Source organism: Paroedura picta, chromosome 12, assembly GCF_049243985.1.
Source record: "Paroedura picta isolate Pp20150507F chromosome 12, Ppicta_v3.0, whole genome shotgun sequence".
Taxonomy (NCBI): domain Eukaryota; kingdom Metazoa; phylum Chordata; class Lepidosauria; order Squamata; family Gekkonidae; genus Paroedura; species Paroedura picta.
In genome coordinates this window covers 26,918,463-27,062,275 of record NC_135380.1, presented here as the reverse complement: position 1 = coordinate 27,062,275, position 143,813 = coordinate 26,918,463, and the positions used below count along the sequence as shown (strand labels likewise).

The following is a 143,813-nucleotide window of genomic DNA, read 5'->3' as shown; positions in this document are numbered from 1 at the left end:
AAATAAATAAAAAAGAAAAAAGGAGATGCACAGAAAAATTCAGAACATATTAAATTGTAAATTTCCTCTGGAAGCCAAAAATATGTTATTAGGAATATTGCCTAATAAACTACCAAAAATATTAGAATAGATATTTGGTGACAGCGGCTACAATTATCAACGCAGCAAAATGGAAGTCTGATGTTTCTCCAAGTATAGAGGAATGGGATAATAAACTGGTGGAGAATGCAGTAATGGCAAAATTAATGTCACATTTGAAAAACAGATCACTTTCAAAGTTTGAGGGGAAATGGACAGTTTATTATGAAAGCAGGAGATAAACTCTGAATGAGAATTTAAAAATTAAATTGGTATATTATATAGTAAATGTAGTATCTGTTAAAGAAGAATGAGAGTAAAATCTGAATCTAAATATATAAAGAAATTGAATTTGATTAATAACAACCTTGATTTTTTAAATTTATTTATTTTCTTTGATGTGAGATATCTAAGGGATTTAACATTTTCTATAATGAATTTTGCTGTATTAGTTAAAGTTAATACTTGATGAGATGAGTGATATGGGATATACAGTAATGATGCAAACAATGTACATAATAATATAGTGGCAACACAGATTGGTTATACAGGATGAGGAGGAGGAGGAAGTTAGGGAGAGACTTCCCTCCCCCCCCCTTCTGCTTGCTGCTTGGATACACTGCATAGTGCAAAGTAAACTCTGAAGAATTATAAACATATATCCCTTTTCTTTTCTGTAACCTTCCTATATTTCTGCTGCACTTTTATTCCTTTAAAAAATAATAATAAAAAATAAAAAATGTTTTAGTCTTTAAGGTGCAGAAAGAATAAGGGCTTAACTGGCTTAGGATGGCAGCCCTATTATTCAAGTGAAGGGAACACTCTTGTTTAGTATCTGATGTTGACAAAGTTAGTTCAGACGAATGTCCTACAGCGGCACACAGTCAAGTTTTCTCTGATAACCAACCAGTGGCGAGAAAAGAAAGCACACAAAAGAGCATTTGTACTTCCTGGGCAAGGGAAGGGTAACTTTAGCTCAAGACTGTGTATCTTCTTAATTGTGGGAAATGCCAGACAACAATGACTTTGTGAAAACGCCATGGCAGGGTGCACGTTAATTGAGGATGGCTGCAGATTTGAAAATGAACAGCTCCATTTCATTCTTCTCTTAGTCTCTATGTGACAATGCACAGGCCTTTCACAAAGGAGCGGGAAACCCTGCAAAACACAATTTTTGAAATAGCAGGAGGAGGCAAGTTTGTTGTTGATGGAGAGGCAGGATGGGGGCACAGAAGCATTCCACTACTGTTACGGTAAAAGGGGCAAAATATGCTACTGTGCACAAGCAGTAGGCATTTTGTAGCAGGCAGGGAAGAAGCCACATATTCCATGGCAACAAGGCATCTCTCTTGCTTAGATAATGCCTTCCCTCCATACTAGGAAGCTAAATAGAGTTACTGAAGAAAATAACAAAATTGGTTGTTGAAGGGATGCACAAAGGAACGAATGAACAAACATAGATGCAGGACAAAAATTCCTTGTTGAACACATGAAACCAACATATACTGAGTCAGACTCTTAGTCTATCAGTATTGTCCACTCTGACCGTCAGCAGTTCTCTAGGGCACTGGTTCTCAGCCTTCCTAATGCTGTGACCATTTAGTACAGTTCCTCATGTTGTGGTGACCCCAACCATAAAATTAGGCAAGTGTTCTTTCACAGCAATTAAACCAAAACTGACCAATGGCATGAAGATCCATTGTTCATGACTGTATATAAATTGTTTTTTTCCCCCCAGGGTTTCTCAGTTCAGCTCTGTCTCTTGTCCCACTATGCTGATCTCGCTCTTTTCCGCTGCTCCAGACAGATGAACGCTCTATCACAATCTAAACTTCAAGGCCGTTGTGCGGGTGCCCCCCCCCCCCGGCCAAGCTGCTTTCCCTGCTGCGAACCCCATGAAAGGGTTGTTTGGTCCCAACCCATGGTTGAGAACCACTTCTCTAGGGTCTCAGGGAGAGGTCTTTCATATCACCTAGCACCCAACTTCTTTAACTGCGGATACCTTTGGATTGAACCAGGGCCGCTCTGCGTGCAGAACAGATGCCCCACCACTGAATCACAATGCCTCCCCCCACTATTATATTGCTTAAAAGTCGTATTTATGGACCTGATAGGCTGGGAACTCACCCGCTGCTGCTGTTGAATGAGTATGTTCCCTGTCTTCTTCATTAATTTAAAATACCATGTACAAATATTAATAGAGCAGCCAAGTTCAACAGCCCAGAACTTCTTGCTTGCCCTTTCCAAACAGCAGCAAGATGTTTGAGCAGCCACAGAAACACCGAATGCTGACAATGGCTGGAGTGAGCCTTAAGAACAAATTCTGCTTTCGTCTACTGTCACAGATAAAACCTTCAAAGGCTAAACACATAGGAAGACCTGCTTTCAGACAGTCTTTGCAAAACAAGAGGCAGTGACTGGTCTTATGAGGAATGGCTAAAGAGCATAGGACAGGGGTGGCTTGGCCACACTGTGGCTTTCCAGATGTCCATGGACTACAATTCCCATGAGCCCCTGCCACATAGGAATTGTAGTCCATGGACATCTGGAGAGCCTTAGTGTGGTCACTCCTGGCATAGGACTTTTCAGTTTTGACCCCCCCCCTCCTCCAGACTGCAAAGATGTGAAACAGATTTCTCAGATTTTGCATGACACAAATGCACAGAGAGAATATCCCCCCCCCTTTCCCCAAATACAAGTTAACTGTATTCAGGGGCACTCAGTGAAGGTGGTCAGCAGCAGGTTTAAGACATGCAAAAGGAAAGACTTCTGAATTTAATGGATAAAATTGGGGTTACCTTTTAAGGCTATCCGAAGTTTCAGCAGGGTCAAAATACAATCCCAGTATAAATTCTTTATTAACAAAATCAATACAAAAAAAAGAGAGAGGAGGAAACGGAAAAAAACAGAATGGTAGAACAGGAAAAAAAAGTTAACAAAACTACAAAGAGCAGACATATCAAGCTCATTACACTTAGTTTTGATTCGAGTCTTCCATATCATAATGCAGCCCCTGCCAAGGTTTCTGGCAGCTATAAATTGCAATCATCTCACTAGTTCTAAAAGATCTTCATTCGCTGCCAGGGTGCTTATGCGTCCTGTGAAGGGGTGGGCTCATTCCCATCTCTTTGGGTCCCAAGGAATTTGGTCAATCCCACAACTGTCTTGAGTCTCCACTTGCACTGCTACTCCTTTTCCTTCCTCCTGGTGTTACTGAAAACAAACTGGAAATCACCTGCTGCTGCTAGCAGCTCTGGGAGTATCTCCTGCTAAACAGAGTCACCGGTTCAGCACTCTGTGTTGCCGTTTAGAGACCCCACCAAGTTGCCATGCCTTCTGCTTCACTCCTACAAGTTAGCAAGGAGGCAATTTGCAATGTCAAGCTATCGTGCTCCAGGGATGGTGAGCTTAGACACTGTCCCTTCCCTTTACTGAACTTCAGACAGCAAGACTGAATAGACGTGTTCCCGGAGATCAGAGAGTTTTAAAGCTCTAAGGAAGTTGAATAAATTAAAGAAAAAAAGAATACACACAGTCTGTTCAAGCATTCAGGCCGAGCAAGGGCACATAAAAGATGAAAACATGCAATCCATCTTCCCCCCACTTGGTACTTATTCTAAACGGTGCTTTAAAGTCCAGCATAACACAAATGGGGAGTTCTCCCCAATGTCCCTTGACACATGGGCAAGATGAAATTCCTTCGCATAAAGCTTCGCCCTTCATAGTTTATGCCTCTCTAGTTACTCTGGATGGTCATTCAGATCTTTCTGCCTTGCAGAGGTAAAGAATACATTCTGGCCAAAGAGATTCATAGTAGCAGCCACGGTCTACATGAGAGGCCCTGCTCTGTGCATGACTTCACTTAGCAACAATGACAGGACTTTTCTGCTGTGGCCCCAGGTTGGGAATTTCTTCCCTAAGAAGGCTGTTTAGCATCAAAGATGCTGATTTGCAGCCATCAGGTGAATTTTTAATTAATAAATCCTATCTTTGACAAGATTCCACCCCCTGCCTTAAATCCGTTTTGCAGTTGCAATTGTATTGTCACTACTTCTAGACTTGAAGAAGAGCTGTTTTTGGTACCCCAATTTTCACTCCCCAAAGGGAGTCTCAAAACAACTTACAATTACCTGCCCTTCCTTTCCTAACAACAGGCACCCTGTGAAGTAGGTGGGATGGAGAGAGTTTTGGGAGAACTGTGACTGACCCAAGGTCATCCAGCTGGCTGCATGTGGAGGGGAAGGCAATCAAACCTGGTTCTCCAGATAAGAGGCTGCCACTCTTAACCACTACACCAAGCTGGTCCTGTTGTTTTTTTGAGGGGTTGGATCTCTCTCAGCCTCACCCACCTCACAGGGTGTCTGTTGTGGGGAGAGGAAAGGGAAGGCGACTGTAAGCCGATTTGAGCCTCTTTCGGGTAGAGAAAAGCGGCATATAAGAACTAACTCTTCTTCTTCTCTTAGGCATCTTCTTAAAAGATAGAATGTTTTTCCCTGCTCCCTGTTACTTCTTTTATTAGTTGCCATAATTGTAAATGCATTCAGGAATCAGGTTAATCTTAGTTCTAGGTCCTTCTTCCACTGTCTTGCTCAATCCCCCTCTCCAACTCAGCTCTTCTTTTATGTTGGCTCCATGATCTCTGGCAGAGTCAAAAGGATACCCTCTCTCACCAGTGGAAAAGTTAAAATCTAACTTTAGATTTTTTAAAAAATCTTAAAAATATATATTTTATCTGCTGTCTACTGGTTTCCCTCTTGTTCCATCATACATTTCAGTGAATGGTTTTGTATTTTAAAATGTTTTAGTGTTTTAACTGGACATTATAAATAGACTCAGTAATAATTTCTTGAGTGAGACATACATATTTTAAATCAGTCATCGCACTGGCTTAGATGGCTTTAAAAGAGGATTCAATAAATTGATGACGGATGGCTATGAACCGCTGCAGCTAAATGGAGCCCTTAGGCTTAGAGGCAGTCTACCTTTGAGTGCCAGTTGCTAGGCAGGTGGAACAAATGGAAGGGGCTGCTGTCTTCACGAGCTGCTTGTGAGCTCACTTTGATGGGCTCACTTTGCCCTGACTCAGCAGGGCTTTTCTTTCATACCACACGCTCAATTTCTTTGTGTGCAGGCAGAATGGATGCATTACTTTCCAGACACGGGGAATTAATTCCTATACATTGGTTCGTACTGGGACTTGGGAGGGAGGCAGTGGACTGAAAATGAGGGTTCCGGGGCCACAGGCAAGGCAGAGAGCTGGAGAGTGGGTCTTTTATTGGGGAGGGGGAAGAAGGGCTATTCCTCCTTTCCGTGCCTTGATTTCGCAGCTAGCTCTGCAGAGAGCAAAGCTCCGGGAGCTAGACGAGGAAATTCCAGTAAGAGCCAATTTCGCTTCCTGTCTCAATGGGCTGCAGAGAAAGGTGGTTCTTTTGTTTTTGCTGCACCAGCAAGTTAGGGAAGAAGAGCTGCCACGAAGCATATGATATTTCCGGGATCCTAAACCTAATTTAAGTCGGAATGAATGGCAGGAGCGGTCGCTAACAACCGTCCGTCCGAGAGCGCCCGAGCGAGCGCAGGAGTCCTGTTGCCGCAGCCGCGATGCCTCGAAGGGAACGCGCGGGACAATGAAAGCGGCAGGGCCACGGGCGGGAACCTCGACGGCAGCCGCGGGGAGAGCGGAGAGGGGCTTCCGCGTCCACCTAGCGGCGTCTTGCCGCGGCGGGGCAGAGCGGACGGGAAGCCCCCTGGAGGCTGCCCGAGGGACGTCCAGGCGCAGGGCGGCCGCGAGGGTCACCCCGGCCAAATGCCTCGCTGGTGATGCTGCGTGAAAGACGAGTCCCCCGTAGAGACCATGGCGGTGAGCCGCCTTCGAGGGGCACCACGGCCGCCGGGACGCGCCACACGCCTCTGCCCCAGATCCCGCGTTGCTGCCCCCCCCCCACGGCTCCCCCAAGGGGCCCGAGCCCGGCAGAGACCCTCGAGCCTCGACGGCCAGGAGCCAGGCCGGAAGGTGGGCGGCAGCGGGTCGGTCAGGATCGCCGTCCGTCCGGGCAACACACGAGGAGCTTCCCGGATATAGCAGCCAGCCGCCTCCCCTCCACCAGCCTTAGGCTTGCCGGTTCCAGGCGGACCCGGGGGAGCTCCCGGAACTACAGCTGATCTCCAGATGAAGGAGAGACTTCTCCAGAGGATTGCCAACCCCCTGGTGGGGCATGGAGATCTCCCGGAATAACAGCTGGTCTCCAGATGATGGAGAGAGTCCCCCTGGAGAAAACGGCTGACTTGGAGAGTTGCAGCCTACCCCACGAAGGTCTCTCCTTTCCCCAAACTCCACTCTCCCCAAACGCCATCTCCGGAATCTCCAGAAAATTCCCTGTGCAGACTTGGCAATCTTAAGCGAGGTGCATTCTGAGGCGAAGGTTGGCCCCAAACCCCCTTGCGGCCCGATTCTTTCCCCCAACAGCAGAATCCCCATTAGTGGTTTCAGTTTTGGAAGGGAAATGACAGGAAGGGAAAAGGGGAAGCTCATTCCAGTTGTGCTGCAGCTACAGCACTATGTTAAAAAAAATCTGAAAAACATTTGCTTGTGACATACAGTTTTGCTCTTTCCCCAAAGAATCAGAACAGTCTTTATGAAGATGGGGCAACATGGGCAGCTGTGCTAATCTATCTGCCGTAAGAGAAAAAGAACAAGAGGGCAGCAGCACCTTAAAAACTAACAAGATTTGTGGCAGGATATGAGCTTTCATGAGTCCCTGCTCACTTCTTCAGATATTTCAGTCTTTATGGAGTGGTCGTGGATGAAGTGTCCTCCTAGCATCCGGGAGACCCAAGATCAAATCTTCATTCTGGTAAAGAAACTTTCGGAGTGACCTTGGACCAATTGTATAGCTAAGCCTAACTACCTCACCGGGCTGTGAGGGTAAAAAGTCAAGGGAAATGTTGCAAGACTCATTGGGTCCCCATTGCAGGGAGACATGTCGGGTGTAAATCAATTGCCGCAAGCCAGGCTAACTGTGTCAAAGCAGAGAATAGGTTAAGAGTCCACCCTTCTGGCAAGCTTCCTCTCTGATGCCTGTCTGGGTCCTGCTGCTGGAGTCACTGGTTCAGCCCTCTGTATCCAGTTATCATTGGCCCATGAGGTGTGCCTATTTGTGGGCATGTGACATCCTTATGGAGGTGCTTCAAGTCAGGAAACGGAAAGGAGGAGGAAAGATATTTGGAGAGTTAACAGAGTGATGCAGACATTCAAAAGATAACTTGTTCAATGATGCAGTTGGGTAATGTTTAGTGACCTACTGTTATGTTCTCATGTCCTCGCTCCCCATCACTGATTTGAGAGATGCTGAGGCAGTTTATAATCCTTTTCTGGAATATGAACTTCTCAGCTGCCAAATGCCTTTCTGGCTTGGAAGGCAACTGATCCAGAGAAGAACCTTCCTCTTCCAACCCACCTCCATTTACCTGCCTTGGTGGGGAGGGATGCAATATTGGCGGAAGACAGACAAGAGAAGAAAATTCCTGCAGTGTCATTGAATGCTGACTCAGTATATGGCAAGCACTGGGTTGGGGATTATTCGGAAAGGGACTGAAAATCAAATGGCCAATATTGTAATGCTATTGAATAGATCTGAGATGAGGACTCATTTAGAATATCTGGTGGAGGTGGAAAAAGTCCAGAAAAGGATAACTAATGATTAATGGGTAGAAGCACCTTTCCTGTGGCTTTTCAGTGGAGAAAGATGACTGGGTGTGAGGTATGATAGAAATGTATAAATTTATATATAGGATTAAGAAAGTGGAGAGAGACAGACAACTTTTTCATCTAAGGAGAGTTCTCTAACTCTATGCAGAGTTACAGCATTCAAAGCCCATTGACTTTTATGGATTTAGAAGAGCGTAGCTGTGTAGGACTGCAGTGTTGGACAGTCACAATAGTAGCAGCATATTAATAATAGCAACCTATTGAGCTAAACTATAAAACACTGAAAACAACAAATTATTCATTATATTAGGGCATATTACTTCTGGAGAAAACCAGATGCATTTAAAAAATACATTCCTGAAATTATTGTGTTACTATAAATCTTGATATGATGCCTTCTTGAGTCAAACGTTGTCTTAAACAGCCTTCCACTTATTAATTTCAGAAGAAGAAATATTCCATAGAAGGTTTCTTTTGCAAGTGGGACAAAATTTTAGATCTCCAGGTCAGCGCTTTACAAAGTTGGTGTAAGGACTACTGGAAAATATGAATGCTTTGAATAGGCTGAAGCTCAGTGTAAGAGTAAAGACCAGCATTCGCTGGCAGGGGATCATGGGAATTGTAGTCCATGGACATCTGGAGGGCCGCAGTGACTACCCCTGGTAAAGTCTATAGAGAGAGTTGCACCTGTCTAAATCCACTCATTTGCTTAGGGTGGCCCTGTAAATGCAGTGTGTTATGGGAAAGTACAGTTGACCATCTGAACCAACAGTTTTCACTGTCTTCCAGCAATCACAGAGTGAGCAGGAGACGGGCCCATGTGTTCAAAGAAAGAAGCTTTCTTTTCCAATTACGAAGTAATTAAAACAGTCCCTCCCCTTGATTATCCTCTGGCCCAGTTCAAACATCCTCTTGCTTGTGTTTGCCTTCCTCCCTCCTGGAAACCTCGACTGGGATATCATATTTGACCAGCTGTGATAGACAGACAAAGGAATGCTGCTGACTGAATTTCCAAAGAGGAATGATCCAAGGAAAGGAAGCTGGAAACGGAACAAGCTGGCAGTGATGCATGTTGTGTATATTTGGGGAGAGGAGGGGGGGAAACACTTTTTGTTTAAGCATTTAGATGAATGTGTAAGACTGTAAACAAAAGAGCCGTTCCATAAATATTCATCCTCTGCCATTCCTTGTCAACTGCTTTGGAACTCATCATTCATTAATAATGAACCTTCAATTACTGGGAAATTATGGGGGGAAGCTGACAATTGTTTATTCACACTAAGACACCAACACGGATAATTGTTAACGGGAAGGCTAACACGCTAAGCACCTGTTCTTCCCCCTAGAGAGGCACAGAGGCCTTCGTCAGTGGGAGGTGGAAGGGGGGTGGTCGAAAAATAAATCTGTCGACATGCATCATTTCTCACCTGTTCCTAGCCACCTGCACTCAGTTCCCAGATCTTTCTTTCCCAACTTCCTTGTTGACACCCAGCTACAGACAGTAAGACCTGGAAAGAGAGAGGACCTCTGATCTGAGGCTTGCGGGCTCTGCTGGAAGAGCAGCGTTCAAGTGAGATGGCCAAGCACATTTAAGGATGGTTTAAAATACTTATACGGCTGTTTTCTTCCTTCTACCATTACCCAAGGTGGCTAACGGTAAAATAAAATGTAAGAAAACTCTATATTCCATAATAAAATGCTAAATAAGGCCATTTTACAAACTATCACTGTAAAAACATCCTGGGGACACATTCCCTTTGGCTTGTCCCAAACTATCAGACTGTCCCAAAATGTTCTGTGAAAAAGATCTCTTTAGCAGCCTTGCTGGAAAACCAGTACAGCAGAAGCCCCAGCCTCTTTTAAGATGCTGTTCCAGAGGTATCCGGCAACCACTGAAAAAGCCTGATGGTCCTGGGTTGTTACAGAGCAGGGCCCATTCCACACACATAGGATAATGCACTTTCAATGTGCTTTGGCAGCTGGATTTTTCTGTGCAGAACAGGAAAATCTACTTCTAAAGGGTATTGAAAGTACATTATCTATTGCGTGCAGAATAGGCCCAGGACAGTGACTGCTGGGAAAAGCAAAGCTTTTACAGGGAAGGGAGAAAACTGATGGATCCATTCTTATCCCAAAGCTCCTCAGTACCTTCCTGTTAGTAGCCCAGTTTTGGAAAGAGCTTTCATGAGCCCACATCCAACAGCAGCCCATACAGTTAAATGGGCCTGGGATTGCTAAACTTTTAGGTCTCTAATATTGTTTGGAAACTTTCTGCAGTGGGTTTTGGGGGGGTTATTTTTATACTGGAATCTCTAGATTCTGCCTGCCTTGGACACAACTATTTTTCACAGTGCTAGAGGCAGGCAAGGAAGAACATCAGAAAGGTCCAGTTATGATAGGCCTCTGAGCTCCCTGCGCCCCTAAAGAGCTCTGATCTTCTCTATTGCCATCCCTTTCTGAACACAGATCAATGCTTCTCAAGAGAAGGCATCCTTTGGGCCGGATTCTGGCATCTGGTGAGCAGGGAGTCAGAAGCAGCTACCCAATAAACTGTTTTCTATAGGGAGGTTCCAGAAAGGCTTTTGCATGCCAGGCATTGCATTAGTTAAGTATCTTTTAAAAGAAAAAAAAAAGAACCCAATGGACTCTGCTTGGCCAGAGTTAGCAGAGCTGGATGAGTTTTAGAAATGGAAGTTTGTGGTGATAGGAATTGGGCCAAAAACAAAACATTAAAAACTCTGGGCCCACCCAAATCTCCTTGGTTAGACAAGGAATGGCTTGCCTTGAGAAAGCAGCTGGGAGAAGTTGCCTCTTTAGCCCGGCTCTCCTGAGGGGCATGGTGCTGGTTTAGAAGGTTGCCTCTGATATGTTTTCTGGCAAATCTCACAGGAAGTTCCAATTCCTCTATGGGGCCTTTGTGGTCTCCAGAGTACCTTTGCAATAATGCCAGCAATGGGGAAATGAGCCATCAAGAGACCAAGTGATTAATTAGAATGGATTATTATTTTAGCTTCCAAAATGTCCCCACCAGCTGGCACTCAAGATGTTTTACAAAATACAATAAAACATTATTACATTTATGCAGGGAGAGAGAGAGAATGATACACTCAAATATAGGGGAAAGGAGAATGGAATAGGAAGGGCAGGAAGAATTTTTGGGAGGAACCTGCAATGGTTCCTCAAACAGCAACTGGCAAACAGCAATACTGACAAGGAGCTGGTGGGAGGGGGCAGTGCAGAGAGTCTTGCTAATGGAACCCAAGACTCAAGTTGTCTAAGAACTGAAAAAGAGCCTTTCCTTCTGTGTGTATGCGTGTGTGTGTGTGGCCTAGATCATGCAAAGGACAGCATCTTCTTTATGCATGCACACCCGTGAACCTCCCAAGGGTGAGGAGAGATCAGATACTCAGTTTTTTGAACATCCAAGTCTTCCTCTGTTTCATTTCTTTTATTAGCATGCGCTGCAGTTCTGTATTCTCTCTAGACTTCTGTCAGTAGAATAAGGCTTGCATATGTTTAAGAGACATGCAATTGCCTTGATTCCTACCTGTGCGCCTTGCTGTGGCTAATATGACTGAAGCAGCCCTGGTTTGATGTTCCTGCTGCCACCCAACTGGTGGTGGTGGAGGAGGAGGAAGATATTGAAGGGCAAACTCACAGAAAAGGGGGATGGGGAGAGCAGCAAAGGGAAGTGTGGGTTTCCATCAAGCAATATAACTTCTCCCCAAGCTCCTGGGCGGTGCTGGGCTATTCTTATGCTGATCAAGGTGGGGTAGGGGTAAGGAGGAGTTTATGCAGCCAGTATCGGCATTCTGTTCTCCTCCTGTGATGTAAGTATGCCAAGGTTGCAAGTTCCCACAGCAGCAGCCTCTTCTAAGCCGACACACAGCACTAATATTTGCAGGCGCTGTCCATTGGACTAACGAAAGCCACTTATGAAAATGGTGCACTGTGTTTTGTCAACAGCCCCTTTGTTAAGTTTCATGCTTAGGGATCTCAGCATCCTTTGAATCACTGTCTCTGTTAACATGCCACCCCCCCCCCCCCCATGCACACACATGGACCCCATAACAGCAAAGTACCCACATAATGTTAAAACCAATCTGGGGATGACATCATCTGTCCCCATGAATACAGATTTCCCAGCTGTGGTGGGGACATCCAGGCCTGGTTGCGCTGCTTGATACCCTCTGGTTGCTGAATGGAAAGGGTCTTCCTCCTGGTAATATTCCTCCTGACAGAGTTTCTGTCTTACACATTTTCTTCCAGCTCTCCTATGGAGGAAAGCCTGCAGTGGCTGTGTGAAGATCTGACCTTCCTTTTGGCTGGCCTGGGTACCTCTTCTGGATACATTTGCAAGCTCATGGGTGTCTTCTTGGTCTTAACCATACTGCACACATTGGATAATTCACTTTCAATGCACTTTAAAAGTAGATTATCCTGTTCTGCACAGGAAAATCCAGCTGCAAAAAATATTTAAAAATATTAACATTTAATTAACTCCCTCTCATTTGGGAAACCCTTCCAAGGCTGTCAAGAAACCCCAGGGTTTCATGAAACCCTGGTTGAGAAATCCCAGCATAAAAGATTTATTGAGGCTACAAGATCTTTCTCTCTCTCTCTCTCTCTCTTTGTGTGAATACACATTATTTGACATAGGAGTGCAAGGAGATAATTGGTCACTGAGGAAGACGAGGGAAGCTGCACATGTTGTCACAAATACATTTGACAGTTGCACTTACTGTGTCTGAAGGTATCAACCATTTGATCTGTTCACTTCCAGCTGAACAGCTGTGAATGCCTGCCAAACTGATTTGTGTTGTGATGTTGCAGAACTCTGCAGGAAAAAAAAAAGAGAATCAAACTGATTGGTGGTTACCACCAGTGTCACTAAAGACTACTTATTTGAACACTGGAGAGTAGATATTTTTTTGGAATCACAGCATTTATATAAGAATAATTTATATGATTTGCGAGTGATCAAATTGTCTTAAAATATTTTTCCTGCAGATTGGAACACTTGCACAGCTAGGATGGTGGTGGAGGTAGCAGAGCCCCAGCCGGCTATGCATGAATGCACACAGACAACAAGCCGATTATGCTGGACTGCGTCACAAGTAAGGAATATTGTGAAGCAATCTATTGAACACAAACAAATGGATCATGTCTATTTAACAAAGTTCTGACAATCCAGGTCCATGCTCATGACTGGAGAAGAGAATGGAAGCCGAACTGAAGAAGAAGAAGAGTTGGTTCTTATATGCCGCTTTTCTCTATCCGAAGGAGGCTCAAAGCGGCTTACATTCTTCCCCACAACAGACACCCTGTGAGGGAGGTGAGGCTGAGAGAGCCCTGATATTACTGCTTGGTCAGAACAGTTTTATCAGTGCCGTGGCGAGCCCAAGGTCACCCATCTGGCTGCACGTGGGGGAGCGCAGAATCAAACCCAGCTCCCCAGATTATAAGTCCACACTCCAAACCACTACACCAAGCTGGCAGGTGTTTGAGCATCTGTAATGAAGACATTGTCAAAATTTGTTTGGTTTCCTATTTATTCTGCCGCAAGGACTATTTTCTACATTATATTTACTTTTTGGTATTGATATTTGCTTATTGAAATTTATATATAATTGCTTTTTGAGTGCGTTTACATATCCATTTTTCCTCAACTTTTTTTCCCCATTTGGCTCCCCTCACTCTGCTTGAGAGGGTTACAGGTTTGCTCCCATCCACTTTTATTTTTTCTTGTAGCTCAGCCATGTAAACACCCAGTAAAGCTGGTGGTTCTGTAGAGACAACAGAGGACATCTCTTGGAGCCTTCTCTGTCGCCTTTCCCCAGTCCTCCTTCCTGGCCAGGGATGCCAGCCTCCAGGTGGGACCTGGGGATCCCTTGAAATTATAGCTTATCTCCAGACTTCAAAACTAAATTTCCCTGGGGAAAATGGCTGCTTTGAAGGGTGGGCTGTATGGTACCCCACTGAGGTCCCAGGCCTCCCCAGGCCTCATCCTCAAATCTCCAGGATCTTCCAACATAGACTTGACAACCTTATCACCCACCCACACCAGGGGCCAGAGGGGACCTGGCAACCCTATTCCTGGCCAAGAAAAATGTTGTCTTCATTCCCCTTTAGTAAAGCTTCACTGGTCTCTCTTTAGTTCCAGATCTCTTCTAGAGTCTAGCCTGCCCAGGTAGTGTACGTGGCCTTGGGGCCAAGCCCTGCAATTGTAATGTTATGACTTGTGGCAGGAGACCAAGATTACAAAAAGTATTCCCACGAGAATAAGCTTTATCAGCCATTAAGGGGAACAAGGAGCCCTGAATTGCTTTGTACTTGGGCCCAGCAATGCTGGAGTATATAGTATCTGTGAAGCCACTGCTCTGAGGATGAAACAGGGAATGTTCCTATTCCCACGTCACCTGGCAGGTGAAAAGCAGGCTCTGGGATTTGCTGCTTGATGGATCACAAGCAGCCATCACATCTGCTCATGGCTGGCTGGTCTTGGATGTGCTTAGTCTGTCCACCATGCTTCAGATGACACAGGCCCATCTGCCTGTCTGGAAGAGAGGCCAGGAGAGTCCGCTGCTACTGCTAAGTAACCTGCCAAAGCTGTGAGAAAGGCTAAAGGGTGTTGTGGGGGTGGAAAGGTGGAAGCTTCCCAAGCTGTTCACTGGAACAGCATTGAAATGAAGGTATTTAGCATCCAGGTTGCCAAAGCAGGGATGCGGGGGGGTCGGGAGGGAGACAAGACCAAAAAAACAAACAAACCCATATCCAGCCTGATGCAGAATTCCAGATAATTCAAAAGCACACAAACAGTTTTCTGTTACTTTTGTTCGTCCTTATAAAGGTATCACACGCCTTTTGTTTTTGGATTTGGGTTTATCCCAGAGCTCCTCGATCTTGCTAAGCCTGTGGGCACTTTGGAAATGTTGAGAGTGAGGACTGGGTGCCGTCACTGAAAGGTCAGAGGTCAGACTTAAAATGTCGATGGTGCTGCCTATGATGGATGCAGCTATTTCAAGATGGGAGGTCTCTGCAGACAAAATTATGTTTCCTGGGTTCTTCTGAAGCAACTCCTGCTCCAGTGAGAGGAGGAGATCCAGGGCTGACCTAATTTGCGTTTGGGAGAGTTGTTTCAGGGACAAAGCAGATAGGAAGCAAGAAATCCAACAGTGGGTGTCACTTAGGGCAGTGGTCCCCAACCTTTTTATCACCGGGGACCACTCAACGCTTGACAATTTTACTGAGGCCCGTGGGGGGGGGGGTAGTGGACTCCTCTACTCTCAACCACTGCCCTAACACTCTCTGATCGCTATGGTAATGTTTAAACATCCCTTCAAAATAAGATACAGACACGCCACAACAATGAAAATAAGGAACATTTTATTTTGATGGAAAGTTTAACTCATGACAATGACAGATCAATGGGAACCCTGAGCTTGTTTCTCTGCAACGAGATAGTCCCATCTGGGAGTGATGGGAGACAATGACACCCGAAGTGTGTTGTAAAGGGCCGGGGTAGAAGGCGTCATTTGCGGCCCACCTCCAATTAGTCGACGGACCACATGTGGTCCGCAGCCCACAGGTTGGGGATCGCTAACTTAGGGGATCATTTCTCGTTATTCACTACAGCCTGAACCCTCTGCCTTTAATCCAGTTAGCCCTCTCTCCAAACTCTTATGAGTCAGTCCTCAAATCCCTGCTAGACGGGTGATGAGCATGTATCTCAAAAGGGAAGGATCCTGTGTAGGATGCTGTGCAGAGACTTGCATAACTCATAGAGGTTGTCTTTAGTTAAACATTCAAGCGTATTGTTCCACCTGCCTGCATAGTTTTAAATGCAGCATCTTGCGCTCTGATAAGCTTTTTGCATAACGGCAGATCTGAGGGTAGTGCAAGTGGTCTTCAGTCTGCAGGAATGATTCTGACCGAAAGCCTATGCTACATCTTTGCCAGAATGCAGTGAGGAGAATTGATTTCTGGCTTCAGGAAAATGGCTGAGCCTGCTTATGCATCTTCGGCAACAATGGAAGCTATAAATTCTTTGTCTTAATACCATTGTAGGCAAGTGACCAAGGTAGGAACAACATTTCCATTTTGTCATTTCTTTATTGGACTGCAAATCTATGTGCTCTTGTGTAGTTTTGACCAATAAACCAGTTCTTGGTTACATGAAGCTGAGGATTAGACAGGCGCTTCACCTCCTCTTCCTGCCAGTTGTTTAGCAGAGACATTGAAAAAGCAACCTAATTATCGGGGGAAAGTGTGGTTAGAGGCTGGGAAGCAGGGTGTGGGAAGACTCACTCATCAGCATTGCTGCCACTCTTCCCAGGAGCCCGCTGGAGGGCCCTGTGCCTGTCAGAAGGCTGGACTTCTTGTCTCTCAGACTGATCCCAAAGGCAGCAAAGGGGCCATGCAGCTCCTTCCCTGCATGAAGCATGAAGGATTCTAGTTACAGCCCAGTTAAAGCGGCTACTGGGCAGCAGGGTGAGAGGATAGAGCTGTTTTGCTGCCTCCGAGCTCCTTCCCGGGCAACACCTAGATACCCCAATGTGCTTGGCCCTATCCTGTGGGCGACAGAGACATTGAAATGGTCCAGGAGCAAGCCACTGTTGATGGCAGTCCCAAAGGGGCTGCTCTGCTCCGAGCCAGGCTGCAGCAGTGAACACCTAACAGGGCTGCCCATGACCTCTTCCCCTGCTGCCACCTAGGCCAAACCAAGTGGCCCTGTAAGCTTGCTCCCAGCCGCCAGCAGCTTTCCACGGTGGTGACCCGGCAGGAACATGGCCAACCCCTGAAAAACTGGTCCATTCATCCGTAACCTATCCTTCAAGACTCTGCCTCCAGATCTGGGTGCATCTTCTGTGGCTCCAGAGCCTTCCATCCAGGGCAAGAGTGTTGACAGAGCTATTGCTTGTTGTTTTCTGACACGCAGCCTAGAGCGGCTAATTCTCTTCAACAAACAGGGTGAGAAAGCTTCTAATTTGGTTATGCTGCATCCATTCCCAGTGCGACCTCTCTGATTACCTCCCCCTAATGGATGAAGCGCTCATTCCCCTGGAGCAGCCATGAGTGCTGGGGGGAGTGGGCCCAAGCTCCCAGGCTTTTAGTGAAACTTGATTTGTTTCACTGCCTGATTGAGGCTGAGTGGCTGAGAGCACTTGGCTGTTCTGAGCACCTTGCTCCGTTCTCCTAAGTCATTCAGACCAGAGTTTGTTTCCAAACCTTCCATCTTCACTCAGAGCAGCCCCAACGTTATGCTCCCAAGTTTTGTGCCCCCCCCCTTGTTATCTTCAAATCAAAGGAATGTTTTTAAGAAGCATGATAGCAGAGAGCTACATACAGGGCTGGCCCTGGATTTCCCTTATGGTTGTCCCTTTCCCACTGAAGGTAGAGGAACCACCACTGGCATCTCCCCACCCCTGCCAGCACTCAGTGGGGCAGCAGGGGGAGTTTGTGTATGTGGAGGAAACAAGCATTGTGTGATGCTGTAATGTTATTTCCAGCAAGAAAATCAGAAGTTATGCTGCTGTGTTGCATGAAGCTCTAGGAATCCCTAAAAACTCTATGGCACTTACTTTGGAATTTTATAGAAATCCTAGAGTGTCCTGTGGTACAGTGATGCCAATTCTGTTTTTTTCAGCCACAAGCAATGTTGCAGTGGTCTCTGCACATTTTCACTCCCACCTATTCCCCCACCAGTTGCTTGTCAGCAACCCTACTTTCATGCCCTAAGCAAATCAGAAGAAAGGGGTCTTAGTATTAAATACTGCTGAACTGACAATAGGCTGACCCCTGCTGTAAACTGTCCAGGCCCTTTTGAAAATGATAGCCTTCTTTTGAGATCAAAATGGCACCTGAATTCCTGTGTAATTGTGACCTGTCCCCATCTACCTTGCTTCGGTGCACTAACTACATTTTATGTCTCATTAAACTAAATCAAAGAAGAGTTTATGAAACATGAATGGGTACATGAGCTAATAAAAGAGGATGTAGAACAGGTTGTAAAATAAAAGCATCCAGAAACTGCAGATACTGTGTGTCTTGTCTGGACTATAAGGATGAAGGCAGCTTTGAGCCTAATTCAAGGCAGACTAGGCTTTTTTTTGACACTTCTGCTGATCTCCATAGCAAAAAGCTGAACTTTCACAAGCTGAGGCTTTTTCCATTGGCGAGTCAGATTGTGGAAGTCTGAAACAAAGAGGTTTGATTGAATCTGGAGTGGTTGTGGAAGATAGATGCCTGAGCAGCTCCAGGGTACCCACCGGGTTGCTAAAACTAACTAAGCTGTCTGGGGTGAGTTAAAGAGGATCAGCCTTAAGAAGGGAGAGCAAGAGCTTTGACAGTTTCCCCATTAACAGTAGCTGGCACCTAGATAGTAGACAGAGCTGGAACTATGGTGTATGGTGTAGTAATTATGTGCAAAGTTGCATCTGTGCATGTAAATTAGCATATGCAAATTTTGTCCTATTTTGTCCTTTTTAAAGGGCACATGTTCTTTTTTGGTTGTCTGTAGCTGACAGCCCTGATCACACTAAACCATGTTTTAATAATCTGTGGTTTGATCAAATCCCAATTGCTTTTAATGTCTGCATGCAGGCTGACCAACAAAGTAGGATTTCAAACTAGGGCTTGCGACTTAAAAAACAAAACAAATGGTAGTTTGTGCTAATTGTGGTTTGTTCTGTCATCTGAATTAACAAATCACAGCTGAGGTGAGCTGAGCTGTTGCAGAAACTGTAGTTCAGTACAATGTCTGGAATGAACTTCCTGAGACTGAGACCACTTTCTATTTATCAATGAAGAGTATGTGTGTGAGGTTTGGTTCTCTGGGTACTCTTTTAATGTGTGTGTTTTAAGTGCCATCAAGTAAGTTGACCCTATGCATTAATGACCTCCAAAATGACTTATTGTTAACAGCCTCAGGTCTTACAAATTGAGGGCAGTGGTTTCATGGATGGAGTCAATCTATCTCATGTTTGGGCTTCCTCTTTTCCTGCTGCCTTCTGCTTTTCCTAGCATCATTGTATTTTCTTGTTACTTATGACTTCTCTTAATGGGAACAAAGTACAAAGCCTCGGTTTAGTCATTTCAGCTTCAAGGGTGAGTTTAGGTTTGATTTGTTTAGAACCATCTAATTGGTCTTTCGGGCCATCTGTGGTATCCATACAACTGTCCTGCAACACCCCATTTCAAATGGATTATTTTGTTGACTATGTTAATCCATAATATATATATAATATATAATAATATATTATATAAACCAGTTTGCCACTTCTGCTGTTTTATTTATCCCCCTCGCCATCTTCTTCCAGTGATATGGAAATATTGTCAACGATAACTATGCATATTTGGGCTCCACTGTCCATACTAGCTGTCTTTGGTGTTTATTAAACATATATCATGTGGCTTCTGGTTTTGGATTTTTGTTTGGACCACTGTGGCAATCTGCAATCCCTTGCAATTTTGGATTTATCTGATTTACATGGTGATTTATCAACTGATCCAGGAAGAAGCTGTGCTTATAGGATTTCCTGCTTCCCCCCATGGCAGATCAACCAAATTTGGCTTCATTTGACTCTTCACCAAGTGTATCATCTAAAATTGATCTCCAATATTTGTTAATAAAAGAACTAGCATGTTTCTCCTTGGCCTTTTAAGGGACCATATGTTCCATCTGATGTCAGGCAGACATTTGTTCAACTACAGGTTTTATATTTGCAGCTGGAGGCGGCCATTGATTTTTCTTCTTCCCAGAAAGCCAAAGGTGCCATGCAACCTGATACCAGCACTCAGCTCCACCCAGCATGACTTTATCTGCTGAGGTCTGCAAGGCTTTCTGCTGTGGATGCAGTCAGAGAGATCATGGCCTGCAACCAGAGGTAGACTTAGCCAATGAGCAATGGGGGCCCGATGCTCGCAGCCCCAACCCCTGAAGGAGGATGGGAAGAGAAGAAGGGCAAGTTCTGGCAGTTGCTTGCAACTGCCCCTCTCTGGTTTGGGAAGCTAGCTTCTGGCTGCAACAGGGGCTGCTTCACAGGGGACAAGAGCCATCCCACAGTTTTCCCAAGCAAGGAGGGGTGCAGCGTGGCAGGTAGTGATCCTAGGGCCCCATCCTGAAGAAGAAGAAGAAGAAGAAGAAGAAGAAGAAGAAGAAGAGTTGGTTGTAACACCTTGTGAGGTAGGCGAGGCTGAGAGAGCCCTGATATTACTGAAGAAGAGTTGGTTCTTATATGCCGCATTTCTCTACCTGAAGGAGTCTCAGAAGGGCTTACAGTTGCCTTCCCTTTCCTCTCCTCACAATAGACATCCTGTGAGGGAGGTGAGGCTGAGAGAGCCCTGATATTACTGCTCGGTCAGAAAAGCTTTATCAGTGCTGTGGCGAGCCAAAGGTCACCCAGCTGGTTGCATGTGAAGGAGGAACAGGGAATCAAACCCAGCTTAAAAGATTAGAAGCTGCTGCTTCTAACCACTACACCAAGCTGGCTGCCCAGTGCCACAGAATCAATAAGATTCCCCCTGCCTGCAACATTCCCCCCTTTAGCATCCAGTCTGATGAAGAGTTCTGGAGAACCTGAAAGCTTGCACGTTATGTTGTGTTAATTTGGAGGTTCTAATAAGGAGCATTACATGACTTTTGGAGGCAGGGATTTTGCTTTGCACCTATACAGCTGCCCACAGCCTGCCCCTCTCTCTCAGCTCTGATCTTCCTCCTTTTCAAGGGCACAAATCTCCTGAACACAATGCCAGCTTCCTAAAGCTGCTGATTAAAATCATAGGCAGAGATGGGGAATGAAAGAAACGTTATTTAGGAGGAAAAGTCCCACCCAGCCTGCCTTCTAGCCTGTGCTTTTCTCTCCGATGCCTGGAGTTTTTAAAATTAAATTTCAAATATAATTTGGGACTGCAGAGACTGAAGCCCACATGACCTAGAAGTCTCTTGGTCTTCCCCTAGTGCACACTGAATGCTGAACCTGAGAGCCATTTAAGCAGTGGGAGTGAGACAGGATACACGGCCCATTCAGACTTGAGTGCAGCGCCCTGCAAAACCAGGCAACTGGATCTGGTCCCCAGCAAGGCCTCTTCAATGCGTTTTATGAACTTGTCCTTTTATTAGGTTGCTGTCACTCACCACAGTCATGAGTGGGCATAGATAGATTGTGGGCATTTTACTTATCTATTTTTACCCCATACATTCTCCACAGAATTCAGGGTGGTGTCAGGCCCCTTGCCTGATTTTATCCTCACAGTGACCCTGTAAGGTTGGACAGGCTGAGAGAATGACATGCCCTCCATTACTCAGGAAGCATTATTGTACAGTGTAGAAGCCAGGACTTTGCAGTCACGGTGTTCTAATCACAGGACAACAGCTAGATACAGGTATTAAGACAGATTGACAGATAGGTCCGTGGCCTGTTCCTCAGATCTGCCAGCTACTGGCAAAGCAGGAGAGCTGTCCAGCAGAGTAAGGAGCAAAATCCAGAGCAAGTGACCAAAACACCAGGGGAACTGTCCAGCTGAAGAATGGGGCAGGAGAGCAGAATCTGGTTAAGAAAGGAGAGTCAGCATCAGCACTCTCCAGTCGTCTCCTTGGGAGATGTCCTGTGGGATTGCAGCTATGGGAAGTAGCAAGTCCTGAAAGATAAAGAAGGAAAGGTACAGACCAAAATGTATATTGTTTAGATGAATGTTGCATGCCTGTTCTGGGTCTTCCAGGGTGCCATAGAGCAGGCAGTCCTAGGGTGATCTCATACAAAGGAAGACCTGCAAATCATGGCAACAGTGAAAAATCTGCCCCTGCGAGAGCCCCCCCCTTCCTGCACCATTGATCCTAAGGTCCAGGGAGCTGTTCTGCTTCAGGCCAAGTGATGGCTAACTTTTTTGGCAAATGTGCCTGGAGTCATAGCCATTGTAGCAAAGACTAACTGTCTGGCTCCCAACATTATTTTATTTTATTTATCTTGCATAGGCTTCTCATCCCTTCCCCATCACTTCCTCCTACTGAACAGGTAGCAGCACAGTACCAAAAAGGCTCACTGACTCTATGAGCCTTAACCCGATGTGACATTTTCCATGTGTACCACAGGTATATTTATAGGTACATGCAAGTTCAGGAACCCAGACTTCTTTGTACTGAGCAAAGAGAGAAGTAACTCTGGGGAGGGGGAGGGGAGGAGGATAAGAGAATGAGGTGGGAGGGAAGGACAGACACTACTCAATACCTGGAGTCCTGTGTGCAGTTCTGGAGGCCTCACTTCAAAAAGGGTGCAGAGGAGAGCAACAAGGATGATCCGGGGCCTGGGACCAAGCCCTAGGAAGAAAGGCTGAGGGACTTGAGAATGTTCAGCCTGGAGAATAGGAGGCTGAGAGGGGACATACTTGCTCTCTTTAAGTATCTGACAGGTTGTCACTTGGAGGAGGGCAGGGAATGGTTCCTGTGGGCAGCAGAGGATAAGGCTGGCTTTCAATTACATGTAGAATGGTACCGGCTAGATTTCAGGAAAAGAAATGTTCACAGTCAGAGTAGTTCAGTGGAACTGGTTGTCTAAGGAGATGGTGAACTCACCCTCACTGCGGGGCTTTAAGCAGTGGCCGGTCAACCACTTTCCATGGATACTTTAGGCTGATCCTGCACTGAGCAGAGGTTTAGACTAGATGGCCTGTAGGGCCCTTCCAACTCTATGATTCTATGACAACTTGTGATTTCCCAGTGAAGGATGCTTCATAGTAGGGGGATGTGTCGAAAGGGGGAGATAGGAGTGACTGCAAGGGAGGAGGGCATTGTGCTTAGTGAGGGCAGAGACGGCAGTGATGCTTCACCCTCTCAGTTGCTCAAAGTGTCAACAAACACATGTCACATGACACTTCCATGTGCTAGTGAATGTACACATGGAACATGTCACATCTGGTTAGGCCCTTAGTTGCACAGGAACATTTATGGAGCTGCCTGGTACTGAAACAGACCATTGATCTATCAAAGCCAGTTTCATCTATTTATTATTGTTCTTGCAGCCCGCTCTTCCCCAAGGGCTCAGGGTGAGTTACAACAGATAAAATATACAATTCGACCTTTTACAAGATTTTCAGATGTAAAATCTTTGTTGTTAGGTGCAAAGTCATGTCCGACCCATCACGACCCCATGGACAATGATCCTCCAGGCCTTCCTGTCCTCTACCATTCCCCGGAGTCCATTTAAGCTCATACCGACTGCTTCAGTGACTCCATCCAGCCACCTCATTCTCTGTCGTCCCCTTCTTCTTTTGCCCTCGATCGCTCCCAGCATTAGGCTCTTCTCCAGGGAGTCCTTCCTTCTCCTGAGGTGGCCAAAGTAGTATTTGAGTTTCATCTTCAGGATTATTATTATTATTATTATTATTATTATTATTATTATTATTATTATTATTATTCCCTGCCACTACCTTGCGGCTTGTGGTGGGTTACAACATCCTAAAATCCCCATTAAAACCCCATTAAAACAATAGTTACATTCCCAGCATTACCAACATGGTATTCTAAGGAGCAGTTAGGGCTGATCTCCTCTAGGACTGACTGATTTGTTCTTCTTGCAGTCCAAGGGACTGTATAAATCTTAATTTATAGTAATTTCTAAGGAGAAACATGTAAATTTATAGAAGTGCAAAATTGCAGCATTATTTGCCTAATGCCACATTCCATCTGAAGAAAGGGGGCTGTGTTGACTTGGTGGATTCAGGAAGAGAGGCCAGCTGAAACTCAGGTGTACCACATGGCCCCAACCGTAGGCCTAGTGGAACAACCTCATCTTACAGGTCCTGTGGAACTGCTTATGGCCCCACAGGGCCCTGATCTCACCAGGCAGAGTGTTCCACCAGGCCAGGGCCAGGGCCCTTGGGGCTGAGAATCCTGAGCAGACTTTGATTGCTTGATTTTTGTGGCTTTCCAGGGTCTCAGGTGGAGGTCTTTTAAATAACCTATGCTTTATCCTTTTTAACAAAGAACTGGAGGTGTCAGAGATTGAACCTGGGACTTTCTGCATGCTAAGCAACCACTGGGCTATAGCCCCTCTACTGGCTTTTCAGCTCCATCCAGGCTTACCTCAGATTGCTGTGGCTGGCACTTATATCTTCAGTGCCCTTGTCAATGTCATGATCCCAAGCTGGAGTCTTCTAGGCTAGATCTGCAAGAGCAGGTGGGCTGGGCAAGAGAGCAATGGATGACCTTTGGCGAACCTTCCCTGCTGCCTAGGCAGTGAGCAAATGACAGGGTCATGAGCTGCAGCACTGATGCATTTGCTTGCTTTAATTGCCGTTGTTTCAGAACAGGCGGAGCAGCAGGATTTCTTAATGGAGCCTTGTCCTGGTCAGATGTGCTTGTGTGCAAATTCTCCCGACAAGGACATTTTGGAGCCAGTGCTTAACATTCCATCAGCCCTGTGTGCCGAAAGGCCTCTGGCTTGACGGAGGTGTGTTTATTCAGAGGGCTCGTGACTGTCAGGAGATTCTGTTTCTGCCCATGCCTCGCCATTCTTCTTCCCTTCTGTAATCACAACATGGCAGTGGCAATTCCCAGCCAGTTGATGCTTCAATCGGTGCCGAGCAGCAGCTGGAGATAGTTATGGTGACCCAGGCAGGAAGACCAGGTCATTTTAAAAAACAACACAACCTTGTATTTCTAACACACTGGACAGAAGATCAACTCTGTCTTATCTGGAATGAGCCTTCGGTTTGTTGCTCCTCAGTCAGCCCAGGGATCCAGAATGTCTACAGCCTCACCCGACTGAGATGATCTCTCAGTGCTATTCCAAGCAGAGTTGCCCCTTTCTAGACCCATTAACTTCTGCAGACTGAGAAAGGCATAGCCATGCTTGGGATGGTACTATAAGAGAAAGAAAGCCGGGTGTTCCCAGAGATGCCTCATTTCAAATCTCTGGATGACATTCAGAGATTTGCCTTGCTAACACTGAGCAATGTTCTGTTCAACACTAATTATTTACTCCAATTTCAAATTGCAAACAATTCCACTTCTTTCCAACCTAGGATTTCTCAAATAGAAAATGCTGAAATGAATGGGGTCTAAGTACAATTCAACCTCTCAGCTCCACTGGCAAATGCCCAGTCCCCTTTCTGGAGAACAAACATGGCAGACCTCAAACTGAAACGAGGTTGGCAGTATGAATTGCCTCCTGATGGTAACCAGACTACAAAGGTACAGGGCTTTTCTGCATGTGATAAGTATAGTGAAACGCTTACCTTGTGAAGATGCTATATTCTGGCTGCTCCGCATGATAATGCCAACCTCCTGCGTCTGGCCAGCAAACTGCTCACTACATCCGCCATTTTAAAGTGCTTAGTAAGGAAATTGCATGAAGTGGATTCACCAAACTAAAAGCGTTCTACCCCAGTGGACAACCAGCAGGCGACCAGCAAAAGAATGGTAGGGAGGTGAAGAAGGGCTACATTTGCCTCCAATGTCCCATCCTTGCACCCACCTCCCTCTCTCTTCTTCTGAAGGACAGGAGGTGCATTTTAAAAATGGAGCCTGGAGCAACGAATAGGCAGACACGCGACTCGGCTGAGATAGTCTGTGTCTCTATGAAAATTCAGATAGGCGTTTAAACAAATAAAGTCTATTAAAAAAACAACAAACAATTGCCAGAAGTTCATCTGTCAATCAGTCATGCCGGGAGGAGATTGGCTGGCCAAAGTGATTGACACTGGTAGGCAGGCCAAAGCACAACAAGACTGAAGTGGGAAAAGTGGCCAGAAACATGCAGCTCGAGAAGTGTGAAGTGCTGGTGAGTCGCGATTATTTATCGTGCTTTGCAATACAGCAGGCTTCCTGCTTCAATGCCCAATGTGTGGGAAAGCCCACAGTCTCCTGGATGGTCTCCTGTGTTACAGGGCACAAATTTTTGAAGGACAACCAAATTAGTTTGTTATAATAACTATTGTTACAGGAGGCTTACAGAAGCTAAAAGACTAAAAAAAAATCTTGTATTGTAAGTTTTTGGGGACTTCAGATGCCAAGAGTTTGCAAGAGTGGATGATAAAAACTGGACATCTATGGTCTGTACCAAAAGGCACAGACTTTCACTAGGAGGAAATTTTATGCAAAAAGAGGAGTCCATAGAATTCTGCAGATGCAGGAGTTAACCAACTTGATTGGGTGCATTTAATTTAAAAAATTAGTACATTTTTATTCTTCCCTTCCTCTAAGAAGAGCAGGGTCTCCCACCCTTTATTCTACCATTATAGCAGCCCAGAGCGGTAGGCTGCTGGTGAGACCAACTTGAGGTCAAACTTCCATCACAGAGTGGTGATTTGGGCCTGGGTCTTCTAGATCCTAGTCCAAAACTTTTAGAACACCACACTCAGATTCTTTAAAGGGATCAGTGATCAGATATCAGGCCTCTAATGCAATTTAGGACAAATATTGAGACTATGAAAGAGTCTGGGAAAGTAAACAAGTATGTATTACTTGAAAGGAAATAGGGTACAGGTACATGGCCTAAATAATATTGAAGTCCATGATAGCACTGGACACTAAGAAACCCACAAATACATGTAGTTCTTTCCAGCACTCACAAAATATATCTATATGATGTGGCTTATAGCTCAGGAAGGGAGAGGTGAACAGGGGCAGGGCAACAAGGAGAAGGATTTTGCCTCTCTTCTTCTGCATGGGGAAGTCATCTGGGGAGACAGGAGTCCAGACATCCAGCTGGATCTCAGAACTACATACAAGCTGAGAATTGCTAAAAGGGTGTTTGGAAAGGGAACCAAGCAGGGATCTTGGGGAGGCTCCAGGCAAGCCATACAACCAGAGAAGAAAACACATAGAGGACTGGGTTAGGCAAGCAAAATGTGCACATCAGATGAGCACTGCAAGTCCCAAAAGCTGAGAGAACACTGCCAGGAGCAGAATGAATTCAGAGAAAGGAGTGGAAAGGTAATAGGAGCAAAGGTCTGAGTTTCCTGAGTTTGGAGAAGCACATGTAGCCTTGGAGTGAAATGAAACAAAGCAGTGGCTGGAAATTTATCCAAGGACTTAAAGTACTTCATTCTTTCTAGACCTCTTAAGCCAAGGCTGGGAATAGAACTCTCCATGGAAACAGGATGGTGGAGAGCAGACAGGAGCCGAGGATTTGACAATACTCATCTTAACATCTTTGGGTCATTACTCTGAGCCTCCAAACCTTGTCTGTGGTGGCTGCTTCTAGTTTCTCTTTCTTACTTTTGGTTTAGTGGCTGTTTTTTCTTCCTCAAGGGGTTTTTTCCCACCCGAATCATAGAATCATGGAGTTGAAGAGGCCATAGAGGCCATCTTGTCCAACCCCCTACTCAATGCAGAATCTGCTGAAAAACATCCAGGAAGAGTATCTGTCCAGCCACAGCTTGAAGATTGCCAGTGAGCGGAAGCTCACCACCTCCTTAGGCAGCCGATTCCACTGCTGACCTACTCTGACTGTGAAATCCTCCCCCCCCAAGATATCTAGCTGGTACCATTCTACACATAGTTTAAAGCCATTACTGTCAGTCTTATTCTCTCCTGCCAATAGAACTGGTCCCTGCTCTCCTCTAAGTCGCAACCTTTCGAATACTTTCGAAGACAACAATCCTGTCCCCTCTCAACCTCCTCTTCTCCAAGCTGAACATTCCCAAGTCCCTCAGCCTTTCCTCATAGGACTTGGTCCCCAGGCCCCAGATCATCCTCATTGCTCTCAATTTTGTCCACATCCTTTTTGAAATGAGGCCTCCAGCACTGCACACAGTACTTCAGGTGAAAAGAAGTGGGCTAGCTCACCTTTCAGTGTATCTCTGTTATGGGCATGTGACCCTTAGGTTTCAGGAAGTTATGGACAGCCTGCTGATAACCATTCCTGGTCTGGGGGGTGGGGAATGAAAAAGATCTCCTTGCTTCCTTCTTGCCAACCCTGTCCAGCATAATTGTAAGAAGGGGGGTGGGGTGGCCAAAGCCATGGGAAATGGTGGATTCCGGTTGAAGCTACTGTTAAAAGGAAAGGGAAAGTCAACCCAAATGCATTGCACAAAATAAAGACCCATTACTCACTAATCACGTTGTGTGGGGGTGGGGGATGCAGTTAGGAGAGAATATATAGGGTGTCTGTCTGCCTTATGCCCCAAAGCTCATGCAACGGTAAGAGAGCTCAGCCTTATGGCATCCAGACAGAATTTAAGACTATTTCCCCTTTTGAGATTACTTGTGAATGAGTAATCCATCACTTTAACAACCTTGACACTTGTTAATGTGGCCATTCTTTGTCCAATTAGATTCGGAAAGCTGAGAATGGGGAAAGGCTCTAAAGTCTCTTAATGGAGGCGGGGAAATCCTTTGATTGCTCCTATTTCTCCTTTTCTCTGGAGAACAAAGTCCATTTTGCATCCCATCCTTCCTAGTGATGTTGAGTCTTGCAGCAGAGACCTGTTGCCTTTGTCCTTTGAGAAGGAGCCTTGGCTTAGAGGTAGAGCCTCTGAGGTCACAGGTGCCATCCCTGGCTTCTCTATCTTAAAAAAAAATCAGATTAGTAGGTGATGTGCAAGACTTCTGCCTGAGGTCCTGGAGAGCTGCTACTGGTCAGAGTAAACAATACTGAAAGAACAACGGTCAGATCCAGCATAAGGCAGCTTGAGGGGTGTTCACGTGTGGCCTATTTCTGGTTTACATGCTGGAGCTTGCAAGAGGCAAATGATCTTCTGAAACTGACTCACTCCCATCCAATGCTGAGTCTCAGTCATCTTCAGCAGTGCTGTTCCAGCCTGCCTCATGCAGGAAGGGTATACTGCCCAGATGAGGAGCAGGTGGAGAGAGGCGCAGTCCCACTGAAGGATTTTGGGCATGCCTGAGCAACACAGACACCCAAAACGACATTGAACTTTGGGCAGCTTACATTTAGATAGATTTTAGTGCAGGAAAAAAAACTGGTTATTTCCATCGAGAATTTTTTCAAAATATCTAGGGCAAAAGCCCTTTGAATAAATTTCTGGAGGATGGTATTAGCATGCACAGCAGCCTTCCATGGAGAATCTGATGACCTGGGAGAAGTGGTGGTGGTGGGACAGGAGGAGAACTGATCCTGGGCTGGGTAAAAACAGAAGAATCTTTCTTTTGATGGGCTACATTCCTGCATTTTGTGTGATTTCAAAACTGTGGAGCATCCAAGCCTGGAGTCCTGGTGGGTCTGAACCATGTACTGTTTCTGAATTGTTTGGATTGAGTGTTGTGGGACTCTGAAAGGAGGCCTTGCCCAAACAGCTGGGCCAGAAAGATTGAGATAGCTTTCTGAATGCAGGCAATTCACCTCTCCACCCCAACAGCCTGCGACATCCCACTGTATAGCATCTCCATATGTGGAAGTCTGTTTTGCTGACTCGTATCGCTGACGGATGGTGTTTCTCCAGCAATCCACAAGCTGCAGCAATCCACAAGCTGTTGGTGGCCTGAGCAAGACATCAGAATGCTCATAACAAAAAGGATGCTCTCTTGAGGTGGAAATGGAGTTATTTTTAGCCTCGGCTACACTGCTTGCACAGTGTGATACAAATGCCTTAACACAATAGCACAGTCAGCCTAAACCCAGGCATGCTGTGAGATTCATGCATATCTTGCTTGCAACTTCAGGAGATGATTTAGCTTTTCATGGTGATACAGCCACTGAGCTTCAAACACATCTTCTGAGAGCTAAGCTTGAAAGGCTCTTGGTGCAACGGATAATGTGTTGGCGCTCAGCTGGAGTCCGAGACTTAGCTTGGTGCAGTGGTTAAAACGTTGGACTAAGATCAGGGAAGCTCAGGTTGATTTCCACACTCTGCCTAGGAAGCTTGATGGAACAGCTTGGGGTGGTCTCTCTAACCTTCCTCACAGGGGTGTTCTGAGGATAAAATGGAAGTTGGAGATATGCCCCTCTGAGATACTTGGAGGAAGGGGAGAATGAAAAAGTACTGAATAAAATGTAAGAAAGAAAGAATGGTCTGGGTTTGATTCTCTGGTCAGCTATGATTTTCAGTTCCCTGTTTTGGAAGAAGAGTTGGTTTTTATGCCCCATTTTCCTCTACCCAAAGGAGTCTCAAAGCGGCTTACAATCTCCTTCCCTTCCTCTCCTCACAACAGACACCCTGTGGAGTAGGTGAGGCTGAGAGAGAACAGCACTATCAGGGCTGTGATGAGTCCAATATCATCCTGCTGGCTGCATGTGGAGGAGCAGGGAATCAAGCCTGGCTCACTAGATTGAAGCTGCCACTCTTAACCACTGCACCAAGATGGCTTCCTCTTTCTGTCAGTCACATATCTCATAGGGTGGTTGCGAGAATAAGATGAGATGATCCCGGCTGCTCTCCTTGGAGGAAGGATGTCAGATCCATGCATGTTCACTCTAGCCAGCCCTTCCTGGCAATTAACAACTCTCCCCCCAGTCTTTCTACATACATGTAATGGTTGAGGATATTTTGTTCCATTGTATCTGAGGAATTGTGCATGCATACGATAGCTTAAACCAGGCTTTCTCAACCTTTTTACCATTGAGAAACCCCTGAAATGTTATTCAGTCTTCAAGAAACCCCAGATTGTGCAGAATATAGTTGGGAAGCATAGCTCGTACACACCCACCTAGGGTCTTGCCCCTTCCCACTCCCTCCAGGCCCATCATTGGTCAATTTGGGGGGGGGGCAAGTCAACATGACCATATACATTCATATCACCCAATAAATGTGTTACTCATTTAAAACATATATCAACATTAATTAATTCTCACCCATTTGGGAAACCCTTCCAGGGCCATCAAGAAACTCGGGGGTTTCTTGAAACTCTGGTTGTGGAAGCCTGGCTTAGACCTTGAGTGAAATTCTGTTGGCCTTAAAGGTGCCCTTGGATGCAAACTTCACTCTGAAAACAGAAGGAATTAGTAGTCAACCCAGGCTTAACTGAAAACACAACCTCTATCATCATTATAATAACTCATTACGGCTCTCTTTCTCCCTCTGCTGGCTTACTGAGAAGCAGAAGAGCTGAGGCAGCATCCCAGATGGAAGGATGGGTGAAGATTCAAAGGGTCAGCCTGGAAGAGATGACAGCAGTTGGAAGTGTGGCTACTCATGCGGTAGTCCTGGAATTGACACAGATCACTCCCCCTACAGAGAACCAATTTTGTCGGGGAACCAACCTCATCTCTGGGCATTTGTGCAGACACGGCTTGCCACGTTCTTTGTTCAGAACTGTTGAGGGCAGTGGGGTCGTTTTGCTGAGAAAGAAGAAAAGGAGAGGCAGGCGAAGCCTCCGTGTGTCCGAACAATGAATCCTGTTTTACATGACTGCTCAAGAGGGTCAAAGAGGTCCACTGAACCAAAATACTTTAACATGGTACCATTATTATCTTAATAAAATGCATATCTAATGTGCTCTAATAGCCCCTGATGGGCCATGCTGGGATGATCCTCAGGGGATCAAGGCTAACTTATATTGAAAATCTAAAGTCAAAACCTCTTCAGTTTAAAGACAGAATGGAGGCACTTACAATTTCACTCATGAGGCAGAAAAGGTGGAAATTAAGTCAGAATGTGAGAATCTTTTCAATTGTTTTTTGATTGGGCTGTTGTTACCGTGGGCTCTTTTTGTTCTGCCCATTCTGGTGCTCTGGATTTATTTCTTTTATGCCATTCATAGGTCATTTAGCTTCTATTTATTCCTTATGCATCATTTATAAGCTATTCATACCCAGCTGAAACACAAGTAACATTGAAGATGAGCACACTGTATGGGAAAATGAGGGTGCGAGGCAACAAAAGAGGGTGCAAAAGGAAAACCTTACCAGTTGGATTGTTGCCATGGAAGAGCAAGATTTCAACAGGAATTTTTGAGTCAACCAGTGAAGACAAACATTTAACTGCCTCCCTCATTGTATATTAAGATGGTCACCTTAAGTGAGCAATACTGTTTGTGCTCATTGACAACTTAGGATACAGACCCAAGGACACTTTCCTGAGAGCAAATTCCATTGCACAGCATGGGACTGATTTCTGAGTAAACCAAGGTTTAGGATTACTCCCTGAGTTTTTTTGGCGGTTTTCGCTGCCATGCATTCCCTGCTGTTTTGAGATATCCCACCTCCCCTGCACATTGCCTTTGGTATTAAGCCCTCCCCTTCAAGTGCACATTCCATGGCACTCGTTTTGATATGCAGCCAAATTATTTTTAAACACTGAAATAGCACTGACCTCCATGTTCAGCTTGGCACCCCCAAACTGCAGCAGAAAAGAATGAGGGCTAGACCAGCAAACTGATTTTACATTTATTTAAAATGTCCACATTTTGGCTTGACTCACAGGACTTGAAGTGGCTCAACATAAGTTTAAAAAGAAATGGTATCTCCCATCGGTAGAGATGCGAACAAAAGGAAGCCATACCCTTTGATCATGGGCTACAGAAGGCACAGCACAAGAGATTTTGTTCCCCAAAAATTCCTAAGCCTGTGTGTGGTCAGGGCTTTCCTCACATCCTTGGGAAGCCTGTTCCACAGTACAGGTGCAGCCACAGAGGACGTTTACCAACCCAAGTAGTCAGTAGAGGTACCCACATGGAGGCTAATCAAGCAGGACACCTTAGAGTTTGCCCTCTGCACATGATGCAGAAGTCAAGGGGATGGCTGAAATTTGTATTTTCATGTTTTTGGAACACAGTGAATTCATCTACACCGCCTCTTAAACTGAGGGTTTTTAATAACAAAAATTAGGATTTCCTGGTCTTTTGAAAAAGAAAATCATTGCCATACATTAGTCCTAAGTGTTGTGGGAGGGGGGTGGCAAAACAGCACTTACTGGCAACTTTTCTTTTTTTTAATCTGCCAAAAACAAACAAAAAACCCTTCTGGTGCTTGAAAACATTTCAAATGATTTTTCACCAGACAGTGAGTTAATTTTTTTTTAAATGAAAAATATTGTGTTGATGCAATGTTACATTATTCTGTTGATGTAACGTTCTATTACTCCATTGCTGGAAATATACACAGTGTTGGGCAGCGAAAAGAACACCTTTCCAAAATAACTTTTAAAAGCCAGCTGGAAAAATAATTGTTTCTCTTAACTCTCACTCTCTTGGGATTGTCCTCCACAGAGAACCTCCTCTCCTTCAGCACCCCAGGCTGCCTCCCCTGTGTTCGGTTGGGCAAGCAGGTGCTATTTTTATTTACCGGTGCTCCACAGAGAGGGTGCATCATCCAAACACGTGCTTATAAGCTTCCCTTGCCACTAAATGAATTTTTAAAATTGCGACTTGGAAATCTCATAACTTTAGCAGCATGCAGTGGAGCTCACAAACCAGGTAAGTGAACAGTTTTGGATTATTTGTGAATCTTTGACAGAATCCATACCCAACAGAAGGTTCTTTTTTGGATGTCCAGGATTGCACAACCACTAATTGCAAGCCTTCAACCATCAAGACCACCTTTAAAAAATGTCGAGATGCTATTTTATGTCATAGGTTTCTGGAATTTGACCAGATGACACTACCTTTTAGATCAGGGGTAGTCAAACTGCGGCCCTCCAGATGTCCATGGACTACAATTCCCAGGAGCCCCTGCCAGCATTCGCTGGCAGGGGGCTCCTGGGAATTGTAGTCCATGGACATCTGGAGGGCCGCAGTTTGACTACCCCTGTTTTAGATAGACTCTTTATGCCAGCTTTCAAACTGAAGGGCCAAATGGCCTTGGTGTTATGAATGTCATTTGGGGGCAGTGCTAAGGGTAGAACAGCAACAAATGAACATGCCTCAATTCTATAGCTGCTCTTGTAGCTGTATCATTCCAATGTTCAATGCATAAGTGAACCAAATAAGGTCCGGGGTGGGGCATTTTCTGTGCGCCCTTCTTAAAATTCCCAAAATGCCTGCATGCTCAGCAACGTTGGGAAATATAATCCAAGCTTTTAGATCCTCCCTGGTTAAAGAATGGTATCTCAGCAGATGGCCAAAGAAAGTTCTCAGCCCCAAGGCAACAGGCACAGTGAAAATCAGACTGCAAAAGAGACTAGGAAAGGCTATTTGACCGTGCATTTCCCCCCTTTATCATTTCTGTGAAATTGTACCATTTCTGCAGCTATGTATGTCTTTCATGTTTTAAGAGTGAGGATATTTTTGATTTTATTCTGTATTCTTCTTTATAGTATACTTTGAAAAATAAACAACCTCTGAGCCTCGTGTGGGTTCTCCTCTATTCTAGGCCCACCTGGATACTCCTCTTTCCCCCCGCTGCTGCTAGTTGCGCATTATCCTGCGTTCCAAAGAAAAGATGGGTTTTACTCCCTTGCAGAAACCTACTAAAGTTACTAATGCACAGAATTTCCCACTCCAAATGAAAAGAGAGTTGGTGGCTAATTCTGCTTTTCCTTGGGACTAAATTGCATTGCTTTCTCTGTGGTTACAAGACTATGGGTGACCTTGAATGGAGGTTAATTGTTTGGTGATGGTCCCCTCTGTAAAGCACCCGAGGAAGGAATTTTTCCCAGGTGAGGATTGGAGGGGAACAGGTGTGTGTGTATGAGAGAAGAAATTAAAGGTTTTGTGTTTGGAAAAAGACAGAGGAGACACTGTGGGAAGAAGCCGATGTGACTCAGGAGCTGAGTAGCAACAATAGATAATGATACTGGATGCAGTGCGTAGCCGTGAAGGTCTTAAGCAGCACTCTTTGTTCATCTGAAAGGTGCCACTGGACTCAAACTTTGTTCAGATAATGATGCTGTTATAATTGTTGGAAGATCTGCATGTGTAAATGATGGAGCAGAATATAAACAGTGTCCTACAGGAGGCATCCAAGGAGATGAATATTCAGCATAGTTAGAATACAAACTTCCTGATGAATACAAACTTCTTTTTATTGTAAACCGCCACGAGTCTTTGAGAATGGTGGTATATAACTTAAAATATAAACAAACAAATAAATAAATAAATGATTTTCAAATCATCTCATCCAATGTCCTCCCTGCTTGTCACCAGAACAGCAGTTGACTGCAGACAAGATTAGAACAGCTGATTAGGTCTCTTCTCTCTTCTTTCTATGCATAATTGTTTATCTTCATAAATAAAACTATTTTATTCTTTAAGCAACCTGGTGCTTTGCACCCTTTGCATACTCAAACTCTGCCAACAGTAATGGCCATGGACTTTCCCATTGCCTCATTCTGCATAGACCTGCTCAGAGCAGAGCTGCCTCTGGGCACTGCCACTGGGGCTCACCTTGACTTACTCCTGGCCACCAGTGACTCTCCAGGGTGATGACCCACCAGAAACATTGCTGGCCAGGGAAATAGCCCCCCACTCCCCATCCCTTACCATCAGATGGCTGAAGCACCACAAGGGATTACTTTGTCCAGGGATCTAATATGTGCTTGGCAGGAGTGCCTGTTTGCCTCCAGCCGTGCTCTCCTTGCATATTTCTAAATAAAACAAATGCTACACAAACACCATAAATCTCCAGCTCTCACTGGCTCTCCTCCAGAAGGAGCTAACCCAGATAACACTGCCTCTGGAACTTCCCCATCGCTCAGAGAAGTCGGGAAGAGGGAAGTTTCCATTTGGCCACTGCCTTTACTGTCGAGGTTGTTTTAGAAACTCTGACTGCTGCAGTCCTGACTTGGGGAGAGAGCCCAGGGAACTTTCTGTACCATGACACCCCCCCACCCCCTGCCTGTGAAGAAGTCACTGCATGTCAGGAGAACAGAGCCAGAGAGAGGCAGAACAGGAGCCCTTCAGGGCCCTGCCATGTGACCTGCCAAAGCGAAGACTAGTCTGAGTTGCACACAGCGTTGAAATGTAAACGTCACACCAGCGTCTTGCTCTTCGGTGCTCTCGTGCAGCTGAAACTGTCAAATCCAAACACTGAGGAGCAGCCTCGGGAAAGAAAAACACACACTTTAAAAAATAGAATGGCATTCAGAAATCTTGAACATCTTTCTGCCTCCCAGTTTAGAAATGGAAACTGAAAAATCCGCTCAGCTTTAAAGGCTGGAATTTTGTTTGATTTCAGTTTCTGCTTTTAGTTCCTCCTTTCGGCTCTCCTTCCATGGTGGTCGAGAGATTTGGGGCTGGCACTGACACTTGGGACCTCTGCACTTGGATCCAGTCACCATATGAATTTCGCATGCCCCCCCCCAAGCCCACTTGGTAATGTAGGGATGAATGGCCCGAACCAGGGGTAGTCAAACGGCGGCCCTCCAGATGTCCATGGACTACAATTCCCAGGAGCCCCCTGCCAGCGAACTCCTGGAAATTGTAGTCCATGGACATCTGGAGGGCTGCAGTTTGACTACCCCTGGCCTGAACAGATTCAACAATGTCCCACTGCACCATTCTGCCACCCCCCTCTCCTTATGCTCTGAATTCCTTTGATAATGGATTTGCTGTCTCTCGTTCAGGGATACTCACTTACACCCCCCTTTGTAACCTTGCCAGCCTCTCCGTCTTCCTGGTCCTGGTCCCGCCATTCTGGAGACTTTGCCTAGCCAGCAGGCAGAATAATCTGCGGGGAAACTGAGGCAGCAGAGTCTCCTGGAGGATCAAGGGCAGCAGGGACAAGAGCCTTCTCAAGGATGTGCTACCTAGACAGGAAGCGGAAAGGCCAGAAGATCAGTCCAAAGGCCAAAGTCAGGAGGCCTCATCTGAAAAGTGTTGGAAGAAAATTTGAGGATTGTGGAGCAAGCCTGGTGTGTGTGTCCCCTTCTTCCTGCCAGGAATGACAAGCAGGGAAGGAGGTGGGCTTATAATAATAAGGACACAAGCAGGCTGCACATAGATGCCAGTTTAGCCAGGGGTGGTGGAGGCAAAGAACAGGTGTTCTTTGAGTCTTCAGGTTGGCAGGGGAAAGAAAGAAACAGGCCAGGCACCATTGGGGCACAAGCACTGGAATGAAGCACTGCAAGCAGCATTACCAGAAGAGGGGCAATCCTCACCTTCCCAAATTGGAACCCATCAGCCATGTGTGAGGCCACAGCTGGCAAGAATGGCACCCAGAGGAAGCCAAGGCTCCCAGTCCTTCCACCACTGGGCAGTCAAGGGTGGCTCTCCAGAGCTGGTATCTAGGGAGAGGTTGGCTTTTACATAAAAGGGGGTCCCAAGCGGCACTGGAAGGGGGATGTGGCAGGGGTAGTCAACCTGTGGTCCTCCAGATGTCCATGGACTACAATTCCCATGAGCCCCTACCAGCATTTGCTGGCAGGGGCTCATGGGAATTGTAGTCCATGGACATCTGGAGGTCCACAGGTTGACTACCCCTAAAGCACAGAAGCTCAGCTTGCGGGAAGGGGGGGCTCCTCTAGGTGTCTTCCCTCAGGAGGGGACAGAATTGGGAAGAAACCAACTTTGCCCATGCTGAGACCCCACTCCACCCCCATGGTTTCCCAACAGAGAGGTGAAGGAAAGCAGTCCCATTGGTCGCTAGCTCTGGTACTCCAGTTTGGGGCTGGTGTGGCGGTTAAGAATAGGAGCCTCTAATCTGGAGAACTGGGTTTGATTCTCCCCTCCTCCTCTGCGGGCAGCCAGCTGGGTTACTTTGGGCCGGTCTCAGTTCTCTCAGAGCTCTCTCAGCCCCACCTACCTCCCAGGGTGTCTGTTGCTGGGAGAGGAAGGGTAGGTGAAGTCGCTTTGAGACTCCTTCCGGTAGCAAATAGTGGGGTACTCAAAAACAGCCCTTCTAATCTATGGACCCTTCAGGATAGGCACCATCCCTGCTCTCTCTCTCTCTCTTTCTGGGTATTTGTCTTGTGCAGATTCCTGCTTGCAGTTCCTGGTTCCTTATTCTCTGCTCTACCGCAGCTAGTCCTCCATATGCCCGGGGATCTCCACAGCGTCTGCCTCTGGGGAGACAGGAGCAGTGCCCGCCAAGTGCCACTGCGTGGTTGCCGGCCCGAGGAGGAGTAGCTGCCTCCCCCCCCCCCCCCGCGAAGAACCCCCTTGAATGAAAAGCGCCACCTCCTCGGACCCGCCGTCTCCCCACCCAAAGCGCGGAGCAGCCACACACACGGACACACACGCAGCCCGCCCCGCCTCGCCCCGCGGCCCCTTGCGCGGCTCTGCTCCGCCAGGCCCGCCCCTTCCGAGCCCGACGGCGTCCCAGGGCAGGTAGCCGCCGCCGCGTCGCTCCCTGCGCCCTGTCCTTGCCTCGATCCGCCCTCCCTTCCGAGCGGCGGCGGTGCTGGTGGCCCGGTGGCCCGCGGAAGTGCAGTGCGGGTGGCGGCAGGCTCCTTTGCCGCGCCCCTGCACCTGGCGGCGCTTGGGGAAGGGCGTGCAGGGGGCGCCGCCGCCGCCCCGACGCTGCCTGCCCTGCGCCTGACCGAGGCGACCGCCTGGCGGGGGCTGCCGGCCCGGGCCCCGACTAGAGCCCCCGCCCGCCCGCCCTCGCCCCTCCCTCGAGGCTCCGCCAAGGGCCGCCCCCTGGGCGCAAAAGGTGCCCGCCGGCTCGTCCTCGCCGTCGGCCAGCCTGAACTCCGAGCCCCCCTAGCCGGACCCAGGCGAGTCCGGCGCCCTCGTCTCGCCCCGCGCGGAAGGGAAGGGAAGGGAAGGGCCGGCGAGGCGGCGGGCGGCTGCCGCGGGTCTGTCTCCTCCTCCCGCTCCCCCCGCCGGCCAGCTCCGCGGCGGCTGCGGCTGCCTTCGCCTCCCGCCTCTCGGTCGGCGTCGTCGGGCGCGGAGTCCGGCAGAGACGTGCCGGGCTGGATGGAGCCGCCGCTCTGATCGCCCTCGCTCGGCGTCGATCCGCTGCTGCTGCTGCTGCCGCCGCCGCCGGGAGGAGCCAGGAAGGCAGGCACGATGCTGCCGGGGGAGCCGAGGACCGCGCCGCCGCTTCGCAGGAGCTGAGGCAGAGGACGGCGGCGGCGGCGGCAGCGGGGCGGGCGAGCGGCCGAGCGAGAGGGCGAGCGGCCGATCCTTCAGCGACGGCGGCGGCGGAGGGGAAGGGGCGCCCCGGCGGATCTCATCGGAGCTGCTTTTGCGCCGCGGGTCCGAGGGATTTGCCTACCATGACTGTAGCCGGCGTCTTCTGTCTCTTCCTCTCCCTCGGTGAGTGCGGGGCGGGCGGGCGGGCGGGCGTCCGTCTGGTTCCTGGACGGGCGGGCGGGCGGCGGGGCGAGAGGGGCCGGGTGGGCGCGGGGCTCTTGCGGCTCGGCAGCGCGGCGGGAGCGCCGAGAGCGACACCCGGGCAGGGCTTCTCGCGTGTAGGTGGAGAGCGCGCGCGTGCGGGGAGACTGCAGGAACGTTTCAAGGAGAACCAGCTATGCACGACGTGTCTGGCCCAGGCAACCCGCGCGAGGCGGGAGGGGTTGGGGCTGGGGCTGGGAAGGCAGCGATGGGGAGCGGGGTGGGGGCTTGGAGCCCGTCGGGGTCCCCCGCTTCCCTGTCTTCTGCCCCCCCTGCCCCGCATGACAGGCGCTCTCCGCGTCCCTGATGCCCACGGGGGGCACGCAGCCGCCTCCGCCGCCTCCTCCTGGCTTTGGAAAGTTGAGTTGGGAGAGGGCGAGGGGGACACCATCTTTTGTTGCAGCAGCCGGAGCTGCGGGCCTGGGGGGGGGGGAGGTGGCCTTGGGGGGCTTTGCCCGGAAGACGGCCCTGCTCGTGGAGCCGAGACTCCCGGACCCCCTGCCCTCTGTCCAGCCCGTCTCCTCGCAGTCTGCGCGCCAGGTGCGTCCTCAGGCAGGAGAGATCCTTTCGGGAACGGGGGGGGGGGGGAGAGGTTTGCTGGAATCCAGGACGTGGTTGTATTGCGCGGGGCGGGGGGGAGGGGGCTGGAGGCAGGATGACCAATAGTCCAGATGAATGACAGATGCTGCGGGGTGTCGCTTGGCCCCGGATTCCCCCAAAGGGTTGAGGAACAAAGTTCTCACAGGGCCTCCCCCCCCTGCTAGAAGGCAGCTGGGGGTCAAACGCCGAAACTCCCGGCAGGGGCCAGCCATCGTCACTGGGGAGGCAGGGACAGAATGGAGTGGCAGCGCCTAGGAAGGGACTGGGGGGTGGTGGTGGGCAGAACTCAGCAGCAAAGCAGCACCCCTGGGATTCACCCCCTCCCCCTGCAACCCAGCATAGCAGGGGAACTTCCAGCATCCCTTCTGGAGAGGCAAGCGGGACTGGGCCTCTGGGGATGGGTGGGTGACATTGGCCTCAGGGGCTGCCAGGCACTCCCTTCCCTCTGCTGGGCATCCCTGGCAATTCTCAGTCAGTCCTCAGCAGAGGCAGCATCCCCTAACTCACGCTGGCTCTTCTTGCTTTGCTGCTCATGCTGGTGCCCCGTGCAATGAAAAAGAATGCTCCCCAAGGGAGTCTTGCTACACTGTTCTCCACCCACCGCCCTTCCTTGTCCTGCTTGCGGAGGTGGCTGGGGCCCTGTCCCAAGCCATGGAAAGCCTGCTCTCGCACCACGCCTGGTCCCCAAGACAAAGTTGTTTGATCCTGAATCAGCCAGTGAAGGTCAGAACTGTCTTCTCGGACTGGATCTCCAGGGTTTCAAGGAGAGGTCTGTTCAGATCAGCCTCCTCTGGATCCTTTGAACTGGAGGTGCCAGAGATTGAACCTGGGGCCTCCTGCAGGCACAACGAAGGCCTCACCCATGAGCCACGACCCCTTCTCTCCATTGACCAGCAGAAACACAGAACAGAAGATGCAGCCCAGGACAGCAGGCCAGGGGAGGGATGGCCAGCACCACACCATCCAGACCAGCGTCCTGTTTCCCTGCCACCCCAGTTGATCAGATGCCCTGCAAGGCCCGTAAGAGGAGCACCAAAGGCTGTAGGAGGCAACACTGATCCTGCCTCCAAATAAAGAGGTTCCACTTAGCTAGCATAGCTGGTAGCCACCCTAGCTAGTTAGTCGCCATTGAGGAAATCATGCCTCTTTCTCTGTGGATTGGAGTTCTTCCCCTTTAAAGCTGCTGTTGTGCCCCCCCCCCCCAGCAGGGAGAACCACAAGTTAACTCTTTGTTGTGTGAAGAAGTGCATCCTGAGTTTGTCCCAGATTTGCTGCCCATGGCCGGCGGGGCGGGTGGGGGGCACTCCTTGTTTCTTGGGAAGCTCCTGAGAGTTAGAATGTTGAGAGAGGAAGAAAAGCAAGGCTTCTTTCATTCACCCATTTTTACACCATGCAGAACTGTATAAACCTCTCTTGAGTCACCCTTTCTGCCATCATCATAAGGCAGGTAGGCAGGCAGGTGCTTTTGCCCCTTGCTCCTGAGGGCTGCCCTTTTCTGCACACACCTGCCCCCCTCCCCACTCCCCCGGGGTGTGTGTGGATGGGGGAGTGAGGCTGAGCTGCCACACTATAGTTTCATTTCCTCGGCCTTCAAGGATGACACACACTGGACACATTTCCCCCCTGCATTCATGAGTCTGCCACGTTACCCCATGGAAGCAGGCCATTGATGGGGCGGGGGCAGGAAGGGGTTTCTTCTTGGCAGGCTTGCAGCCAAAGGCAGCCTTTCTGGCGATCCTCCGGCTTCTTAGCAGGGACCAGCGGCTCTCTTGAGGAGTGGAGTATACAGTCGGTTTGTGCGTTTCCCATGGATGCAGCAAACTGTGGGCTGGCCGTGGGGAAGGTGGTCCGGGGAGGGGAATCCATTACAAATGCCAAGTTGGCACCTAGACAAATGTGATGCTGGATTCCCCGCTTAGGTGCGTGAACCTGGGAAGAATCCAGGTGCTTGGGAGGGCAGAGGGATGCTTTTGAACATCGCATCCAAACCTTTGACAGCTCCAAATAGGGGTCATTCATGCCGGCCAAGATGGATTCCAGTAATAACATCCCACCTTGGTCTGTGGAGTGGAATGCTGAACTTCTCACCCAACTTGTCTCTTCAAAGGAAGCAGAGAAGGCTCCAGAGATGGAGTCTCACTTCGTATCAGGATGGGGAAAATCTTGATCAAGATAGAAAGAATTACGGAAGAGGCCTTGTGCTTTAGGGGCTTGACCCAGGGCTTGCAGAAGGCCTCTCTGGATGAGCCTCAAACAGCCGGGTCCTCCAGGGAGCCCCAGCGGGAGCATTTGCAGGGTGGGCATTGGCCAGCCGATTTGCTGGGCATTGCTCTTCCCATCTGTGGCCAGACTTGTCACTGCTGCCGCTCAGCTCATGGCACTTGCTAACTGGGAGGGCTGCACACGGGAGCGTTGGGCTTCCAGGACTCGTTGGAAGGTTCCCACTTCTGCCTGCTGATGAAAACTAGTCTGCTGGCGAACGGAGTGAGAGCCAAAGTTCAGAGACAGCACGGTGCTTCCTAGCAAGCGGCTGAGTTGAGCTAGGGGAGGATTCCGTGCACGGCCGGGAATTTGCATAGGAAGAACATTCAGACTGGACTCCAGGAGGAATTAAGCCAAGTTTTTGTGAGTTTCACTTTTTTGGGGCTACAATGTGCATTTTGATGCAGCAGGGTTTACATTTTTTTTTTGGCAACAGTATGCAAAAATGTGCAGACTTTATGGACTAGCTCAAGAGTTGCATCACCCCTTGGAGACTTAAAAATTACTTTGGGGGGATTTTTCTAGCAGGGACTTCCATTTGGGATTTGGACCAAAAATAGCAAGCCATCCAGAAGAACTGTCAAAATGCAATTTTTGGGAAATGGAGAAACTGAAACGGGGTGGATTTTTTGAGCCCCAACACCGGTCAGCTGCTCTTCAGCCAGATGCTGTTGGCTGCCCTGGAGTCCTGCCAGCCTGGTTGGTCTCACGTTGTCCTTGGCTGTGGAGCTCTGGGCTGGGCATTTGACCTGCATGGACCTGTGGAAGGCCAATGGATGAATGGCGCTCCAGCCTTCCAACTCCATGCTTCTGTGATTGACAACTCTGTTTTCTTCTTCGTCCTTGAACCTAGAAAGGATTTCCCACAAAGTCCTTGCCCTCCCTCTTTGGCTTTGATGCTGGATACACTTTTGGTACTTCTCAGCAAATTGCAAAGATCAGCTTCTGTCCTATCCCCGCTGAGAGTTACTGCTTTCTGCTGCCTTCCTGGTCTGCCTGGGTGCAAACTGTTCCTGATAGGATAGCCAAACAAACCCACAGGGACCCTACATTGATGGGGGAGGCTGGTTTGCCTTTCTCTTCAAGGTCACTGAGAAGGGCAGGGATTGGAGGTACAATGGCTGGGGGGCTGGAAAGCTGGGCAAGATGAACTTCAGAGATGATAGCAGCATCCCTGTGCAACAGGTATCTTGTGTGTGTTTTGATGTGCCCCTCAAATGTGGCATGTGTGGGGGCCCAGAGGGGGGATGCATGTTGACTCCTGGCTGCCCAGCTTATCTTGTCTCTGTTGACAGTAGCAGAAAGTTAGGAACATCTCCTAAGTACACTATGTTTGGTTTGCTGAATCCTACCCAATTCCTGCCATTATTACAATTCCTGGTCCGTGTAGATTATATGAACCCCTAGCACAGATCTTTGGGTGGTCAAAGGGGTCCCTTTCATCCCTTTTTCAGCAGCCAAAAATCAGCATCCCAAACTCAAGTAATGACTTCCAGTCCCTTGGAAGGGAACTCATTGCAAACATTGATGCATTGTGCTGTGTTAATGTTGCTCCCTCTGTGTATGAGGAGAGGACCTAGGTGGTTTGATTGCTCTCAACTCCAAGGGCCTGGTTGTGGATCGCATCTGGAATGGGTGTGTGGTGTGTGTCGGAGCAAGCCATGGGTGACTTGCCAGGATGGCCACAGTGCTTCCCTCCGGTGCCTCACATTCATGCACTTTTGGGAGCTTCTGCAAAAGTTCCAGGAGGTTTTACATTTCCTTTTTATGCTTAGAGGCTGAGAACTGTCCGATGCGTAACTGAAGCTTTTTTTTCTTTTTAAAGGAGATCAGATAAACAGCTCTGCCATTTCATATTACTAATTTACTTCACTCTGTTTTTTCTATCTGGCCATGCCTCTATAAAGCTCAGCGTGGCATAAACCACTCTTTCCTCCTCCACCTTCTTCTGAAGCCACGAGGAACATCAGGTTGGGAGAGAGTGATTGGTCCAAAGTCATCCAGCTCAGTTTCCATGGCACACATTTGAACTGGGTCTCCCCGGGTCTCAGTCCAATGCTCTAGCCCAGGGGTAGTCAAACTGCGGCCCTCCAGATGTCCATGGACTACAATTCCCAGGAGCCCCTGCCATGGGCTCCCCCTACAAATAAATCCTCAATGCTGGGATCTCGGCCTTTGCTCCTGTGTGGAAGCAGAGCTTCCCCTTTTTATACAAGGATGTACAAATGATTCCTCGCAGTGGCAACGTGACCCCCCCCCCCCACACCACTGGGACTGCCAAGTGCTGCTTCAGGATGGAAAAAGAAAACCGCTTTCTTGAAGCGATCCAGAAAGGGCCCGAGGCACCAGTCATTGGAATTCGGAGTGACTGCTGTGTGAGGCTGGCAGCACTGGCTAGCCTGGGTACCAGTGAAGGTGTCACTTTGACTCCTTTCTCAGTCGAGGGGACAAGCAGCCCCACCAGTGACATCCTCCTTCCCCTTCCCCCCTGCCGCTGCAGCCCCATCTCACATGCAGCTGCCTTCGGCTGAGGCAGACCCTCTGTTTGTCAAAAGCAGGGGTAGTCAAACTGTGGTCCTCCAGATGTCCATGGACCACAATTCCCAGAAGCCCCTGCCAGCAAATGCTGGCAGGGGCTCCTGGGAATTGTAGTCCATGGACATCTGGAGGGCCGCAGTTTGACTACCCCTGGTCAAGGGCACTGCTCTCGGCTCTGAGTGAATCCACTCTCCAGGATCCCGTCACTTAACGCCTGATTCTTTGAAGTGGAGATTCTGGGATCTGGTGTGGGGCCTCCTCCATGTAAAACAGATGCTGTCCTGCTCAGCTGCAGTTCACAGAACCGCTAGAACGGAGCCCAGTGGCACCTCAGAGACCAGCAACATTTTTTGGGGGGGATGGATCAGCTTTTGAGAGTCAGAGCTCCCTTCGTCAGACACAGAGTTTGCAGAAAGGCTGCCATTCTAGTATCTGTCTCAACTCATTCATGCTGGGTCTCCATTGTCTCAGGTTGGTCCCAGGCCCCAGCTTCAGCTGGGCTGCCTCCTGGCCTCCCCCCAGAGTCACTGTGCTAGGAAAGGGGGCCACGAGGCCCTGGGACTGGAGTGTAATTGCATGCTTCTCTTGGGCTGGCATCCGCTTTGCAGGCTTGTCAAAGAGGCTTGGAGAGAGTGTTGGCCAGTTCCTTTCAGGGCTGGGGATAGAGAGAGAGAGAGCACACGATGGCAAGAGCAAAGAGCCTCTCTAGCCAGGCCACAGCCTTGGTGGCACTGATGTGAGCACGAGGAGGAAGAGATTACAGGTCCGGTTGTGGTTTTAGGAAGAGGTTGCAGCAGGACGTGATAACCCACTGGCATTCTGAACCACACCCAGGACCATCCTCTTGACTTTGTTGCCTGGGCAGACACAGGAGTCCCTCCTGGGCAGAACCCTCATCTGCCTGTAGGTGTCACTGTCTGACTTTCAGAACGGGCAGGAGGTGACCTGGAGATGGTGCATCTGTGCTGCCAGACTCCAACCAGACCAACCTCTCTGCCCCACCCCTACCCCATTTGTATCAGAGCAAAAGATGTGGGTGGAGACCTTTCCTTTGGTGGCCCGTACTGGAGCAAATGTGCCTGTCCACCAGAGACCTGCCCTCTGATTCCTTCCCACCCCAGGCCGTCTAAGCTGTTTGCCAGCGGACTTTTCTGGCTCTACCATCCCGTCCAGCCGCACAAAGGTCATTTGGGTGTAAACAAGAAAAGGGAGGGGGGGGGGAGGTTTGGATTTTTCTGCACAGGAGGGATGCTGCATCCAAGCCAGGTTGAAAGAGAGATGGCACCTCTGAAAAGTGTGGCTCGTTTATACACTCCCAGGGGACACAGTAAGGGAAAACTGAGGGAGAGAGAGGGCTTCATTCTGGCAAGGGGAAGCCCAGTGGCTGCACCTTTCAGCCCCTCCTACAGCTCAGTCGCTGACCTGCCAAGGTAGCCTCAGGTTGCCTCTAAGCAGGGCTTCCGACTGAAAAAAGTCATTTCTAATAAGCCTTTTCAGGCCACACGTTTCCAGTTGGGGGACTATACTGGTTCCCATGAGGCTGTGTTCAGTAGATGCTCCCAAGGCAAAGTCCTCGTACAGATAAGAGACCTGCCCAGGCTGGTGCTTTGATCTTGACCAGCAGCCGCCACAGCCTCGGTGTTCTTTCAGTTTCTTCTCATCCTCTGTTCTTGGACAGAAACTCCTGTGCCTCCTGACCTTTTCTGCACTACAGGCTTTGCTGTGGACTGCAAGATGAAGTTTGAAGAGGAAGCTGCCCTGCCTCTTCCTACTCCCGCATGGGGGAGCATTTGGCCTGGTGTACCGCGTCCACCCCAGATTTGTGCTCCCGCAGCGAAGTTCCCAGGGCAGAAGTGGTCCTCGTACTGGCCCTTCCCCTTCCTCCCAATGGGGCAAAGGTGACAGTCAAGGGCTCCAGAAGATACTCTGTAAGAAAAATACATTGTTTGGTTGGTCCTGGCGTTCTGTTTCCAGCTTTATGGCAGAGCCTGCTTAGATAAGAGGATGGCCGATGTGCAATTATATCTTCCCACTGTGATTTTGTTGTTGTTGAAAAAAAGCAGCCCCATGATGCCTTGATTGGGACTGCAGGGCAGGGGAGGTTTTCTTTGGCCCTCTGGAAGCATCAGTTAGCACTTCCAGGGCCCTTTCAGGTTGGGAAACCCTTGTGGTGGGGTGGAGCCTCAAGCACCCTCTCCCCACGTGCCACGGCCCTGGTGCCTGCAAGTGCCCTGGCATTGCACCCCCTGCAGCACGGAACCACCAATATGTGCCCGATCGCACGGCCCCATGGAGGAGGTGAGGAAAACACGACCCACCGTTTACCTAAACTTACAGGACCATTCAGATTCTAGTCTTACCCCGACTACTGCTGGCAGTTTGACACAGTGTGGGTGATTCTTGGCCAAGAACAAGAAATGTGATAAATAACGCTTGGCTCTCTGTTCAGTTCGGTCTTGGCACTGCAGCATGTAAGCCATTGAGAGACATAAAATTCTTCTTCGGGCAGAAATGACAAGAGGACTCATAATCATAGATATGGTTGGTAATAAATATACTAAGTCTCTATGGTGGTCTGAGGCAAAATTCTTGGTGATTCATACATGGATTGACCAGAAGGCAGTACTGATTTCTTTCCATGATCTTTCTTTGTCCTTTGCATTCAGCGAGCTGGACTTGGATCTGGAGACATACTTGTAGAGAACAGGAGCCCTTGTTAGCCTTGCCCCAGATTTGACCTTCAGCCCCAGGAGCCTTTTGCCCTGGAAGTGACTTGGGGAGGGCTTGATGTTGGCGGGGCTTAATGTTCTGTTCAGTACCCCTTAGACCAGGGGTAGTCAAACTGCGGCCCTCCAGATGTCCATGGACTACAATTCCCAGGAGCCCCCTGCCAGCATTCGCTGGCAGGGGGCTCCTGGGAATTGTAGTCCATGGACATCTGGAGGGCCACAGTTTGACTACCCCTGCCTTAGACAATATGGAGCTAAACTGCAAGGGGGCGTCTTCTGTTCCATTGCTTGGGAAACAGCCTTAGTTGTGGTGTGTACAATGTTTGAGATTTTTCTATTCCTGCTCTGCTGTTGATGCTCTCTTCCTCTCTGGGCTCCCTGAGCATTCCCTTAAATCAGAGCCTTTCTTTGAGAACCGGAAATGGGTTGAGTGTAACAAGGCACCAGGCACTGACTGAGGATCAGCTGTGGTCAAAGAGGTGACAGGAGATGATGTGGTGGGGGAATGATTCCTTCAGACACCAGCCGTGACATCTCATGAGCAACTGCTGGGTGCTGATAGCACGTATGACCTGCCACATTCCTTGATGTTGCAAGGGCCCAACAGAGTCATCCTAAGGAGCTTTACGCCCTTCTAAGCCTTTCGAAACTCTCTGGCTGTAGTGGTAACTAGAGAACTTGGCTTTAGCCATAGCCTCAGGTGGGGAGCTTTTGCTTGGGGTTTGGGCGGTGCTGGATGCTCGGCATCTGCTAGCAGTCTTTGCGGGCTCCCAGCGGACCCTGGGAAGCCACAGCAGAAACCTCAACATTCACTGATTGCAATCTGCCTTCCCTTCCAAGTCAGTGTGGCTTTAATCTTGTCAAGCAGAGGAGGACGGTGGGGGTGGGGTGGGGTGGTGTTGATCCTCAATTGACATGTTTTACTTTCTCTCTCAGAATGTCATGCGAGTATAATGAAAGCAGGATGGAACTGTGTGAACTTGGATGAACCCTGCAAAGGTTTTTGAGTTCACAATCATGCCTGAGTGCTGGAGTGCGTGTCAACTCAACTGAACTCCATATGACACTAAAGTGGCTTGGGAAGAGGTTCCAGCCTTGCTGCGTGCTGAGCAGGGGTTCTCTGGCGGGCCGGACTGATCCCCCAGGGCTTCCTATGGCTCCAAGGATCCAGTCTATCAGGCAAGAGGTTACTGAGCAACAGATTGCCCAGATGCTGACCTTGAAGGGGAAGCTTGAAGTAGCGGATCTCTTCTCAGGTTCCGTGCTGTCTCACATGATGAGGTCAATCCGGATCTTGGTAGTACCTACTACAGCAGGGGTAGTCAAACTGCGGCCCTCCAGATGTCCATGGATTTCAATTCCCAGGAGCCCCTGCCAGCATCTGCTGGCAGGGGCTCCTGGGAATTGTAGTCCATGGACATCTGGAGGGCCGCAGTTTGACTCCCCCTGTACTACAGGCTTAGGGAGGCCTTACTTCTCCCTGTTGGTGGCAGTACAAGCAATGTTTATCTGTGGAGAGTCTATGGATGGAGACTCCTATATCTTTCAGGAGCTGCACCACATTGGCTGCCAGGTTTACATGACCAGGTCAGGATTGGTGCATTGCTCCAGGGGGCAGGACGGCATCAGCCCAGTACCTGGCTTTTCTGAAAACATGGGAAAGTGGGAGGTGGGTGGCAAGGAGTGGAAGGGGGCAATGGCCACGTACAATGGGGGCACAGATTATCTCATAGCACGTCCTCCACAGTGGGAGAAAAGCAGCGTTGAAGAGACAGCAGGCAGCAACCTCTGGGGATGTCAAGGAGAAAAGAGACAGCAGTCTTCGGCAGTGACCAAGTCTTGGTGATGGGATCTCAGGGTGGGGAACCCTGGGGACGTGGACCACTCCTGGACTTTGCTTAATCACCCCCTTACCCATATCCAGCAGAGAGAGGCACTATCCGTGGTAGGAGAATGAGTACGGGGGTATAGATGCTGAAAGCCTGGACTAGTGATGATAGGGTTGACTATTATCGACCTTGTACATTTGACCCCAAGACCTTCCTCCAAGGAGCTCAGGGTGATGCTGTCATGATTTCCCTTTCTCATTTAACCTGCCAGTAGCCATGTGAGGTAGGTCAGGCTGAGCATGAATGACCAGCCTAAGGGCTCCCAAAGAGCTTCATGTCCAAGTGGAGGTTCACACCTGGGTCTCCCAGCTGCTCGAGACCTGTTTTCCCCCTCGTGTCTTTCTCACTAGCTATGTTTGCCTCTCTTGTTTATACTCTCACTGTGACCTTTACAATATATAAGCCCCTGCTTCTCTGCAGGACAGGTGACAGCTTCTGAAGGGCATACAGAGTCATGGCTCGGAGGTCAATTCCATGGTCATTAGCTACTGTACCTAAATGGAGCCTCCATGTTCAGAGGCAGCAGCCCTCTGAATACCACTGCTGGGAGTAGCACAAGACTCAGGCTTTATTTTATTTTTGGATTTATAGCCTGCCCTATCCTGGCGGCTCAGGGCTTCCATGATTTGCTTATCGGACTTACAGGTCATATTCAGGTTTAATGCCCTGGGTTGGGCGTTTAATAGCTTGTTCATGTTAATGACTTGCATGCAGCACGAGGGTTTTATTTCGAGCCGCATCAGATAGGTTCTCTGGAAAGGCAGACTGTACATTTTCAAAACAAATAAACTAAATCTGGTCAGTGACTGCATGGAAGAGGATGCTGGACTAGATGGACCACTGACCTGATCCTGCATGCCTGCTCTCATATTCTGAGAGGATGGAATTTTGCATCAAGAGTGCAAAGTGATCACCCCAGAGAACTGGCTCTTGAATGCTCCTGTCTCCAGTCCTGATTATCCCCGTAGCAAATTCTAAAGGACTGGGAGTTTTGCTTTGTGCCGGTCACTTTGCACTGACTCTAAATCTCATCTGTCATTTTGTTGCCAACTAACCCAATTCTGGAGCCTGCCTGGCAGTTTCTTTGATGACCGAAGCCAGAGACGGGAGGTGCGTTCTCTGTAGACTCTTCCGCATAGTTCACAAAAGGTAGATCTTCCTCGGAAATCAGAAGCATTGCTTTCAAGTCCCAGTATTGAAAATGGGATTTGAGAATGGCAGGTTCGTTTCAAAGCTTAAAAAATGGCATTTGGAAAATGCTTCTGCTAAGAAGGCAAACCACACGTGCCCTGTTCTGACAGCTCGTCTTGTCTCCACTGAGCTCAGACAGTCACGAGACTTTCGATAAAAAAGTGAGACCTGGCAGCGCTTGAGCAGACCCCCCCCCTCCTTGCCCCCCAGCATGCAAGCTGTTGCAGTTAGCGGATCTGCTTAGCATTCAGCTGTGACCTTCCCTCCAAAGGCATGTTGGCAGTTTGGTGTTTGGAACTGACGGTAAAAAAGAGCATAACCTGCCAGCCAGCAACATGGGGAAACAGGTGGTGTTGCGTGATGTCCTGTGCCATCTGCCCATGCAGCCAATGGCATGGAAGTCGGGGTGCTGAAGGAGATTGGTGTATCCCCTCCCCCCCACAACTCCAGTCATCCATCTCTTGGGACTCCTAATTTGTCTCCAGAGATTTGCAGACAAATGTGGAATGATGGTAGAAAGTCAGGAGGGTTGATAATTCCAACCAGAACTGTGGGGCTGCTAAGCAGATGGTGAACATGCCAAAGGCGAACGTGCTGTGTTGTGACTCCCTGTTGCGACTGTCGGGCTGAACTTCATGCATACCAAGCCTCACCCATTATATAGGAATGGACTGGGGTACACAATCTTGTGAGGGCTCACTCTGGCTTGCCCTCTGCCTCTCGTGGTGTCTTCTGTGGGGTGGGGTTGCCCAGTGGGGAGGGATGGGTGGTTGAGCTCCAGGGGGATGAAATTTTCCTTCCTCTCTAGACTTTGTGGGGGGATAGGCAGGGCAGAATCCTCTGGTTTGCGTCAGCATTTGCACATCTGGTTCTAGGAAAAGACTGGAAAAACTGAGTCCCAGTATTTGTGATTTTCAGCTGGCTTGAGATAGTGGTGAGCAAATGTCATCAGCATAGCATCCTGGATCAGGAAGAATCAGTAGAACCAAGAGGTAGAGGAAGGTCATGGCTGCCTAATGGGTCCGGTGAGGGTTGCAGCTAACAAGGGTCAGCCGTTTTCAGCCAGCAGACAAGGCATCTAGTTGCTACTTCTTTTCTCCCATCCAGAAAGAAAGGGCTGCCTGCTATTGTATCCGCTGCACAATGGAGGGTAAATGATAGCTAGCCCTGGATGCTGGCACTGGTGCCTGTTAGGTATGGGGACAGGATGCCGATTGGCCCTTAATGGAGTCCAAAAGTCGTAGCAATTCAAGTCTCCCATCCATCCATCCATCCATCCATCCATCCATCCATCCATCCATCCATCCATCCATCCATCCATCCATCCATCCATCCATCCATCACATTTGATTTATTTGCTTTATAACCCGCTGGTTCCAGCAAGCTGGCTTGCGGCGGTTAACAATAAAACATCAGAACAGTTTAAAATACCCCATAAAACAATAATAAAATCCCCCAAAATTACATGTATCATTATGATGGTGATAATAAGATATAAAACTCTGTCCCCAACGACTCATAACTGCGGTCTCTGATATGGTTAGCAATGCTCTGGATGTAGGTTGGGTAAGTTGTTATCATCTGGGTCTGGTCTAGCACCAAGCTCAGGAAGCCAGGGGGAGGGAAGACCCGATTGAATACCCTGGGGCTTCAGCCTGGCCTCAACTAAACGCCTGGTGGAAGAGCTCCATTTTGCAAGCCCTGCGGAACCTTGAAAGCTCCGTGAGGGCCCACAACTCTTCTGGGAGCTCATTCGACCAGGTAGGGGCCAGGACTGAAAAAGCCCTGGCCCTGGTCAAGGCCAGGCAAGCTTCCCGGGGCCCCGGGCCCATCAGCAGATTTGTACCCGCAGAGCAGAGGGCCCTGTGGGGGGCATAAGGAGGTAAGCAATTCTGTAAGTAAATAGGGCCTAAGTCACATATAGCCTTAAAGGTTACACCTTAGGTAACCTTTCAAGCCCTGATCTGCAGAGTGGTTGCATTGGTACTAGTCTGTCCACATACACAACAGTACCTACCTGTGATGCTCTTGGCATGCACACCTTCCAGAAAGCTGCAGGCTATTAAGACTTGTGACTCAGCCAGAAGGGCTCTGCAACATACCTGAGGGTTGTGACCCATTGATTGAAGAGCACTGATTGAGTGGACTGATTGATCCCATTTCACAGCAGGAGAACACCGAGGCACTGACAAATGTGACTAGTCCCAAATCAGTCATTGCATCCACGGCACGTTCTTAAGGAAAGACAAACGATAATGTATCTCTGAGGGTATTTAAAGTGCTTTCCCCTTATCATGGAGGAATTGTTGCCTCCATTTCCATCCTTGGGATTATGAAGCTGGGTTTGCACAGAGATGGGCGGGGACCCCTTTGGATTAAAGCTTTGGCCCCGTGAGCACCAGAGCACGTTGTTCCAGGTGCCTGCTGAGTATTGTTATAGGGTTGGGTGGGGCTTTTGCCCAGGAACCCTTCTGATTGGCCACAGGAGGTTTGATTGGCCGTGCAGATTTTCAGTAGCATCACTTTGCCAGTAGTTGCCGCCACAGCATAAAAATCTTCAGCGTGTGACTGAAGGGAAGCTGTGGCAGCCATTTTGTGACTGGCTTAGCCATCTGCAACTGCCATTTTGTGGCTCTGGCTGTGCCAAAAGTCCAAAGATGCCCACAGGCTCAAGAAAGTTGGGGATCCGTGCTTTGGCACTTCTCTAAATACAGACTCCATCCCTGTGGCCAAGATATGCTCAAGACCATCCTAAAAACATTTCCTTGGAGGCAAACCCCATTGAATAGACCCGAGTAGGATGCTGAGTGGACCTGCTTCCATTGTCACTGGCCGTCTGTTTCCTTCTGCTCAGTGATCCAATACAGCTTTTTCCCTTCCACAGGTCTGCAGTACTTCACAGAGCCAGGCTTTTTTCTTTTTAATTCAAAAAAGTTGTCTGCTGCCTCTCCAGAACGTGCTCAGGGCAACTCACAACCAAAGCAATAAACCACCCAATAAAACCAGCAAAACAAAAGCCACCACAATGCTCTTTATGCTTCTTGCCATAGGCAAATTCTCCTTGTTTGTTCTTCCCCTCCTTTTTCTAGTTTAATTTGTGCCCGATGATCACCAGGTCTGAGGCCAGCAGTGCCTGCAACACTGAGGAAGGCTGAGTCCTGAAACCTGGGGAAAAGTACTTCTGAGAATGCACAGAAACCTTCTCTTATCATGACAATAACTGTGGTCTCATCTCTCCCCTTTCACTTGAACGGAAAAGCAGGTAGCCTGTGAGCACAGGTTGAAGGCAGGGCTTTGAGAACAGTCCCATAATGCCTTTCCCTCTGTTGCTCCCATCTCATGATACATGCACTCTCTTTCCTTCCACACAACAGCCCAATTCGACAACCAGCCTGGGTACTCTAGGCGCTCCAGATGGCTCCCTCCGTCTGAGTGGGCTGGAAGAAGCCTGAAAGAAGGCAGTCAGCAATAGTAAAAGCACGCAATGTGCATTTAACTTTGAGCTCTGGGTGAGGAAAATTTGAGGCAGACAGGAGAAGCAGGAAAATGTATTTTATATATGTTATTTATGCTAGTGTCTTTGCATGCCTCGGGAAGAATTTATATGAGATAAACAACCACAGTTATGTGCATCGCCATATGGCATCTAAATACTGGGGTATAGGTGTCACATAAAATATAGCTTTCACTTGCTGGTTCTTGGGTTGCCAGCCTCCTGGTGGGGCCTGGAGTCCTCCTGGAATTACAGTGATGACTACATGATATCAGTTCCCCTAGAGCTGTGGTTCCCAAAGTAGGCAGTACTGCCCCCTGGATCATGGTGGAATTACCAAGGGGGTGCTGGGAGGCAGGAGGCAGAGGGTGGGGGGAGGGACACTGGAGTTGAGCCCCTTTGACCATGTTGTTGATTATGTTGAGCAGGCTGGAGCCTAAAGGTAAAGGTAAAGGTATCCCCTGTGCAAGCACCGAGTCATGTCTGACCCTTGGGGTGACGCCCTCTAGCCTTTTCTTGTGCCTTCCCCAGTCATTACCGTTTAACCCTCCAGCAAGCTGGGTACTCATTTTACTGACCTCAGAAGAATGGAAGGCTGAGTCAACCTTGAGCCGGCTGCTGTGATCAAACTTCCAGCCTCATGGTAAGAGCTTCAGACAGCATGTCAGTTGCCTTACCACCCTGTGCCACAAGAGGCCTAGATACAGGCAAAAAGGGCATCCCAAGTTTCTGCCTCTACAGACTGCTGAAAAGTGGTTGAAACCACTAGAATTTTTAGTTAATACTCCAGTGGAACTTTAAAGCAGTGGTCCCCAACCTTTTTATCACCGGGGACCACTCAACGCTTGACAATTTTACTGAGGCCCGGTGGGGGGGGGGTAGTTTACTCCTCTACTCTCAACCACTGCCCTAACACTGTCTGATCGCTATGGTAATGTTTAAACATCCCTTCAAAATAAGATACAGACACGCCACAACAATGAACATAAGGAACATTTTATTTTCATGGAAATTTTAACTCATGACAATGACAAATCAATGGGAACCCTGAGCTTGTTTCTCTGCAACGAGATAGACCCATCTGGGAGTGATGGGAGACAATGACACCCGAAGTGTGTTGTAAAGGGCCGGGGGGATGAAGTAAAGGGCCTGGGAGGGGGAGAAGGCGTCCTTCGCGGCCCACCTCCAATTAGTCGACGGACCACATGTGGTCCGCAGCCCACAGGTTGGGGCTCGCTACTTTAAAGGAAAGTGCAGCTTTCTTGGGTACATTCTATGAAATGTGAGTCCTCCTTTCCCCAGTCTCCATGGCCTCCAATCTCTACCCCCCCCCCCAAAAAGAAATCTCCAGGAACCCCCCCAAGGCATAATTGGCATCCCTTGTCTTTTGCTTTAGCCACTGTAGGTAGTCTATTTTAAAAATAAAACCCCTTATAACAAATACAGTTTGACCTCCCCAATTGCTGCTCCAAATCTCTAGGAACTGACCAAGCTGAATTTGGCAACTCTAGATACAAGGGATACATCCAGAATGAAATTGAGTACTGAGGTGGGGAGATTCCTGTATTTCTCTTGGGGTTTGCAGGGCTGTTTTGCTGGTGGTGGGGATGCTCTGGTATTTTCAGGCAGCAGAAAATTCAGAGGTGGGGACCATTCCTGGTGGCCGATGGGTAGAGCAGCCCTTAAAGAACATTCACTTTGCCAGGAATGGTTGGCAGCCAGTGTATTGTGGATCCTTTTGCTCACTCACCCTCCTTTCTCTCCTCCCTCCTCCCAAACTCTCCTCCAGACAAGGTGTTCCACACCTGGGCTGGTCCTTCTTCCCTGGCTGCCCAGGAGCCACATGGTTGGAGGACCCCAGTGGACTGCGTCCGTGCCAATGAACTCTGTGCCGCTGAGTCTAGCTGCAGCTCGCGGTACCGCACCCTGCGTCAGTGTGTGGCTGGCCGTGATCGCAACACCATGTTGGCTAACAAGGAGTGCCAGGCGGCCCTGGAGGTGCTGCAGGAGAGCCCGCTGTATGACTGCCATTGCAAGCGTGGGATGAAGAAAGAACTCCTGTGCCTTCAGATCTACTGGAGCATCCACCTTGGCCTGACCGGGGGTAAGCACACTGCCCAGGCAGCGCAGCTGGCTGGGATCGGGTGGGGTTTCAACGGGGTTTCATTTTTGAATATAAGTGCCCATAACACACCTTTCAATTCCGAGTGCCCATAATGGTTTACAGGAACAATAAAACGGCAACTTAAATATAATAAAACAAAGTAATTAAAAACAAATAACAGCAGGAGTTAAAATTCAGGCTAAATCCAGCAGCATAATTTTTTGAGAGTGGTGGGGTTGGTGTTTAAAGTGTTATCAGTGGGGAAATAAATCAGTTGTAACAAATAAGAGTAAACCAGCCCAAATGGTAAAATAGCAATAAAACAGCAGAAGTGAGAAGGAGCAAATATTAAACAACAGGTACCATCAGCCATGTCATGTACACAAGATACCCATTGAAGCAAAGTTGCTCAACAGATGACTGGGCAAATGAACAGATCTTAATGTGATTTTCCCCATCAGGTTAGGTAGAAGGAAGAGCATCCCCTACCAAAGGCACCTAGTGGTGTCCCATCTCGCCTCTGTAAGTGGGGCACCTCAAACAGGGTTTCTGATGAGCAACAGAATGCTGAGGTGGGTGGAGAAGTGGTCCTTCAGATACTGGGACCAAGACCACTCAGGGCTTTAGGCAAACTTTGCTTTGAGTTTTGTACTAGTGAAGGTCTTTTGACTCTGGCCATAGAGATCCCCCAAAGCTGGACCTGTCAACTATTTCTCTACTTCGCAGATGAAGTTTTCAAACTCTCTCACACAGAGTTCACTGCAGTATCTAAACTGGAAACAATTCCAGTGGTTTTTGCTTTGAGAAATGTGATCCATTTACTCAAACCAGAGTTACTGTTCTCAGGAATGGTGGTGGAAGAGTTGAGTGAAATAAAGGTAATGAGATAGTTTTAGGGGTGAGCAAATTAAAAACAGAAAAAGTCACCAGATGTGGATGGCTTGTACCTGAGAAGGAAGTGGACGGAGACATTGTTGATCTCATTATTAAAATTCAGCATTTCTTTCAGAGGTTTGGAAGATAGTGAATGTAAACTGATGGGTCCAAAGAAGAGCCAGGAGAGGATAAGCCAGGAAGCTGAATATGTAATCCAGATAGATAGGTGGAAACTGTTATCAAAGACAGAATTTATTATCCACAGAGCAGAACAAGCCCTACTGAGAAAGAATCAGCATGGTTTTGGTAAAGGAAAGTCCTGTCTCACTGAACTTTGGGGATTCTTTGAAAGATTTAAAACTATATAGAAAATGGTGAATTGGTCAGCATTTATATACCTGGTCTTTTTTTAAAAGAAGCTTTTGACCAAGTTGTTTCCCAAAGATTTCTAAGTATTCTTAGCAAGTTATGAACTGCCCTGAGCCTCAGGGGTGGGCGGTATACAAACAAACAAAAAACAGACAGACAGACAGACAGAGAATAATCCACTTGTGGATAAGAAACTGGTCAAATAACAAAGTAGTCCACATAAAGATTTCTTGCAATGAAATTAATTGTAGGATTCCACAAGGATTGGAATTGGGGTTAATACTATTTAATTTGACCAGTATTATAATATCCTTGGATATTGCTTACAATTGCCTTCCCGATCCTCTCCCCATACCAGACACCCTGTGAAGTAGGTGGGGCTGAGAGAGAACTGTGACTGGTCCAGGGTCAGCTGGCTGCATGGGAAGGAGGGGAATCAAACCCACTTCTACAGATTAGTGTCCACCACTCTTACCACTACACTGGCTCTCAGGCTGTTGTTCTTACTGAGTTGCCTCTGTTTGCATTAATATTTGTAAGCAACAAGCCCCCTTGGGTCTCAGTGAGAAAGGCAGACTGGAAATAATAACAAATAAGTTTAAAATGTGCTTAAGCCACAGGAGTCTGTGGGTGGATGTGGGACTGGAACACAGGTCTCCCAGCCCTGGTTTCATGCTCTTGCTATTGAGCAGCCTGGCCTTTCAAGTTTGATGCCATGGAAGAAATAATGAGGTTTCTATATCCCTATTGGAAACTTGCTTTGACATAAGTACAAATGATTTACTGTGAACTTCTGGCTGTGTTGTAGAGTGCATATAGCAATCTGTGTGTGTGTGTGTACATGGAGGGAAAAATGGGATGAAAAGAGGTTCTCTCTTGACAAACGTAGCTCTGCTTCAGAGAGCACAAATCCAACTGTTGTGTGCAGAGTTTCAGCTTCCTTGGTTTGCAAACATAGTCCAAGGGATGCCAGACTGTGAGATCTGTTGCACTGTTCCTTCTCTAGCAAGCAAAAATCCCTAGTTGCAGTTTGCAAAGATATCGCCTTGTCAGATGAACCTCTTGGGGAGCTGCCAGGACCAGATGGTTTGATCAGAAGCATGAATTGCCTACAATGCACCTGTTTAAGATGTTGCCCTTTGCCTGTTGCCCAAGTGTCCCTGTCTCTCTCAAGCATGCCAGCATCTGGGATCTGAGCTCCTTTCACCAGGGCAACTTCCTTTCTACCTTGGCGTTTTCCTGAAAGTTAGTTGCATGGCTGCCAGCTCATTAGGAAATCCAGCTTCCTTTTAATACCTGGCAGGTTTTCTAGTATGTACGGCTTGGGCAAAGTAATATAGAAAGGAAGCCTCTGCTTTCATAGTTCTTGTTACTTGAGCACTGAGAGTCCTAAGAAGGGGAGAACATGGCTGTGGGAAATCAAATGAGCCCCCGCCCCCAGTTATATGGCATTTCCCATTGCATTTTGAAGCTTAGGATCCCTTAGTGCTCTTTCCTGCCTCGTGAGAATCCCCTAAAGGTCTCTATAGATAGGCATGCTGATAGGACAGATGCTGGAAAACCATGGCCACATTTCTCATGGCCTGTAAGTTAACTTTATTTAAAAGTGGCTGTGAAGGGGGATGTGGGATGGTATAGCATATTCCGATCTCAGATCTCAGAAGCTAAGCAGGGTCGAAACCTGAATGGAAGACTTTGCAGAGGAAGGCAAGGACAAACCACCTCACTGTCCTTGAAAGCCCCTTGCTGGGCCCAACATAAGTCTTTTGTAACTTGACAGCACCTCTCTCTCTCTCTCTCTCTCCCTCCCTCCCTCCCTCCCTCCCACTTCCTCCTCTTTCTCTCTCTCCCTCCCACTTCCTCCTCTTTCTGTCTCCCTCCTTCTTCCTCTCTCTCCATCCCTCCATCCCTCTCTCTCTCTCCATCCCTCCCTCCTTCTCTCTCTCTCTCTCTCTCTCTCCATCCCTCCATCCCTCTCTCTCTCCATCCCCCCCTCTCTCCATCCCTCCCTCCCTCAGTCAGTCAGTCAGTCAGTCAGTCAGTCAGTCACTCACTCACTCACTCACTCACTCACTCACTCACTCACTCACTCACTCACTCACTCACTCACACCCTGGGGACAGATGATATTGTGGCCTGGGGTCGAGTGGGGAATGGCACTGGAGAAGAGTTAACCTTTCTCCGTGTACAATTTCCCAGGAAGAAGCTGGGCTGCTAAGGTACTATTAGCTTCATAGACAAAAAAAGGCAGGGTGCAAACTCCACCCCATCTACCAGCAACTCTGTATGTGTGAGAGAGGGGGGTGTCTTCTCTCTAGGGAACAGCATAGGAGAAACACTGGTAAGCAATTTTGGGTGTTTTTGTTTTGCTTCTCATCGGTTTAGATTGTTTATAGCTCCTGCTCCTGTGGTCTGTTTTGAGATGGCGATGCTTTTAATCCACGGATTTGGAGATGGGAGCTTGTTTTAGATAGCTGCTATTTTGTTTACCTGCTTTAATGTGCTCCGAAAGAAATGCTGGGAGTCACACTACATGGGTTTGGGATAGACGTATTTAAAATAAATAAAACAAGAATGGAACCTTCCTTTCCCCAGTGCCGGGGCACTTGCTCTTCGATACAACGAAAGGCATTGGGAGTTCTCTTCGGCATCTGGAGAAACAGTCCCACAGAGAACCCTCCCCAGATTCTCCATTGGTAGGAAGGGAAAGAGACTAGAATCAAGGGAGCTCCTGGGAGGACTCTTTAACCTGAAGCTCTCTGCCCCAGACAGTGCTGCTTTCCTTCTGGGTTTATGTACTCATTAGAGGCCAGACAGATTCCCCCGAATGCTCTTGCCCACAGGGGAGCCAGAAGCCTCTTTGGTCTCCTTTTGATGTGAGTACAAAGCATTGAAATGTGGGTGGTCCCTCTCAGCAAAAGACAGCGCAGCCTGCCTGGTGGGCCTTTCCAGCTGAGACTTCCTCAAGGGGTGGGCCAGCAGATCCCTGACCCAACAGGTGCTGGCCCTTCTCTGATTGCTTCTCGCTTGCTCAGAAGCCTGTGTCTCAGCAGCAAGCGCTGAGTGGATTCGTAATTATGGGAGAGGGGGTGGGATGGCATGGAGAGGCAGCCCCATTTGGGCTAAGAATATCTTAGCTTGGCCTTTGCTATTTATCCTTGCTATTGTATTAAATACTTCCCAGCCTTCATTCTTCATTTCTACAACACCCCTCTGAGATGGGCCATTATTATTTGTATTAGTAGTCTCATTTTGCAGATCAAGAAATAAGCAAACGGTGCATGATTACCCACAGACCCAAGATCTAGACTCCTTTGGGAGTCCATCCCCAAGGAGCCAGCATGGTGTAGCGGTTAAAAGCTGCGGCTTCTAATCTGGCAAGCCGGTTTGATTTCCTGCTCCTCCACATGAAGCCAGCTGGGTGACCTTGGGCTCATCACAGCCCTGATAGAGCTGTTCTGACTGAGCAGTCCTGTCAGAGCTCTCTCAGCCCCACCTACCTCACAGGGTGCCTATTGTGGGGAGAGGAAGGGCAGGCAATTCGAAGCCGCTTTGAGACTCCTGGTAGAGAAAAGTGGGGTATAAAATTAAACTCTTTTGCTTCTTGTTGGCCAGATTTCTCAACTCCTATATGAAATAAGGGGGTAGCTGTGAGGGCAGGCCGAGCTCAGTGTCAGAGATTTCTCAGCCCTACCTACCTCACAGGGTGCCTGTTGTGGGGAGAGGAAGGGAAGGCGATTGTAAGTTGCTTTGAGACTCCTTCGGGTAGAGAAAAACAGGGTATAAAATCCCACTCTTCTTCTTGTTGGACAGATTTCTCATCTCCTGTATTCCATAGGGGTAGTGTAGGTAGCTTTACCCCAGCACAAGTGCTTTTAGGAGCTGCCGGTGTGAATTGCTTTGCCACAGTTGCTGTTTCAATCTCTCTCTCTCTCTTCCTTCCCTCCCAGGAGAAGAGTTTTATGAAGCCTCCCCCTACGAGCCAGTCACCTCTCGTCTCTCTGATATATTCAGACTCGCTTCAATTGTCTCAGGTAATAAAAGCCAAGCAAAACATGCTTTCTTGCCACTTCTATTGGCTCTCCCGCTCCCCGAAGCCCCAAGAGAATTGACGGTCTCCCTTTTTCTCAGCCTCCTGCAAACTTAATTCAGCAGCAGGTTAGAAGAGGCTGACGCTTGCTTGGAGATGAACTTGGGAGATTGGATGGGCTCTGTTGCGGAATCCAGCTCCAGTGTACGTGTGAACAACTTGGGGATCTGTTGTCTCTAAAACATGCTTGTGACACTGCATTTTCCCACATCTGCATGGGAAAGGATAGGTCTGAGCACCTGTTTGGCTGGGAGGGCAGGCTAGAAAGCAGTGGTCGCTGGGTGTAGCCTTCCCATCACTCACCCGGCCTACACATGCCTGGTTCCTCTGTACACCATTTATTTTATTGAATTATCACTTGTGGTTTATCCCTTGGTGAATCCTCCCCCACTCTTTGGCTGAAAGTGCCCATGCTCTGCAACCCATCTTCCCCTGCTGGCGTGCCCATTTGAAAAGCAGAAAGGCAGCGTTCAGCCGGCGAGGATTATATTCCTGATGTATGAAAACAGAAAGGCAGCTTTAAATGTGCTTGTGCCGGGTTTCTGAATCAATTGGAGGCTGATTTACAGTCCCATTCTCGCCTTCTAGCACGGTGTGCATTCGGTTTTACTGTAGCAGGCCTGGCCAGTTACACCTTTCTGCTCTTTTGGGGGAGTTTGTTTTTGCCATGTCAAACAGCGGTTGATGGAAAGCCCTCCCTTGGGTGCCAAAATGTGCTGATGCATGAGATACATTTTGGACATTCTAAAACTAGCCCCTTGTAGCGCCCCCCCCCCCAAACTAAGGTCCCATTTCTGTCTCTGGGAGACTGGAGATGGAATAGAAAGTTAGGCCATGGAGGATGGGGAGGGGGTTCAGTGGCAGAGCCTTTGCTTTGCAGGCAGAAGGCTCCAGGTTCAATCCCTGGCAACCCCCCCCCCCAAAAAAAAAATCAGGTAGGTGATGTGAAAGATCTTTGCCTGAGATCCTTTACAGGGGCTGCCAGTCAAAGCAGACTGTACTGACCTTGATAGAGAAAAGGGCCTGATTTGGTAGAGGGCCACTTCACATGTTCATAGGGTTGTGGGCTTCGACTTGGTTTGGCTGCTTCAGCAAACACCAAAGCCCGAAGCAGTGCATAGGAGGCCAGAGCCACGGCACTTGCCACTTCCGGCTGCAGTGATTGCCGAGGTGGCCGAACCAAGCCGAAGTGCACAACCCTATTCATGTGTGCCACCCCACAACTCCTTATGGCCACCAGATAGCTGTGTTTCGCGTTTAGCACGTCAGTGGCTGCTGCTTGGGAGAACGTATGAAATTCAAGGGAGGGGGCACTAGAGTTTGCCTTCAGAGGGTTTTCTTTCCATTTCAGCACAGGTTTTAGCCAGGCAGTTCTCTAGCAGGAGGCAGGATAAATTCTTAATCCCAAGGTAAATCACCTTCAATTGAACAAGAGCATATTTTGAAAGGATGTCATACCATTGAGAATAAAGAAAACAAAGCCTTGGATTTATCGCCAGGCTGCTAATTTCTGTGTAAATTGGAAGGAGTCGTAGCCTGGCTGACTTCAGCGTTCCATTTCAAGAGCAGGGTCTCTGTTTATCAGGCCAGATTTCAAGCTAGCTTGATGTGCCATCTAAAGAGATCACCTTGGGGGTGGGAAGAGAACTTTCCTTCTTACTGGCCAGGCAGTGAGGGACTCTCCACTCAAATGTGAACTTGGTTGACTTGCAATTGGGACCTAAAGGCAGAGTGGTGAAAGGCGCCAGCTATCCATCAGCCCCCCCCCCCTTCCCCTCTTACCTGGTGAATCTAATTTCTGCTAACCCGCGTTGGTCTTTCTGCGATCGCAGCACCATAATATTAATTAGTGTGGATAAATACTGAAATGATAGTTAATTACAGTATGTAGAATGTTCAGAGACTTAAATTAGATGTGGAAGCAGGATATGTAGATACGCTAGCAATTAATGCATGTAAATATTTGAGATATGAGTAAGTACCCTTACAGTTACCATGTGGGTCTCTGTGCCACTCACTAAGAACATATCATGTGATACGATCATTATTATTTTTTTATACCATATAATTTCCCATCCAAGGAATGGGCATCACAGTTACGGAGTATCTCTCCATGATGTACCAACAGAACATGGGGGCTGCGCGTGCAGAAAGCAACTAGAACATGTGAGCATCAGTCGGCGCCCTCGTCCCTAGAGATTGATGCTGGCAATATCTTACTAGTGTCCCAGTTCATGAAAACCTTTGCTTTATATACACAACACCATTGGGCGAGGGCATAACAGCACGTTTTGTGTGTCTACAAGACAGATGAGCAAATTATGAAACCTCCGGCCCATTTTATCAGTCCCTTATTATCTGATGCTTGGAGGCAGCTCGCTCCAAAGGAAAAATTGGGGGTGAAAAAACCTGTGACACAACAGTCATTGTAAACAAATCGGCTCCAAGGAATAGCCTGTGTTTTCTTTGGTGCAGCGGGGGGAATGGGGAGAGGCAAGCACAATTAAACTGAAGAATATTCAGGCTTCACTGCTCTCTTGGCTGTGTCCTGCCTGCTGCAACCTGCCTGTACTCTAAATAGCGCCAAAGGTAAACTGTACACACTTGGTCTGTAAAAGGTGTAAATTGGCATGATCTTGCTGAAGCCCTGCCAAAGACAGAGGTGAATCGTTGGCAGCCAGTTCTGGACGTCAGAAAACAGGAGCCAGCAGATAAAGCAAATTCCTCGGCCACCTGCAGTTGGGTCTAACCTAGCCATTATGTTAAGTGCTCTACAGAGCAAGGCCTTCATCACATTTTAGCTCCTGTGGTGGCTTCATTACCTGGAGTTTCTCCAGTCCTGGAAAATATAAATAACTTTCTCTGTGGGATGGGAATCTTCCACCTGGAATGCGGTAGCACTTTTTTGATCATAGCAAAGAGGAACAATGACTGCTGGACACATTTCCACCTTGGAGGAGCGGCAAGGGGCTAATGCCTCAAGAAGCACACAGATACAGCAAGCACAGATGAAAAGGCAGGACTGGGGGGAGGGAGAGAGGAAGGAGCAAAGGGCTGCTATAGTTCTGGGCAGAGAAACAAGGAGAGGCAGCTCCAGAATGGCATTGGCAGAGCTCCCTCCTGCCTTAGTCTTTTTATGTTGTTTACTGCATATCTTGGTGGTTACCTTTGGGGGGGGGGGATGAAGGGAAGCAGGAGTGTCCAGCAATAAAGGGCAGAGGACTGAACATTTCCCAGGCTTGCAAGGAATATCAGCAAAGAGAAGACATGGGCTGAGAAGGAAGTCCAAACTACCATGTATGTGAACGTCAAAACTGAACACTGAAGCTGCTCTCCTTCTTTCTGCTGATGAGCGTCACCCAAGGCTCGTCCAGTAGTTTACCAGCACCAAAGCTTGTCAGGATATCACCCAGTCCGGGCTTTCATGATAGGGGTCGGATGCTTCCAGTGTTCCTGTTCTTCCGTTAGCTCCAGAATTTCCCCAAGGCTCAAGGTCATTAGAGCTGGATCTTTTGCAGAGCCTCATATCTTCTTGACTCATCAGTCTATGTCACAGGAGCCTATCACGCTTGCCTTGGAGGGCAGGAGGTCCCTGTGTTAATATACAGACTCCTTGCTGGAAGCCATGTCACTGCGGTTCCAACAGCTGGGATATGACAATGCAGGGAGTGGGTCAGAAGGGACGGCGCTTTATTGCTCCTTGGAGATACGTTGCATGCCTTGATGCGCTGCCTGGATGGCTGGAGCTCAACAGAGAGTCTTCTCTAAAAGATTAATTTTTTTTTAAATGCTTCTTCTGTGTCTTCCAAGCCCTGCTCAATAAAGGACATAAAGCTCCTGTCAGTTGCAGGGAGACATATAGCCCTTTCTAGGCAGAGGTGACCCGCAAGTCATGATGGCAAGAAGGGAGCTTATTGCCTGTAGGTGGAGGCAGGGCAGGTCACTGGCCCTGATGTAGAGGCCTGAAACTCTGTAGGAGGAAGTTATTGGATTGCCAGCTCTGGCTTTGGAAATTCATGGAGATTTGGATGCCGTATCTCTGAAGGATTTGATGCTGTATTAGTGTGGCCAAATTCCCGATGGAGGCTGGTGATCTTCCAGAATTACATCTGATCTCCTGGCTGCAGAGACCAATTCCCCTGGAGAAAGTGGCTGTTTTGGAGGGCAGACTCTGTGGCATCATACACTGCTGAGGTTCCTCTGCTCTCCAGACCCCACCCATCTCAGTTTCTAGTCCCAAATCTCCATGAATTTCCCAACCCTGATCTGGCAACTGTATAGAGCAGGGTGGCCAAACTATGACTCTCCAGATGTCCATGGACTACAGTTCCCATGAGCCCCTGCCAGCACATGGACATCTGGAGATCCATAGTTTGGCCACCCCCGCTATAGAAAGTCTCTACCCTCCAAAGCTGCTGTTTCCTCCAGGGAAGTGATCTCTGTAGTCTGGAGATCAGCTTTAATTCTTGGAGAACTCCTGGTCCTGGCAACCCTAGTTGTGGGGTAAGGTGGGAGTTTAGCTGCACCTGGCTATGGCGGTTGACTTTGGTGGCCTTCCTCAAGGTCTCCTCAGTCCTGCGTGTACAAGGGGCACGAGAAGTGACTTCTTTGTCTCTTGGGAATGCTGAGAGTGGATGAGTCGCTGATGGGGGAATGGGTGTGGTTTTGTTTAGTAGCATTATAGCTAAGTATGGAACTCACAGTATGTTTAACGAGGCCCAATGGAGCTCAGGGGGCTTCCTCAAAAATGGATGAAGCTCCCATGTTCTTTAGAACCAACTTAGTCCTGGTGACAACTTCCTGATACAAAAATGGGTCAATAACAGCCAGGTGAAAAAAAGGAAAGATTCCCTGGCCTCTGGAGAGCTGTACTTTACGGATCTTGCCAGTGGAGGTGGTCTTGGTGGACCTTGAGGGCTAAAATCTCAGCTCTCGGCAATGGAGTTAATTCTGAATGCTGTCTCTGCAGACTCATAGTGTTGCTAATATAGCTTATTGCCACATGAAACTGGGGTGATTTCTGCATCTGATTTTGTCCTTGGTCCTGTTAATGAGTTTTGAGCTGATGAGCTAAAGGCAGCTGCTTTGGAAACAGAAGCTGTGTAAATACACCCAAGAACTGATTCTTAGTCTTGAAGGAGATGGCAGCTCCCTTGGAGACTTGTCACAGTTCTAGTGACATGTCTGAGCCACTGTGGAGCAGTGGGTGCCGGGACTAGGGCCTGGGAGACCCAAGTTCAGATCCTGACTCTTGCCATGAAGGTGTTTGGATAACCTTGGGCCCACCAGCCTGACCTACTCTAGAGGGGCACCGCAAGGACAGAATGGAGAGAGGAGAGCCATGCATGCCATCCTCAGCTCCTTGGAGGAAAGGCAGATAAAAATGTGCTATGAACACATTGGGCTTCCAGGTCAGTACTACAGCCACCATAATATAATGCATAGTGGCTAAACTGCGGCTCTCTCAGCTGGCAGAGGCTCAGCATGATTGTAGTCTACGGACATCTGGAGAGTGACGGTTTGGCCACCCCCCGGTATAGTGGATGGGGTGCCAGGCAAGGATCTGGGTTTGAATTAATGGTCTGCCCTGGAAGATCACTGCAGTCATTTTATTTCATCCTAACCTACCTCATTGGGTTGTTGTTATAAATATATAATGGAGGGGAAATGACAATGTTGCAATCCACTCTGGGTTACCATTGTGGAGACAAGAGGGCCATGAATATATACCGTCCTATGCATGCATTAGCACCAAAGAACCAAAGTCCTCAGAAAAAGGAGTGGAGTGGAACTGGCTGTGTGTGTGTGTTTATTCTGCAGTACCCATTGCGCTACAGCTTATATGGACTCTGCAGCAGTCCACTTTAGTCAGCTCCCTCTGGACATGTGGGACATGGGCCCTGTGGAAGCAAAGGACCTCTGGACGTGCTGCATGCAGGGGCAGAATGTACTGAAAGGGTGCATCCGATCTCCAAAGGATGCCCCATGGAGAGGAGATGTCTTTGGGGCAGAAGAATTTCGGGTTCTTTCTGTCTCATCCTAATTCTGTGAACAGGAAATCTGGCATGACACTTGGAAGCAGCTCTGCAAAACTCTTTTTCCAAGAAATGTAGTGCTTAGATTCCAAATGACAATAGTTTTCTTTTTTTCCGCTCCGAATTAAATCCCCATCAATAAACTATTTAGCTGGTGGAACATAGGCAATGTGCCGGGTTTGGCATTGAGAAGCATTAGCTCTTGGATGTATTTATTCTGGATTGCAAACCCGCACCCCCCCCCCAATGTTTTTGGGAAGGGGAGGAGAGAGAGGGTGGAGGGTGGCTCAGTGGAGACTGTGGGGGTGACGCTGCGGGGGGCGGGGAGAGGAGAAGATGCTAAATGCTGAGGAGTGTCACTTTCCCAGCTGCGTGGGGATGTAAAGCGATTACCCTCAGGTTGGCTCCAAAGGCAGATGTGGAAAACATGTTATTTAAATTTCAAAAACTCCCGACTCCTTGCCTAGCGGCTGTCAGACCTGCTAAGCCTCACCACAAAAGCAGGTTAGAGATGCGGCTCGGTCTTTCAAAGCTTTCATTCGCAAAACTAACAAGCCTGAGGGATGTGCTCCAAACTAGCAAGCCGGAGGCTGGGCTTCTTCTGAGTCAGGCCCCTGGTCTCTCAGGTTCACGGTTGTCTCTTCTGACAGGCAGCCGCTCTCCAGGATCTCCGGCGAAGGTCTGTCACGTCACACGAGCAGCACGGGCAGCTCGGGAAGCGACTGGGCAAAGCCTAAGCTGGCTCCTCTGTCTCCCTGCAAAGAAACTGGGTCGGTGCTCATGCTGAATGCGACGATTCTGTGCCCAATCAGCAGAATCCCCCCTTTTTGTGTGTGTGAGGACAATAGGGAGGAAGACGTCTGCTATCGGGGAACTCACAAGATATTTTTCCGGGCATACACACAGGACACTGTGGACAAGTTAGTGCCTGTAGAATACGGCTCTTTCCTGGAAGTAGAGCATTGATTAAAACAACTTGGTTAATGAGAGTGGGACGCTGAAGATCACTAGAGAAGTGGCCCGCAAGGACGTCTCCCATTCTGCGCACCCACCTTTAATAAGCTACTCCATGTCGTGGCTTGCTAACACCCTGTCTCATACTGGGGAGCCAGTGTGTGCAGTAGCTGGATTAGGATCTAGGAAACACACAGATGAACATACCCAGTCTGCCATGGCAGCTCTCTAGATCAGGGGTAGTCAACCTGTGTCCCTCCAGATGTCCATGGACTACAATTCCCATGAGCCCCTGCCAGCAAACGCTGGCAGGGGCTCATGGTAATTGTAGTCCATGGACATCTGGAGGCCCACAGGTTGACTACCCCTGCTCTAGATGACCTTGGGCAGTCGTTCTGTCTCAGTCCAACCTGCCTCACTGTGTTGTTTTGAGAATAGGGCTACAAGTTCCCTCAGACCCGCTGGTGGGGGATGGGAGGTACACATATGGAGGGAGCAGGGGAATTTCAGAAATCCATGCAATATGGCTATGTGACCCGGAAGTGGCGCAGGAACGTAAATGGGTGAAGATCTGCTTTTTGGGCAAAACTCTATGGTAGTTTCTGAGCACTCCTAGTTGTTTGCTGCCAGTCAGACTGGGATTTGCTGAGATGATTCTTCTTCTTAGACGGGGACAGTGACAGTACAGTAGGAGAAAATGCAGTGGGGTGGAATAGCACGAGATGAGGATGCCACCTGGCAGAATGATGATGACTGACAACTCAGTGGGAGCTGCCCCAAAGCATGGCTACCATTTCTGCTGCCTGCCTTTTGCTAATGGCTACAGTGCAGGCCAAGAATTCAGCTTGAAAATTTCTTTCTTGTCTATTCATCTTCGGCTGACGGGTGGTCTCAACCTCCAGGAGGAGGCTGGCAAGCTCCCACAATTACAACTAATCACCAAGTGGCAGAGAGTGGTTCCCCTGGAGGAAAAGAAAATGTTTTGGAAGGTGGCCTCTATAGCATTATACCTCTCATCCCTCCCCAGGCCCCACTTCCTCAGGCTTCACCCCCAAAATCTCCAGGTATTTCCCAAGCCAGAGCTTGGAACCCTCATCTCCAGCAATGCTGAGAATTTGGAGGGCTGCGGCCTATCTGGTCGATAGAAACAGTGGCGGGCAGCGTCATTCGTCTATCGGCAAGACTTGTCCTGAGTGGTTATTGTTCTGATTTGCCGCTGCTAGGGAGATCGTAGGGCAGCCAGACGCACAGAGGTGCTTCCTTTGAATGCTGCGATAGGGGGATTTATGCATTCAAGGTCCGTTTAGGGAAAGGCAACGGATGCCTCTTTGATCCCAAGGAGCCAATCAGGTGAGGTACACCCAGCTCTCCCACTGCAGGGTCTAAGTCTACTGCAATGGCTTCCTCTCTTCATTAACATGTAGCTCTTGTACCTCACTAATGAGCTCCCCAGAAAGCAGAACTCATTCAAATGTTGGCTCTATTAAAATGCATCTCAGTCTCTGCTGGTCTCCAGCAGGGCAGGAGTAGGGGCTCCGGAGGCTTAGGAAATAAAGCTTTGCCTTGCATAGATCCTGCACTGATGTTGGCTTGATGGGGAAAGGTGGCCTAGATTCACACTCTGAAAGGGCGGGGAGGAGGGAAGCCGCCTCGGCTATTCTGGCCCTTGTAGCCGCTTAAGGAATGGAAGGTGGGAGGGGTGGATCCAGACGACCTAGTTCTTGCTCCCTCGAGAGCCACCTCTTCCAAAAGTAAATCTCTTAGGCAGTTTAGGAGTCAGCAAGAAGGAGAATCTGTGCCACCTCTGGGGTAGCTTCCTACCCACAGCTCTTAATGGACATAGACACCCTTTCAGTGGGATGGAATGGAAAGTGGCCTCTTTGGTTTCAGGGTGCTTTTGATTTTGCAGCAGTGGGTTGAAACTGGAAATGGGCCTGCAGGTCCCTCCAGAGATGGTTCTCCCCAGCATTGGGTGGGGTGAATGGGCTGGCGCTCCCTTCCTTGAGCCACTTCTTGGGCAGACTGAACTAGTAAGTTTGGCCAGGAGGTAAACTGTATTGGGACTGATGTGGTGCTCTGTGGCTGCTGGGCATTGGGCGTCTGGCTTTGACGCAGCTGATATTGGCTAACCCTTCTGTTCAGCTTAATTGCATGTATTCCCCCCCCCCCTGGGTCTTTTGGAACGTCCTGAGTTTCTGCTTCTGATCTTCGCTAATGCTTGTGATTGTAGGAATTTTCCCCAGCAGCCTAAAGGTGTGGGGGGTGGCAATCCTTGGGAAACAATGGCTTCCGTTGTACAGAGAGGTGGTCCAAACTGAAACCTTATGTTGAATCCATTCTTCTCTTCCAAAAGGGTGGAGCGGGTGAGCATGTGCTTGGAGGGGAGAATGTCCCTTTCTCTTTGCGTGCCGTGGCGTGCTTTGCTGGGTATGACTTTAATTTTATGCTGGATTAGCACTTGGCCCTTCAGAAACCCTACAGTCACGAAGTAAACTGGATGTTGTGGGAAGAGGGAATGGGGATCTCCATCGACCTCAGCATCTCTGAGCAGGGGCTGCTGAAGGAGATGGCCCAGGATCACAGGCTGGAAGTCTCCAAAATATCCCCATCAGTGTTTCAGGCCTGGCCTGCAGCAAGCGTGAAATAGGCCCACCAGTGCATGGAGGGGAATTGGGGTTGCCAGCCTTCAGGTGACAGCGGGAGGCTTCCTGCTATTATACCTGATCTCCAGATGATCAGTTCACCCGGAGAAAGTGGTTTCTTTGGAAGCTGGGCCCCATGTCATCATGGCCCACTGAAGTCCCCAGACGCTGCCCTTATCAGGCTATCCCCCCCCCCCAATATCCAGGTATTTCCCCACCTGGAGCTAGCAACTGTATGGGGACTGGAGAGGAGGCTTTGGGGTTGTAGAAAGGGATAGGTTCCCCTTCCTGTGGTTATCTGGAAAGGGGAAGATTTCTTATTTACTTTTTTTTTTACTCTTAGTTTGGAGAGGCTGGCGAAGGAAGAGGTGGCTGAGGAGGTGTGGGGACCTTCTTTCTGAGAGAGGCCTCATGAGAAGTAGGCAGCCTGAGATGGGCATGGAGTCCAATGGTCTGCAGATGCTAGGCTTGTAGACTTCGGGCGCGTTGGCAAGGAAGGGTGAGGAAGAATAACTAGGGATGTGTGTTTCTCGGCCGAAGAACCTCCAAAGCAAGGCACCTTCAGAGACAGGTCGATCCGAGGCGGTCTGAAGCACCAAATCTCATGTTCAAACAGATTCAAAGTGGGAATTCCGAGGTGCGCCTTGGGGCGCTTCTGGCTGCCTCGGAGCGCTTCAGGCACTCTGAGGCATTTTGGATGTGGCAAATAAAGGAAAGATGGGGGGAGGGGGAGGTGCCATAGAGTGAGGGATGTCATAGAGCAGGGGTGGCCAAAGTGTGGCTCTCCAGATATCCATGGACTACAATCACTATGAGCCCCATCTGGAGAGCTGCAATTTGACCACCCCACTCCCCTCCCCTTGGCAGCTTCTCCTTGGAGAACTGTGGCTCAGTAACACAATGTTACTGTACACACTGCACTGGAACCAACAAGGCTTTGTGTGGGGGGGGGACACCTTATTTTCCACTCTATTTCCTCTTTCCCTCCTCCTGGAAACCCCTATATTCTTTCCATTCTTCCTTCTCTTTTCCTCACCTATCAACCCACCCACTTTTTTATCTGCCTCCGTCTTCAGTCATTTATTATGTATTTACTGTGTTCATACCCATTTTGCTCCACAGTGGCACCAAAAGCAGCTTTCACCTTTATCCTCTTCTCCATCTTATCTGCATAGCAACCCAGTGAGATAAGTTTGGCTGCGAATTCATAACTGGCACATAGTCCCCTGGCACTCTTGTTGTTGCCAGGCCTAGCCCAGACGAGTCCTCCCTTAAAGGCCTAATCTATCCTTCTCCTCCCCCTGCCTTGCACTGACAGAAACCAAGAGTCCTTCCAGCATGGTATAGTGGGCAAAGTGTTGGACTAGGTCCTAGGAAACCCAGGTTTGAGTCCTCATTCTGCCACAGAAACTAACTGGGTGACTTTGGGCCTGTCATACACTCTCAGCATTGCCACCCTACCAAGCAAGGTGGTTTTGAGTATAAAATAGAAGAGAGAATAGTGATGGAAGCTACTGTGGGTTCCCATTGGGCAGAAAAGTGGGGTATAAATTAAATAAGTAAAAGGGTTGATGGCTGGTGATGCTGTTGTGGTTGCCTAGCAACAGCCTCTGAGATGGCGTTCATTTCTCCACCCTAGATACAGGCCTTCTGTTATTTTGGGCTTTTAAAACCCTTACAAGGTATTTCACATTTTCCTGCAAACTTGGGCACTTGTCAGGTTTGTATCTATCTATCTTGGTGTTTATGCCTCCAGGCCTCAGATTTAAGTATCCACAGATTTGGTCATATTTTGAATTAGATATATTGATGGATGTGTTAATCATGAGTTCTAAGGATTCTCCAACTTAAGGTGCTTATAAGGCTGAAAGGTCTAGCTGTGCACAGTTTCCTATCTTGGAGAAAAGATGATCCATTAAGGTTCATGGAGGTGATACTGAGGTGGTAAATGACTGGCAAGAGAAATTTGTTCACATCTGATAAATCCCCACTGATAAGTCATATTCAGACAAGAGGGCAGTTGGTAATTACTTTGTGATTCCAAAGATTTTCACAGTGCGTGGCATATTTGCACTCTAATACCTGCATGTGGGGCATATTACCTTTCTCTTGTAGCAACCAGGGACGGGTTTTTAAAAGAGGTATCAAATTGCCCCACTTAACTGGGCTTTTCTGTGTCCTCCGACTTGCTTTTATTCCCTTGCAATCGTGCAACTGAGAAAACCAGCTTATGGGAGAGGAATTGTGGTAGAATAGCAGCAGGCAGAATAAGGTTGATTCCTTGGCTCCAAATTCCAAATCAGTGCCAGAAGACTCCGGCCCTGCTTCTCTCTGTAGCCTGGGAGGGATCTGTGGGCCATCAAAATCACAGTGGAGGCTTCCCTTAAGATAGGGACTGCTGCCTGCCTTTTGCTAATGGCTACAGTGCAGGCCAAGAATTCATTCTGTTAGAAAGCCCTTCTGGTCTCCCCTGCTTGTTCCATCCAGTCTGAACTGGGAGACAATGGCCAAGTTCTAAGACCACATGGATTGTGGGCCAAGGAAGAATGGGCTTGAGGGGTATGTGTGATTTTATCAGGGTGCCTACTAGATTTTTAAAGGGCAATTCATCATTCTGACAAAAAAAAAATATCCAGCTTTTGTCCTTCCCTCCCTCCTTCCTTCCCGCAACCTTCTTCTTGTACTGACATTTGATGTTCCAGGACAGATGCAGAGATTCCAGCTTGACTTGGCAGAGGAGGATTTTCCACTTTTTAAGCATATCCCCCAACTTCAGAACACACACGTAGCACAGGCTAGCCCTGTATATTGTGATTATATGGGGCTTTTGTGGTTTCAGATGTGCCTTTTATTCTTGGACTGAGAGCTGGTTCCACCACAGTTTTCTGCAGCGGAAGGACGAGTCGTGGAATAAGGCCCTTAACAGTGAAGACAAAACTCATTATCCTCTTACTTGGCCTGGCTCTTCAGACATAGTCTTTGCTCAAAGTAAATGCGAAGCACATCCTAGGATTATGACCTACTTCCAGTTGCTACTCATTGGAGAAGCCTGGAATGAATGATTTATCTAGTTATTGATCAAAACATTGATATCCTGCCTTTCCTCAAGGTTTAAGGTGGTTTACAATAATAAAAACATTTCCCACTCAATGAAAATAATCTCTCCCCCTGTTCCTTTAAAATAGACTGGCTGTTCAAATCCCATCAGAAGCCCCAGCAAACAAGCAGACTTAAGCAGTGCCTCCTGAAGTTTGACAGGAAGGGGGCCACCCTCACTCCTGGGAGCCCGTTCATGAAGCTGATGCTATGATAGAAAAGGTCCAGGCTCCGGCTGATGCTGGATGGGCCACCTTAAGAGGTGAGAGAGCCAACAGCTGGATGCCTGGCGACCATAGTTGGTGCACAGAACCACATGAAGGTGAAGGTCCTTCAAATATAATTGGAGTAGCTGGACCTGCTCCTTCCCAAAGAGGAATGATTTGCTGTTGTCTGTGGATCAGAGAAAAGTAAGCGGGTGCTCACCATGCCATTCCCTTCCAGCTTCTAAAGAAGGAGAGTTTTTCACTCCCAAAACAACCAGTTCCATTGTTAGTTTGACAGGGCTGTGGAGAGCCACAATGGGCCTCTGGACAAAGATCCCACCACCCGCATGTCAGTATGACTCTGATCCAAACCATGTGTCTAATTTTGTAATTTTATATTTGTACATGCGTAGATGGGAGGCAAGGCAGCACGGAATAGGCCAATTTTGTCAGATCTTGGAAACCTCGCAGGGTCAGCACTTGGAAAGGAAACCACCAACGATGACTCTGCAGAGGAAGGCAAACTACTGCTTCTCACTTGCCTTAAATGCTCCTTGCTGGGGTCACCATAAGTTGACTGTGATTTGGTGACACTTTATAAATGCACAAATAGAAAGAGAGAGAGAGAGAGAGAGAGAGAGAGAGATTGAAGATGTGCCAATATAGGATACATCTGAGAAAATAGGCTGTAGTTCACAAAAACTTCATATCACAATAAATCTTTAGTAAATCAGCAAGAAATCTATTTCAGTTTACCTTTTCCTAGCAGAAAGGCTGGTGCACACTAATTAGGAGCTGGCGCTGGATGAGAAGTCCTGGGTCACTGGGATTGATTTTGCTGATATATTTTCTTAAAACGATTATGTCATTTGTCACATAACTAGAAACGTAATGTTCACAGCAGCAATGCAGCACTTACAAAGGGATATTAGATGTTACATCAGTACAACAAAAACCCACCGCCTGTACAGTGCTTAAAATGTAATTAAATCTAATTGGGGCAGTGGGGTGGAGAAGAAGTCCTAACTTCCATATCGTGTGTATAACCACTGAGGCAGATTAACATTTTGCTGCCGTGCATGTTTAAGGGCAGGGGGAAGCATCTGTTTACTACTTTGATATATCATGGGGAAAATATTAACTCCCCCTTCCCCCGCTTCCATTCATAGTAATAAGAATTTGCTGCTACACTGCTATTAAGGAAGTTTTAAGTTGCCAGCAGGGATGAGAAGTAGCTGAGGCCAAGGCTGACAAGTAAGAGATGGGAGAAGAAGAGGGGAAAGAGAAACCAAGGGATATCATGAAAGTAAGAATGAAACAAAGGAAGGGGAAAAGTATGAGAAAGAGGAAGACGAATGAAGAAAAGAGGGAAGGTATTGTTTTCCCAGTGCGGTAACAGGCTGAGTAGACAAAACTGTGGAGTTGGGAAGAAGGAAAGGAAGAGGGAATCAGACAGCTGAAAACAACATTGTTAGGAGGCTGCAGCCTGGCAGTGATTCTTGTAGCCGTGAGCTGTGCTGGCTGGTCTTCCCTTGCCTTGCCTTGCCTTGCCTTGCCCCACTGCTGGTTTAGTTGATGGGTTTAACAGGATATGCAAACATTTGCTTCCTTGTAGTAAACTTTGGGGGATATGGAATGGTATAATATAGCCTGATCTTATCAGATGTCAGCAGCTAAGCAGGACTGGTAGGAGAAGAAGAGTTGGTTCTCATATGCTGCTTTTCTCTACCCAAAGGAATCTCAAAGCGGTTTACATTCACCTTCTCTCTCCTCTCCCCTGGGAGGTAGGTGAGGCTGAGAGAGCCCTGATATCACTGCTTGGTCAGAACAGTTTTATCAGTGCTGTGGCGAGCCCAAGGTCACCCAGCTGGCTGCATGTGGGGGAGCGGGGAATCAAACCCAGCTCGCCAGATTAGAAGTCCGCACTTCTCGCCACTGCACCAATCTGGTACTTGGATGGGAGAACACCAAGGAAGACTTTGCAGGGAAAAGCAATTGCAAACCATCTCTGTTTCATCACTTGCCTTGAAAACCTCTTGGGGCTGGGACTTGACAGCTTTTTGCACCCCCCTCCCCAGAGTAAGCTTTGCAGAAATGCACAGCTAGCCAAAAGCAGAACTATTGCTGTTTACTGTGCTCTGCCTTCCTCGTGCCCTTGGTGCAGGCTTTCTCAGCCAGGGTTTCATGACACCCAGGGGTTTCTTGATGGCCCTGGAAGGGTTTCCTGGATGGATGGGAGTTAATTATATGAATTTGTTAAACATTTATCGGATGATATATGGTCATGTTAATCTGCCCCCCGTAAAATGGCCAATGATGGGCCTGGAGGGGGTGGGAAGAGGAGTCACCCTAGGTGGATATGTACAGAGCTCTGCTTCCCAACCATATTCTACACAATCACATAATTTCTGGGGTTTCTTGAAGCCTAGAGAATGTTTCAGGAGTTTCTCAATGGTAAAAAAGCTGAGAAAGGCTGCAGGGCAGGTCTTCTGTAGAAATAAAATGTGATGTATTCTGAAAACAGCATAGCACCAGCTCAGTTGCCCTTATGGTTGACTGGAGCCCCTAGGATTTTGTCCCCTCCCATCCCTGCCTCTCAGTGGCCCTATGTGCTTCTGTCATTCATAGCCATTTGAAGCCTACCTGTAGCCCCCCCCCTCAGGTCCCATGTGTTGCCATGTGCTCCTCCGACTGACCCTTCCATAACTCACTCTTCTTCTTGGACAGGAATGGATCCTGCCGCCAACTCCAAAAGTAACCACTGCCTAGATGCAGCCAAAGCCTGTAACCTGAATGACAACTGCAAGAGGCTCCGTTCAGGCTACATCTCTACCTGCAACAAGTCCTACGACACCTACCGTTGCAACCGCCGCAAGTGCCACAAAGCCCTGCGCCAGTTTTTTGACCGCGTGCCCAGCGAGTATACCTATCGGATGCTCTTCTGTTCTTGCAAGGACCAGGCCTGTGCTGAGCGCCGTCGGCAAACGATTGTCCCTGACTGCTCCTATGAGGACAAAGAAAAGCCAAACTGCTTGGACCTCCGGAACCAGTGTCGGTCAGACCCACTTTGTCGGTGAGGATTGTCTCCGTTTCTTTCTTCCATTGATAGTTGCTTTGTTCTGGGCTTGCTGGTCAGCGGGGGTGTTTCTGCGTTGGCTGTTTGTGATTTGAATTGATTTTGGTTTGGGGGGACCTTTGTCTGCAAGACTGTGAAATCATGAGATGAGTAATTCGATTTTGAGGCTCGTTTTATGGTGTGCTTGCAAGACATTGCAAAGGGTGTGCAAAGGGTGTGCTTGCAAGACATTGTGCTATGCTGGCGGAGGATGAAAGTAAGGCTGTGGAATCTTGTGGAAGTAGGAGAGGGAAATGGTCATTTTACTTCGTAAATGGAAAATGAGGTGAAGGTAGATCCACATATAGATCTTCTGGGTTGCTGCGTAGGCTGGTACCAATTCAGATCCTGCTTTGACTTCCAAATGCTTCATCTGTTCCCAAGGGTCTTGTTGCAAGGCAAAACTTGTTGCAACTGGGATCTCCAGCTCAGCTTTTGCAATTCCCATCCTTTCTCTTGAGATGTCATGGCTTTGATCTAAAGTATATATTCTACCACTGAGCGGTAGCCATCCCTTTTGTAAGAACATGTTCATCCTGCTTGCACATAAGGCAAAGGATAATGCTCAAAATGTGGAGATGTCTCTCTCCCCACACACTCGTTGGAACAAAGAATATAGGATCCGTGTTCATAATTGTTCCAAGCTGCACCTTGAGGGAATTGGGCATTGTCTCTGGAAACTGGGCCCACTTAGTTGGCAGCCATCTGCTTGAGGTCTCTCAGGAGGCAAGGGTAGATGGTTGCTAAGCCAGGTTCCACGAAGCATAGTTCCTCCTGGGGGCCGTTAATTGTCTAAAAACCTTCGAGTTTTGTTAAAATATGCGAGAGAGTATCCAGAACACCCTTGAACCATGATGCTTGTTTCCAAGACAAAAGATAATTAAGCAATGTTAACCCAAAAACTCTCACCGATGAAGAATTGCTTTTTGTGGCAAAAACTCTTTAAAATAATTTTAAAATAGCTGCAAAGGGGTTGGCAGATCCCAGCTTTTAAGACAGTGGCCACGTTGTTTAATGTATCCTTTGGGGTTTCTCTATCCTGCCTTTTGTTATGAAACTATTTTCTCTCCACACAAGTTACAGGGAATGCATAAGCAATCCATGTACAGAGTCCACTTGATTTTTCTTTACACATATCTCATGTGACCTGCAGGCCCTGTGCAGCCTACATGATTGCCCCCTGCTTTCACTGTTGAAGTGAATGCATGTTGGCTCTTTCATACAAACATATGTAAGCACGTACATGCAGGATGTACGTGTAACACATGAATATGTCTTCCTAATTTGTGGCATAGTAGGATGCCACAGAGCTCTTTGGTGTTTCTGTTACTACAAGTTGGCTTAGGCCATGACTGCCTGGAGGCAGGAGGAGGGAACGGATGCATGAATCTCTGCTCAAGGGGACCCAAGAAGCTGGGGTTATTCCTCAAGAAGCTTGCATCCTCTAGGTCAGGGGTAGTCAAGCTGTGGTCCTCCAGATGTGCGTGGACTACAATTCCCATGAGCCCCTGCCAGCGAATGCTGGCTGGGGCTCATGGGAATTGTAGTCCACGCACATCTGGAGGACCACAGCTTGACTACCCCTGCTCTAGGTTGTGTCTCAGGAAATTAAACAAACCAAGGCCATTTGGACTGACATAAGCAGCTGTGGCTGCACCCTTCACCTGCTCCCACCCCACACAAAATCTGGGTTCCTGACCTCTTCAGCCAGGTTCTGTGAAGGGGCTGCAAGGGGACCTTTTGATTTTTAAAACTCTGTTCTCCCGAGAGTAAGCTGGTGCTTCTGGGGACAGAAGGGCACTGGAAAGTGGTGGAAGGCTTTGGACAATGCTCCCCTGACATTTAGTTTAGCAAAGGAAGCGAAGGTCCAGGGCTGCTGGCTCCCCCCTGAGGCAGAGGCCAATTCCTCTGGTCTTTGTGGTCTGCATATCTGCAGAGCACCATGCAAGTTCCACCATGAGTGGCTGTTTTGTCGGGCGAGATGTTTGCTCAGCACAATAACGAGGACTGATCCTCTAAAGATCAGGTTAATATATCAAGGGGCGAAGGGCTGCGTACCATGCCCAGCACCAAGTCTGCGTGGACAAATAGGGCCACGCTGGATCCACTCCATCTCAATGAACACTTTCGATTCTCCTGAATGCAGCTTTTCATCAAATAGTAATGCTGTAAGCCAGAGTCTATGAATAAAAGATTCTCGGCCAGCTGTGCGCGGGAGCCAAATTAATGGCCACTTTCTGTTTGCAGGCGTTCGAACCTGTCGCCTCCTTCGACATTCGCTGCTCTGGATGCATTTGAGCAGCAAGGGGGGAAAGGAGGTGCCTTTGGGAAGTGTGAACCCCGGGGAGGACATAGCATGGTGGGATTTCCTCTTCCAGAATTAGGAAATGGAGTTGACCCATGAGAAGAGCTGGTGAGAGAGCACCTTTGCAGGGCAGAGACCGCTGCAGCTTCACTATGGCCAGAAGGTGCTTCTCAGGATACTAGGAAGTGTGTTCACGCCGGTGGCTTTATGTTGGAGCCGGCACTGCAGTGTTGGTGGTAGGAGATGGATTTGTACATGCAGGGGATGAGCAGAGGAGCTGCAGCGGAGAGCACCTGGATCCTGTCAGCCTTTGTGCTGATTTCACAATATGAAAACAGCTGAGTGCGCCAGTCTCCCATCAAGGGGAGTTCTTAATGCTCTTGGCTTGGGCTTGGTTGGGGGGGGGGGGAGAGAAGAAATCATCTCTGTTTGCTTAAAGAGTATTAAGAACTGGTATAAGAGTTAGCCGTCTTATTGTTATAGATTTCGAATCAATCAGTTAACCAGCTGGCTGGGCAGTTGTTCTGGAAAATGGCCTATAGCTAACAGGAACCCGTGCGGTTCCGTGAAGAAATGTCCAACTTTTGCGACCCAAGCTAAGATCCTGAAAGCCAAAGGCATGTTATCATCTCTCAGCTCCCATTTCATCATGCTTAAAATGGGAATAATAGTGAAGGGGGCAATTTAGCTCTCCGAAGCCCTTTTTGCATATGTTCAAAGTGCTTTAAAAGGAGCAGTGGAATAATAAATCTCTTCTTCAGACTCTGCCGGTGTTTCTTGCCCTTCCTTTCTAGACCTCCAGTGGCCAGCCATTTCCTGATCGGCACCCTCTTGGTTTTTACTGAAGCCTCATGAAGGAAGTGATTACTTGACACACAGATAATTGCCAGAGTTCAGGTCACTGAACCAAATGCTTGGGCCCTAGTTAGGGCATTGACTCAGGAGCAAGGGCCATGCATTCTGTACATTCTCCGGGAGGCATTTCTTATTGCTTCACAGCTTTGCTGCTGGCCTGGACTCTGGCACTGAGACCCATGTCAGAGAAGAACCTCAGGGATCCATGGCTCATTGTTCAGCCATGCAGAACCTGAACTCCAGCACTCCTGCCTGAGCCCCCAGAGGTTATCTTGGCAAGCACATACCTCTGTTCCATTCCCTAGACAGGTGGCACCCATGCTGGTAAGGTCTGTGGGAATTTTTGGAGCAAGGGTAAAGGTTGGCAGGTGCCACCGCAACATCTGCCATGGGATGGGGGTTCCAAGCCCAGCATCTTCCTACAACTGGAGGCAGATGCCTGTTCTAAAATGCTACCTGGAGGCAATGAAAAGTAAGGGCCAGCTCTTTCATTTGCTGCTGTTTGACTTCAGGTTGCAAAGAAAGGGAAGGGCTTGCTCCTTTTGTGGCCCCAGAGAGAGGCTTGCCAAGGGTGGAGACATCAGAACATCTGTGACCCTGGCCAAGCTCAAGGTACCTACCTGTGGCATGCCTGCCCAGCATGAGCTCAGCACTTGCCTTGTCAGCCTGCCTAGCCTGAAGGCCCCCATTTTAATCCCTGTTTCAGTCAAGAAAAAGTAGAGATTTTTTTGTACCCTGCTTTTCACTACTCAAAGGGGTCTCAAAGTGGCTTACAATTGCCTACCTTCCCTCTCCCCACAACAGACACCCTGTGAGGTAGGTGCAGCTGAGAGAGCTGAGAGAGCTGCAAGAGAACTGTGACTGGCCCAAGGTCACCTGGTTGGCTTTTGTGGAGGAATGGGGAAACAAACCTGGTTCTCCAGATTAGAGGTTGCTGCTCTTAACCACTGCCCCCACACTGGCTCTCTACACCATGCTGGCTCCCTACTTCCCGCTGGTTCAAGAACGTCAGGATTTCAACCGCAAGTCTCAAGAAGTCAGTGAGCACCAGGAGACACATGGGGATCGTGGGTCCCACATTTGCACCTGCTGCCCTAGACAATCTGCCCCCCACTGGCCAGGGTGCTGGGTGAGAGGCTGTGGTTCAGAGCCACTGACAGGGCCAGATGAAGCCCTAAACCAGGGGTGGTCAAACGGTGGCCCTCCAGATGTCAATGGACTACAATTCCCATGAGTCCCTGCCAGCGTTGGCTGGCAGAGGCTCATGGGAATTGTAGTCCATGGACATCTGGAGGGCCACATTTGACCACCCCTGCCCTAAACCCTGTGATGCTTTGAAAGCCCCTGCCATTGCCTCAAAGATGGTTTCAACAGTGAAACTGAGTAACCCTTTTGTATGGGGAGGCCCCACATAATCTGTAGCTTACTTGGGTTGTGTGTCGCTCTTCTTCTGGCCCTGGGCCAGTGCTCCCCTGTCTGCGTGGGGTCCCTACAGTGCCGTTAATGCTCCACGGTGATTGCCGGTGACTTCTTGATAGAACACAGCGGAGGGGAAGTTGGTGCGAGAGGCTTGTGCTGCTGATTGCCTCGGCCCTGGCCGTAGGCAGTTGATGTTCTCGCTCTGGTGCTCTCCGAGGGTCCCTCCATGGGAGCGCCTCAGCAATTTTGCAGCGAATGAGCCGGCTGTGGAGGGTTGTGGTTTGGGAAGCCGAATCTGCTGCTGCTGAATGCAGGCGAGTGGAGACTCCAGGAGCTCTGAGGAAGGGAGTCAGCCCCAGTATGTTGGGAGGGGGAGGTCATGTTATGCAGGGCTTGGACCAGACACAGTAGAGTGTGCCGGAAGAGATCAGAGAGATAAGAATCACAAACGCTGTTAAAAAGAGTGTCAAAGTGCTGGGCGAGGAAGAAGCATCATTAGCACGAGTCTTGTCTTGGCGTATTTGGGTCTCCAGCTCGCCCTTGTCTATATGATTTTGGTCGTCTCTTTCTCTGGCTGCCTGAAGTCTCCTGACTCTTTAATCAGCGGTCTGTCCAGCCTTCGTCTCAGGAGGGCAGCGGGTACTGCCAGCCAGCCCCTGGCCTGTCATGCTGGGAATGAATGAAAGAGGGAAGGTAATGGAGTCTGAATCTGCAGGCAGAGGAACTCCTCCTGGGATGGCCATCTGGGACCTCTGCTCTTACCCTGGCTTTCATGCCTTGGTTCATACAAATGCGGGTCGTTACTGAGTCGGTTCTCTTGCTTTGTGCTCACTCTCCCCATTTCCTGTTAGCATCTGGTAGAGGAGAAGTTGTTGAAAAAATCCTGTTCCTTCATTTCCATAAATCTCTAGCGATTGTCCCTGGTGTCTTATTGATTCTAGCTGATGAATGTAGACAGCTGGTATAGGTGTTGGATGGCAGAGAAGTAGGCATGAAAAGGCCCTTTTCTAAGGGGATGACAATGTCTGTTTTGGGTTTCTCACTCTCTAGTCTGATAGGAGGCCTTGCTCCACTGTCCTCCACTCACCCAACTATCAGAAGTGAACTCTGCAAGACCAGGCCTTTTTGGTTGTGGCACCCTAATAAAGAAAGCCCCTTCACTCATCTATTGGCCTGGGGCTAGGCGTATTAAGATTTGGCACTAGTTGAAGGCATTTATTGACCCATACATGCACCTTTGCTGTATCTTGTTTTAGATTCCCTCCCATATTAACAGCCTATACATGTGACAGAAACGTCTGAGAGATGTTTAATTGTGGTGCTTGGCCCTGCATGACAATGCCTATTGCTTGCATGTTTCTTGTAGAATGTGACAGTTCTTGGAGCAGGTGGGAAATCTGCTCATCGATTCAAAGAGCACATAAGAATCAAGTCCAAAAAGGGCAACATTAACATACCCATATAGAGAAGGTGGGGTGGGAAGGTGGCATGGCATCATCCAGTCTTATCAGTTCTCAGAAGCCAAGTAGGTATTGGGAAGTGACCACCAGGAAAAGCTCTGCAGAAGCAGGCAATGGCAAACCACTTCTGCTTCTCACTTGCCTTGAAAGCCCCTTGAAAGCCGGGCTCACCGTCAGTCAGTTGTGACTTGACAGCATTGAGGAGGGCACATCATTATGCTGGAGAACCCATTGTCCACATTGCTTCTCATCAAGAATGAACATATTTGGAGCAGACCTGTAAGGATGGCCAGAATTGGCCTTTCTACAGAGGCAATCCGAACAGGGGTAGAAAAGTCCATCAACATGCACTGAGCTACAGTTGCTGGACTCATCTGTTTTAAGCTCCGCTGTGAACCCATAATTGAAGGTTCTGGTTCTGGTTCTGGTGTGGTCTTTTTGTCCAGAGCTGATAGGGTGCCTTGGAAGAGGAGGTCTAGGTTTGCATCCCTGCTTGGCTGGACAGCTCATTGGCTTTCCTTGAGCCAGTCACTGTTGGCTGAACCTTCTTTACAAAGTTGGGGAGAGGGGAAAAATCCCCTCCCCGAGACTGTTGATGATAGCCTCTTCCAGAAAGAGCTGAATACAAATATAATATTGAGTAAAATTTCTCTTAGAAGTGTCCGTCTGTGCCTCTTGCTGAGAACAGAGTAGGAGTTAAAGAGCATTAAGAGCTTATTAAATTGAAGTAACTGTTCCTGTAAACATGGCCTGCCACTCTGTTGCCTTTATGATTTTAAGAAAACAACTCCAAATAAAAGCCGGATGGAGACTGTGGAAAGGGGGTTGGGGAATGTGGAGGGAGGCCATGTCAACCTGTGGCTGCGTAAACCAACATGAGGCTTCTTGTGCCTTCAGGACTTAAAAGGCCATGAAGCGTAAGGCCAGGGCCTGAATCTACTGGAGAATTAACACACATGTAGGCAGAACTGGCCCATCTAGAAGGTAGACCTAGGCCATGGCTTAGATTGCTGGGGTGGAAGAGGCAGATGCCAAAGAGGCTCAGGAGAAGTCCTGGCTGAGGCTGGATCAGCCACAGTAAGTTGTAGTTCCAGCACTGCCATTGCCCCTAGCACTGCTGCACTGCATGATCACCAGTGGTCTTGGAGGCCAGGACATGCTTGCCTGATGTGTCTTCCCTTGCCCATGCCCACCTTGCCTCCATGAAAGAGGGAGAGAGGAAGAAAGGAAGACCAGGTGACCACTGACTTCATGCTGCTCTGCTGACAGCAGTGGCTCCTTGCCTGCTTGTCTCCATATGTACCTGGAATCTGGTTCTTGGTGTGGGGAATGTCAAGGGCCACCAAACACCCATGGGCTGGTCCTGCATGCAAAGGGGCATGATTTCCATCAATTTCTCCCTTCATACTGTCCTGAGGGAATCTCCTGTCCCTTGGGTTGCTAACAGTTTGTTGGGAAATTCCTGAGGATTTGGGGCTGGACTTCAGGAGGGTGTAGTTGGAGGAGGAGATGGACCTCAGCAGGGTACAATGCCTCCAAAGAATCTATTTTCTCCATGGGAACTGATCCCTGTTGTCCATTCCACTTGGAGGCTTGTAACCCTGTCTGTCTCCCAGGAATAGTATATGAGGCAGGGACATGTTGGACTGCAATGGCAGAGGGAGACGGAATTTCACAAGTGGAAATCCCTTTCGCTCCCAGAAACCTCCTGGTGGATCTAAGTGAGGAAGTGCATTCCAATTCTTTTCATCCTCATTTCTTTCTCTGTGTCCCTGCATGTACGCTGAGGTCATACTTGATGCATCTGAATGAAAGGGACCCTGTATGTATGACATGCCAGCCTCTTCTACAATAAATCAGGTCGTCTTGACAATGCCGAAAAATTCCTTTTAAATTTGACCCAGGAAGCAGCTGTAGAACTTGTACTCTTTCTGCTTGTTACAGAGGGGAAGGGCAGTTGATTTATTTCTCCCTCCCTTTGACCTCCATGAAATTGTTGGGGGTCCACTGGCCCATGGGGACACAATGCTGGGGGAACAGGGGAGGCATGAGTCAGTTTATGCAGTGAGACTCCACGAGTGTTGCAGGGGGGTCCAAACCCCAGGGTCGGGACAAGCAAAAAGAAAAACCCCAGGGTTTTGCTTGCATGTCTTGGCTCATTCAGGCGTCTTCATGGTTCTCATTTCTCTGGCCTGCTCACAGGTCTGAAAGCACAAAAATTGAATTCCAAAGGCAGTCGACAAACAGCCATGATAGCGTCACAAGGAGAGATGGGGAGGTAATTAAGCCTCCAACATCAGTGCTAATGGAGGAAAAGATGAGCTGTAATTGGAGAACCTTTAAATAGAGATTTTCCGCTGTTATCTCACATGCAGGACAAAGTCTGACAAACAACACGAGAAAACAGGCGTGGGGGGAGGGGGGAAGAAACAATGACAAAAAAAGAATCCGGCACGCTGCTTAAAGCCCTTGACGGAATGTGATGTTAATTTAAGCAGGGGGGGGGGGTGGGAAACAGCAGTAGATTCTTTACAAAGAGTAGATTCTTTACAAAAGTTTTGAAGTCCCAAAGGAGAGAGCAGCTGAACTGGGAAGCAAAACTTCTAAAGGAGAGAACATGTTTAGGAAAAGCTGTCGCCTCCAGAGTGTGGGTTTGATCTTTTACTTGGTGCATTTCCCACCCTGTTTTATACAGCTGTGGTCTTGTCAGAGAGGTCGATCTTGGAACGACTTTGTAAACTCTCCCCGTCTCTCTTTTCACACCCCCTTCCACCAGGCCTTAGGGAGCGACTTCCAGCCAACTGCTTACTCTTTCTCTTTCTCTCTGCCTCTCTCTGGAAATTGCTGCTTCTCTCCGTTAGCTTTTAGAAGCACTCGCTTCTCGCCATAGCTGAAAGGTGTCTGCTAGCAGATTCCTTCCGATCAAAGACTTTAGGAATAGGAATATGAACAGCATCTCAGCCCCAAGAGGTGGGCTAAGAAGAGTGATGGGGCAAGAGAAGTGTGTGTGTGTGTGTGTGTGTGGGGGGGTCTTTGAGAACAATGCACCTTTGGCAAGCTGTTTCCTTGATACCCAAAGTTTCCTGGTTCTCTGCAATCCCTCCCCTAGGAGGGGGAAAGAAGTTGATTGCCACTGCGAGCTGTTAGGTGGCAGTCTCTAATTTGGTGGACTGGGGTTGACTCTCCACTCTTCTTCCACCTGCAGCCAGCTGGGTGACTTTGGGCCGGTCATGATTCTCTCAGAGCCCCACCGACCTCACAGAGTATCTCTTGTGGGAAGAGGAAGGGAAAGTTGTTTGTAAAGCACTTAGGGGACTCCTTCAGGTAGTGAAAAGTGGGGTAAACCCCCCAACCCTTCTTCTTCCCTTTCTCATTCTCCACCTCCTCCTGCAGCTGTGTTTGTGAACCTGCTGGATCCATGTTCTCTTTCTTGTTGCCCTCCCTCTTGGACTTCTGTCTTGTCTCTTGCTGCTGCCACCCTTGTTTCCTTAGTGCTCACCCTGTCCAAATGTAGCCGGGATCCTGGCCAGTTAGCTCTGCTAGGGGAACCAGAAACAAAGGAAGACATATTTCTGAGCTTGCAGCCGGCCATTCAAGAAGTGGAGATGGTTCTTATTTATTTGTTCAGCATGCTTTAAAACCCATCCTTCATTCAAGAATCTTAGGACAATATTCATCATTCTCCCCTTCCATTACAACCTCGTGAGGTCATTTAGACTGAGAGGCACTGGCCCAAGGTCACCCAGCGAGCTTCATGGCAGAGTGGGAATTTGAACCTGGGTTTCCCAGATGCTCTTCTGGCCCTCTAACCACCATGCTGTGCTGGCTGTCAGTCCTTGTGGCAGTTAGCACCTCTACATACGACGACAGAAGCCCCGCGGTCTTCCTTTGCATGTGATCCCCTTGAACACTCTCCCTTCCACCTCCCTGAGCCTCCAGCACCACTTGGCCACTGTCTCTTCTGAGCTCTTCTGTGACAAGACCTATTTGCCTTTCATGGGGCCAAACTTAGTTCTCCCAGGTTCACCTCTGACCTCAGGGAATAGCATGCTCAAAGTGGCTAAGAAAGCCAGAAAGAAATGCAGAGAAGCTTGACTCTAGGCAGCTTCTTGCTGATCCCTATATGGGCTTTTCTTCTGTGTCAGGAGGGCTTGTCTATGGTGGCTCTCTGTGGGCATAGACTGGAACAACTCTGTCCGAGGATCACATTGTCAGGTCCCCTAATAGCCCTGTAAATGACAACAGACCCTCCTGGTTCCTTGTTTCAGATTCTAGGATCACTGGCAAGAAACTGCTTGCATGAGTCTTTTGCAAAATCATGCAGTGGGATCACAGCAGAAGATTTGCTTGTTGCTGGCATTTTGGAAATTTGGGGAACACGGCAAAATGAGCATTCCATGTCAAGGGCCATGTAAGGAAGCCCTGTCTGTTTAAGAAAAGAATAGAAAAGAAGCCCTAGAAGGACCCAATTTTTAGTGGAGAAATTGAAGGCTATTAAGCATTGGAAAGGTCTTCATACCCAGAAAGTTAGCAGAGTGCTTTCGTACGGCAAGTAACTCAGTGTGAGACAGAGTGCACGCGGTCAGAAAACAACGAAGAAAGAAAGGCACGTTCACCAACGTGGTACTTAACAAATATAAGAACTATTTATTACAGAACATAATTCTACATCCTTAGAGGTAAAGGTAAGGTTCCTATTCTTGTCTAAATAGTTGGATGGAGAGAGATGCTCGAGGCATCTCCCTTCCATCACATTGCAGCCTTGAGAGATGGAGGAGAGAGAGACTGGGGAAACAGGAAATTACCCTCTAGGGCAGAGGTACTCAACCTTCCTAATGCCACGACCCTTTAATACAGTTGCTCATGTTGTGGTGACCCCCAACCATAATATTATGCAAGTGTTCTTTCACAGAAATTAAACGAAAACTGACCAATGGCGTCAAGATCCATTGTTCATGATTGTATATAAATTGTTTTTTTCCGAGGTTTCTCAGTTCAGTTCTGCCTCTTGCCCCACCATGCCGATCTCACTCTTTTCCGCTGCTCCAGACAGATAAACATTCTATTTCGATCTACCCTGCAAGGCTGTTGTGTGGTCCACACACACACACACATACACACACACACACACACACACACACACAACTTGTCCAAGCTGCTTGCTCTGCCGTGACCCCTGTGAAAGGGTCATTTGGCCCCCAAAGGGGTCCCGACCCCAGGTCAAGAACCACTGCACTAGAGACAGGTCAGTGAGATCCGTGTCCCTGTCTCTTTCTCTCTCTCTCTGGCTACTTTTCCTCCTGTAGAGCTGCTTGGGAAAGTGGACTCTGTTGCATTCTACCTTGCTGAGGCCCTCCTGCCTCAAGCCCCACCCCACAGGCTGTACCCTCCAAACCTCCACAGATTTCCCAGCCTGGAGTTGGCAACCCTTGTGCCCCACTCCACTCCTCCTGATATGCCAGGTCAGCATGTTATCTGAATAGAGCACTGTGGGGAAGTTCCAGTTTTATGGTGCCCCGCTCAGGCCAAATGGTGATTGCACATCTCCAGAAGACCAGAGCTGGCAAGAGCTCCCAGTGCACACGTTTAGAAACCTTAGTAGGAACCTCCAAAAGATCTACTCCCTCCCTCAGCAAACTCCAAGCTTCCCAAGGCTGCTTCTCATTAACAGATAACAAAGACCGGATTGTCAAATGAATCGCTAGCTCTTAGGGACTTGGCCAAGGCCAGGCCGGGCCCCAAGGCTGCCCAGGTCAAGTTCTCTGTGGCAGGGAAAGTGGCAGGACGAAGGAGCGCTTCCTCCCTTCTCCCTTCTCCCTTCTCCTTTGCGTGGCTTTTCCTGTCTCCCCTGCAGCTGCTCAGATTTCTGACAGGCTCTTTGCACCACAGCTCTGATAGCAGCGGACAGGTTTTAGCTCCCAGAATATAAAACCCTTTTGCAAAACCATAACCTCAGCTAAGGAGGAAGAGAAGGGGAAAAGGATGAAAAGAGCTGATTTCAGCAGCTGCAGCTTGCTGTATTTTTTTTTTTTTCATCCTGCATCAGCAAATCAGGACCACAAATAATCTGGTCTTAACATGCTTCGCTGCTGCTGGCTCAGAAGAATTTCCCGTCTTCTACAAAGCTCTGGTTTCGACAGTCTCCAGTGGCAGGCAGAGACCTTCATTTTTCATTCGTTTCTTCCTTTACTCCCTAACTGTCCTCCTCACCCACCAAGAGAGACCTCAGTGGGGAAAGCGGTCCCAGAAGATGCTGCTGATGAAATGTACTGTGTGTCAGAGAGGGGTTGTGGGGGGTGGTGTGTGTGTGTGTGTGTCGACCTGGATTCCCAGTCCAGCAGTACCCTCGGATTCTGTGGGCAAAATGTCATTTATAATAGATGAGTTTCTGAAAGAACATCAGCATGATTCAGCTTTCTCATTACCCTGCATAACGAGAGGGGCTTGGAGATGCTGCTCAGAGGTCCAGGTCTGAGCATGGGAATGAGGGCAAAAACCACATTTGGGGATTACCTATTGATCACGGCGAGGGAGATAGTCAAGGGATGTTTATTAGTGGGGGGAGGTCCGCCTGCTTCCAAGAATGCTGTCTCTCTTGGTTTGGAGCCAGCCTAGCTCCTAAAGAGACTGGAATTGAGAATTTGTTCCTGGAGGATGATGGGAAATGCTGCTCTCTTGGTCCTGTTAGATCCCCCTTCCCCAACGGATATTGTTCCCTAAAATGCTTGGTGAATGGCATGAGTTGAAACCCTCAGGCGGGACATGGAGCTCTGCCTGCTGGGTCAGTGACTACTATACAGCCTCCACCTCACCATTTTATGGGAAGGATTCATTCCTAATCCAGTGCACAAGGAGAGAGAGTGCCATACCTTTTTGCCTCTACTTATGTTGGGAAATACTTGGAAAATTTAGGGTTGGAGCCTGAGGACGGTGGAGTTTGGGCAGGGACATGAATGGGGTATAATGCAGCCAGTTGGGTGACCTTGGGCTAGTCACAGTCCTGTTAGAGCTCTTCTCACAGCCCCACCTCCTTCCCAGGCTGTCTGTTGTAGGAAGAGGAGGGGAAGGTGACTATAAGATGCTTTGAGACTTCTTTGGGTAGCGAAAAGTGGAGTATAAAAACCAACTCTTCTTCTTCATAGCATCCATCTTCCAAAGTGGCCATTTTCTCCAGGTGAACTGATTTCTGTTGCCTGGAGTCGTGATCCCAGGGGATCTCCAGCTACCACCTGGAAATTGGTAACCTTATTCAACATGCATGCTTGGCGGCATAGTAAGATGGTGAAATTAGGTTCCTCAACAATGGAAAAGATTCATTTGGGTCATTCTTCACCATATCCCTTTTGGCGCTTGAGAAATGTTTGTGCGGACATACAAAGCTGCCTTGTCCTGAGTCAGACCATCGGCCTATTGGTATTATCTACTCCAGGGGTGGCCAAATGTGACTCTCCAGATGTCCGTGGACTACAATTACCATGAGCCCCTGCCAGCATAATGCAAGCACTCTCCATGGTCTTTGTTGTTGTTGTTGTTAGGTGCGAAGTCGTGTCCGACCCATCATGACCCCATGGACAATGATCCTCCAGGCCTTCCTGTCCTCCTCCATGGTCCTGGGAGCTCCTAATTTGGTTCCAGAAGGATATCTTAATGGCATTGAAAGCTTCTGAGAGATCAAGGGCAATTATTTTATTTCTTTGTTCATTTAACTTGACATTGCCCTTCCCCCATGGGCTTGGGGCAGTTTACAATGTATACAATAAAATTCACAACTGTAAACATAAAACAATTCACTTCCTATGATTAAAATAGTTAACATCATTAAAACTATTAATTATAGTTCGCAGTTTCAGGCGGTGTTCATTACAGCTTAGGAGCTTGTCGTCCTTCTCAAAAGTGTGTGTGTGGGGAGGAGAATAAAGTGCTGAGTGAGATCTTTCTATGGCAGCTGGATGTTATTGTGCTTGTACACACACGTCCATACGCATGTACGGAGGCCAGCTACTTTGATGTTCTGTGGGCCTTAATTGTAGGCTTGGCGGAACAACTCCATCTTGCACGTCCTGAAGAATTGTTTTAGGTCCTGCTAGGTCACCCTCTGCCTGGTGTTCTCTCAGTGTTGGTAATCTGGCAGTCTCACTGCTGAAAGATGGATTGAAACATATCTAGATAATCTGCCTCAACCAAGAAAGTTTGGAGCTGACCTGCAAATACCCTTTGAAGAAGCGGAAGAGCTGGTTTTTATGCCCTGCTTTTCACTACTTGAAGGAGTCTGAAAGTGGCTTACAAACACTCTTCCTCTCCCGACAACAGACACCCTGTGAGGTAGATGAGGCTGACAGTGCTCTGACAGGACAGCGACTAGCCCAAGGTCACCCAGCTGTCTGCATGTGGAGGAGGAGTGAGGAACCAAACCGGGTTCTCCCGATTAAAGTCCTCTGCTCTTAACCACCACACCAAGATGGCTCTCAATTGTGTGTATGTTAGGAGCAATCAAGTTGTCTCCAAGTTAAGACAAATTTATAAATTAATCAAAGCGAGGGCTGCGGCTTCCTGGATTGAGTCAATCCATCTCATATTGGGTCCTCCTCTTTTTCAGTTGCCTTCAACTTTTCTCTATCATCATAGTCTCTTCCAGTGACCCTTTTCTTCTGATACTGTGACCAAAGTATAATTTAATTAAATCAATTTAGCTTCTATTGACCTAACATGGTAGGTTTTGATGCTGGCCTATAGCTGTTCAGATCTGCAGTGTCTAATGATGACTTTTTTTTCTTTTTTTAAATAAAGACCAAGCCAACAGCCTGTTTTAGAAGTGTAGGGAAATTACCTTTCACAAAAGCAACATGCACAATCTGGTTGGTAGTCTGAGAGTAAGTCCCAAAGTTTTGCTACTAGGATTCTAGATCATACTAGAGTTTATTCAAAACAAAATGTTTATTTCAAACAATATGATTTTTTTTGAAGGACTCAGGATGATCACAGGGAGTTATTATGAAGAAGTTTTAAGAAAACTGAAAACTGCATTGGTGAGAAAAAGGCCAGGAAAATTGTGCCAAGGATTCCCCCCCCCCCCCATAATGACAATGAAGAAGAAGAATTGGTTCTTATATGCCGCTTTTCTCTACCCGAAGGAGTCTCAAAGTGGTTTTCAATCTCCTTCCCTTTCCTCTCCCTACAACAGACACCCTGTGAGGGAGGTGAGGCTGAGAGAACCCTGATATCACTGCTCAGTCAGAACAGCTTTCTCAGTGCTGTGGTGAGCCCAAGGTCACCCAGCTGGTTGCATGTGGGGGAGCGTGGAATCAAACCCAGCTTGCCAGATTAGAAGTCCGTGCTCCTCACCACTACACCAACCTGACTGATGCTTCTGTTCATTCTTCAAGGGTAACAAGGGCAAGAATTTTGTTGGGAAACCTTACCCTATCCACTCTACAGCCCTGAACTTGCCATTTCAGACATCTCTTTCTTCCCCAAACTCAAAGAACATTGAAAATGAACATAATTTGAGTCCCTTGAGGATGCCAAAACTGCTGTTTTGACATAGTGTAAATCAAAGAGTACAGAATTCTTCGGGGAAGGGTTTGAGTGATGGAAACACGGCCTTCAGGTGTATAGACATAGATGGAGGATATATTGAGAAGCAATAGCTTCACATTTTGATATTTTTGTTGAATAAAGGTTTCTATGATTTTATAGCAAGAGGGAAAATGCTCACACCCACTTACATATCAGACATCTTGCCTGCTTCCAGTTTGGAGAGCCAGTTTGGTGTAGTGGCTAGGAGTGTGGACTTCTAATCTGGTGATCTGGGTTCGATTCTGCTCTCCCCCACATGCAACCAGCTGGGTGACCTTGGGATCACCACAGCACTGATATAGCTGTTTTGCCTGAGCAGTAATATAAGGGCTCTCTCAGCCTCACCCACTTCACAGGGCGTCTGTTGTGGGGAGAGGAAAGAGAAGGTGAATGTAAGTCGCTTTGAGACCTTCTTCTTCTTCGTCGTCGTCTTCTTCGTCTTTGTCTTCATCTTCTTCTTCTTCTTCCACAAAATCCATGGGGGGTCAAAACGGTCTAGCTGGGCTGCAGCAACTTGTGAAGTGGTGGCCAACTCACTTGTCCAGCCTGGGTCATTTGCCCAGGAATGCTGCAGCTAACCTGGGTGCTCTTGCAGAAGTCATTTGTGCTTGGCCATGCTGGCTCTTTACTGAGGAGTGGGGTAGTGTTGCCATCTTTGCATTGAGAAATATCTGGAGACTTGGGGGCTGGGGCTAGGAGTGAGTGGGATATGGGGTAGGGAGGGACCTTACTGGAGTGATGCTACGGTGTCCACCTTCCATTTTCTCCAGAGGAACTGATCTCTGTAGTCTGGAGATGAACTATAGTTTCAGGGGGCCCCCAGGCCTCACCTGAGGCCTGGCATCCCTGGAGGCAGTGACCCTCTAGCGTTGCCAACTGCCTGGAGGGAAAAAAAAAGACCTGCCTTTTAAATAGAGACTTAAGTGGTATATTATTTACTGGGTGATGTTGTTTACCTCCATGCCATGAAGAGCTTCAGCTGCCCATTTCTACACATTAAGCTTCTATTAAAGTGACAGGACATTTTGCTCCAGGCCTGTTGGCAGCTCTGCCTCCGGGCTATCAGCCCAGTGGGCTTTTCCTGCTAGCTATAATGGTCAGTCTGCTCCTGAAATGCATCCAAGTAATTGCAATTAGCAGTAGCCCTGAGGATCTCAGGTGCAGAACTAACAAGCAAGAGGAGAAGAATCCATAGAGCAGAAGGAGGTACTGAGGGGGAAAGGTGGGAGTGGTTTGACTGGAAAAGGGAAAGGAGAAGTTTGATGACGGTTATGACAGCTAAACTGAAAACACAGGGAGGACTCAAGGTGCAGCTTCTGGGCCAAGCAAAACTGGTGTGCGTGGAGGGGGGGGGCACAAAGGAAACATAACTAAGCCCCTGGGTTTCTGGTCTATGACAGTTTCTAGACAACTCTGTGAAAAACTGAGCAGGGATTGATGCTTCTAGATTAGGCATCCAGCAGGGAGAAGGGACATTTCCAGCTTGGATCTGGGGACTGCTGTGCAATAATGGTTAGTTTGTGGTGATTATTTTGTTCTACTGATGGGTATAATTGATTTTTAAATTTTTTTTAAATAAGTATAATTAGCATTCTCTATTTTCAACCTGCCTCCCTGCATTATATTGATAGGCAAGTTTATCTGGGTAATGCGCTCGAAAGGTACAACATTTGAGAAACATAGTCAAGGAAAACAGTCCCTCTCTTCCTGCCGCCTTTCCAGTTAACTGTGGATGCCTGTCTTCGTATCCAATATGTCTGCTGCTCCCAAGTCCATCACTACCAACATGGCAATTGTGGTTACAGGGCTGAGGAAACTTGAGGCTGACCTCATCGGCTTTGGGTATAGGGTGGCAGTGACGTGAACAGATATAGGAGGTGTGAGAATGGAGCAGCCAAGAAAGAGCTCCTTGTCTTCATACCCCAGTGGTGGCCCCGTGTTTCCACATCTGGCCATTCCCACTTTCTACGCTGGCCGAGGGGTGGGAATACCAGAGAAGACCTCACAGTCACGGCATGATCATTTGGAATCAAGTTGGAAGAAATCTGTTCCCTTCTTTGTGTGCCTCGCTGAAGACTAACCACAATCTTAACACAATAATAAGTCAATCCTTGCTAAATAATTAAATAGTGAACTTTCATAAGTATTGACTTAACGTGACAGCAAGTCTATATCGGCTCAGGGTTTGCTTATGTAAACGCAATCTCCTGTTCAGCTTAGTTAGCAGTTCAATGGAATAGAACATTCCTTCAATTAAAATCAAATGATGCATGCCTTTAATTCTTTCCTTCTTTTATCAAGTAATAATAGCCTTTGAGCATAGGTGAGAGGATACGGCAGGAAACAACCCCCCACACATACACCTTCAAGTGCATTTAAGCACAATGAATCAAAACACGGATTCTCAAAAAGAATACAGGAGTGCAAAATGCAAAGAGGAGGCTGAGTTAGTGGAAGAGAAGGCTTTGGATAGGAGCCCCCTGGGAGGGTCTTCCATACAAGCAGTTTTGAAATGAATGGGTGTAGTGTGGCATGCTGTGTACAGGAGAACTTCATGGCAGATCATGCCCTTTGTTTGTCTGTCTGGACCACTCCCATCCATAGGAATCTTTTGAAAAACGCATGTCTCTCCTTGCTACCATCTAGGTCTTTCTGGTCCAGTTATTTGTCTCCAATGGTGGACGACAAGATGCTCCTGGAAAACCCCCAGCACAAGCTGACTGAGCCTCCTCTACACAGGGGTGGGAGAAGCTACTAGGCTCCAAGTTTGGTCTGGAAGGGACCAAGTGTACTTTCTGGCTGTATAGCTCTGGGAAGCTGAGCAAGTCCTGACTTCTAAAGAGGCTGAATGCTGACTCTGTCATTAGGGTTGCTCACTTTGGTTTTTGAGAATTCTGGCAACTCAGGCTGAGAGTTTATATAAGGAGGCACAGAGTGCTGCTCCTGTGTGTGTGTCTGTATGGGAGGATTATCTATTATACGCAAAAAGAGAGCCTAAGGCGAATATGTTTCTAAGATTGTAGTGAATGCTCATCCGGGTCCAGAAAAGGAGCATTGCTCACTAGTAAAATGAGTATGTGCTTTTGGCTGACAGCCAAAATCCCAGAATCCTTTCCTATTGGGGTTGTACAGTTTTTATAATCTACTTCTGGCAAGCAAGAGCTGTTTTGCAGTGGCCCCCTTTTTCAAGCACCATTCTGAAACTTGCAAGTTCTGTCCATACTTATGTGCCAGCTGCCAGGAGGGAAAAATATGTCTTGTTCCTTTAACACCGGCTTATTTTCCAGTGAAGTTATTTACCTACAATGCCAGGAAAAGCTTCAGTTGCTCATTTCCACACATTAAACCTCTATTAGTACCTTTTTCACCAGGCCTGTTGGCAACCCTAACCCATACCCACACCCATGGGATTTAGAAAACGAAACCATCCTGCCCATTTCCCAAAATGCTCACCACCATGAAGCCATAGGACAGATGTTGGGTCTTCAGAAGTGGAAGAGCCCAGGAATAATTTCCCTGTTGCAAGTTTCTGTTTAAAGGGAAGGTCATAGCTTGCACTTAACCTGTCCAAATCTGTGGTATTCCATATCCTTGGATTCCTGCCCACAGCCTTGCAGAAAGGTTGGCACCCTTCCCCCTAGAGTCCCATTCAATGCCGATGATGAAAAACCTGCCTGCTGTTATCTTCCTTTTGTTCATGTTTCATCTGAGAAGCTTTGCCCACTTACCCTTCCAACTGCTCTGTGAGGTGGGTTAGGCAGAGAGAGAGGCTGGCCCATGTGTACCAGGTGACCTGAACCCAGGCCTTATTTGATGCTCTGTAACCACTATACAAATGATCTCACCACACCATGGCTGCCTTGCTTTAGCAGTGTGCAGTCCAATTTGTCTAGTTTTCCATAATGCCCCCTTTCAGCTCCTTTTGCAGTTGCTATATTGTTGTATCTTTTGATAGTGATACTCAGGTTTTTTCCCTACTATGTGTAAAGAAGGCCAATTTTGCATCCTTCTGTGCCAGACCTTGTCTGGCTTCACAAACTAGATACTTAGCATCTCTGTTAAATAGCTCTTGAAAACAGCCATATCTTGCGAGTATTCACAGTTGAAGGGGGAATTTAGTTCCTGTAGGCATCCTTTTGCCAAGGTACATAAACAAAGAGCCCCAAGCCAAGGTAGCTTCCCCCAGCTATATATTCCTATAGAAGGAACACAAATTTGGACTCTTTGTCAAAAGGAATGACCAGGAGGTTACATTTGGAAGTGGTGTCCGCACATAAGGGGGTTGAAGACGGGGATTTTAATTTTAATCTGCTTGGATATATCCTTTGCCTCAAAGCATTTCAAGAAAATAGCTACCCAGCTGGAAATGTCTCTCTTTCATTGCCCTCCCGTTTTCCAGATCCTTGGCCATTTCTGGTTTCAGCTTGAAGGCCGGACAGGACCACCTGTCCCCAGAGCTGTGAATGGCAGTTTGGCCACTGTTCCAAGGAAGGGTTGGCCAAGATGCTCTTAACTGAGGCACTTAGAAAGACAGGAATCCGAGAAGCCTTGGGACAGTTCCAGTAAGGTTTATTCCTAGCAGTTAAACTCTCGTCCAATCACTGAGAATTCATTGTATCTAATGGAAAGAGCGACATCTGGCTTGGATATTATGAAAAGCTTACCAGCTGGCTTGTCATGTATTATGAAAAGAATAACATTTGCCTTGGAGGATGCTACAAGCCAGGAGCAGGGCCCGAGGGACCGCAGTGACAAATTTCCATCAGGGTTGGCAATGAACTTGCCGCACTTCTTCAAGGCAATTGATGTGCCTCTGACTCGGATCATGGGATGGGTGAGGCAGGAGAGTCCCCGCATTTCTCCACTTGCCTGGTGGATAAATTAAATGGATGTCCTGCATCGATCTTTTCCTGTACTCCATTAGAACATATATGAGAGGAGACCTTGCGCCATCTGGAATGTAGTTTATTCATTTCGTTTGGGGGGGGACTCTGGTTTTGGCAAATAAATAATAACTCAGTCCACCTGCCTGGATGATGCTGAAAGCCTGCCCCCCCCCCCCAAATCTAGCTAGGCCTCTTGATTGAATTGTCATAAATCTTAGCCTTGTTCTAATGGGTGTTTAAAGCATTTCACTAATGCAATCTCAGGAGTCTCGAGAATCCTCTGAGGCAGGCTTGTGATGTTATCTTATCTCCAGCTCCTTTCTTGCTTCCATTATGGAGTCTCTGAGAGCGTTGCTGTCCATGTATTTATTGGGTGGTGGAAATTTCATAGGGCCGAAGTTGACCTCACAGCCCATCAGTTTTCCCATCTCAGAAAACAAAACAAAACAAAACAAACAGGTGCCTTCATTCAGTTCATATCTGAACAATACAAAAGCTGGGATGGGCTTCTCCTTTAGTTGGGTCAGGATATGGCACATGCAGCCCTGTGAAGCTGCAAAGACTGCTCCGGGAGCCGTTTCAGGTTGCAAAAGTTGCGCAGGGAGGCAGTGGCTGAAACTCCATCTCTTTGCAGTCATTCAAACCCAATCTCAGGCCCTACAGTGCTTGCGGAAGGGTTGCCAAGTTCCAGGTGGTGGCTAAGGACCTCCTGGGTTGACATATGATCTCCAGATGGCAGAGATCAGTTCACCTGGAGAACAGGGCTGCGTTGGAAGGTGGGCTCCATAGCATTATGTCCCCTTGAACCCTCCCTTCCCCAAACCCTCCCCTCCTCAGACTCTACTCTCAACATCTCCAGGCATTTCCCAACATGGAGCTGGCAACCCTAGCTTGGGGAAATAAGTTCCCTGCAGTTCCCATGTAGCTTCTAGAGCTGCCAGCCTCCAGGTGGGGGTGGAGATCTCCTTGGATTACAGCTGATCTCCAGATGACGGAGATCGGTTCCTTTGGAGAAAATGGCTACTGTGGATGGTTGACTCTATAGCAATGTGTGCCAAACCCCGCCCTTCCTAGGCTCTACCCCCAAATCTCCAGGTATTTAATAAACATGAGCTGGGAATCTTAGCAGCTGTAGGCAATGTGAGTCAGGTCATGAGAATCCCAACCAGATCCGTGGAGAAATGTATCATGTTGTTGGGGCCTCCATGAACATTGCATTATCAATGGCAAAGTTGAGGTGGTGCATTCTGGGAAGTGAGGAGTCCCCGAGGCTGTTAACGGTGTGAAGAACAGCCTTGCAAAGCCATGGCTGACTGCTGTACCTGACGATAGCAACCCTGTGAAGTGCAGTCAGCAGAGATTACGGAAACTGCATTTCATTCTCTCTAGTCCCTGTCAAGGCCCTTTGTCATTGTTCACACCCGGAGCTGATGTCCAGAACTGGCGGCGAGATAACCAGAGGGTTCAGCAGACCCATCAGCGTGATGCAAGCTGGCATTCCTGATCCCTTTCTCAAAACTGCCACTGCAAATGTTTGCTGCTGATGCGACAAGGTTTAACAGCTTTCACACCAGCCTCTGTCCTGACTTCCCCTCTCCTTTGGCAGCCTTCCTGTCATATTCTCTGTGCTTTGCCTTTCTGTCCTGCTTGTGGGCTTCCTAGAGGCTTTGAGCTGGCTGCTGTCGAAAAAGGGATGCTGGACCAGCCACTTTGGTCTCATCATGGCACATCAGTCTGTGTGAAAATCCACTGTGTGTGAAAACCCACTCGTTGCAAAGACTGGAGAAAGGTCATGTGCTCAGGGCAACTTGAGCAAACTTTGGGAGGAGGAAACTTCACCTTCTGTACCACTTCTGAGGCATTTGAAGTGTGTCTGGCCATCGGTCGGGTGGCCATGCAAATAATCTAAATGCAAGACTAGCAAACTGGAGTATTCTGGGGGATACTGGAGGATTCTGGCTGTGATCCAGCAGAACATTTTTGCACTAGGAATGAGAGGGGAAAGAACAGCTTCCTTATCTGATTGTATGATTCTGACTGGGCTGCTGGAGAACTGCTGAAGCTATTTCCATGGGTTGCAAGCCACTGTGCATCACTGCTCGTCAAGGCTCTGCTTGTTATAAAGTTGCCAACTCTGGTTTGGAAAATATCTGGAGATTTTGAAGATTGGAGGGATTTGGGGAGGAGAAGGGGTCTGCTGCCATAGAGTCTACCAAAGCAGCCATTTTTTTCCAGGTGAACTGATCTCTGTTGCCCAGAGATCAGTTATGATCCCAGGATATCCCCAGCCACCACCTGGGAGCTACCACCTGAAGGCTGCATGTGCTTGACCGTCTCAACTTTGTCCCCAGGACAATCTGAAGCTCTGGTTAGGTCTGGTTGAACATTTTCAGGTGCTTTGGAATGAATTTGGAAAGGAGGTTGGATATTCCTTCAAATGTAATACTACCATGTGCAAGTTGAACAGAAAAAAGAAGCATTAGAGAAGGAGAGGTTGGAACCAGCCTGTGTTTTCCATCTGAAATCTGGCGGTGAATATAGACCGGGAGTTAGTCTGAAATGTGCTTCTGTTTATCTCTAGTATTTCCAGTTCTGCTGGAAAATGGGGATGAGGAATATTTGTTTCTCCCCTTTTGGGGGGCATTTTCTCTGTGGCAGGAAGATTGCTTTCAGTCTCAAAGCTCAAACCGGTGTCTCTTCATCATGTCTGTAAAGACAGAAAAGATGGGCTGTTGTGCTAAGACTGGTATGGCGTAATGGAGCTAGGAACCACACAAGCCTTCATAATGATCTTGAATTCAGCCATCTGAACTGAAAATGACACAGTCTTCATAACCTGTTCTTGACTTCATTTACCAGCCATTGGTCTGTCAAACTGCAGGAAGGAACTGAGTCTTCCATCTTCCTCCCGGGCTGTAGCATCCATCTTTGTTCCCCAACATGATTTAGACAGGCTGCTTGGGACCAATGTCCCAAAATGTCCTGCTTCCTGACACTTCCCTGTTCAGTCACGGAGCTTGATATTGGGATGAGGGTGATGAAAGGCGTCAGATTTGTCTGCTGTACTGTTTTGCGGAGCCAAAATGCCTGCTGTGGAGCTCCATGTGCTGCTGTCTGTGCATGTGGAACCCTCCTAGCAGGAAATATTAATGTCCTCTGGGCTCAGGAAAACAGTGTGGAATGGAAAGTGGAGCCCAAATGACCCCCTCGTGCTGTGCTCCCAACCTGAGTTGGGCCCCATCACACTGGGGAACATTCCTTCCCCATGTAACATCTGACTGTGACTTGTGGCAGTTGTGTGTCATCTAATTTGGTCTTTAGTTGGTGGACTAAGAGGTGGAACGAGGCCTCACTGGTTAAACTGCCCTGCTCTTCCTCAAATTGCTGCCAGAGTGTGTAATCCACACATTCGTATTCTACAGCAGGGGTAGTCAACCTGTGGTCCTCCAGGTTGTTTCTCCCCTTTTGGGGAGAAATTCCCATGGGAATTGTAGTCCATGGACATCTGAAGGACCACAGGTTGACTACCCCTGTTCTACAGAGTCTTGGTTAGCTGCCTGATGTAACAGATATTAGTTGTGGGTTCTCCCAGTTCCTGTATGAATAGTGCCCAATTGGGATCATTTCAGTGTAGGAAATTGTCCGGGGGAAGGACTGAAATCCCATTTTCACAGAGGCCACAGCCACCACCTGGAAGTTGGCAACCCCTTCCCAGAAACAGGCAAGAAAAGGATCAGCCCTGTTCAAAGTGAACAGAGGCTTGATTGAGAACCTGAGAGCCCGGGGATTGGAAGGAGGGCCTTTCTTCCGACTGCCTCTCTCAAGTACAAAAAAAGGGTGAACAGTTTCTCCTCACCAAGGCAGGGCCTCTCTTGGCTGCCTGCCTCCAGGCAGCTGTTAACAAGCAGAATGGAAAGTGAAACGAAATTAAAGCAATGACTTTGTCCTAGGGGGCGATGCCAAATTGCTTTGCAATCCAGTATGAGAAGGTGGCCCAATTCAGAACCTCCTACCACGTCCGCCCCTTGTGGAGGGGCCAAGCCTTAACAGGCAGAAGGCCTTTCCAGAAGGGCAACATCTGGGCTGCGGAAAGACCTCGAGGCCTTGAACAGCCATTGCCGCTCGCAGGAGACTATGCGGGGCCAGGGGTGCCAAAAACTCCACTCCCCCCATACAATTGGAACATGAACTTATTTGGTTCACCAGGCCCATTTTGTGCTGAACAAATGCCTCATGTGTGATTGTGTTGACAGTCTGCTCGCAAAGTCGAAACAAACAGTATTTTGTGCAGCTTTGCATTTTTGCAGTGCTGTTGGGGTTGCCACTGCCTACAGCTGTCAAGTTCCGGGAGCAATGGGGGGGGGGGGGGGCTGGTGTGCTGGCATTGCACCAGTGAGCGCTTCCGTAATGTGGCTTTTTTGTACATTCTAGGCAGCCTTTCTCAACTTTTTTACCATTGAGAAACCCATGAAACGTTCTCCAGGCTTTGAGAAACACCAAAAATGGAGCGACTGTGCAGAATATGGCTGGAAAACACAGCTATGAATATGCCTACCTCCCCACCTTCTCCAGGCCCATCATTGGCCATTTTCTTTGGGGGGGGGGGTCAGGTAGTCATGACCGTATATAGTCATATCACTGATCAACAATTTTTAAAAAAAATATATAAAGAATTAACTAACTCCCACCCATTCAGGAAACCCTTCCAGGGCCATCAAGGAACCCTATTCTAAGGCATCCATAGTGCCTCCAGTAAAAACTGAAGTGGCATCGGGGTGCTGCCATGATGCTGCCCACAATCCATTCCTGCCCCACCATTCCCCTTGGTCAGACCTCAGTTGCCGGCAGGCAAAGGATGTTGGGAAGTCTCCCACTCTGGGGAAAGACCTGGCATCTCTAGGCGGCATGCCTTAGCTAATGGGCAACAGGAGAAGCTGTCCTGGGCTGGAGGGGGGAGGGAGAAGAAGAAGAGGAGGCTCCTGTTGTTGCTTTCACCCTCTTCATCTGGAACTTGATTGCTGGGCTCCTGCAACAGCAGTGGTTCCTGCCCACCTTGCACAGGGCGAGGGCCACCCGTCATTTGGACTGAGGAGGGCGGGGGTGGCAGTGACACTGGGGCCCCATCCCAGGGTTTTGTCCATGACTACAGAATCACTCAGATGCACTGTGCATCAGTTACCTACCTCTGAACAAGGTCTGGAAGCTTCAACTAGTCCAAAGGGGCTCCAGGAAGCCCCTTTGGAGAAATCCACTGGTAGAAAGCAGCACAGCGACATTCTGGGCTGCTCTGTCTGCTCTCTGGGAGTCTCTCCCCTGCACCATGGACTGGTTCTTCTCTAGAGGTCTTCCAGGATTAGTTAGAAACTTTTTTTCATGAAATTTTGGAAGACATATTTCAGTTAAACCTGTCTTCTGTGCATGTAAGTTTTTAAGACCCCTGCTATTATTTCAGCTGTTTTGTATGTCTTTGAATGTTGTAAGCTGTCTTAAGTATTTTTTTTTAAATAGAAGCATAGGATAGAAATATGGTCCCCAGGTCGGAGTTCAAGAATGTGTAGAACCAATTCATACCAAATGCACAGAATCATGCATGGCTTTGGAAGGAAGGCAGGCAGGCAGGCAGGCAGGGAAAATGGAAAGGGGAAATGGGAAAATGGGAAAACTCTAGAGAAACAAACCACACAGCATCCCTCGCTAATCAGGTCAAGGTAACCAAGAAAACCACCTCTTTTGTCAGCTGATTCCCCCCCCCCCATCACCAGATGCATTGAGCTGATGGATCACATGAGGAGTGGGGGACAACCAGGCTTGTTATCTCTGATTTGGGGATGGATGATGGTATTATGGGAGGGACCTCAGCAGAGTTCAGTTCAGTGCCATAGATGACAACCTGCTGAGCAACCATTTTTGCCAGGGGAACTGATCTGTGTAGTGTAGAATTCCCCTGTGATTCCAGAAGAACTCCAGGCCCCTGCAGGAGGTTGGCAACCCTTGGATAGCCATGGTGAAGTACTATGGAGCTGATGATCGCTGGGTCAGCCAGTCAAAAGAAACAAACCATGCAACTCTCCTCCTTATGAGGCTGAAATGATTCTTTTTAAAGAAGTGTTATTTTTTTTAGCAGATCACAGAAATGATTGATGAGGGAAGGGAAAAGCAGTGTGAGAAAACACATGCACAGAGCATTTTTGATTCAATTTCATACATTTGCAAAACAAAGACTTTGCTTTTGAGGTTCAAGGGTTCTGCTTGCAATACGTGAACAGATTGTCATCTGAATAGAGAGGTGATTGAGCATCCCTGTACCGGGCAAGACACACCGATGATCTGTTTTGTTGCGAGGCAGCTCTTTGTAGAAGATTCTTCAGCTTTTCTCTTCCCTAACTGATTGTTCCAGTCTGGGCGGATGCCAGGGAGGATAAACATCCGAAATACACTGTGACAACCTGAAAGAAGTGCTGTAATGCCTTTGAAGAACACCCAGGAAGGTGCCACTTGGATATCCTGCCTTGGGCATTAAAGGCAGGCTGGTCCTGATGAGGCTGGTTTCAGGTTTTGTATACTTTCTGCAGATCCTCTCCTATTCCCTGTGCCTAAAGCCCCACCACTACATGGACTGCAAATAGTTGCCAACCTCCAGGTGGGGACTGGCATTCTGGAATTACAAGTGACCTCCAGGTTACAGAGACCAATTCCCCTGGAAGAACTGACAGCTTTAGGGTGGTGGTGGAGATGGTGGGCTGTATGGCTTCATACCTGCTGAGCTCTCTCCCCTCCCCAAACTCCACGCTCCCTAGGCTCCATCCCTAGATCTACAGGAATTTGCCAAGACAGAAGTCAGGGGTGGCTGATCATCAGTCATCAGGGGTGGCTGATGTCTTTCCAAGTGTCTATTGTCTTCTAGCCAGGGTGGCTGTTCCCATTGTCCTGGCTTGCAATATATATAGGCTGGTGTTAGTGTGCTTGAAGCCCAAGCATTTGCTGCTCTTACAGGTATCCGTGAAAGCTGAAGAACATGATCTCTCTCTGAACACTGCACACAGACAATGCTGAGGAGTTGGGATCAATTGCAGTCTTTTCTGTACTACGCTCTTAACAAAAAAATATATGAGTTTCAGATGTAAGATTTTTATTGGCAACTAAAATGTGGGTAGCATATTAATACCTATAAAACACTCTTTTGTCTCCTGGAGGGCTGCTTTAGAGGTGTTCCTTTCTGGACATTTGGCATGTCCCATATAAGCTATATTGATTAACTTTGAGGGCAGCAGGATGGTGGGGCATCTCTGTTTATAAGGTCTTCCTTGGGAATTCAGAGCAGCCATGTGGGACTGTGGCTCAGTGGTAGAGCATTTGCTTTGCACACAGGAGATCCCAGGTTCAGTCCTCATTAAAAGGATCAAGTACCAGCTGATGCAAAAGACCTGTGAGAGCTGCTGCCAGTTGAGTAGACAATCGTGACCTCTGTAAACCAATGGTCTGACTCTGTACACAGCAGCTTAATGTGTTTGTCAGCAGAAGCTCCTCAGTGTGATGTGTTGGAAGACGGATGTGGTGTACCTCCATCCACATGCTCCTGCCGTGATGACTTCAGTTGCAGAGATTCCAGTGGAGGGAGATGCTTTCTGTCTCCGCGAAATACACCCTGGAACATTTAACTGCCCAAGAGCCATAATGAATTCACCCTGCAAGTAAATGTCCACTTTCAGGCCACCTGTTGAATTCCCCTTGGTTGGGGGTAGTAATAATTCTCATTTCTCAGCCTCACTTGTTCCTTGGCCAGAGGGGAGCACTCTCTGATCTCTTTCACTGCTGCCATTCCTGGCTCAGCAATGGTGGGAGAGCATCTGCCAATACATTCCTAGATTTTCTCACTCCAGAAACAGCCACAGTTGGCCAACAATCTGAGTCCTGTGGTCTATGTAAGAAAATCTGTTCCATTCACACACACCCCTGGGAACTGTGAATGCTGACGGGGAGTTCTCACCAGGGAAGCTGCCACCTCCTTTGCAGAACACAATTCCCACCCTATATTTTTGATCATTTGGGTGGCTTTCGGCAAGATATGTTGTCACTTATCACTTCAGAAAAGTGACAAGTATCAAGTGAGCAAAATAACATGTGAAAGTCCTAGGATATATATCCCTTTGGAAATAAAGAAGGACTTCTCAGTATCAGAAAACACAGAGCTTTTGTAGGCAGTTCCTAGCGTAGAAGAATTTATATTCCATTTGAGCCATAAAACACAAACTATATCTGCTTTAGCCTTTGTATTCTGGTCTAAGAACATATGACTAAATAAACTAAGTAAAAACTGTATCTGCTGGCCCAATTCTGACTGTTTTGTCTAGAAACATTCTCCTGGGTGCTACTATGAGCCAGCAAGGATGGAGGGTCAATTCACCCGACCCAATGAACATGTTGCGAATATCAGTTGAGTGTATCCATGCAAAGTCGGGTATCGTGGTGAATGTATTGGGCCTATTATGCACGGTCGCTGAAACGGCGGCATGGAGAATGCGGAGGAGGAAGAAGCGAAGCAAACCGCTTATGCACGGGATGGAACGCAACGGCGGCAAAACCCAGAGTATCCGATTATGCACGTGGCTACTCCGGAGCCGCTTCTGGTTGTGCCCTGGTCCCAGGAAGCTTCACTTTCTTCCGCATTTTGCTAACACTGCTTTTTCGGTGGCATATGTTGACTCTGCGCCCAGTTGCTGCCTGCAGCATGCATAATTGGTGATTTTAACCGCCGCCATTCCACCCCAAATGCGGACCTTCCACTCCGTGCATAATGGGCCTTGGAGGAGGATCTGAGAGGCCCAGATTCATTCCCCATTTCACTGTTAAACTTGCCAGGTGATCTTGGACCAACCCTTTTCAGCCTAATCCAACCCAAAGAGTTGTTGTGAGGGACAAAATGGAGGGGGGGGGAACAGTGTGTACCATCCTGAGTTCCATGCTGTAATCGTGGGATTATAAATATTACTAAGTATAAATATGTTCAGCACATGGTCACAACTTGGGCCAGTTTTATTGTTACCTTCTTGGCAAAACTGCTGTTTCTAGAGGATTCTTTTATTGATCAATAAAATGTGCAAGTCCTTACGTGCTCTTTGCAGTTAGTCAGTGCCCGCCTGCCTGAATGTGTGGTGTGGCATACAGATTTAGCAGGGAGCAGCTGGGAAACATGCCTGCACCCACCTTCTCCCCAAAGAGACCAGCCTTCATTGCTCCAACGCTTGCACTTCCTGGAGTTGTGCCAGATATTCTCCCAGGCCGATTTCCAGGTTAAATGTAACAATGTCTGTTATATAGACTTTTTGCTTGAATACCACTTTGATTTTGAAAATGTTCATTTTTTCTAGTCTTGTTTGGACCATTTTTTTTTGCCTTCTTGCTGTGACTGCTTCCTCCGATCTGGACGAGTGATTCCTCTATGAGAAGCTGTTACTGAAAGCAAGGGAGGGCAATGGAGAGGGAGGGCAAGTGAAGGCAATGCAAATGAATGAGCAGACATTTTTCACAAGGTGTGCTGAAAAAGTTCCCTTCAAAAAGGGAGGTTGTTTTTCGACATGGCTGAAAATATTTTTCAAGAAGTATGAGAGCAGCTTCAGTTCTTCTGTAGTTGCTCTGCTTCCCAGCAGGATGCACATCACACCTGTGTGGGCAACTCAGCCTGAGAGCTTCCTGTGGAAAGACTTCTCTGCCTTCTCTGGCCCGGGGCATGAGGCTCAGAAATCTAAGAGCGACAAAGGGCAGCATTAAGTAAATTGTGAAATCGCAGCTCCAACCTTTGACTGCCCTCAGCTCAGCGAGAACTGAGCTTTCTTTTCTCCCTCCCTCCTTCTCGCCCTCCCTTTCTCTCTCTCTTAGAAAGGGCTTACTATTTCTCGAGGGATGTACCGGGTTTTTTTTTATATCTTGCTTTCTCCATTCTCTTTTTTAACCAGATCAAGACTGGCAGATTTTCACACAAATTGTCAAGCATCTTTCCAGTCCCTTACCAGCTGTCCTGGGGATAATTATCAGGCGTGTCTGGGTTCCTATGCTGGCCTAATTGGTAAGTCTTTTTAAAGTTGTCCTTGCCAAGTGAACCAACTTTCGCCCCCTTAGTCTGGACCAGCTGGAGTTCCTAGACTCTCTTCAAATGCAGCTGCGCCTAGATCACACAATGATATTCAAGAGATTTCACAGCACACACGATACTTACCTCAAGAACCCAATTCAGTTGCCGAGTACGCTTCAGCGTGTATTGGTCTCTTCAGGAAGGGAAATTAAAAGCACAAACATATACTTAAAAAACACTTATACTGCAAGACAAAACGTACGTGTACCTGCCTGCTTTATGATGAAACGTTTCAGAATATATATTTAAAAATGACACTGTACATGTTTACAAAAGTACTTCCTTCCCTCGCCTTCTTCTTGCATTTTGAATTGTGCATGCAAAAAGTGCCACCAAGTTGCAGCAGACTTCCTGGGACCCCAGAGGCCCGAGGCTACAGGGGTGGTTTGCCCTTTCTCCGCCTAGCAGCCCTGGAATGCCTTGGTGGTTTCCCATCCTGTTACCCCAATGGAAAAAAAATGAATTCAAAATGCATCCAAGTGTGTTCAACGTATGAGTAGTGCCTTCCCCCTTCTTCCTTTGCTGAGAATCCATTTTTAGGGCTGACTCAAGGCCTTCAGTGGTGGCCACTGTCTCATCTGGCCATCCAGTAGAGCTTTCTTAGTGGTTTTCAGTGTGCTTCTTCAGTTAAGCCCCAAGAAGGACTTTAGGTGGCCCGCAATCCCTTTTTGAGTGTTTTAGAATGAAAATTACTTGCACCAGCCTTTGCTCGCACCCTAACATTGTGCCATGCACTTGGGGAATGTTCCTGAGTATCCATTTCTTTGCAGTTTCTTAGCTGTTTCTCAGTTGTTCCAACCCAACAGTGCAGATGTGGCTCTTGGAGACAGGCAGCCTGTCACTTATTTAGTTGACAAATGTCCTCCTTGCGTTATAACATTTTGCCAATAGCAGTCCATTGATTCCAAGAGAAGATAAATAACTCTTTAAAACAGAAGAGGGGCCCTCCCACCTTGCACTGAGGGGCCAGTCCCTTGTAAATAATAACACTTTATTGCACACTGAGACTATGTTTGGCTTGGTGACAAAGGTCCCAGCCTCTGGGAGCATGCAGAACACTTTTCTGCTCAAATTCACATGAATACATAACATGGAGCCCATTGGTCTATCTGGGTCACTGTTATCCACTCTGACCAAAAGCAGCTCTCCAGGGTCTCAGATCGAGGCCTTCCCCATCCTCTTTTGGCTGACCCTTTAAAGCAGGGATAGTCAAACTGTGGACCTCCAGATGTCCATGGACTACAATTCCCATAAGGCCAGTATCTGGAGGGCCACAGTTTGACTACCCCTGCTTTAAAGTGATGATGCCACGGACTGAATACAAAGCAGATGCTGTACAACTGAGACCCTGCACGCCAAAGTCAGTGTCCTCATCTGACCACGAAACACATGTGCGCACACATACACACTCTTCTACCTCTTCAGTTCTCAAGTGAAGGGGCTGAAGGTACCACTTTAGATATCAGAGAGATCATTTATCCTCTTCAGAATTTAAAGTCTTCCAAAGATGCTTCTTCCGGAATCGTATAAAGAGTGGAAACACCCAGCTTTCAAGAGGCAAACAGCCTGGTAGGCATAAACAAAGCAAGAACATAGGGAGGCCGGATGTTATTGTTCAAACAGAGTCTTGCAATCAAAAGTGAGACATGCTAGAGAAGGAAAATCAGGAAATTTACATGGCACAGAAAAAGGAAGGGAGCAGAAAATGACAAAGAAGTATACAAATATAAAGTTTTCTATGTTGATTGGTGCCAGGTATAAATGTCAGTCTGATTCCTCCAAGATTGCAATCTAAACTCACTGGGTTTACTGGGAATGACTTCACCGAGACTTCCTTCTGCTTATTCCAGTTTAGGATTACAATGTCAAGTAGCAGGTTACTTGCAAGCACAGGCTTTTGTTCCTGTTTGTTTCCAAGATGGCTTCAGCCAGTTGGCCTCTCCATCTTTAAAGAGGCAGGAATTTCAGCCCTGCTAGTGAGACTCCCCAAAGAACACCAAATATATCCATTCAGTACATAAAACCTAACTTCCTTCTGCTCTAATCAGGAAGAAAGTCAAATCTATGTATTTGGGCAATTGAAATTTAGTGTTTGGGGCTGGTTGGCAAGGATGCCTTTTTAAGGCAATGACAGAAAGAATCAAGGCATTCAATCATAAGGCATAAGGCACAGGAATGTAATTCAAACCAAGCACCTATGAGTAACTAGAGCATCCAGTGGAAAGGAAGGATGCCAGCCTCCAAGTGGGACCTGGGAATCCTGTGGAATTACAGCTCATCTCCAGGCAACAGAGATCAGTGCCCTTGGAGAAAATGGATGCTGAAAAGATGAACTGTATGGCATTAGACCTCATTGAAGCCCCTCCCCTCCCCAAACCCAGCCCTTTGCAGGCTCCACCCCCAAAGTGTCCAGGCTTTTCCAAAACACAGAGCTGGCAGCCCTAAATTGAAGACCATAAATTGTATGACTTTTCATACAAAGAGACAGTCCGGCAAGAAAGAAGGAAGTCTCTAGTAATGTGAACACTTAGGCAAGAAGAGGAAGAAAAGAAGAACTTGCAGACTGTGGCTGAGAGCAGCAAACTGAAGAAGTCCTCATTTTACTTCCTTGGAAACTTCCTTGGCAGGGGAAGGGGAGACACTTCAGAATGGAATTTTAAAACTTGAAAAGGAATCTGGAACAACTTTGCCACACTTAGAGTGGGATTTTAAAAATTCTTAAATGTTATGATGCATTGTGTTTAGTATGTGTTTTCTATTTCTTTTACTCTCATTGAGTGAAGAGAGGCAGGAGGCATTCCACTCTTACTTTAGGTGCCTGGCCACTAGCAGCACATGCTGCCAAGAAGGATTTAAAAGTTCAGGAGACAAAGCCCATCACAGGGGGGTCCTGATGACCAGGCTGGAGGGCTGCTACTTAGCATGCATTGGAAGAGGGCTTTTATAAATACAGGGTCAGCAGGGATTAGTCCCCTCAGGCTTCACGAAGGCCGGTGGTTGGTCCCTGTGGGAAACAGCAGAGTGGATTAGATGGATTTTTGGTCTGACCCAAGCACTGATTTTTTATTTCCATTCTTACCTCATCCCGCTTAGAATTGATTTTGCTCTGCCAATTCAGTCATTTGTTTCCCTCTGTTTTTCTTTGGACAGGGTTTGACATTACTCCCAACTACATCGATGCCAGCATCACCAGCCTCGTCGTGTCCCCGTCATGTTCCTGCCGGGGCAGTGGCAACATGGAGGAAGACTGCGAGAGGTTCCTGAGAGACTTCACAGAAAACCCTTGTCTCCGTAAGGCATTCCACTGTTCCTGGGCCAATCAGCGCCAATCGGGCTGGAGGAGCTGCAGGGAGCTCGTAGCTAGGGTTGAGTGCTTCGGTGTCTGAAGCGGCCATTCGCGCCTGAAGCAGCCAGTGCCGTGCCTCTGCCACTTTGGGCACCGAAGCAGCCAACCAAATTGTAGCTGCTTTCTAGCCATCCTGCCCCCCCCCCCCAATTGCATGACTGTGTGGGAGATGTGCAACTCTGCACATAAAAGGGAGGCAGAGAAAGGCCATATTTTTGCCTCTGCTCTTTTGGACTCATCCTGATTTTGTAATATGTACGGGAATCAGGAGCTGGTGGTATGCTTCCTTTGGGAGGCAGTGCGCAGAAAGCATAGGCCAGAGTTGTCATTTCACTTTCTCTCATTAGTTGCTAAAATGCCAAAAGTTAGGCATCGTGTCAGATGTAAATTATTTGAACTGTTAACAATAACACTAATGGGTCCGAACTTTTTGCCATTTCAGTACCTAATGCACAGATACATGTATCAAATTATTCAATAATATATATATATTGAAATATATTTATTAATCTGCAAATCCAAGGCTGAGCTGGATGCTGCCAAAGGACCCTACACATTTGAGGTGGTCTTATGCTGAGGGACACTATTGGTCTATCTATCCCAATATCATCTCCTCTGTTTGGCAGTGGCTTGCTGTGGTCTCTGACTCAGAATGCACCATATTTCCCAGCCCAGATAACTGAGAGATCCTTTAGGGTGACTGGTGATGCCAGGGTTTGGCCCTGGGACCTTCAGCATGCCAAGCACAGCTTAAGCCGTTTCCCCTGTTGGGTTATCTTTCCAACTTCCTCATTACAAGGACAGGCACTCTGTAACCAAAGACTGTATTTAGATACAAAGCACGACAGTACCTATCTACATGTTCACACAGCTTTCTGGTTGGTTCAGTGGACCTGGAGCAACTAGTGTGCTGCCCCAACTTTCACCACGCCCCTCTTTCAAGTGGCCCAGTAGGTAAATATGGATGTTGCTGAAATCGTGGGTCAGAAGTAAGGACTTCAGAAAGCTGTGGGAATTCTGGCTTGGATGGGAAAGATTCACTTCCTATTGGGATTGTTTTAGTGATTTGCCCTCCATCCAACTGATCATGTAACTTCCACAGCCTTCTGGTCTCACTATGTTATGATCACTGCAGAGAACTTAGGGAGATTCACTTGTTTTGCAAGGCTGCCGCTAATGATCGCTCCTTGTGTCTGCCTGCACCTTGTTCACTCAGGACCTAACAAACTATGTGATGCAGGGAAAAGAACCCTGATTTCCCCTCATAATGCTAATGTGCAATATTTGCAGGGAACAGTTGGTTGGTGGAAGGGAGGGTCAACCAATCCTCTGGCCACAAATTCCTGTTCTAAGGTCCTGCTGTGAAGAACATGGTTCACACAGAGGTTTCTTTTCAAACCTTCTGCCCTATGACCTTCAATTCATACCACTATACCCAGGGGTGCAAACTCGATATGTAAAACCTCTGGTAGACTGCCACTGCTCCAGGTGTTCATTAACAAGACTCTGGAGAGACCTTGAAGTTTTCTTGTTTAAAGGACAGATGAACCCCAGTATTGTCTGGGTTTAATCATGGTTACATGACTAAAGCAGTATGTAGAGAGTTGAATGTGAAACCCCCCTGGGGCTCAAAATTGTAACTAAGAAGGAACATAAGTTAATGTTAGGGTTGAACAAACTTGTAAATTGTTAGTATTTTCAGGTTTTTTTTATACATTAAAGGAGTCCTGCTGTGTTCCCTTCTGAATTCTTTTCCCTAACATCTGAATTCAGGTGGTTCTTTAATACTATTGATATGTTTAAATTTATACTTTTTAAATAGTTGGCTTAACATATCTTTTGAAAAATCAGTTTAATTGCCTTCCTATATGTTCATATATATATTTTTTAAAAATCTACTTCCCAAACTTGTGAATTGGCTTCCATCAGTCTGTATTGGTTTGGCTTCTTTCTTTATTGCAGGCTAGAAGAGATGTCAGCCTTTTTTTTTTACAAGTCAATGGAGCTTAAGAGGATCTCCTCATTCCTTTATAGTTATTGCAAACCAACTTTTCCCCTCCACCCAGAATGAATCTCTGCATGTTGTTCATTTCATTTCCTTATTTTAGAAATCAGCCAATTTATTTTTAACAGATCAATGGGATTATTTGTTTTAATCAACAGCATCACTCTTTGTGTATACAGCCAGGTATATTGGGCGGGGTGTGTGTGTGTGATAGGCAGAGTTTCATCATTTGGGTTCCACAGACTTGAGGTTCTGGTAGCTGCATGAAGACTGTGTGTGTGTGTCTAGGTTAGTCTTTCTCAAACTTTTTACCATTGAGAAACCCCTGAAACATTCTTCAGACTTCAAGAAACCCTGGAAGTGATGTCAGCATGCCACCCTTTCCTGCCACGCCCCCAGAAGTCACATGTCACCAGAAGTGAAACCTTGGTTGAGAAAGCCTGGTCTAGATCTTAAATCTAATCCCTGCATAAATCTAATCCCTAGAAAAGCTAATGAGAAGCTGTTTGGTCTATTCAAGGATCTCTGTTCTGCTGGGCTCATGAGACCTCCTTCATAGGGATGCTTTGATTTTCATCATGACTGTGATTGACAGTGGAATTTACTATGTTCCTCTGTGACTACTGGGACAGAAGGTGGTATTAAACAACCTGATCTCATCAGATCTTGAAAGCTAAGCAGGGTTTGTACTTGAATGGAAGGCTCTCAAGGAAGAGAAAGCAGAGCTTCTCACTTGCCTTGAAAGCCCCTTAGTGGGGTCACTGTAAGCCAGGTGCAATTCAGTAGCACATACATATATATCAGACATGAGCTGATCATATGGTCTGTTCAGTTCCGAATAAGTCAAATGCCTGCGAAACAGTTTTGCACCGGATTTTTGCACAAAAACGCTGTTGCTCCAGACAGATTATTAACATTGCTTGGGACTACAGAGACAAATGCCAAATGGTTGGATTCTTTTTCAATGCAGAATTTATTTATAACTTATTTATGTGATTTGTGCCTGGTTTAACTGTCTGTTTTAACGACTGTCTGCTGAACAGAGCAATAGGCATAGCAAGACTGGGCGGGAAAGAAGTGGAACTTAATCAGGCGATGGGCGAAAAGCCAGTTGCATTGTCCTGGACTGTTAGAAAACAGCACACTGAAACAAACTGGCAAACAGCCATGAACAGGTCAATGAACAGTTTGTCAAAAAACTGGCCCCCTGTTTGCAGCTAGAGAACACAGCATGAACTCAGTGGCAAGTATCTGAGCATCCTTTCTTCTGCACTGTGGCCATGGGATATGGTGTATCAAGGCAGCCTATGAGATGTCTTCAAACCCTTGCTGAGCAAAAGCGGCATGCTGGTAGAAAGGACAGCGACAATTACCCTTCTGGCTTATTTCTGTACCATACATTGCTAGTTACTGGGTCTTCCCCCAATAACAATGCCTGTTCTTTCTTCTTTCTCTTGCCCAGGAAATGCAATTCAGGCTTTTGGCAATGGCACAGACATCAGCCCTCCCCCCAAGAGCCCCCCCTTGCCTCCTGTCACCCCTTCTCCCAAGATGGAGAAGAGCCCTCCTTTGCCAGATGATATCAACGACAGCAACACCCTCTATGACACGAGTATGATCACGACCTGTACCTCCATTCAGGTAAGCTCTGAACGATGCCTAACAAGGTATCTGTAATGCCTTTTCAGCTGACTTCAAAGAATAAACTCTCTTCTGCTTCTTCTGTGTCCCACCTGGAAGCATGCCCGTTGGCAGGAATAATGATACAGGAATTCTGACCAAAAGTCCCAAGTCAGCTTCTTCAGCCATCACCCTTGTGATACCCCAGAATAGCTTTTTGGCCATTCAAACCGGAGAGACAAGAGAATGTATAGACTCTAGAGTCCTGCCCAGGATATCTGAATCTTGCCTTCTAAAGTGTGAAGCTCTAGAATGCAGAAGGACCTCAAGAGGGGAACTATGGACAGTTGAAATGTTGAGTATGCTGTCTACTGTGTGGTAGTTCTCAAGAGCTAAAGCCAAGGTGTGGATTCCCGGCACATGTGCCCTCAGGAGACAGGCATCGAAAGAAGCTCCACCTACCCTGTAGGGCCTCAATGGTTGTTCAAATGCTCTTGTCTGCTGCAGGAGTCGAATCCTCTCCTCAGCCGGGCGAGCAGATGCGAAGGCAGCAATGTCACCCTTGGGCAGCCTCTAATTAGATCCGGCATGCCTGAGAAATTACATCTTATGTTTCTAGTTACCGCTGCGTGAGACAATCAGCAGCTCAATTTCATGGTAGAGTTGCAGCACATCACAGGCCCAACGCTGCTTTTTGTGGGCACCTCTGCTGCCTTCCGTGGCAGAATCCATCCTCTTCCTAAACAGCAAGTCTGGTGCAATGTGGAATATAATGCCATTCTATCCATTAACATCATTTGTTGCCCCATTGGCCGTCTGATTTACTGCCTGCTGTGGGAACGGGGGCATTTATTACAAAGCTGTGATTAGGGAGCTCTGCCAGGCTAAACCCCAATAATAACTGTTTTAGCTCTGCTTTGCTTGAACCTTTGGTCTAAAGGACAGGCTGTGCCCCTCAAGCCCATCCCACTCAGTCTCAACCATCTAGATACCTTGATGGGCACACAAGTGGGTGTTGGCTTAAATGGCTTCCATTTCTGGCCTGCTGATGAGGGGGAGAGGTCAAGTCCATTTAATTACATAAGAATCAGCCTTGGTGGCTTTGGTGGTGGTGGGGCATTTTCAGGAGGCTAATAGTGTCTAGATGACTGGTACCCCATACTTAGGCAAGATCCCAACTTGTACTCCACAATGCATGTGAGGCTAGCATTGACAACCACTGAAGTAACAGGAAATGGAAAGGGTGACAAAATCTACCCCTTAACATTGACTGTGATTTGAACAGGGAGCAGACAACCTTGGGAAAGTCCTGTAGTCTCTTCTGGCACACGCTCGGCAGAAGCTTCTCAAGTTCTAGTGCTGTGTGAGAAGACACTTGTCCTCAATGAATGTTCACTCTCTCCCTGTCCCATTCATGCCTCACTTTGCATTGGCAAAATATACTTCTGCCCCCCTGGGAATACCAAACATGTCCCTCCATTGGGAAGGTTATGAGCTGACCTCTTTTAAACCTATTAGATCATGATAATACCACTGTACATAAGCTACAATGAACACACCTGCTATCTGTGTACAGTATACACTTTTATTTTTCTTTACATGTGTGTCAGGTAATTCATATGTTACATCCAATGCATGTACAAGTGAATGTGTGATTCAAACTGCATGTTTATCCAGGTTCATGATTTCATTTGTCCAGGTCCCTGAGAGCTAATGTGGTGTAGTGGTTAGGAGTGTGGACTTCTAATCTGGCGAGCCGGGTTTGATTCCCCGCTCCTCCCCCACATGCAACCAGCTGGGTGACCTTGGGCTCATCACAGTACTGATAAAGCTGTTCTGATCAAGCAGCAGGGCTCTCTCAGCCTCTCCTACTTAATAGGGTGCCTGTTGTGGGGGGAGGAAAGGGAAGGAGATTGTAAGCCGCTTTGAGACTCCTGGTAGGGAAAAGCAGCATATAAGAGCCAACTCTTCTTACTTCTTCTTCTGAGCAAGCAGTGACCTCTAATCTGGAGAACTGGGTTTGATTCCTCACTCTTCTTCTTCTTCTTAATTTCTAACACAAATCCACATTCTTGGTTTCTTGCAAACAGATGTTCTGCAAACAGATGTAACATGTGAACCGAGCTACTATCACTTGCCTCACCATTCCAAGTGTCACTACATTTATGCAGAACATGCAGAGCGTGTATCATAAATGCCTTCTTCCTTTCTCTTCCTCCAAATACGGGCATCTGTCAAGGTGGGAAGATCTTTGCGAGGTGCCCAGGGAACGGAGAGCACTTTCCTTCTGCTTTCCCCTGCAAACCGTTTCTGACAGTTCCGCCGTGTGGCATGCACGTGGAGTGAGGGACTGCTTAAACAAGCAGCCTGCCTCCCCTCCCTCTCTCCCCCGCCAGTGCAGGTGCCTTGTAATTGCAGGCCTGTGATGAGAATGAAAATTGTCCAGTGCCCTTGTGCAGCTGGCTGCCCAAGGACAGCGGAAACTGTGTGGCTGGAGGAATGGCTGACAGGGTCATGGTTGCTCTCAGGAGCAAGGCTGGTTGCACAAGAGGCGTGAGTCAGAATGCAGACGTGACTTGAAAGACTTGGCTGGGGAACAGAGGGACCTTTGTGAATCCAGCCGCGATAGTAGTAGGGGAAAATCTTCCATTCTGCAAACGGGAAATGGAAGAGGAAGGACACCAACTCGGGATTTTCACACCTGCGCGCTGTTTGCTACCAAACTGTTTCCTCAAAGCAAAATTGCATATAATTGAGGGGAAGTTTCATTGTATGCGCAATAATATTGCATAAATTGTTTTTACTTGTGGCTTGCTGAAGTCCTGAAGGGTATCTGCCTTTTAGGTTTCTAATTGGGTTCTTTTTGGGAAAAAAATTAATTGGGGGGGGGGGAGGATGGAAAGAGATGCTTCTTTGATAGTTCCCTGGAAAACAGTGGTGCTCTGATTGCCACTTTATTTAGATGCCTCCCATAATGCCCCTCTTCCCTCCCTCAGAGGTAAGTTTTTCCATCCGTTTCTCTTTCTCTTTACTGACTGAGCAGCCCTAGTAATGTGTTTTCTTCTTTGCTGAAGAACTCTGGCTGTTTCACCTTGTCACAGTACAATATTTTGGCTGTTGGCTCAGCCCAGGAACCTGCAGGAAGGATCAGGAGTCTGCTTTAACTTAAACAACTTAATTGGCACACAAGACATTCTGAAAAAAAACAAAAACAAAATATTTTGTTTAACATAGAGGGGAAAGTGAAATTAGGGGTATAATTTCTGAGGTAACTCAATATAGAAAACTCTGAAGTACAATTATTATATGCACACACTTATGTTTCAGGCTAATGAGAGTTTCTTAAGCTATTCAGAGTTTCTTAAAACCTTTATTTTGAGAGGGTTTTATTCCAGTGTTTTTCAAATACTTGAGCACATTTTCTTTCAGTATTCTCTGCCTTTTTTGGTTTCCAGATGGCTGTTACACTTTTTCCAGTACCCAAATCCTTCTCCTGAAACACAAGTCTTGATTTTTTATCTGAAGATCACTAGCAATTTCTAACCAGACCAGACCAGGGATCACTGTGCTCTTCAGAATTAGCTTTCTGTTTGACTTGGTAGAAAAATTCTCCTCTCACTAGAAGATGTATCCCCTTTCTTTGGCCCAAATGAATGCCTCCATCTAACTACCCACTCGTCCTTGCTGACTTTCCCCAGTTCTCCTGTCTGTATTAAACTGCTCTCAGTTAGGGCTGAATCTAGAAACTACCAGTACTCAACTCTTCTCAGTTAGGGCTGAAATCAGACTCAACTCAGTCAAGGCAGGAATGTGATTGACTCCTCAGCATGCAGCTCTCTCAAAACTTTCTCTCCTCTGGTTGCTAACCAATCAGATTTTTTTGGAGCAGCCTGTCACTCAAGGCTCTTTGGCTCTGTGAAGAATTAACCCTTCACAGTCCTTTACTTGTTTGTACAGCACTTCTAAGCTTTGAAAAGTGCAGGCCGTTACACTCTCAATAGCAAAACATAAAAGAGCCGCTTTGAATGTGAATCACGACTGTCCTTTTCCTCTCAGCCTTCAGAGGAATTTATTTCAAAGCTTGGGTTGTTCAGAAGTCTCAGCTGAAGGAGACACAGATGTTCCCTCTGACAAGCATTTGCACCTCTGCAAATGAAAGAATCTGTCTGTGATCAAGAGAGAGGGAAGGAGGCACGGAGAATCAAGTTGCCCAATTTGTCCCAGCGTGACTGCTCTTTTGTGTGTAGTTTTGGTTCAGAGGCCTTTAACCTCCTATTACTCTAAAGATGCCTCTTGCCTTCTAGGGTGAGTAGCAGTTACTCCCTTTGCAAGTGGAGGAGTTCAGTATCTGTCCTTTTCTCCATCACTATATGCCACTCTCCTGAAGTAAGAAGAAGGCATTGAGAGACCCCAAAGATTGTGGCCTTGTGAATCCCCATTTTTTTCCAGCTCAGGGAAAGAACTCTGCTGGCCTTTTCCAGCTCCTTTGCCTGACTTTCTAAAATCTGGGTATCTTTATGGTTCTTCTAGCTGAGAAGAGGAGCATCATAGCAGGCGTTGCCTGGACAGAAACTGGACTGGCTGCAAGGACTAGATGCCAGTAAGGGATCCATAGAAGAGTGGGCAGAGAGGAAGGAAGGTGATTTACTGGTGAGGTAGCATTACAGAAGCAGTCCTAGCCTCATACTATGCTCACTCAAATGGCAGGATTCTAGCTTGCGGTTCTGAGTATGCTCACTCAAATGGCAGGATTCTAGCTTGCGGTTCTGAAGTTGCAGAGATTTTGGGGGGGGGGAGGAAGAAAAAACCCCAGCTGCCATGCTGAATTTCATCACACTTTGTTTTCACATCAGGTCCTTCAGAAATCCCTGTTCTCCTCCCCCTTGCGTCTGTGAACTGGGCCATAGTTAACCCAAACTGATGGTCCTCATAGCAATCCAGGCGCCATGGCCGAGAGATGCCTCACTCAGCACCCTCCTCAGGAAAAACATGACAGGCTGACAATTCCTTTCCTAAATGAGCAGCCCAAAGAAGGGTCATCAGCTGGCTGATGTTTATCTCAAGGCACAAATTCCTTGCAAAGCCAGGAATGCAAGTGACTTGGGATCGTTTTCAGCTAAGTTGTAAATATTCTGTGTTTTTTAAGCTTATCTTTTGTGGCAGTTGGAAGGACTAACAAAGGAACTAATTAACTTGGCTGGCCTCGTACTGTGCTGACGCTCCTTTTCTGATTTCTCAGGCTTTCTCCTAAATGCACAATGCCTTTAAAAGTGTTTTGCTGGAAACTGATTTTTTTTTCTTCTGGACCAGTTTTCAAAAACCAGGGATCTCTCCCCACCCCCACCCCCACCCCCACCCCAAGGCACCTTGAAAGCTGTTCAGGATCTCAGGCTGCTTGATATTGGGAGGGGCTGGGAGACAGAAGTCCTCCTCGTTGCTAAAAATGGTGCTGGGTTAGCATGGAGTAGGCTAGGATCGGGGAGACTCAAATACAACCCTCCACTTGGAAGCTCACTGGGTCCCTCTTGCCCTAACCTGCCTTGCAAGGTTTTGTTGGGGGGATAAAAATGGCAGAGAAGAGAACAATGATGCAACTCCTTTGAGCACTCTCTGAGAGAAAAGCAGGATATAAATATCTCAGCAAACAATAAAATACGGCACATTGCAGAGTTACAAAGGCAAAACATGATAGGTTTCTGTTCCCAAGGAACAGTCAAATTAAGACCAAGAATGGGGAGAAATGAGGGGAAGGAGCTACATGTCCAAATTGTGAAATAGAATTAAAAGTCAAGCCAGTGGCCTGTTTCAAAGGATGGGTAAAGAATCGGAATAGAGGATTTATCTTGTCTTGTACATACGTGAGATGAAAAGGCTGATCTGTTACAGTCCATCCTTGTTCCTCTGGATGTGCAACAGGTTACCAGTATTTTTTCACAAGATAGTCAGGTTAAGTTTTTTTTTTCCTGGCCGTGCCGTTCTACTGTTGGGGAAAGCTTTAGCTTTTGAATGCCTGTTTCTGTACCTTTATTTGAATCCCAGGAAGCCCTGCTCAGCCAACATTGCTGGCAACCTGCTTGGTGCAGGACAAACGGACCCCCTTTTGTGTAGTTCCAGGGGTCTGGGTGAGATCAACAGGCAGGGATTGATAGTCTGTTGGTAACAGCCCTTTCAGCCCCAGGGTTCCTGCTCTCTGGGGTTACGAGTGTCCATCTGGGAGATGGAGGATCCCCCCCCCCCATTTGTCTGATTCTGCCTTATTCTGTCTCCACAGGAACATGGTCCGAAACTAAACAAATCCAAAGAGCAGAGTCTTTGCTTCTCAGAGGTAGGTCTCTCTGGCAGCTGTAGCCAGGCCTGGTTGGTGTTTTCTGCAATAAACAACAAGACAACAACAACAACAACAAACAACCTGCATACACAAGCTGGCAATCTTAAAGGTTGAGCAGCAGAAGAATATGCTACATATTAAAATGCAAATATTTATTATTTTTCATGGTCACTTTTAAAATATAGATGTATCAATATCAGTTTCACACTATAGTACAACTCCAGAGCATATTGACACATGAATAAATGACCTGATACAAAAAAACCCCAAACATGCAGCATTTTCCCAACCCTTGCTGCCATTGCTAGTATCCCTTAACTGTTTGGATTGCTGAAATGTTATTGTTGCAACTGTTATGTCTTTTTACTCGCCCATACTGTTCCTACTGTTTTGGTGTGCCTTCCCCACTCCCCACTGGTTCTATGTACACCATCCTGAGACGTCACAGTGAGGTGTGGTATATAAATTCCATGAATGAATGAATGAATGAATGAATGAATGAATGAATGAATGAATGAATCGTTCAATCAATAAATCAATCAACAAACATATATACATAGTGAAGACAAAAAAATCAACAAATGTATGACATGGACAGTACTGTTTCCAGAGACAGGTCTTGGGTGTCCAAGATACAAAGGAGAGCACTGGAAAGGCCATTAGTGAGTGGCCATTAGCAAGGGCTGGCCTGCAACCTACTTGCAGATGCTTTCTGACCCACTTTTGGATCCAACAGTTATCTGCGTCATCGGTTTCTGAGGAACTTGAATAAACTCGCATTGCTTGTCCTGTTGCTTCTGGCAGGGTGTTCCTTAAGAGAACAAAGCTAAGCAGACAGACTATTCACGTCTGTACCCCAGGGCTTCTTCCCAGAAGAGCATTCTTAGGACTGCAGTGTTGTTAACCTTTTGGTGTGCCTGAACACTCTCTTGCTAGAGTTTGGGCACTCTCACATTTTCCTCCTCTGGGCTTTCTAGGAGAGGCCCTCCTGCCTTTTATGGCTTCCTTAACTTCACTCGCTAATGGTTGTGGCTGGTTATTTACAGGGTTTCTCCCCTCCGTAATCAGTCGTATACATTCTAGCTGAGCTGCTAGTGTTGTGGTTTTAAATACTCTCCAAACACCCTAGAGACATTTTACTCTCCTTACCCTTCCTTTCGCATTCCTTTTAAACCAGCCCTCTCATTTTTCAGTAGTTGCCTCTTTTACAGTTAAATGTGACTGTTTCCAAGTAATGTACTCCTTATGCGTATGTTGAATTTTATAGCCATGGGGCTGTCCCTAGCGGTTCAAAGCATTATAGCTTGCACTAGATCACAGGTACCGCTCAGTATGAAACCCAGCAGCACCTCCCTTTAGGGATGCCAGCCCCCAGCTGGGAATACGGAGGTCAGTTACCATGGAAAAAATGGGTGCTTTGGAGGATGGACTCTATGGCATTGTACCCCACTAAGGTCCCTGTCCTCCTCAAGCTCTACCCCCAAATATCCAAGAGTTTCCCAACCTGGAGATAACATCCTTACCCCCCAACCCCTTCATCCCCTGCTGGTGGATGAGGAGGACCTGGCAACCCTACACCCCTCTAATCAGCTATATAACTTGGCCCACCCTTATAGAAAGGCATTTAGGGGCATCCCCCAAACATGGTCTGCCCCACCATTGGATTACCAACCTTAATATTTAAAAGGGGTTCTAGACCTTTTTTTGTTGCAGATGAATAAGGGGAAATTTGCAAGCAGTTTAAATTCATTTGGCCGGGACAAAATGGGGGCGAAGAAGTTGGAGTCTATTCAGTTCTTCAGTTAATGTCTTCTCAAACAGATCTGCTCCTTTTCTGTGTTTGTTTCTTTCAATCTGCAAAAAGGGTGTGCCTCAGTAGTTGAGTGTCTGTTTTGCATGCTAAAGTTTCCAAGTTCAATCCCCAGCATCTTTAGTTACAAAAATCAAGTAGTTCATGATATGAAGGTGTCTCTGCCTGAGACAAGAGCCTCTTGTGGCACAGAGTGGTAAGGCAGCTGTCTGAAAACTCTCCCCATGAGGCTGGGAGTTCAATCCCAGCAGCCGGCTCAAGGTTGACTCAGCCTTCCATCCTTCCGAGGTTGGTAAAATGAGTACCCAGCTTGCTGGGGGGCAAACAGTAATGATTGGGGAAGGCACTGGCAAACCACCCCGTATTGAGTCTGCCATGAAAACGCTAGAGGGCGTCACCCCAAGGGTCAGACATGAACCGGTGCTTGCACAGGGGATACCTTTACCTTTACCTTTACCTGCCTGAGACCCTGGTGATCCACTGCCAGTAAGACTGGACTGTGCTTACTCTGACAAGCCAAGGATCTGAATCAGTATAAGGGAGCTTCATGTGTTCAACTGCGTTCCAGTCAGTCTGGCCGCTGAAAAATGCATGAGAAGAGGTTGTAGAAGTAGGGTCAGAGTTTGGCTCTCCTTGTTCATACTCTCTCGTTTTCTTTCAAAATAATCTCCTGCCTCACTTTTTCATAGGAGGCTGCCTGTCTTTTTTTTTTCTTTCTTTTCTATACCAGGATTAGTAGCAGTAGAGCAAAGGGGGGAATTTAGATGCAATTAAAAGATGCAGAGAGATGTTCCAGATCTGGAATTGGCAGTTCTTGGTCACAGCGAGAGCTGATCCTTCATAGTCAATGATCTCTTGCATTTTTCCTGGTTTAATGCATGGTGGTCTTGACTACTGGGGGTGGTGAAGATTCCACCTCTCCCAAGTTGCTGAGTCTGAAACCACTCAGTTTATCAATGAGGTGAGATCAGCTATAAGCTCCTCCCCCCACACACACACTCAGCCTCTGATTTCAATCAAAGCTATGATAGGTGTCAATGCCCTTGCAGCAGAACCAGGATGCTTGGCTGCTCGTCATGATTGCCCCTGTTGGCATGCTTACCTGTGTTTGCAATGTCAGGAACAACCCTTTCAGTAAATCTGCAAACCCACTGAGGAGACTGCTGGGCTGACCTTGTCTTTTTTGTCCCCTCTTCACCCTACAGAAACCGCTGACCACTGATCTCATGCCAGAACAGAAATTTACGGACACAAAGGGATCCAGCAGCCGACATTCCATGACAGGGACCCTCTCTGCTCTCCCTTTCCTCCTTCTGAAAGTGGCATTATAAAAGGAGAAAAAAATGGATTGAGGACACCCAGGGGAGGGAACAAGTGAAACACACACACACACACACACGTTCTCCCCCCTCTTTTTTCCCCTCTCTTACACACACGCACACACAAACACAGACACACACACAGACTTCCACCTGCGGGAATTCTCCTCCGGCTCGTTCTCTTCTGGAACGCCAGATTTTGAGAAGGCATAATATTTGCAGAAGGTTGTGCAAGAACGTTTAACGCTGCAAGAAGAGCTATGCAGAGTGAGGCCTGAACCTGTGGGGAGTACCTACCCTGGGAATTTTGACTAGTTTCTTTTTAAGCGTTGTTTGTTTCCGGTGTCTTAAGCGAGAGTCATGTCAAAAGGGGATCCGAGTGGTATTCAGGAGAAAAGCACTTGCCTTTGAAAGCAGCCGGGGACCGAAGCTGCTGCGTGGGAAACTGAGCGGAGGGTGCCAGAAGAATCTCAAACTGCCACATTGCTCTGCAGGGCCAAAGGCAACAACCCCCTTGCCTAGACCCGGCCCTCATCCAGTCCCTCTCTGCTGTTTGAGAATTTGGTTTCCTTTCTGCCCTGAGTCAAGTCTGGCCTTCATCGATCCCCATTGGACCCACAGAAGTGTCTTAACTTGCCAGTGCATCTTGGGCCATCCTTCAGTAGGACGAAGATGTGAGCAGGGCCACTGGTCTTCTGCTGCAGTGGCAACCGACAGGCTGGAAGTCCTGCCATCAAACACAGCCATGCCTTGTGAAACAAGGAGAATATTTGCCAGTTTTTAGGGAGATTCTCTTTTTACTGTTTCTTCTGCCCCCTTCCTCGCTATTTTCTAAGGTTTTAAAGTCAGAGGGGAACAAACCCCCTCTGTTATAAGGTTGCCCCAAAGCGATGTCCTTGGGGGAGCCTTCCCTTCCCCCTTTCGGTTCGGTTCTGGCGGGATGGAAGTAGCCATATGTGGCAGCCAAATGTACTTTACTCTCTGAGCTCCCTTTCCATTGATTATATACATATCTAGCATATGTATATAGAGAGAGACCTGTATCTCCATATATGTATGTATATACATAACCATCTACATTTACTGAATGGCTTTCTTTCTTTCTTTTCCTTTCCTTTTTTTAAAAATGATAAAAAGCAACAACAATATCAACAACAACAAAAAATGTATTATTGTAAAGTTTATTTTTTTGTAAACAGTCCACCATTGGAGTGGGGTGGGGTGGGGGGAATTAGGGAGCCACCCCAGGGACAATGCACAGATCTTAGCTGCTCCATTGACTCTGGAGCATTGGCAAAAGAGGAGCAACCGGAATGCTTAACCAATAGCTAAAATAAACGTAAGATGCAAACTGCGTGCTGCTTTGTTCACTGGCCCCTCCATACAATCCTAGTTTCCCCACAAGGAAGGAGAAAAGAATGGAACATAAAATGCTCGGGGACCTTGCAGAATGAAGACCCAAAGCTGTGATTCCCATTTGCTTTTCTTTGTGTAAAAGTCACCTGTGAGGCGGAGGGAGAGGCGAAGTGGGGCTGCATGCCATAGCAGTGAATTACAAAGCCAGGGATGGATTCATGTGATAGGATGCCTGTGTCCTACTGAGAAGGTCTTAGAGCCTAACTACACACTGCACTGTTGACGAATCCGCCTGTTGACCCCATCCACCTGGATCCCAGCAGCTGTGTCCTTGGAGTTCCTCTTTGATTCTGAGGCATCTGGGGGACCGATTCAGACCAGAGCGGTGGTCTGTGGGAGTAGGAGGCTTAACTCTGCAATATTTTCCTTACTTGAAATGTCCCCCATGGAGATTTGCCTCATTAGGCAGCATGCATGTAGCCCATCAATACACCTTCATTTACCCAACAGTGCAAATGCTGGCTCCTGGGGCTGATTCAGGAAGATGGTGCAGAGGAAATGTTCTGCCTCCTTGCCTATAGTCCCAGTGTCTGAGAATCTAAGTCTCACCTGGGGGCTTCCAGGGCATGTCTGTCTGATGGGCTGGAATGAGCAGGCTGGTAGTTCAGATCTATCAGCTTCTGCAACTGATAGAAACATGAAGTCTCTGGCCAAGGCTAAAAAAAAAGGCTAAAAACTAGGCCTAGTCAACTGAGCGGGACCGTCTGCCTGCTGTAGTTCAGGTTCCGGTTCCAGCTACTGACGTTTTGTGACAAGCTAGAGAGTACATCCCGGTTCTGGATTTGGCTCCCTCCTAACACTGTCTCTGATGCCCAGGGATACAATGGACCATCTTGGGCTCTTTCAACCTGCTTTTGGAAGGCTAATAAAGACGGGGTGATTCTGCACGCTCCATGCTCCTGGTGAAGCCGAGTGCAAATGCGGTCATTGACACAAGCTCAGGAACCCAGGCTGTGATACCTCAAACTGGGTATATAAATTAGTTCTAAAAGGTTGTAGAATGGATCACGGCCCCTGTTGAGCACGTGGATACTTCTGACATTTGGAGGAAGGGGAGTGGAACCATCACAAAAGTGTTGCCACAGAGACAGGGCCAGTCTCAAAATGTTGAGAGATTCTGGGAATTTTCAAGCCTTTCACAGAGGCAGCTGCCTCTGAAAGGGTGCTCCTTGCTGACGCAAAGATGATGCCTCCTGGGCTTCTCTGAAATACTACTCGCCCCATAGGATGCGGCAGAAAGAGAGGATCTACTCTCCCTACCCCTATTTTTGAAAAGTTGTGCTTTTCTGTATGTGTGGCTGCAGATATTTTTTCAAGTCCAGTGAGATAAAAAAAAGTTTATGGTCAGCCTCGGGCATATGGCTGTGAGATGAGTGCAGTGCTTTGCTAGCCAGTTGCTAACTGATTCCCCCCCTGCACACTCCATCCCCAAGAAGCAAATAAGGACACTGATAGACGCCACTTTGGGGGTCCCTGTGCTATAGACCAGGGGTAGTCAACCTGTGGTCCTCCAGATGTCCATGGACTACAATTCCCATGAGCCCCTGCCAGCATTTGCTGGCAGGAACTCATGGGAATTGGAGTCCATGGACATCTGGAGGACCACAGGTTGACTACCCCTGCTATAGACGTATACAAGTTCGCTTGACTGCCTCTTGCTTATCTCCTAAATCAGCCGCACAGAGTAACACATGCCAGAACCAATTTCTCTGTCAGCATCACACAGTCTGCCCTCACATTTGCACCTCATAGTGTTAACAAGAATCCACAATGGTGACATGCAAGGCGGCTCAGATTTCCTAGACTGTTTTGTAGCTAGGAAATGGAAAGGGGGAGAGAAAGAGGGGCTTTGGAAGCTGAGGTCCTGCTATTAAGGTAAACCTCCAGATATCTGAGATAGAAATTGGCAAAGGGAAAATTTGAACCTGAGAAGGAATCACTCTGCTGAGCCAAGATACTACTGTTTAATATATGTAGCCTCCAAACAAACAGCTGAGAAAGATGCTGGCAGGCACTAAAAATGGAAGCTGGATATGCTGAGCGCTCTGAAGGGGAGCACCGGGGCCAGAGAGGGAATTGGAGTTCATCGTTGATCTTCTTTGCAGTCCCACATGGGGTCTGGTCATGAGCAGGCCTGCCATTGGAGAGGTCTTTATAGCTGAGAGCCACTGGGAAAGCTCCATGCTGGAATCAGAAACTTCTTCCTACCCAGGGACCATGTGTGCTCTTGCAGCAGTGCCTCCACCATCAGTTCCTCCTTTGGAGAAGAAGAGTTGGTTCTTATATGCAGTTTTTCTCCACCCGAAGGAGTCTGAAAGCGGCTTACAGTCGCCTTCCCTTTCCTCTCCCCACAACAGATACCCTGGTGTAAACTGCACGGAGCTTTTATTCCAATCCCAGATCGATTCAGTCCCTGCCGTCTCCACAGAATGCGATTTCTGTTTTGATTTGGGGCGATTTAAATTTTCCTTCTGCAACAAGAAGTGAGCCTACCTTTATTGTGTGATATCTTAGAGTGCTTTTAATACTCAATATTTTAAAAATCGAATTGAGAAAGCAGGCTGTTTGGAATCTGGGCTTTGCTCCGTGGTAGAGAACCCCTGATTGGCTAAAGCTGGTCATGTGATAAGCTTGCCTTAAAGGAGAAGCCCCTAATTCCTCTCAACTTCTGTCGGTCTTGGATTTTTTTTCTCCCTCCTCTGCCTTCTTCGATCCTCTCTCCTCCTTCCTCCAAGAAAAAAAAAGAGACTCCCTGCTTGGCTCCTCTCCCCCCCCCTTCAAGAAAAGAAAGAAAGAGGCTTGGCTCCCCCCCTTCTGAAGTACCCTAATCACGTGCAGAACACTTTCCTGTTTCAATGGGAAGGAGGGGGAAGAGGAAGTACCTAGTATAAATCTATCTGAATTCAACAGGATTGACAATGGAATAAACAAAGTAAGTGCAGACTCTGGGGTTAGAGGAGCTTGAAGATCTTACACAGAAATTGTGGCAAAAGCCTGCATCCCTCCAATCCCTGCTTAGAAGAGTGGGACATTTTAAAAAGAGTAAGAAAAGCCCTTTAGTAAATTACTCTAATGACTTACTCTCCACTGTCTTCTCTGGTGACAGGGGAAATGCAACCTAAAGACTGTCAGGAGGATTACCATTCTGCTCCTACGGATAGAAAGAGAAGACATCTGGATGTCTTGGGATGGAAATTATACTCTTCTTCTACACTGGGTTTCAAGATTTTCAACTATGAGACCATTGTGGCTGGCTACTATTTTTTTCTTGTGAGAGAGGATCTTGATGTTCCTGGAGCTTCTGCCCATGGACAAGTGGCCCCTTGCTAAGGTCCTGCATACTGACGTCAGCAAATTCTCCAAGCAGCAGGTCAATGCAGGATGGCATTCTATGGATTCTGTGGCACATGTCATGGTGAATTCTATTGTACTCAGATGCCATGCTTGGTTAAGATCAACTGCATTGCCTATAGAGATCAAGCACAAGGTCCAAGACTTACCTTTTGAGGGTTCAATGGCTTTTCTCTGCCAGGATTGACAAGACATGGTCCATGATACAAAAATAATCAAGACAGCTGAATTATTGGGGGGTATCACAACTGGGACTGTCCCCAGTTCAAGCAGAGGCCGTTTGTACTGCAGCTTTGGCACCCTTACCAGAGGGACTACCATTATGCTAACTCTTTTGAGAGCCCAGTAGCATACCTTTTAGCCATTTAACCCACAACTGAGTTATCACAGGCATAAAGATTCCAGTTGACCTACATCTCTCCACCCACCCCCTTCCTAAAGAGGCAGCCACATTCCAAAAATCTTCTGACTAGTTGTTCCTGCTCCTATTATGTTTGGAGATAGGCTAGCTCAGTTTTACACTGCCTGGGAGGTAATTACTTTAGACAAGTGGGGCACAGGGTCCAGTAGTTTATGTCAGGAGTCTACTTTGATCTGGTTCAGGGCACTGAAATTCAATGCTTCCATTCGAACCATCCATATTCCAGGGAACCTAAACATGGAAGCTGACAGGTTGAGCAAAGCAGGGATGCTCTCTCACAAATTGTCTTCACCCTCTGTTGAATCCCAGTGGTTGCTCTATTTGTGACAATAGAAAACATAAAGGCTGCAAAATTTTGCTCCCAATCAGGGAAAGGCATAGGCGGCATTCTGGATTTGTTGGGGGGGGGGGGACTCTCCCAATTTTCCCTTCATTCCTGCTGCTTTAAGGTGACAGGAAAAGCTAGGAGAGAAAGATCAAATATGATCTTGGTGGATCCTTTTTGGCCTCACCAAATCTTCTTTCTGACTCTTATGGATATTTCTCCAGGACAGAATCTCTCCTTGCCCAAACAATCAGATTTATTTAGTATCCATTAGCTGTTTCTTCATGATCATTAGCTGTTTCTTCATGATGGCTTGGAGGCTTGGGATAGAGAATATTTTCATAGGAGGTTCATAATGTACCCTTGCAGTCAGGCAAATCTAATACTAGGAAATCCTATATGTATAAGTGGAAACAGTTTTCTGTCTGGGGCAGTGAGAGGAGATTTCTCTGGGTAATGCTTTGTTGCAAGGTGTATTAGAATATCTAGTGTACCTGAGGAACAATTGCTTGTTTTTTCTTCATTAAATGTCCACTTGGCTGCCATCTCTTGTTACCATTGGGAAGAAAGTTAATTTTCTCCCATCATCTGTACAAAATATTTCTTTGGGTATTATATAATCTTTATCCACCTCAGGATCCATTGGTTCCCCAGTTGTTTCTGTTGTTTTGGCAACGTTGAAGCTTAAGCCCTTTGAACCTATATCCATGTACTAATAGAGGAAGGGGAACATCATCTCAAATGTTCCAGTGGATTGTCTCAGCGATTAGGGAATACTATGGTTTGGCCAGGCATCTCTGCTTGCTAAAACTTCATGCCCATTCTACTGGAGCAATAGCTTCTTTGGCAGCTTTCTTTGAATTAGTATCATTGACAGAGATCTGCCAAGTGGGGAAGGCAGTACTTCATTCACTGTTCAAGTGAGGAGAGCTTGCCCCACCTCCTTGTGCATGCATGAGACTGCATAGAATATCAATGATGAAAAAAATTATATTTATCTGTAACTATTGTTCATCAAGTATCTTCTGTGCAGGCATACATGCCCTCCCTCCTGCCCTGCTGCACACTTTGGCACTGACTGTGCTAGAAGTTCTGAGGGTGGGCCACTGCTGTGTGGGAACATATGGTACCTAGGGAGGAATATATTTCTGCAGTTTCCCCTGAGGCCTCTTAGCTGTTAAGAGTCTCTGATGGTAGGCCTGCTCATGTGCAGTTCCCATGTGTGCCTGCAATGAACGATAGTTAAAGGTAAGTGCAACTCTGTTGTGTGGTTAGAAGGAGAGGAGTGTTTGTATTTGGGAAACAACCATGCCTCTATCATTATATCGAATTCTGAATAATGCCCCCAGAGTACGATTATAAAATCCAGACAATGAGGTTAGGCAGAGATAGGCAGGATTTTTCAGCAAGCCTGGGGGAACCCCTAAGTTTGCTGAAAGTCCCCAAACAGAAATAAAATTAATAGTTTTAAAATTATATCTTGATCCATAGATATAGATCAAATTGCATCAACTGGAAAAAAATGAGATCTTTCAAAGCAACATCTCTAGATCCCAGCTAGTATTTTGAATAGTGCTTAGCAGCCTTAGATGCATTGTCATTGTTGCAGGTGGCTATATCCACTACCAAGAACAGAGAAATAAGATGTGAGGGGACAGTGGTGACAATGCCTATGAAAATCAGAGGTGGCAGTGACTATGGCCCTCAGGTAAACAAAAGGGTGGAAGAGCCAGGGGGTGAATGAGTGAAAAAGAGGAAACAGCAACAGGAAGAGGTAAAGGGGAAGAGGCAGTGGGTGTGAAAGGGAAAGAGAGATGGCAGCTGAGGCAACTGGCAAGCAAGAGTGGGGGCACGAGATGGAAAAAGAACAATGTGGCATTTTATGGCTGATTCCATGCATCTCCTGGGCAGTCCATCTCCTCATGGTTCTTTTCTGTTTGCAAAAGCATGATGGGTAAAAGGAAAGGACTGATGAAACCTCACCTGTCACCATGCTTACCCTCAGGAGCACATTCCCTCCCTCACTATTTGGAAGGTGAGTGGCGGTCACATGTTAAATGAGAGCTGGGTTGGTGTTTCCTTTGACTCACCTAGCATTTAACATCTTGTCTAATCAGACCCAGAGGCTGGTTGCTTGGACTGGTATTACACTGGCACGCTAATTAGACATGGAGCTGCTTTGCACAGGTAAAGGCCCTGGAAAGTGTTGTCAACTGGCCACACCTCCCTGGAAGCAACGTCACCACGCATGCCAGCAGGCACGCTTGAGGAAGACTGAGAGGAGAAGAGACAGGAGGTGGTTTAAGCCAAGAGTCGGCATGCAGGCTCTGCTCCCTCTCAGGTGTAGAAACCACAAGAGAACTCACTCAAGCTTGGGCGGAGGGAGGGGGAGCAATGAAAGTGGCTGATTCAAAAGCTTGTGGCCAAATCCATTAAGACAGAAGGGGAAAGGCCACAGACCCCTTCAGAACTGCCACGGACCCCTGGCTGAGAATCCCTGGCATTGGGGGTGCAAGTCTTTTGCTTCACTAGCACCACATTTGAACCAGCCTCCGGAGATCCCTTGAGATGTTGATTTGGCCAGCGGCAGGTGGTAAAGGAACAGGCCTTTCACATCTGAAGCCTAAAGAAAAGTCCTGTGGCATGCTGCGTGTGTCACCAAACGCACATTCTGTTCCAGGCCATCCTCTCTCGATTCGATTCTTCATTGCAGTGGCACTGATGGGGTTAAGGCAAGTCCAGGGGCAGGGGGAAAGGTTTCCTTTACTAAAAGAATACAGTAAAATAACAGGCTTGTGCTCTTGCATGCTCAGGTGGCTGAGTCGAAGGCGCTCGGTGGAAGAACCGAAGCACTGTTTAGAAATAAACCAGGCCCATTATATATGTGCTCAACAGCCGCCTCTCCAAATGGAGAAGGAAATAGATACAATCTCAGGAGGGCGATGAAATTGAAAGATTCTGATGTGCCCAGAGAATAAACACAACTTTACAAAATTGCCTATTGCAGCTTCCTTTATGATAATTGCCTTCTTTCACCTGTTCCACCTGCTGGTGGAGACTGGCAGGGGAATGGAGAGAGAATAAATTCCTGCATGCTATTTCGAGGCAAAGCCAGTGGTTTCTGGACAAAAAGAGGGCCTTGGAAAGTGCTTTGGTCAGGGGCATGAGTCAGCCTCAGGCTTGCTTTGGGTCGGGAAGTCGGAGCCAAACTAGACGTGACTTTTAAAAATGAGTCAGGTCCTTCCTCACTGTGCCTTTTTTCTGAACCAGTACAGATCCAGGAGGGTGTTATTTCACCCAACAGGGAGCTGCGCACCCACTGACTATTTTACATGGAACTGTAACATGGGGCAGATAATGAACTCAGAGGCTGTTTAGGCTTTTTAGAAATGGCCTTGCCTCCCTCCATACTCTGGCCTAGAGCCCAACCAGGCCCTGCAGAGCTTTAACAATGTGATTTCCACAGCTGTGGGGAAAATAAGTTGGAACTGAGAAACAGGAACCCAACTCATTAAAAAAGAAAATGACTAGCTTGGGTCAACTTGCCAACTTCCAGAGGCTGCCTGGAAATCTCCCGCTTTTACAATTGATCTGCAGATGATTACCTCTATCTGACTACCATTCCAAATCAGCTGACACAGTTCTGTTCCCATGCAATCATTTTGTTCTTGCAGGTCAAAAGCAGCAATGTGAAAAACAAGACAGGCAAGAGCGTCAGTCCAGCTATCCATGTTCATTTCAAGCGACTCATTTCAAGAATTTAGATACCACCTTTCTAGAAACCTGCTCAAGGTGGCTCACAAATACAGCAGACTTATTAAAAAAAAGCCGAAAAAACAACGATAAATACTAAAAGAAGCCATTAAAAGCTAGGGGGAAACCCCCAACATAAACCAGCATGTGACAGGCTAAAATAATATAGACAAAACAGTGAAAAAGCTAGAAGCAGACCATGAAAAGAACTTTAAAACACAGAATGCATTGGTTTAAAGCTTAAGTAAAAATGAATGTTTTGGCCTGATGTCTTTCAGGTAGTAAGGTAGGTGAAAGGGTGAGAGCATCCCAAATGAGAGGAACCAGCCCTGCAAAAGCACCCTCTCTCTTATCACCACTTGTCTCATCTATGAAAGCAGGGGGCACAGAAAGCCAGGCTTGTGCAGATTTTATTCATTGATTCTTATTCATTCATTAATTCCTGCCAGCGAATTAAGATCATAGAGAGATGCCTTCTTGATTGTCCTGCCAATTAAAGAGGCTCTTTTAGTGAGTGTACGAGAGAGAGAGAGAGAGAGAGAGAGAGAGAGAGAGAGAGAGAGAGAGAGAGAGAGAGAGCCTTTCCTGTTGGAAAATGCAAGATCTGTAGTATGTTTGATTCAAAGAGATATGAAGATTATCCTACAGGTGGCATCAGAGATAGTATATTCAGCATAGTTAGAATAAGAATTTCCTAACACCTTTCAAATAATCTCCTCCATTGTCCTGATTGGTTTAATTGGAGACTTCCTGCTCCTTTTGAACACACTTCCACCCTGCTTGTCTCCAGAACAGACAGAATGGATGCAGAATAGACAGTTCAACAGGACTATCTCTCTCTTCTTTCTATACAAAATCTTCTGAATAAAACAATGGTACTCTTTTAAGCATCTTGGTGCTTGACATCTCTTTGCATTTTTAAACTCTGGCAACATTTCCATGACAGCCTCACAATTATGGAACAACTTCCCCAGAGAGGTGCACCTGGCCCCCTCCTCATTGATTTCCAGGAAGACAATTTTACTTAGGACTGCATGTTGATTGATTTAGCTTTTATTATTGGCAGCCCTAATTGGAGTTTTTAAACCATGTCTTTTGTGGGTTGTATGTTGTTTTCATTGTGTTTTTACAAGGTATTGTTTATATTGTAAGCCACTTTGAGTTCCGCAAAAGGGAAAGGTTTTAAATGAATTTAGTTATTCGTCTGGTGGGCTGGACACTACAGGGCAGTACACTGACAACTCAAGCTGGCTATTGTTCCTTTGCCCATGGGATTGCATTCAAATGCATATGAAGCTATGCTGGCCTACAAAGCAATCTCTGCTTTTTAAAAGACATGCCTGAAACAGGCCGATGGAGAAGAAGAAGATGTTTAGTCACAACTGAGTCATGGCAACCCTCTCCATGAGTCCAGACAAGAGAGAAGCAGAGGTTGTAAAAGAGATAAAGAAGAAGCCTTCCTCTGCATAGCTGCCCCAGTCTTCCTTGGTGGTTTCTCATCCAAGTATTACTGTAGCCAAACCTGTTAGCTTCCAAGCTCAGGCTAAGTTGGGCTCTTCAAGTTGCGGACTCATAAACTGCTCATCCAGTCTTACCTTTTCCTAGCCCAGAGATGGGTAACTCCATAACTTCAATTATGGTTGTCACCCGACTAAAGAATTTTTAACCATGTGCTTTGCAGTTGCTTAATTAATCAGTTCAGTCTCCTGAAATGTAAAAACTGCTCATTTTAAAGACAATGGTATAGGTCCTTTGTTTTGAGATAATATATGTATCCCTGTAGACACCGATGGAACAGCTACCCTCTTGCTCCTTCTGTTACTTATCTTCTGTTGTTTCAAATACATATGGGCTGGATTCAGATTAGGTTTCTTCTGTTTGTGGAAGAGAACCTACATGCCAACCCCTCCCCTTGTTCCAACCCCCTGCTCTTACTGGGATATTGGTCATTTGAGAACTTCAGGAATGGCATGAGAAAATCAGTGGCCTGCAGCAGGAATGGAGAATTGGAGAAAAAATGACACTTCCATTAGTGGAAAATTGAGTCTGGATCCAATCCTTAATGTTACCTGCCTTGAGCCTCACACAAAGGGTAAAGATTTATTTAGTTATTTACATGTGCAAAATGATTAAAACTTTGCTGCTTGATTAAAAACATTTTATTAGTTGACTTAAAGGTTTTTACTTGATTAATCGATTTATTAGCCCATCCACTTACATCCCTATGTTTTAAATTTCAGGTAGCCATATTGCCCCATGTTAAAAATCTAAAAATAATAACGTATAATAATTTGTTATTAAAACAGTTAATAGCAAGCTTAGAAAACCAACATAGCAACAGTGGGGATCTGACAAAGGGTGTAAATGCTTTCTTTCTTCGCCTCTCCTCCAGTTCTTTGCTCTAAATTCAAAGACCCAGAACTTCAGCCTGTACAATGACAACAAAGGGGAGTTGTCTTGATTTCTGTTTACCTTGAGAGTCCAAGCAAATCTCTAAAGTGTCACAGACCCTTCTGGGGCAGACAGAAGATAAATGTCTCCAGGGTATCAAAGGAAAAGAGGTTAACGAGAATCTCCCCCCAATAATGCCTCTTGGGAGAATCACCAATGATGAGTTCTCATGGAGGAAAGCCACAATTGATTTGTGTGCTTATCTTCAATATTTTGAGCAGATGGATCTCGGGGCTGTGCTCAGGCCCAGGGGATAAATGGGATACAAAAGGATTGGAAGCTTTAGAGGTGGCAGCCCAGGGTTATTAGCTAATTTATGAAGGATTGTGTTGGCTGAATAGATGAGTTTGATAAGATTGTCCACATGGCTTTGTAGTCAGGATGATGCAGCTGCTTCTTCCGTAGACCTGTTTGCTGATGAGAATCACCAGCTATTCAGACACACATAGGCCATCCTTGGAAGCTACCCGGGCTCAACTCAGCTTCTTAGGTTGCTATAACACAGCCTTTTCCAAACTTTTGACCATGGAGGAACCCCTGGAATATTTTTCAAGCTTTGAGGAACCCTGGAAATGGTGACCTGCCGATTCAGAGAAGCAGGAGCAGAAGTAAGATGTGGGAGCCAGCCAATCTATTGATCGATTACTTACCGTTTTCATTGTGGAGAAAGAGACCAGGCCTGTAGAGCAACAGGGGAAAGGGCTCCAGTGATGCCAGCAGCCATCCAAACCTCTTGGAAAGGCCATGTAACCCTGGGGAGCTCTCGTGTAACCTAGGCTTCCCTAGAACCCTGGTTGGGAATCCCTGCTGGATCATTTTTTTCTTCTCCCTCCCCCCAAGTTTCTTAGAACCACATTATTTGAAGTTTTCATGCACTGAGAGCCATACACAACTAGGGTTTGCTGGCTGAGTGAGTGAGAAAAGATGTGCATGTTCTCCAAGCACAGCAGTCAACTGACCAATCCTTGGATAGAAAGACACACAGGGCCATTATTTATTTATTTATTTAGAATGTTTCTGTGTTGTCTCTCTGAAGCCCTGCTTGGCTTACAATTAAAAAGCATCACAACATTTTGTTTATTTTATTTATACACCACTCTCCCCCGAGGCTCAGGATGGTTATCCATCAAATCAAAGAACATCATGGAAAAGTTGATAAGGCAAACCCTTCATGAAAAGCTTGGTGAAAAGATCTGACTCAAGGAAAGCAGTATTAGCTTTCATTTAACCATCATGGATGATAAGGACTAAGAATTTCAGCCCCTTTCTGCTGTCCCTATGGATTGTCTTGGGAGCTGCTGCCTCAATACTTTGAAGCTTGATCATCATGTGTAACCTCTGCCTGTTCATCATTTTGCCCACCAGAAGCTTATATTCTGGTTAGGCAATGTGTCCCCTTGTCAACCTGTAGCCACACAAAACTGGTTTATCAAGATTTGTATAGTCTACTTATTGTTTTCTGGCAGCTGTTCTTTAAGGTAGAGGTCTCCTGACACCTGATCCTTTAATTGAGGGTTGAACTCAGGAGTCAGCATCCTACCACTGAGCCATGATCTCTCAGCCTGCTGCTAGCTATCCCTTTCAGCATGCAGAAAATTATTTCATTATGTATTCTCTGAAGATGTGTATATGTAGCTCCCACTTAGATTCTTCAAGGGGTCCTGCCCTTTTGCCTGGCTAGGGTGACATTCACAGATCAATGACTGTCCTGTTGTGATCTGCTGCTATATTTCCAGTTCCAATGACATGTGAAATTGTGAATATTGGACATCCAGCCACCAGAGAAAGGCACGTGGCACAGCAAAGCAAAGAAAACAAAACTCTTGGGGCGAGGCAGGTTTATTGACAGCATGATTTATTGGTAAATTTTGAAATTATCTTGCCAATAAACTGGCCTTGCATTTCTGGCTTTGCCTTCTTTTGTTATTAGATGCTCTGACAGACAGTTTCAATCCCCCCCCCCATGCAATCACTTTCAAATGCTGGCCAACTGACAGAGTGGGGGGTTGTTGTATTTCGGTGAGACAAGAGTTAGAAGGTCTATTAGTTAGGAAGGGAGTCAATTGGGGACTTCAGGTATTTCAAAGACAGGTAGGGGTTGAGTGCTGTTCCTGTCAAACATAGTTAAAAGTTAAATGCCTTTCTGTTCTGTGTTATAAGTCTGAATTAATAAAACAAGAAATCAGCTTTGTGACTGTTACAGTTTCTCAGGTCCCAGCTCTCCAATCATGTTGCTTCTATAATACTGAGAGGGCTAGAGAAAAGGAAAACAAAGAAACAACCACATCATACATAGCACTAAAATTAAACCTATTTCTTAATTGTTTTAATGATGCCTACTGTGTGGTTTCTTCTTGCCTGTAATCCCCTCATAATGGGCCAAGTGAGTGCTGGGTAGGCCCCAGAAATCCAGGCATTGCCCTTACTGAGGACCAGCAGTGTTACACAAAGACTCAGTTATAAACAATATTAAGGGGGGGGGGGAAAGGGAAATTAAAAGTAGTTTGTGAGATATGAAATTTAAATCCCTAGTTTCTAGGACTGATATTTGTCACCAAAACCTACCAAGAATTTCAGAACTTTCTTGAATAACATTCTGGATGCCTGGCACATTGGACTGTGATTGAACCCATTGCTAGGGCTGGGCTCGAATCGGCTAACAAATGAAAGTTCCTGACAAATTTTGGCTGCTTGTGAAAGGTCAGCTGGCATGAACTTTCCATGAACTTTCAAGCAACAACTTGAAGAGCACTTAGAGGAGCATTGAGGGCCATTCCGCATGACTTTAATATAGCACTAGTCTTACATTTTGTTTTCGCCACTAAAACTGCATTACGCATGAAGTCGTGAGCTATCTGCAACACTCCTGCAACACTAGCGCCAAAATGGCTTCATTGTAGCGATTTTCGGGGAATCGGGAAAAGTGGATTCACCCTCAGAAAATCGCTACACTCTTGCCAACAACCTGCAACACTTGCGAAAAAGACCTGTGCGTTCTCAATGTAGCGGTTGCAACAAAGTCCCTCCCCCTGGCTCTCTCCTCCGAACTTCCGGCGAAGCGATCGCCATTTTTTTTTTACTCGGAGCGGGGAAAGCAACGAACCAGTGAGGCTTCATTCACCCAGCGAGGCTTCTCCGGCTACAGTCCCTCCACAGAAGTGCTTTAAAGCTCCCCTGAGTCCCCAAGCACAACACAGCCCCCTGTTCGCCAGTTCCCTTTAATTTCGGCCAAAAATTGCGCCCGTGAGGGGGGGGGTTTCCCACTCGGGGTAGTAACGATGAATCGCCAGCTCACATGCCAGCTAGATGGGTCTCTCCGTTGCAATGAATCAATGCATATTCGTTGCAACTGTGTGATTTTTTTAAAAACCTGTGCTTAAAGGGAAAGGGGATTTCGCGAGCATGATAACAACTGCCCATTGGCTGTTCTATTTGATTGATGGCCAGGGGCGGGAACAAGCACAGAAAAAAATCGCTTCCTTTCTAGCGATTCCTGCGACCGGAAACCTGTGGGGAACGAATGAAATGCTACTGGATTCCACTACAAATGAAGGTATGCGGAACGCCGAGATTCCACTATTTAAAATAGCGTTTCCACTTTGTGAAAGCAATTGGCAACATTGGTCCTTGTGCGGAATGGCCCTCAGAATAGGCCATCTGCAACTTTGATGTCTTTAGCATACACAGAATCTGTTCTATACACTCCGGAACCTGCACCAGTCAAAATGACTGCGTGTCTGACAGGTACAGATTCAGGAGGTTCAGGGGTATATAGAATGGACCCTGGGCAAACTAGAGATATCACACTCGCAGGAACCCTCCCCTAGATGCTCCTCTACATGTCCTCCAATTTTGATGTCTCTAACTTGCCTAGGATCCAATCGATACGTACCTGAATCTGTGCCTGTCAAGATGTGAGGGGACATTCAGGAAGTTCAGGAGTGTCTGTAACAGACCCTGTGTCAGCTAGAGACACCAAACTCACACAAGATCTGAGAGGTAGTCATTTCCTCAGAATGCACTCTCTCGCATTCTGTGTAGAGGGCAGGGACTGAATCGATCTGGGGTTGGAATAAAAGCTCCGTGCAATTTACACCCTGGAGGGCAAGTTGAAGAGAGTTAGCCAGAGATTCGTTATGAGTTAGGTGCATCTAGCATGCTTGGGGGCCATTACACTTCCCCACAAACCTCATAGACTGAACTGGCTTTGTCATTTCTGAATGGGGCATGCCATGAACCACAAAACACACCACATTTTCTCAGTTTGTGCCCATCCCCACATATAGTGTTTCTAGTTATTCCCTTTTACATGGATATCATACACTATAATGACAAAAACGTTTCCTGATGATGCATCGAAAATAACTCCAACCTTACAGGTTCACCTTGAAGGTTCAACCAGTAATGCAAATGTTTTCTGACCAGAATAACAAAAGCAGAAATCTATCCCCAAATGCAGGACAAGGATAAAGACACGAACATTCATATTATAGCCCACATTTATCAAGGTACTTAGAAGCAACTGGACACGAGTTGTTGCTGGAAAGAAACTTGGAAAGGCAATATCAGCCACCCCTCCTTGGATATTGCACACCTATTGCATAATAGCAATAATTTACAGCAGGATTTTCCTGTACGGAGAGGACAATCTAGACCAGGAGGTGAACAATTGCAATGAAGCAGTGATAGTGTAATATCCAGTGATGTGTGAATGCAACATTGTCTGACTTTGAATTAAATGCTACCTATTCCTAAATTTATTCAGAAAATTTAAACGTCGCCTCTCTGGCAATCTGCTTAAGGTGGTTCACACAGTAAAATAAGATAAAACCATAAAGCCAACATAAAAACTATCATTAAAATTAATAAATCATAAAAATGCTAGCCATGAAAACATACTTCAAGCTTGACTTTACTATGTCAGTGATTATATATATACACATACACATACACATACACATACACATACACATACACATACACATACACATACACATACACACATACATACATACATACATACATACATACATACATATATATCACGACCAATTGCCAGTTCCGTTCCTGTCCATGTCCTGCCTTACAAAACAGCCACTGATAAGCTGGTGCTGGTGGTTGGGAATCTCTACATTGGGGCCCTACAGATGTTCTTCTAATTTGCAGAGCTTCCCTTTTTTCTCCTGTGGTTTTTAGGCACCACTGCTTTTCTCTCAATTAACTTCTTGCGCGGCATTGTTCCAGTTGCAATTAGCAACCTTCAAGGGATTCCTGTGTCCTGCACTATGGTTTGCTAATATAATTGTGGCAATAAATTAGCAATGGATTAAATCAAGAGGAAGAACAATCAAAAATGAAAAGAAAGTGGTGCATAGTGGTTAAAGGTCACGGCCTGGAAATGGCCAGAGGGAAGGTTTTCTCACTGCCAACGCGGGGCTCTGCTTCCTTTTCAAATAGACAAAGGAAAATACCACAGTGAGAGAACTGTGAACTTGGCATGACAGGGAGCTGGAAGCCACAGCCAAAACACAGACACCCTTAATGCTCCAGGGACACAGGAATATCTTGTAATTTGACTACTAGTCCAGTACCGTAATAATAAAGACTTGACTGACTTGACAGGAATTCTCATGAAGCTGCCTTACTCTAAATCAGACTGTCGATTGACCAGTGTCCATATTCTCTACTCACACTAGCAGTGGTTCTCTAGGGTTCAGATTCAGAGTACCTTTATTGGCATAAATGGCTCTCTAGGGTCTCAAGAAGAAGTCTTCCACATTACCTAGAATCATAGAATAATAGAGTTGGAAGGGATCTCCTGAGTCATCTAGTCCAACCCCCTTCACTATGAAGGACTCTCACCTGCTGCCAGGTCCTTTTAAATGGAGACTATGGGTGCTGAACCCAGGACCTTCTGCATGCAAAGCAGAGGCTCTTCCACTGAGCCATGGCCCCTCCCTTGGCCGTTGGTCTTGGGCCAGTAAAGCCAGGAACATCACCATCCGGCATTCTCTGTGGATTATCTCATGTCATCCTTCCTGGATAACCACATTCACATTCAGGGAAGTTGCTTGGCAGGCTTAGTTGTATCCTTTGACCCTTTCTCTAATCCATCAAGGCTGTATTTCTAATTGGCCTCCATTTTTGGATGGATGAGTTTAATGAGAGGATCACAAGCAGCTTCTTCAACCGCTGAACAGAGTTAGCATTCAATAAAGTTCAGTTCCTTGGGGAGGACAGATCTTCTACTGAAGCGGTGGTGGGTGGGTGGAGGGGTGGAGCATATCATAGTACAATAGATGGAGAAAAAAATGTGGGTTTAGAACTGGCATCTGTCATTGGAGGGGGAACCCTCACTGTTAAATCTGTGGGTTCAAGGAAGCTAGGACCACTGGGAGTTCAATGAGCTCTTTACTGTGATCTCAGCATGGTGGTACAAGGGGCGAAACTGAACAGAGAACTCCCTGAAAACCCTCAACTTATATACAATTACAAACAATGGGGCTTCCTGCTAGAGCACACTATTGGTCAGTATCAGTTTAAACTGACTGGATCCTGCAGCTGGGATCTAGCAGCGCATTGGTCAATTACATTGCCTGCTTTGATCCTGCCTTGGACATCCTGCTTAGCAGAATCACAAGTGCAACACTCACATTCCATTTTCCCTGTAAGGTTGGTGCCATAAATGGCACTCCACTTTGTTGTCACAACATGTTACCCTGTGATGCAGGTTAGTCTGAAAGTGAGTAACTGGCCAGTGATTGCCTTGTAAGCCTCATGACTAAGTGGGGATTTGAAGCGGGGTCTTCCCAGTCCCAATCCATCATTCTAATTATGACACCACCTCATTCTTCCTGTGGGATCTAGATCTTAAAAAGAAGAAGGTGCCTCAAAGCCTCTACCCAAAGTAGCATCAAATCGGCTTACATTCACCTTCCCTTCCTCTCCTCACAATAGGCACCCTGTGAGGTAGGTGAGGTTGACAGAACCCTGATATCAGAACAGCACTATCAGGGCTGTGACTGACCCAAGGTCACCCAGCAGGCTGCATGTGGAGGAGAGGGGAATCAAACCAGGCTCACCAGATTAGAAGCTGCTGCTCTTAATCACTACACCAAGCTGGCGCCTGAGCAGAGAGAAGTGACTGACTCTGATCTTCTCAAGCAGTGATAGGCGTATTGAGAGCCAGTGTGGCATTAAGGGTTAGGGCAGCCCTTTTCAACCTCCTAATCATGGAGTGATGTCAGCTGGCCATGCCTCCCTTGCACACCCCCGGGAAGTGACATGTCACCAGAAGTGACCCGCATTGCTAGGGTTACCAGCTTCCAGGTGGGGCCTGGGGATCTCAAAGAACTACAAACTGATCCACAGCTAAGATTCAACATAGCAGAGAAAGAAAACCATGTTGACGGGTGATTCTCTGTCACACACAACTCTAAACATATCACTAATGAAATAAAATGCTTGTTAAATGCAAAGTTAGTTTCATTTTTGTATGTGGTTTCCCGTGTTATTTGCTTCTGCTGCTCTTCCCCCTCTCCCCACAAGCCCTGGAGCTTGCCAGGGGCCTTCTGTGGCCCAGCACCTGGCCCCTCTGACACCCCCCTAGTTAAAACAAAAACACTCACCTTGCTCCTTGAGCTGCCACCAACACAGGTTGACTCGATGGTTGGCAAAGGTGTGAATGGTAGGGGCACCTCCCCTTCCCACCCACCCCCACTTCAGGCTCATCATTAGCCACTTTGAAAAGGGAGCAGTTCACTTGCCCATATGAGGGGTAAACCTTTAATAATTAAAAATAATCTCCCCATGCTATGGAACACCTTGTAGGCTCCCACAGCACACTGGCGTGCCATAGCACACTGGTTGAGAGGCCCTGGGTTAGACGATCATGCTAGGAAACAGGAGATCTGAATTCATATCATCAATCTGTTCTGAAGTGTACAGGATTGTCT

The 143,813-nt window shown here is 47.3% G+C and overlaps 1 protein-coding gene across 1 annotated transcript; it reads left to right on the top strand.

Annotated features, from left to right (window-relative positions):
* The first annotated feature begins 38,330 nt into the window (after nucleotides 1–38,330).
* On the top strand, nucleotides 38,331–125,495 carry GFRA2 (GDNF family receptor alpha 2). The gene is made up of 9 exons (XM_077305865.1): nucleotides 38,331–38,816; nucleotides 55,386–55,700; nucleotides 60,896–60,979; nucleotides 76,696–77,041; nucleotides 107,538–107,647; nucleotides 110,864–111,004; nucleotides 114,527–114,705; nucleotides 120,956–121,009; nucleotides 124,028–125,495. The coding sequence occupies exons 1-9, from the start codon at nucleotides 38,777–38,779 to the stop codon at nucleotides 124,151–124,153; spliced, it is 1,395 nt and encodes a 464-aa protein (XP_077161980.1). The 5' UTR covers nucleotides 38,331–38,776; the 3' UTR covers nucleotides 124,154–125,495.
* Nucleotides 125,496–143,813: the final 18,318 nt, after the last annotated feature.

Excerpts from the sequence above, each read along its gene's own strand:
- GFRA2 (XM_077305865.1), top strand. The coding sequence starts at position 38,777 with ATGACTGTAGCCGGCGTCTTCTGTCTCTTCCTCTCCCTCG. Across the intron at positions 55,701-60,895 it reads CCACCTTGGCCTGACCGGGG|GAGAAGAGTTTTATGAAGCC; the intron begins GTAAGCACACTG and ends CTTCCCTCCCAG. Across the intron at positions 114,706-120,955 it reads CGACCTGTACCTCCATTCAG|GAACATGGTCCGAAACTAAA; the intron begins GTAAGCTCTGAA and ends CTGTCTCCACAG.